Source organism: Sminthopsis crassicaudata, chromosome 5, assembly GCF_048593235.1.
Source record: "Sminthopsis crassicaudata isolate SCR6 chromosome 5, ASM4859323v1, whole genome shotgun sequence".
Taxonomy (NCBI): Eukaryota; Metazoa; Chordata; class Mammalia; order Dasyuromorphia; family Dasyuridae; genus Sminthopsis; species Sminthopsis crassicaudata.
Genome location: NC_133621.1, coordinates 293,324,546 through 293,448,112, shown reverse-complemented (window position 1 = coordinate 293,448,112; position 123,567 = coordinate 293,324,546). Strand labels below are relative to the sequence as shown.

The following is a 123,567-nucleotide window of genomic DNA, read 5'->3' as shown; positions in this document are numbered from 1 at the left end:
CAGTAGTTACTTAGAGATGCAGGGCTGGAATTTAGGAGAAAGACTGGGGCTGAAGTCATCATTGAACCTGTCAGGGATGATAATGTCATTAAGGGAGAGAAGACAACCTAAGCTAGAGTCTTGGGGCTGTCCACCTCATGATAGATCCATAGTTGAGAAGTGCTCAACCAGAGCAACCATGACTGGAAAAGCTCCCCCAGTATTTCCCATTCTGGGTATCCAGTGGGTTGTGCAAACCAGGAGGCCCTCCATGACTTTCCTGCCCCACTCAAGACTGTTATTCTTCTAGGGAAGGATTGAAAAATTCTAGCAAGTAGAGTTCCTACCCACCTCATAGAAGTTTTATGGAAGTCAGAGTGAGTGAAAATAACAGTTGTTTTGATTTTGAACAGAAATCCTGAAGGACTCCCCTGAAGGACTTTATTATTTTTATTTTTTTTATTATAGATTTTTATTTACCAGATATATACATGGGTAATTTTTCAACATTGACAATTACCAAGCCTTTTGTTCCAATTTTTCCCCTCCTTCCCCCCCCCCCGATGGCAGGTTGCCCAATACATGTTAAATATGTGAAAGTATAAGTTAAATACAATATATGTATACATGCCCATACAGTTATTTTGCTGTACAAAAAGAATCGGACTTTGAAATAGTGTACAATTAGCCGGTGAAGGAAATCCAAAATGCAGGCGGACAAAAAGAGGGATTGGGAATTCTATGTAGTGGTTCATAGTCATCTCCCGGAGTTCTTTCTCTGGGTGTAGCTGGTTCAGTTCATTACTGCTCTATTGGAAGTGATTTGGTTCATCTCATTGTTGGACAGGGCCACGTCCATCAGAATTGATCATCATATAGTATTGTTGTTGAAATATACAACGAAATCCTGGTCCTGCTCATTTCACTCAGCATCCTGAAGGACTTTTTAAAACTAGGTAAAAGAGGCCATTCTCTGTCTCATTTCTTCTTATGGGATTTGATGGGGATTTGGGAGTTGTCTCAAAGAAAATGAGACCCGTTAAAGACCTTACTTTAAAAAGGCTAAGATCTCTCACAGCATCCAGGGCTATTTACAGTCATTCTGATCTCTCTTGGGCCATGGACCCAAATGACTCTGGAGAAGTAGGCAAGGCTGGTGACTTTGCTCAGACCTCCCTCACTTAAATCCAGTTCACTTGCATGTCATGGAATTACTTCCCTGATGTCATGAGCCTCTTCCAGAACAACACAGAAGGAGGGAGATAAGTATAAATGTAAACAGGTGTTGAGGTACAGATGTGGAGAGATAGGGAAACCGATTGCCAATAAGTTCAGAGGCGTCTGAGAGAGAGGAAGTTAGGATGAAATGATGCTGTGGAGAGTACTGAGGTTTGGAACTACCACTGTGGATCTATGATTGGGTGCCCTGGAACAGTGAGGATTCAAGGGAGGGTCCAGAGCATAAATGTGTAGCAGACGCAGATGGCTTCCTCTGCTAGGCATTCTTCAACAAGGCAGCAGCAGAAGAGAAAGACAGCGGAGGGACTCGGGACTGTCATGAGCATTAAACTAGAGAACAAGGAGGAGCCTTGTAGAACTGGTTAACTAGGGATGACGATCAAGGCAAGAGAATGGGCAAACGGCAGGCTAATGCCCCGAGGAGAGAGGCTCAGAGGAAATCTGCGGCAGCTTGGGACCGCAAAAAGCGTGTTCAGAAACAGGATGCTGCTGAAAGGCGGGAGATGGTGATTTCGGTCCGAGATCACATTTCAAGGGAGCAGTTTGGTGCAGAGGAGAGATCCAGGCTGTGGACGGAGGGGTGTCCAAAAGGCAGTGCCCATGGGGGGGGTGAATATTAACGCTGAATTCCCCAACTAGGGAGGCAGAGGGGGAGCAAAGAGGGGCAGCTTCCAGGCCCGAGCCGAGAGCTGATGAGTCAGGGCCGGGTGCATCTGGCCCGAGGGCCTGGGAGGCTGTGGGCCAAGGGGAGGCTCTGCAGGCTGGCCAGGGGCGGCCGCCTCTCCCTGCAGACGTGGAGAAGTCTTTTTCAGGTCCCCCCAGAGTTGGACCCTGGGGTCCTGTGGGAGCACATCAGAAAGATGGATGGAGTCCGGGCTGGGCAAAACGCAAGGGGGGCCACCGCTGGATATATGTGGGGGGTCTCGTCCTGGGGACAGTGGGGTCACTAAGGGGGGGTCACCCCCAGGGGTGCTTGGGAACAGAGGGTCACGTGTGGTGCCTATAAAAAGGGGGGGGTCACACAGCTAGTCAGTGTCCTGACTTCAGGTTCTCTTGAAGAGAGATTCATTACGTCACTTCGGGGTTAATTTTGGGGTGCTTTCGTCATTTCGGAGTTAATTTGGGGGGCTTCAATGAGGAGGGGTCACTCGGGGGCGCCTCGAAGGCAGAGCCGGTGTCGGTGTCCTTGAGAAAGAGGGTCACTCTGGGGGCCTTGAGGGGCGCGGGGGGGGGGGCAAAAGCGGGGAGCACGAAGGCGAGTCAGAATCAGCTTTATGTAACCCGTGGGACCAGCGCCCTTCCTCTCCAGCTTCTTCCTCTACCGCCGCCTCCTCCTCCTCCTCCTCCTTCTCCCGGGCCGCCTACGGGACTGGGGCAGGGAATCGAGACGGGACCGCGCGCCGGGTGCGTGCATGGCAGTCCCTGGAGTAGGTGCGCGCGCGCGCGCGGCCGCCTCGGAACTCCTTGCAGCCCCGTGCTCATCCGGGGCTCCACCGGCCCCGGCCTGTCAGCAGCCAATCACGGCCCTCTGAGGCGGGGTTAAGTGTTCGCTCACGCGGTGCGGGGAGAGGTTGCCCCCGTCTCAGGAGAGACACGGGGAGGCTACGATACCATTGACGGCGGGCAGAGCAGGGGGCCGAGGGAGCCGTCAGCTACGACTTATGTCTGAAAAGGCAGCGGCGGGAGGCGCGAGGCCCAGCGGCCGCTTCGGGAACCACAGGCACCGCCCATAGCTCCCCAGCTCCTCCCCGCTGCCGGTTGCCGGGTGTAGTAAACACACTTCAGAAACGTGACGAGCTGGAGGTCACGTGGCCCGAGCCCCAGCCAATGAGGGGCCGGAGGCGGGGCGTGGGCCGCTGACGCGTCCACCCCAGCGCGAGGAGCCAGAGTCCGAGCCGTAGCTGCCGCCGACTCACGGAGCCCAGGAGCAGGCGGACGAGAGCGGGACCCGGACCCGGACCCGGACCCGGACCCGGACCCGGACCAGAATCGGAGCCATAACGCGAGCCTCACTTCCCTCTCCTTCTCCCCCGTCCCCCCACCCCGGCCGGCTCGGCCACGTGACCACCCGGGCGTCGGCGCGAGGCTCCCCCCCAGGTCCGCCGGGACGCGATGTGGCCCCGCCGGGCGGCCGCGGGCTTCGCCGGGTCCTAGAGCCCGCCGCGCTCGGGCCCCTCCGGGAGACGGGCCGACCCCGAGATGGGAGTGAACGCGGTGCATTGGTTCCGGAAGGGGCTCCGGCTCCACGACAACCCCGCGCTCAAGGAGTGCATCGAGGGCGCCGACACCGTGCGCTGCGTCTACATCCTGGACCCCTGGTTCGCGGGCTCCTCCAACGTGGGCATCAACAGGTGGAGGTGAGTCAGGCCGCGCGGGCTCCCGCAGCCCCCGGAGCCGCATGTCAGCAATGTGTGATGGCATAATCTTCGTCCGGGAGGGAAGCCCGGGCTCCGAGGGCCCCGCCCGCGCCGGAGCCCCGCCAGCACTCAGTCAGTGCGGCGCCTCGGCTTTGTGGGTAAATAGGAAGCGGGCGCGGGGTGCCTCAGTTTCCTCATCTGTGAAATGGAGAGGGGGGCTCCGAGCCACGGCAGCCAGCCTCGGTTTCTTCATCTGTAAGACGAGCAGTTCGGATGGCCCGGTCCCAGAGCCCTCTGAGCTCCAAATATGTGGTTTCCGTGGCCCCTCCACGGCCAGAGGAGGCCAGCGAGGAAGTGGAGCCTGAGTGCCCCAGTCCGGCTTGTTCCTAAGGGCGGGGGGAGACGGGCTGGGAGGCGTGGGGCTCCCACCTCGGGCATCCCCTGATTTACGGATAGGAAGGACCCCCCATTAAATGTCTTGACAAGGTCGCATTGTGGTGAGTCAGAGGCCCCTGCCCCCCGAAGAGCTGATCCTCTGCTGGGCCTGGGAGGCACGAGTCCCGGGTCAGGCAGCGCGGTTTTGAAGGGGGGAGGGGACTGTAGTTTCACAGGATTGATGTAGACTCTGGAACTACCAGACTTGAGTTCAAATCCCACTGTGGCACTGATTCCCCTCCCGGTAGTAGAGGCCTGGCCTCCCGTGCGGGCCGCTACAGCACCAGTGGAGAAGCTGGGGGGCAGGGACCCAGACACCAGCCCCCTCCCTTGTGGTAGCCGAGGCCCTGAACCCCCAAGGGACGGGCCAGGAGGGGCCGGCAGATCCCCCGGGTGGGCCGGCACCTGTCTCTGGCTGAGGAACTTGAAGCAGAGGGTCTGCCCCAGCCCATGCTCTGCGGGGGACTTGTCCCAAGGAAGCCTGCTGGGAACGGCAGCACTGAGCTTGTGTCAGAGCTCCAGCGGGACGGGTGCGCCTTAGGCACTGAGTGAAAGTGGCCCGGGCCCCCCAGCACCTGTGCCTCCCTGTGTCTGAGTCACAGAGACTGCTGGACTCTCCCATGGGCCGCCAGGGCAGACAGGCCCCCAGAGGCTGCCCGCCTCCTCCGGCGGGAGGCTGGGCCGGCTCCGCTCGTCCTGGCTCCTCCTTGTGGCTCCTGCCCCCCAGCACACTCTGACTTCCAGGCACCCGGACCAGCAGCAGCCCTGGGGGATGCGCTCCCCCGTACCGGGGCCAGCCCCACCCCTCCCTCCAAGCTTTGTTAGCCAGCCTTCCCCGAAAGGTGACAGAGTGGGACCCGGAGGGAGTGCTGCCTTCTCTCCCATGCCTAAGGACCGAGTGCTAAGTGTCCCAGGGTACAGCCTCAAAGTGGCGCGCCCCAGCCTCCAGCAGCCTCCTGGGCGGGCAAGGAGGGAGCTGGAGCTCAGGGGGAAAAGACCAGGTTTAGAGTCCCAAGGCCTGCCTTCCAGTTCTGATATGGCCTCTTCCTAGCTGGAGCCACTTTCTCCTTCCTTTGCATACAGTAGGTGCCATATAAATGTTCATTGAGTCCGACTTGTAACTTGATCTTAGACTTGCCTAATCCTTAGTTTCCCCATCTGTAAAATGAGGATGTCAAGGCTTAAAATATTTGCCTTGAGTCCTGAGGCCCGTGCTTGGCCACCTTCACCTGTTAGATTTATGGGTCACTGGGCGCCACCGAAGCCCTTCTCTGCGGCCTCCTGGCGGCATGGGGGGAGCCCTGGGTTTTGAAGGCTGGCCCAGCAGAGCCTTAGCTCTCACAGGTGTCCAAAGGCCAGCCGCTTGAGACGGCCCAGATTGCATCAGCTGGGCACGGGGACTCCTGACTTGTATGGGCGGCCGGGCGGTGACCTCTCGCACGTAATTCATGAGTCCTGATGGAGAAGTATGATCGTCAAGTCAGACAGACCTGAGCCACCCGGAAAGGGCTACGATGGATTGTGAGGATGGAACAGGCCGACGGGCTCCGCCGGGGTAATCATTAACCTCTGCAGAGTGCGGTCCAAACTGCCCTTCAGGGCCCTCACCTTCTCCTCTGAGCAGCCCCCCGGGTCACTTCTCACACTGCCTTCCTAGGAGCCTGGAGCCTGGCCAGCCTGCTCCCCCGTCCCCGGGTCTCTTCTCTTCCCCCAGGCTCAGCACGTCTCCCACCAAGACCCACTTCATTTCAGACCTCCTTCCGCTTCCTGGCTCGACCGCCGTTCGTTCCCATGCCCAAGCTTGTTCCCATCTGTTTAGTTCTCAGAGGCTTTCTTTAAGGCTTTTGACTCCGTCCCCTTCTCTCGGTTCCTTCTGCCACCAGCTTGGGCAGTATTCTCCACCCCTTCTCCATCCCTGCCAGGCCTGTCATCCTCCTGTCTCTAGGCTGCCCCCAGTCCTGTCATCCGGAGTAACTGCATCAGTACCATGTTGAGGGAGCTTCGGACCCCCAGCCCGAGGGTCACAGCACGGTGACCCCTACCATCTCATCTTTCCCTTACCTGAAACTCTAGCCAGAGCTCCCCCATGTAGTGATGGGCTGTCTCCTCCCCGTGGCCTTGCTCACCCCTAAGCCCACAGCCCCATAAACTCTGCTTGGCAAATTTTCATCCATCCTCAGAAGCCGGCTCAGACCGCAGGGCCCCCTGCACCCACCGGGGTCACGAACTTGTTCTCCCGTGAGCCTCGGGTGGCCTTTGGAATCTCGCTGGCGCTCTCGGGCTTTTTGTTGAAGTATCCTAGCCCCCTGCCAGACTGGAAGCTTCTTGAGGGCTAAGCTATGTTATCCAAACACGCCTGTGTTCCCCCAGCGTACCGCTTATGGTGCTGCACAGTCAGCACTTCATACAGCTCACATCAGAGTTAATATTGTTAAGCTTAAGAACCCTCTGCTCAGTGCTCACTCCTTGGCTCTTGAGAAAGGGCTTCCCCCGGCCTTTGGAGCTGGAATGTGGAAGGGGCTTTGCTTCCTGTTTTACAGGGGAAGACACTGAGGGCTGGGGGGGAGGGGGATTTGTGCCCTGGTTAGGGCTGTGGCAGCCAGGGGAAGATGTAACCTACCTGGGGCCCTGCGGCAGCAAAGGGGGTGATAGGGTCTGGCTAGGGCTGTGCGGCAGCAAGGGCAGGGCTGGGATTTGGGCCCCGGGCCTTAGAGTGCTAAGTGTGCCCTGCACCTAGGAGGTGCTTTACAGGTATCTATGATTTCACTGGCTGATTACGGTGTGATTACAAATACTGAATCAAGAACTTTGTCTTGGGATTGGGTTTTTATTTTTAATTTAAGTTGGGAGAAGGCCCAGAGTTAAGTTAGCCTCTTCATTATTCTATGGATGGGATGGATCCTGTGCTGGCTAGGAGTTTCCTTCTGAGATCTAATAAATTAAAAGGTGTGTCAACTGAACCTAACCATCCTCTCACCTGTAGGGTGACTGAAGCCAAACAGTGGACTGGAGACAGGAGAGTCAGGAGTCAAACAGTAGTTTAAATGCCAAAGAGAGAAATGGCTTGCAAGAAAGGAGGCAGCTGAGACACATGTGCCGGGGTCCTGCCCCTAGGGAGGGCACCTGTTTTGGTATGGCTCAACCTTGATGCTTCTACCAATGGCCATGCAGTAAGCTGTAGTCCTGACAAGGAGGGATTAGAGCAGCAATGAGATAAGTTTGATTACTAGCAAGGCTTCATGATCAGAACAACTGTGAGCTTCCGGAACACCTGGAGCTGGTCAAAGCAATAGAGTAATTCTGTGACTTTGCCAGAGAGTGAGCGCAAAGGATTGTCGTTATGCCAAACAGCTTGCTTGCTGGGTCTTAACTCTGGAAAACAGGGTGTCTACTAATACCTTTACAGGTGCCTAATGGAGAAGCAGTACTTTCCTTACAAAGTTACTTTTTGAAAGTGGGTAAGAATATTCAGATTGGGAGCTGCTGGATAATTTTAAAGTTTATGACCAAAAAAAGTTTTAAGGTAGAAGTCTCTAGGAATCTTGACGTGTTTAATGAATAGGTCAAAACATATTAGTTCAAAAAATTAAGACTAGAAACTGTATTTAATAGCCTTCAAAACAAGAGTTCTCTCTAGTCAAGAGATGGCATTAAAAAATATAATCTAAAGAAGTAATCCGGGGCAGCTAGGTGGCGCAGTGGATAGAGCACCAGCCCTGAATTCAGGAGGACCAGAGTTCAAATCTGGTCTCAGACACTTAACGCCTCCTAGCTGTGTGACCCTGGACAAGTCACTTAACCCCAGCCTCAGGAAAAAGAAGAAAAAAAAAAGTAATCCATGGCTTACATTCTTATTTTAAAACATTTGTCTATAACAGATGATTCTGGTTTTGTTTTGCTTTTTGAAGAGAGAGACAACAGTTTGGCAGGCTAATTTTTTAGACTGGATTTACTACTTCAACATGTTCTAAAGTCATCTTTGAAATATTAGCACTGTGACACACTGAACAGCTGAATGAACAAAAAAGGGCTGCCTATTAAAGTACTGTTCTGGATGTGCTTTTATTCCATTTTCTACCTTTTGGATTCTGACTGTCTCTATAAAAAAACAAATGTGATGGATCTGAGCCATTGTAGGGCTAAAGAAACCTTTATAGCTGGCACATTAAGAACTAGTCATGCTTCAGCCTTAAGAACTGACCACCTCATGAAGTTCCAAATGTTACAAATTTATATTTGAGTTTGAAAAAAAAAAATGGAGAAAATGGCTTTTTTCTAAAGGGACTAGCATAATGGCAAGTTGATGGTTAATGGGAAATGTGAGTAAAACCTGCCTGAGGTAAAGTGATGCAGATCAGCACAATTTCATATGGTAAAGCTAGGAAGGACAAATTCCTTGTAGCCATTCATAGTAATTGGCTTTGCATTTGACTTTCAGAGGACACCTGGTGCTACTTCCTGAATTTTTCTTAAACCATTTGTGATAATAAAAATACTTTTTAGCACCTAATGGGTGACCATTTCTATACTACTTATAAGGCAGTTATAAATACATGAATTTAAAATACAGCTTTAAACATTATAAAGTTTTCTAAAATCTAGTTAGGCAATTTGGGAAATCTTGTTAGAGTACTGATTATAAAAAAGAGCAAGTTATTGATTATAATAAATGAGATTATTATAAATGGGGGCAATCTTTATTTTGTACTGAAACAAGAAAAGGTTTTAAAGTTGAATATTGGTTCTGCTTAAACGGTATTCCTGACTTTTATCATATGTTCTTCCCTTTCCCCCCACAAAATAAATAAATAACATTTCCCTTAAAAAATACATATTCACTAAATCCATTTGTATAGTTTTTATATCTTTAAATGATGTGAGCTACCAGGTTTACAAAAAGCTTTTTAAAATGTATTGCACTTATAAGTTTAAATCTAAGGTGCTAGAAGACATGGTTCCCTGGACCTCAACTGGTAGTTAGCTTGTACTCAAAATTCAATCAAGTTTAATTTCCAACCAAAGGATCTGCTCGAATGGAGGGAAACTGTCCAGCAAAAAAAAGCCTAAATTTACAGTAGAGTCATCTGAACCATGATTTTAAAATACAGTATTTAAAAACCTGGAGTAGTTAGTTGTATATATTGACATGCTTAACTTTAGAGCAACTCTTTAAGATTTCTCTACTAAGCAATAACTTGGTTATAAACTATCTCTCTGTTGATCTTTCCTGGACAAAATGATAGCTTCTTGACAAACCAACAAGTTTAACTCTCCGTACACATGAATATTTGTTAATATTGGTTTCTTTTTTAAAAAATTAAAATTTATTTAATATGTTAATATTAATTTTAATTTATTTATTTAATATATTTAATAATTTTTATACAATTGTTCTTTCAACTTTTTGAGTTCCAGATTCTCTGTCTTATCCCCACTCTTAACTCCCATTAAGAAACTACATGTGAAATTATACAAAACATTTCCATAAAAGTCAAGTTATGTGAAAGAAAACATAGATCCCCAACCCTAATTTAAAAAAAAAAAAACCTCAAGAAAATAAAGTTGAGAAAGAGAGAGTATGCTTCAATCTGTATTCAGAGACAATTAGTTCTTTCTTTGTATATGGTTAGTATTGGTTAGTATTGAGTATGGAGTAGTCATTGATCATTGTTCTCCTGAGAATAGCAATATTATTTACAGCTGGCCATTTTAAAACATTGCTCTTTCTTTGTACATAGTACATTTCATTTTGTTTGAGTTCATGAAAGACTTTCCAGGCTTTTTTTCTGAGAGTATCATCATTTCTCATAAAATAAAAATATTCCATGACAACCCTATGCCATGATTTATTTAGCCATTCCCCAATTAGTGGTCATCTCCTCAATTTCCAATTTTTTTCCCTGAGAAGAAAGATGCTACGTGTGTGTGTGTGTGTGTGTGTGTGTGTGTGTGTGTGTGTGTGTAAGGATATGCATGAATTTATAGTCCTTTGAACATAGATCATATCTTTTGATTACTTATCAATTGAAGCATGGCTCTTATTTTTTATAAATTGGACTCATTTCCTTCTATATTTGAGAAATAAGGCTTTATCAGTGAAACGTCAGAATTTTACATTTACTTTTGCTAACTGTAATTCCCTATTCTCTCTCCTTTCACCCTGTTGGTTCTCAAAAGTGTCTTGCTACTGACTTCTCCATCTCCCAATATGCCCTCTCTTTTGTCACCCTCCCCCCTTCTTGTATCCCATTTCCCTTCTATTTTCCTACAGGATGAGATAAATTTCTATATCTATATTGAGTGAGTATGGTATTTCCTCTTTGAGCCAATTCTGATGGAAAGTAGCATTCACTCACTCCCTTTCTCCTCCTCCTCTTCCTTTCCCATTGCAAAAGGTTTTTCTTGCCTCTTTTTTATGACAGATAATTTGTACCATTCCACTTCTCCCTTTACCATTTTCCCAGTAAATTCCTCTCTTACCCTTTAATTTCATCTTTTTTTTTTAGATCCTCTCCCTTCATATTAACTCACACCTGTGCCTTCTGTCTATATATACTCCTTCTAACTGCCATAACAGTGAGAAAGTTCTAATGAGCAACAAGTATCATCCTCTCATGTAGGAATGTAAACAGATAAACCTTATTAAGTCCCTTATATTACTTTCTTGGTTACCTCCTTATGCTTCTCCTGAGAGTTGTATTTGAAAATCAGATTTTCCAATCAACTCTGGGTTTTTCATTATGAATGCTTGAAAATCCTCTATTTCATTTAATGTCCGCCTATTGCCCTGAAGGGATTATACTCAGTTTTGCTGGGTAGGTGATTCTTGGTTATAATCCTAGCTCCATTGCTTTCTGGAAAAAACATTCAAGCTGTATGGTCTTTTAATATAAAAGCTGCTAATTCTATGTTTTCCCTGACTGTGGCTCAATTATACTTGATTTGTTGTTGTTATAGTTTTGTTTTTGTTTTGTGTTTTTTTCTGGATGCTTGTAATATGTTCTCATTCACCTAGGAGTTCCTTTGGACATAATATTCCTGTGAATTTTTGGGATCTCTTTCAGGAGGTGATCAGTGGATTCTTTCAATTTCTCTTTTACCTGTGTTCTAGAATATCAGGACAGTTTTCTTTTATAATTTCTTGAAAGATGATATCCAGACTCTTTTTTGGATTATGACTTCTCAGATAGACCAATAAATTTTAAATTATGTCTTCTGGATCTGTTTTTCAGGTCCGTTTTTCCCATGAGATACTTCATATTCTTTTTTTCTATTTTTTAATTTTTTTTTTGGTTTTGTTTTATTGTATCTTTATTTCTCGTAAAGTCATTAGCTTCCATTTGCTCAATTCTAATTTTTAAGGAATTATTTTCCTCAGTGAGTTTTACACCTCTTTTCTTAATTGGCTAATTTTACTTTTAAAGGCATTCTTCTCCTCATTAACTTTTTTTATTTCCTTTTGGGCCTCTCTCAATTCTTTTCCTAATTTTTTCTCCATATCTCTTACTTTATTTTCAAAATCCCCTTTGAGCTCTTCTATGGTCTGAGCCCATTCTTGTTTTTCTTGGAGGCTTTGGGTGAAGGAGCTTTGACTTTATTATCTTCTGAATGAGTGTTTTGATCTTCCTTGTCACCACAGTAACTCTCAGTGTACAGAAACTTTAAGTGTTGTCTGCTTGTTTACCCAGCCTATTACTTGGCTGTTAATTCTTTGTTAAAGTAGGGCTGTGTTTCCTGAGTGGAGGGTGCACTGTCCTGAGCTTCAGGGGTTTTGTCCAGCTGTTTTCAGAGATCCTAATAGGACCTGACCACAAGCACTCTTTTTTTGCCCTGGAGCTGTTAGGAGAGTTACCATCCCACTGTAAGTTGAAGATTTAGTGTAAGTTAAAGAATCTTGCTTTGCTGGCTCTGGGGCTGGGGATGGGACTGCACTAACCTGGCTTGCACTGGGATCCCACCCTGGTTCCACAGACCTTTTCTGCTGACCTTCTAAGTTGACTTGGGCTGGAAAATGTTCTACTCTGTCTTTTTGGGTGTTCTGACACTCTAAATTTTGTTTAGAGTCATTATTTAAAGGAATTTGGAGCATTTGGGGGGGGAGAGGTTGGGCAAATTCCTGCCTTTATCCTACCATCTTGGCTTGGCTTTGCCTGTTATATTGATTTCTTACAGTATATAAAATAATCATCTTAATAAAAAACAGATTTCAGAGAAAAATGGGTTAAACAAGTTTTATGTTTTAAATCTTCACTGTATCACAAAGATAGTGTTAGTGTTCTGAATCACTTAAAGTGCCTTTTAAATATTCTTTTTGTATCCTAGATTTATGGAATTTAGTAATATCTTCCAGAGTCTGTTTTTTCTGCTGAATTTTCCCTTGCCAGATTGCATTTCTAAATCTGCATTAAATTATGTCACAACTAAAAAATTTTAATGTAGCCAATGATGAAGCCAGAAATGTTCAGCTTGATAGTTCTGCCCACAGCAATTTACAGATTGAAATGTTGGAAAAGAGCTAAAGCTTGTGGTCAGCTCATAGACTTTGGGAAGCAAGAACCATGTGTGACTCTTCATAAGAATGAAGTACAAAGAAGGTCAGGGATGACGATATACTGGAAGCAATTTGTCACTCAGGTCACTGAATGAATCATGTTGCAAGAATGATGGCTAGAAGGACTTAGATCTTATGGGATCACAAATGGCCACTGGGATATGCCAGTGAGAGAGCTACTATATGAAAAATGGAAGTGACAAGTACAAGATAATCAGTTATGGTTTTCAGTACATCTGCATATGTGAAGCAACAATAAATCTGAATTAACCAGTGAAATTATAATTGTTAAAAGCTGAGGGGCACCATGTACAAACAAAATAGAAATCTCATTTTAGCAACTTGTTTCTCCCTTGGCCAAATTGTTTAAATGCCAATAAGGAAGAAAACCATCTGCCTAGGTGCCTTCTCTCTAGTATTGCTAAGAAGCAGCAAAAAGTTGAGAAATCTGACAGAACAAGAAATATTAATACTTTCTAAACCTCCTAATCATTCCTTTGGATAACTGAGTCACTCTTTCTCCACCAAGTTGTTTAAGATAGTGTAGGAGGAAGGCAATGAGGATGTAAAAAAGATAGCAGAGTGTACTTTACTCACTGGACAGATTGTATGTCAATCAGCATATTTTCTTCTCTATACAATTTTTTTTGTGTATGAACATTTTGTTACAAGTTTGATAAAATTACATTTAAGAATGCAGCCAATTTTTTTTAAAGGAACATTTACATAAAGTTCAGAATATCTAGGCCATATGACTAACAGGAAGACAGGGTAGACTTTTTCCTTCAGTCCTTCTCAATTCTCTTCCCCAATTAAAAGGAATTTTCCCCTTTTGTTTTGATTTCTCTTTCAAAACATGACTAATATGGAAGTATGTTTAAAATGATTGTACAGCTCTAACCTATATTGGATTGCTTACTTTCTGGGGGAGAAGGGAGGTGAAGGAGGTAGAGAGAAAAAATTGGAATTCAAAATCTTAGAATAATGAATGTTGAAAACTATCTTTATGTGTAATTAGAAAAATGAAATACTATTGAGGGAGGGAAATGGTTTAACAGAGATCCTAAAACTAGAAGGAATAATATATATTAAGACCTCAAAGAGAAATACAATATCCTCTTAACAATTTCAAGGCAAAGCATATTGAGCTAATACTAAATAAAACAAAAGCATAAAAGGGTAAGAGGTCTTAAAATGGCCCAAAAGAGAAATGAAATCCATAAAAGAAGAAATTAAGGAGGAATAATGTTAAGATTTAGCAGATTAGGAGAAAAAATATAAATGCTTGGTGGAAAGTTCCTCTAGAGAATGAAAAGAAAAAATAACAGTTGGAATACCAATATGAAGTGGAAGACATCCTGGCAGAAAAGAGATAAAAAAATAACACAGAGAAGCCATGTACCTTGAAGGCAGGGATGTGCACAGATGATGTGGGAACCCAGGGTGTCCCAGGAGAAACTGACAGATTAAAACCCTTAATTTTAATTCCAGGAAGGAATTCTGAAAAATGATTCAGAACCTCTGAATACCAAAAACAAGGCCCCAGTCAAAAGTATCCATACATTGTCTATGAGGGGGAAAAAAACACAACCCCATGCTCCCATTCCCAAGCAAGATACATAGTAGTTAAACTGAATAATTCCAATGGCCTAAACTATTTCTGCAACTCACTGGGAGAGTGATCCTCAAGTATAAAGGAATGAAAATTTGCATAAGAATGAGTTATTTTGTAGTCATTAGAAACTATAGAAGAGAATAAAATAATAGTTTCCAAGAAGAACCAGATGCAATCCAAAATGATAAGTCTTGCTATACCCTATCCTCCTGTACCCACCAAAAAGGCAGGAGCAGGACATTTGATTGACAAATACCTCCAGTAACACAGCCACAAAAAAGTGTAACTACCAGGGACATAATGAGTAATGAAATGAATTATCTAATATGTAGCAGCCTATGGAGTGAAAAAAAGACAATAAAAAAATTAATCGCAGGAATGATTATTTCAATGTTTCCAAAAAATTATTTTCTCTTTCAAAAGTATTTTACCATATCTGACAAGCAGCTTATTGTATCTAAAGTATATTTAAGTACACCTTCTTTGAAGATGTTAATACTATTATTAATTAAGGGAAGGGAAGGTAATAAGCATTTATGTAGCTAAACATTTTACAAAGATTATCTCATTTAATCCTCATAATGATTCTGGGAGGTAGGTGTTATTATCCCCATTTTACAGTTGAGGAAACTGAGACTGAGGTTAAATGATTTGCCCAGGATCACACCAACTAGTAAATATCTGAGGCCATATTTGAATTCAGGTCTTCCCACTCTAGGCTTTACCTACTGTGCCACCTCACTGCCTCGTATAACTAGTAAATAGTAACCAGTAAATAATTGGGGAAAATTAAACATGTTCCTGTCTTTTGATCTTAGTTTTGGTCATGCTTTAAAAAGAGATCTTTGATAGTGTGTCCTGCATTTTACTGTCTGATTTTATGGGCTATAACTAATCTCTTGAGTCCTGCACTACAATAAAAATCTTAGAACAGCCAAACTTCCTATATCTCTTGGCATTTCAGATCCATTCTTGGGCACTTGACACAGAAGCGGCGTGCCTTTCAATTTAGTATACTTCCAATAATAGGAAACTTACCTTTTTTTTTTTAATTTAATTTTTTTTTCTCAATTACATGTAAACAAAAATTTTTAATACTCATTTTTTTAAAAATTTGAGTTCCAAACACTCTTCTTCCTTCCATTCCCCCCTCCTTGAGAAGGCAAACAATTTGATATAGATTGTAATGCGCACTCATGCAAAACCTTTCCTATTACACATGTTGCAAAAGAAAATAGACCAATAAAACAAGAATAAAAAAGAAAGCTTTAAAAGTATGCTTCAGTCAGCATTCAGACTCCATCAGTTCTTTCTCTGGAAGTGGCTATCATTTTTCATCATATTTTATATTTGTTTCATTTCTATTGATTGATTTATTGTATATTTTATTTATATTCTGTCATATTTGTTGATATGATTTGATTTTTTTAAATGATATGGACCCTGTCTTTTTCCATGTAGACTTGAAAGAGCTTTAGGAATCATTGACCATAACATCCCTCCTGACATAGGTTTTCTTTTACAGATTCTCTCACATAGATAGTCTTTCAGCCTCTGATTGACAGGAAACTCACTTCCTTTCGACTTTGTGCACCATTGTCCACTATTCCTCCCTCCTGAACTGCCCAGAACACCCTTCTCCCTCCCAGGATCCCAAGGAAGGAGAATGACTCAAGGAGGAAGGACTTGAGTCCTGCTCGTCCTTTGCCACTTTGCTCAGTCTTTACTGGCAGGCACCCTAACATCGTCACAGTGACAGCCTCTCCTCCAGCCACCAGACCTCGCCCAAGCTTTGCATGGATGTTTCCTTTTGTTTCCCTCCTTGTTGTGGAAACAGGTTGGGTTTCCTCCCCCCCCTCCCCCCCAAGGAACTTCCCTAGCAACCAAAGGAAATAAGGTAAAAGGAAAGACTTAACAGAATATGAGAGTCTGACATAGTTTTCCATGTCTAGCCCTCTTCCATTTGCCTAAAATTTGGACCTGATCCCACCATGAAACCAGCCACTGTCTCGGATGAGGAGATGACTTGGTCCATCTTTTTTTAACTCCATTCTCCTAGGCAACCACTTCCAAGTTGGTGCCCTTTCTGGCCATTTCCCCATTTCAAGGTTAGGCCAGATGGATACCAACCGGGCCCAATTAATATTTCACACTTAATCCATTCATGCTCTTAACTTTGACAGCTTTGCTAAGTTCAGCCCTCATCATGACTCATATTCTCCTAACAGGGAAGTATTCACCAGAAGCTCTTGTAGTTAAGCACCTGAAGCATATTACCCAAACAATCTTCTTTTCTGCAGGAATCATCCAAAATTCACTCCACCATTCTTCATGGGGCATGATTTCTAGAATGCTAAAACCTAGAACTTCTAACTCTCAGTCCTTTGCTTTTTTTTCTTGCTCATTTTCCAGAATTAAGCTCTAAATTGAAGTTTCTCCTTTTATCTCCTGCCATCTTTATTATTACCTTTGTCCTCATTTGGCAGGTTTGATCTGTGTTATTCTCATATATCAATATCATTTTTCTTTCAACTGTTTTTCTCATTTTAGATGCTTTCTAGTCTTTCTTTCTTCTGTAGGTTTCTGCATTCCTGCTATGAATACAGAACTGTTTGTTCTTATGCTATTAAGGATTTGAGCAAGTATGGATACGATCATTACTTGGACGTTTTCCTTCCCCAATATTCCAGAATATTTTCCATGTTGTCTGCAATTTTATCTTCTTGTAGTAGCTACTTTTCATTTACACTCCTGTATCTAATAATTAGTCCAGGTCTATTTTGATTCTTATTATTAGTACTTCAGATTTCAGAGTTCCCTAAACCCTTAGTCTTCCTAGTTTAGGCCCCCTTAATGGCTGAATGAGTGAAAGGATTGGTAGCCGTAGGCTCCAGAGAAACCTATACTTGAACCCTGCTGTGTATATTGCCTTCCTGTGGCACATCTCTGCATATGGCTGAGAGCTTTCCAAGACTTGTCAGACCTGATGGCCGTGATCCACTTGTGATAGCAGATGATAATGCTAGAAGGAAGTTTTAAGTTTTGCTAGGGATTGGAGGTCTAGGTGGTATTGTCTTTACTCTCAGTGCATAAAGAGAGAGATTTGGGAACCAAAAGCCAGTTCAAAATGTGGTGTCTAAAAAGGGAATGTAAATGAATATAAGAATAAGTACATAAGGAAGGCTAATGAAAATGTATTTACCTGAAGACTTGCAGGGGAAGCTATTTGTCTAAATAGATTAAGCTAGAAACCATGAGGTAGGTACAGCATAAAAAGCAGTAGAGTTACCTCATTTATAAATGGCAGAATTCAAGAAAAAAGTAATGTCATGTCTTTAAGTATACAGATGCTCAAAGTAGGAGTAAAAATCAATATAAAAGGGGGAACCTGACTCAAGGCAAATTTGACCTCAGTGTTATCAATAGAACTTAGCTGTGGAAGGAACAAAGTAGGTAAAGGAGAATATGGGATAGGGTAGCATTCTGTTTTAAGAAGAGACATTCTTGAGAAGAATTCTAAGGAACTTTGAGAGTTAAGAGCATTTATTTGTTCAAGAATGTCAAGGAAGAACCAAAGGCAATATTGGGAGTTGAACAATGGAACACCTAAGTAGAAGAAGGAATTAAATAAGTTTGGTAGTCTGATCACAAGATTGGACTAAAGCTATAATACAGTAATGATGGGGGAAGAAAGTTATCTAGAAATCTGCTGAAGCTTTCTTGACTGAAAGCAGCAGAGCTAATAGAATCTAAAAAATGAGAAAATCTGTTTTGGATTTAATTCTCAGCAACACGAAGACACTCTGAAACAGAAAGAAAGTAAGGAGTTGCGAAATTATCTAATCATTATGGAGAGTAATTTGGAACTATGCCCAAAGGGCTATTAAGTTGTGCATGTACCCTTTGATCCAGAAATGCCATTCTGGCTCTGTATCCCAAAGAAATCATAAAGGAAAAAGGACCCACATATGCAAAAATGTTTGCAGCAGCTCTTTTTATGGTGACGAAGAGTTTGAAAATAGGTAGATATCCGTCAATTGGGGAATGGTTGAACAAGTTGTGGTATATGAAGGTAATGGAATATTATTGTTTATAAAAAATGATGAACAAGCTGATTTGAGAAACTTCTAGAAAGATTTACATGAACTGATGTTGATCAAAACAGGCAGAACCAGGAATACATTGTACATAATAGCAACACTACAATGATCAGTTAAGAAAAACTTGATTCTTCTCAGTGATTCAGTGATCTAAGGCAATCCCAATGAACATTAGATAGAAAACACCATATACATCCAGAAAAAGAACTGTGGAGAATGAATGTTAATAAGTACATGTTACTTTCACTTCTATTTTCTGTTTTTTCCTTTTGTTCTGATTTTTCTCTCCCAACTTGTTTCATAAAGAAATATGTATTTTAAAAATTAATATACATTCATAACCAGAAAACAAAATAAAACAATTAATTTTAAAAAGCAGAAAAAAATAAGATTATTAGAGAAATTGGCAGCTCAGTCTGAGCAATGTAAACATGCTATCCAAGCACTCACCTAAAAATCACTAATTAAAAAATATCACCTAACAGAGTGCTATGCAAACACAGATAGATTCCAGGTTTAGTCATATAACCTAGAATGTTTTCTACTATGTCAAAAGTAAAAATTGTGGGCAAGAGAGGTGACTATGTAGTTTTGGCCTGAGAGGAAGGCAATCCAGCTTTGTGGGAAATTCACTAATGGGGACACTGGAAAAATGTGTCTCTCTTAGGAGCTTATGTTGAATAGCAGTGTGGGCCAGCAGAGAACCCTAGGATTGACAACCTTGTACAGTAAAACCTAGGGAAGAATCCAGTGAATATGTATGTATTCATGGGCATCTTGGGAAAGTGACATACTGGGGCAAAACCACATTATCTTGTACCCGGAATTGGAGGAGAGTAGATTTAAAAGGTTTGGATAAAGAACAGGAAGGATGCTGTGATCCAAAATTCTACAGAGGAAGTCAGCCCAATCGTGATGAGAAAGTTAATAAATTTTGAAGACACCAGCAAGCCATTCCAAAAAAAAAGATAAAAAGGGGAAGAGCTATTTGAAGAAGCCTCCAGGACACCCTGATGGCAGCATAGATAAAATGCTGGGCCCAGAGTCTGGAAGACCTCAAATCCAGGCTAAGACACCTCCTAGCTATGTGACCCAGGTCAAGTCACTTAACTCTGCCTCAGTTTCCTCACCTGTAAAATGGAGATAGATCCAACCATTCTGGAGAACAATATAAAATAATGCCCAAAGGGCTGTCAAACTGTGCATCCCTTTTATCATCAGTGTCTCTACTGGGTCTGTATCCCAAAGAGATCATAAAGGAGAGAAAGGGACCCACATGTGTAAAAATGTTTGTGGCAGCCCTTTTTGTAGTAGCAAGGAACTGAAAACTGTTTGGATGCCCATCAGTTGGGGAATGGCTGAATAAGTTATGGTGTATGAATGCTACGGAATATTATTGTTCTATAAGAAACAATCAGCAGGATGATTTTAGAGAGGCCTGGAGAGACCTACAGGAATTGATGTTAAGTTAAGTGATCAGAAACAGGAGAACATTGTACACAGTAACAGCAAGATTATATTGTCAATTTTAATGGATGTGGCTTTTTTCAACAATGACATTCAGGCAATTTCAATAGAATTGTGATGGAGAGAGCCATCTGCACCCAGACTGTGGACACAGAGTGTGATCTCAACATAATGATTTCACCTTTTTTTGTTGTTGTTGTTTGCTTTTTTTTTTTTTCCTTTTTTCCTTTTTTTCCTTTTTGATCTGATTTTTCTTGTGCAGCATAATTGTGGAAACATGTATAGAAGAATTGCACATATTTACACATTGGATTACTTGCTGTCTGAAGGGGTGAAGGGAAGGGAGAGAGAGGAAATTGGAACACAGGGTTTTGTGGGGCTGAATGTTGAAAACCTATCTTTGCACATATTTTGAAAATAAAAAGTTATTAAAAAATAAAATAGACATAGTAATAGCACCTCCCTCCCAGGATGGGTTGTAATGATCACATGAGATAATATATATAGAGAGAACTCTTAAGAACTTTAAATAGCTGTATATTACTACTAGCATGGATGTCCAGGTAGCCCAGCAGCTACCTTAACAATTTTAAAAACCTATATGGAGCATCATAGAAATGGATAGTTTCTGGAGAGCTCATGGGACCTATGTATGACTGCCAAAGAATCCTAAGAACAAACAATTTTAAATAAGAAAACTCTGTTGGTGCAAAGATGATGATGTCAGCAGGGATGGGACTTTTGTCTGTGGGGGGAATTGGCTGAGATGGAGGATGATGGAGAGGATGCAATGAAGGAGACCACCAGCTTCAGTTCTGTGGGTCATAGTTTTGGTATGGCAATGACTTTTTTGTTGTTAGCAAGCCAAAGACTTTTCCCTGAAGAAAGCCACTATCTTTGATAGTCAGATACATTTTGTCCTGGTTCAAGAAGTGAAACCCAATAATTGTCTTCAGATTGTTGCAGGGGATTGATGAGAGGTAGGCCATTGTCTAAAAGGCATGAAGAAGCTCCCCATGACCACCGTGAGTCACAGGGACTGCAGCACGTTGTTGTACACATGTCAGACTGACCTTGTTGGGTTCCCTATAAATCCTGAGACCTAAAAGTAGATGTTTTATTTGATTTTTAGCCTGGTGGTGTCATAATACAGGGTGCTTTAAAAATAGGGACTCGTAAGAAGGAGAGATTATAAATAAATATCTTTGTGTACTATTGGGATCAGGGAGGCCTAAGTTACACAGAATTCTCCTCTACGGCAGCTCTGGCCGTTACCTGATATGCTGGTAAAGGTCAGGCGTATTGCGCTGCATCCACACACTTGATGAATCTGGAACTTACACAAGGGGTGATGACATGTCAATTTTCAAAGATTTCCATAGAGTCTTCTAGAAGAATATGGACCATGAATTCTGAAGTTTTTAAAACATGGTTTTTAGAACAGAAATAACCTTCTGGGGATGCTCCCCCCCCCACAGGCATCAAATGTGAGTGAGGAAAGACAGGAAAACCTGGGGGATTGTTTAAAAGCCTCACTACAATTTTTCCCATCCCTTGATTTCACTGGTGCCTGACCCTGGCTCGTGTTGTGCTGGGGAAGACAAGAGATCCTGGTCTGGTGGAACAGGGGTTAGATAGCAATAGAAAGGACCTAGTGTGTCTCTGAGATGGGAATCCAGTTAATTTTTGACCAGAGGAACTCTTCAAGTCATAAGCGGGCTCGATTCATTTCTGGGGAGAAAGCTGTCGTTTGTTCTTCCCTCTGGAGAGGACCCTGACATCAGGGAGGTGAGACCATGACATGCTGGGAATTGGGGGGCCGGATAAGGTGACCCGCCCGCTTTCCCCTCCGGAGTCTCTGGGCCCAGGGACTGGATTGAGGTGGACATGGTCCCATGCAATGGGAGAGCTTGGCTTTTCTACACTAAAGTCTCATTTTGACTGAGCTCACCGGTTCAGTGATTAAGGTTTGGTGGCCGCCATCATGGCAAAGAAATTGCTTCTTGTGGGGAAAGTTGTGACCCAAACTCCTCCTTTCCCTCCCTTCCGCCAGAACTCCTAGACGCTCTCTTCCATGCCGGACCACTCTTGCTCCCTCTTAGAGAGATTTCTGCTGAACTGAAATGTGCTGGTTTATGGTTTAGTTATCTCTGTTCCCACCTTTAAAGTGCTTAATGTTTGTGGAGTACTTTGCTCACCTAGCCCTTAGAGATGTAATTACCCAGCGACTCCACTAGGATCTGAATTGAGATTGGGTGATGAACCTGGCTCTCCCAGGCCAGTGTTCAGAGCCCTGCCTAGAAGGTGGAGGCCAGATCTGGGGCCATTGCCCTTTTTTTTTTTAATTCCTCCTTATGCCTTCTTGTGACCTAAGAGGAGTTCAGCCCTCTGCTAGTCTGTATTCAAGATTTTCCTTTTATCCCTGTACTTAAGAATTGAGTTTTTTTAACTTTTTTGGGGAAGCATGGCTAGGTAGTAGCTCTTCTGAGAAAGCTCTGACAATTTTACGGGACTTTGAGCTCACTATGAGCTAGTCCTCTGGGACATGAGGAAGCCAAGAAGTACAGCACCATCCTCCATAGAGAACGTGCAAGAAAGAGTCAGCATCCAATGTAGAAGGCCACAGCCCCTCTGTCCTGGGCCCTGCTTAGCCCTTCATCTGGAACTCTGCGTTCAGTTCTAGGTACCACAGGGTAGAGGTATGGAGATATGGTACCTGGTGTCCAGAAAAGGCCGGGCTAGGAGTGAGGGGAAGGAATGGACAATGGTCTGTTCTATGAAAGAGGAATTAGGAGGACTTTGCTTAACACCAGAGCACAACATGGAGCAGTGAGTAGAAATGGTGGGGAGGGAAAATTTCAACTTATAAGGAAAATCTTTCTAAGAATTTGAGATATCCAAAAAGAGGAATTGGCTGCCTTAGAAGTGCTGGGCTCCCACTCTAGAGAGGCATTCAAACAAAGTCTGGCAGACAGGGATTGTTGGGGCAGCAATTCTTGCTCAGGCACAGACATAGCTGGCCCAAGGTGTCTCCCCTCTATGGCCTGGCCCTCTTGGCAAGTAGGCAGGTGAAGCCTAGGATGTTTCTAATTGCTTAAAATCAAATCAGATCACAAAAATAAAAAATAAAATTGCTTTTAAAAATTACAAAGGAAAACACTTATGCTGAAATACAATTATAGTTATCAAGTTTTTGTTTTTGTGCTTTTTTTTTTTTAAGCAACCAAGTTGGCAGACTCTAGGTTACAACGTCTTAGACTAGATAGCCTAACAATTTTGAAATTCTATAAAAGTTGATAGTATAAAAGATAGGGATTTTTGTGTAAGACTTGGAAATGGAAAATTGTATTCCTTCTGGACAAGAAAGAAAGAAAACAATCCATTAATACATTGGAAAAACACTTAATGCCAAAGTAAGTATCTAGTTTTAAAATAAGGTAGGCTAAAATAACTCTATACCTAATTGCCCAGAAACATAATTTTTAATACTTATTTTTTTCTCAACTACATATAAAAACAATTTTTAACATTTGTTTTGTAGAAGTTTTAAGTTCCAAATCCCTTTCCTCCCTTCCTTCTGTCTTCCTTAAGAAGGCAAGCAATTTGCTAAGTTTATACATGTGCAAGCATTCAAAATATATTTCTGTATTAGCCGTGTTGGAAAAAAAAAAAAAAACAGATCAAAGAAGCAAGAAAAATAAAGAAAGGAAAAAAGTCTACTTTGATCTACATTCAGATTCATTAATCCTTTCTCAGGAGATGATAACAGTAGTAAGTCCTTTGGAATTGTCTTGGATCATTGTAATGCTGAGAATAGCTAAGTCATTCCCAGTTGATTATTATACATTATAGCTTCCTGTAGAATTCAGTTTTTAAAGGAAAAGTTAACTGAACTGCTAAAAAAAATTTGATAGAAAATCAGTAATAGTACAAGTTTGCATTAACCTTACTAATAGAATAAATAAGACACTGCAGATTTTAATGTACTGCTAATTAAATGTTACATTTACAAATCACAATGTAGTAAATAAAAATTTGGGATTTTTTTATTTTGGTTTTTAATAAAAATTTGTAAAGAAAATATTACAATATTCAGATCTATATGGAGACAAAAAAAAAAAAAAGACTTTCTGAATAATGCCTGAATGAAAAAAATAAATGATGGTGGATTCCATATATAGCAATTTCTCATCCCTTCTGCCCCCTTTTAAAATGTCAGCATCTTCCATAAAGTAATCTTCCTAAGACTCAAGTTTAACTGGGTCACTCTCCCCCAACCCAAGAAGCTTCAGGTGCTCCCTATTATCTCAGAGAGAAAGTACAAACTTAGCTGGGACTTTAGATTCCTCTAATCTGGCTCCAGCCTGCTTTTCCTTGTTATTTCACAATAATTCCCTTCACACTCTCTATATTCTAGCCAAATTCACTAGTCCTTCGATATCTGTGCCTTTTAGAAGCCTTCCTTCCAGGTTTAGCTCAAGTGCCTATCTATGTACTTAGTCTTTCCTGACAACTGGTCTCTCCCCAAATTACCTCCTTTTTATTTATTTTTGTACATATTAACTCCATGCCCCTGTGAATAGAACCACCTTGAGGGCAAAAACTTCTTTTTTTTTTTTAAATCCCTGAAGATAGTTTATCACCTTACCACATAATGAATGCTTAATAAATGTTATTTGAATTGAAAGAAAAACACAAAACAGAAAATAATTAAGAGGAAAAGAAAATAAAAAATAAACAGTTGAATCGATATATTTCATATTGTTCTGTTAAGTCCATCTTCCCAACATGTCCAAACCATACTCACTATCTTCCCCAAATTTCTTCTCCTTTTGGTTCTCTTATTTCTGTTAATGGTCCCAGGGTCCTCCTATCACTGTCATGAAACTTGAAAGTCTCTCTTCCCTTCAGGATCCAGACCTTGACAAATACTCCTCTGTCTGATCACTGTGCTTCCAAGCCCATTACCGCTCCTTAAATACTGCAGTCCTTTTCTGACCCTTCTCACCTGTTTAACTCTATTCTCCAATCTATATTCTGCGGTTGCCAGATTAATCTTAACATTGTATGGCTTGGAGGATGGAGTTCACTTTCTGAGTTCTCTGAGAATGCCCTAATAAAGGAGCCATCTTTTCAGCCTTAGCTTCTCCCGCTTTCCTTGTGTTTCCTAGATAACTTTTCACTTCCTAAGACAGGCCTGAACTTTCCCATTAGCCTGCCTTGCTCTGGCTGGCTGTTCTTCCTGGGATGACTTCTTCCTGGATCTTGTTGAGGTCCAACTAGAAACCCCTTCCCTTCCTCTCATCCATTTCCATCTCTCATCCATTTCCATCAGCCCTTCGTTGGAGCCTTGCTTTTGACACCAGGTACTGTCTGCCTTATCATATTGGGAGTCCCTGATATATTGTGCCTGCAAGACTGCAAATTTGTCAAGAGAAAAAACTCTGGTATATGTCCTAAGTATTGATTGTAGATATTTTAAAAATCAGAAACTCAGTATGCCAGAAATGCAGTGGCTGAACATGACCGAGCTTTGAGTCCCTGGCGGGACTCCTCTGAATTATAACACGTGTAATTTGCCATTGCTCAGACACCATAGTGAAAGAGTTGCCCCACAGAGCCTGAGAACTCAAGCAAACGATCATCCATAGGAAGAGATGTGGATCAACAGGCCAATAGAAATGACTTAGTGATAGTGTACATCTTCATGGAGTATAATTGCTGGCCATCATTTCAGAGTTTTATCTTTTTTTAGTTTCTACGTTAGCCTGTGAATGGAGACTTTTCTCTAAGTTCACTTTCTTTTGTGTAATTTTTTTTTTTTTTTAAGATTCCCCACATGGAGAGTAATTTAAATTGTCATCTTTCACTTCAGACAAGATGAAGGAAGAAACATTTTGGAGAAAGATTTTTTTTACGAGCAGCTCTCTCAAGGTCACCAGTAATTGTTTTGTTTTAGATAACCTAAGTATAGTTTTCATTACTGAATTAATTATAAACTAAATCATGGAGCCATATGGTTTTATTCTGGTACAATACATGCTTCTTCTTAATACCTTGTTTTTAGCAGTGATAGGATTATGTTGTAACTTGCCATTATCTTTTATTGACTTTTATAGACAGAACTAAAAATTCTAGTTACATAAAGCTGTTCTAGCACAAGGGAGAAAGTAGGTCATTGTGACGGGGAATAAACCAAGCCGCCCACTGGTTGCTAGAGCAACGACCTACTTTAAGAAACTATTTCTGTTGATTCATATTGAAATGTTCTTTTGGAAATTGTATAAGGAAGCCAGCCTTGTGTAGTTTTTTCCTAATAGCAATATTTATGTTGAGGTTGGAGAGGGTGGGGGACAGTTAGAAAGAAGGGACTCAGGGATGTTGGGGGTATTTTAAGGAAATAGATCAATTTTTTTTTTTATCCTGACCTCATCAGACTGCTTTAAAATTGGTACAGTCACACAATATCATTAAGTAGTATGAGAATTGTGCTTCCACAGAAATAGGGCTCTTATGTCAGGCCATGTATTGTAGTGTATACTATCAAGTGGCCTATTTAAAAACCAGCTCTGTCTCACATGAAGATAACACTCGAACAAACTTTGGGAGAAGATGTGATATCTAAGCGAAATTGGAAGATGTCCAAGTGTGTGCACCCATTTGAAGTAGAGATTTGATCAAGGTCAGATATGCATTGAATTATATAAAAGTCATAATTTCTGAGAGGGTAATAAAACTGAGCCCTAAAGTTTGAGTGAAAAGAAAAGCTCTTCTCCATTAATGCTTAGCTTTTTGTTGGGTGTTATAATTAACTAGCTTTATTTCATTTAAAAAAAAAATTTTTTTTTTATTTAAAAAAAGACTTCATTTCCATTAGTATTTAATTCATATTCTGGTTGAATGAGAATGTTGTAAGCTTTGGGAATTTAGGTTTGAGATTTTATGAAAATTCACCTGTGATGACTATTGAGAGAAAAAAAATTAATAGGATAAATTTTGAACCTTAGTTCAATGACTCTAACAAGAATCTAAAGATGACATCATATTGTAAACTTTGCTATAATGTTACTAAATTGATAAATGAACTAAACTTAAATATCATGAAATTATAAATTTAAATTATGAGGATCTAATTTATTTTACTTTAAAAATTAAAATAGAATACTAAAGAAAAACTCTTACCCACAAACTTCAACATTCATATATGTATGAATGGCTTTGAATTAAGAGAGCATTTTTACTCCTTGGTCTCACTGAACCAAGTGTTGCATAGGTCTCACCCTTTAACATCACTCCTCTATCTAATTTCTTTATACTGTTGCAGACATTATCATACTTCCAGGCACCCAAGGTTGAGGCATTGGTATCCATTCAAGGCATCTTTGGGATCCCTCTTCCTTATATATGTGTCCTCCTCCCATATCCAGTCACAAAGTTTGAGAGTTGTAAGAGACCACGGCAGCCCCACACGAAAAGGATAACAACCCCTCTAGCATTCGGCAACCTCTGTTCGAAGGCCATCCAAGGGTGAAGATCTTATCTCTTGAGAGGAAAAGAGCTGAGTTTAATTGCAGCCTCAGATGCTTTCTAGCTTTAGGTCACTTACCTTGTTTGCCTCAGTTTCCTCAACTATAAATAGCAATACCCACCTCCCAATGCCTGTGTGAGGATAAAATGAGATATTTGTAAAAAGTGCTTAGTATGATGCACACATAGTATGTATTATATAAGTATTTATTCCTTTCCTTTACTTGTCAAGACCAAAATGGCTCTGTGGCACTTTTTCTTCACTGGTCTTCTTCCAAGCCCTTCCAATACAGAAAGACAGCCAGTGTCTCCCTCTGGATATGTTTGTGTCCCTGTTCCCCCCAAAATAGAACATACTAAGCTCCTGGAAGGTAGAGGCTGTTTTCTTACCATCTTTCCATTCCCAGTGCCTGGCATGGTAAAGGGAATGAATAAATCTTATTGAGATACGTGTGCATATGTGTGTGTGTCAGAGAAAGAGAAACACACACAGAGAGACACAGAGGAAACACAGCGATATTAAGGATTGTTGTAAATCTGAGTAGGATGGGAGAGCAACTTTGTCCTCCTCCATCTAACACTTTGTAAATTTACCCATAAGAAAAATACCGTTGAAATCTTTTTGTTCCTTTCTTGGATTTATTGGCCTATCTTGTATCACAATATGGTGATCATATAATTTGTCCCTGGAAAATCCAGCCCAGGATCATGTTTTCTGTGAGGAGAGAAGCTAGCTAAGGATATCTATGTAATCTGTCTGGGAAGAGAAACTCAATCAAATCCTATTATGTGCTAGGCAGTAGTAGGAATATATGATACAAAGCATCCCTACTGTGTAGGATGTTCTATTCTAATGGGAATGTCAGCAGATGTGTGGAGATAAGGAGAATCAGTCAGCAGTATTGATTAAGTGCCTCCCAGGACCAGGCACGGTACTGGGTGTGAAGGTACAGGGATAGCACAGAGAAGGATTTGGGAAGAGAGAGAGTCCTCGTATTTGGGGGGATCCAAACTAGCTTCTTGGGGTGGTGCTTATAGGAGTCTATGGAGAGAGTCTAGGAGGCAGATGTGAGAAAGGAGTGAAAAGGTGAGACGAAAATGGAAATGCATGAGGAACACCGGGCAGATGGCCAGTTTGGAAAGATAAGTGTGGGAAGAGGGGTCAGTGACTGATGAGGCTGGAAAGAGGATAGGGACCGGGTGAGGTAGGGCTTTGAACACTTGGTGGTCTATGGGAAACCCTAGCAGCAATATGGCTGGCTGCTGAAGCTGTTATGAGTAAGAAAACCCAGATGTGTGCTTATGGAAAAATCACTTTGGCCTAAGTGTGTGAAGGACAGAGTTAAGTGGGGAGAGATGAGAGGCAAGGAGACTCCTTAGGAAGCTATTCCTAAACTCTCTTCTGAGTGAGAGGGCCTAGGCCTGAGTGACCAGCTGTGTGAGTATAGAGAAGGACTCATGCAAAAGATAGGTATAGATGGAAAGAACAAGACTTGGCAACTGGTCTCATACGTGGGGAGGAGAGATGGGTTAGGATAATAACCGAGACCACGCACCTGGAGAGGGGTACACAGCAGCACCTGACAGTAGCAGAGATGTTTGGAAGAGAGAATGATTTAGCCAAGGGGAGAGAGGATGGAGGACATGTTTACAATGTCCATTGGCCACCCATTGATGCCTGAAATTCTGCCAGAGAAGTGAGACTGGAGCTTGGCAGAAAACTTAACACTGAATGAGTGGATTTGAGAATCAGAATCAGTGGTGGTCAGTGAGATCCCTCAGTGAGATCCCTGAAGGAAAGAGGACGCAGGCCAGAGACTGGGGAGGAATGGCCTCCCAGGGAAGAGGAGGAGAACCAGGAGAGAGTTAAACTTAGGAGAAGAGGATGAAGGAGAAGGTCCAAGACCACAGAGATCCGGAAGAATGAGGATGAGAAAAGGTCACTGGCTTTGGCAGTTCGGGGCTCATTGGCATCTTTGGAGAGAGCAGAAGGTCAGAATCCAGATTACCAGACAGGGCTTAAGAAGAAAAAGAGAAGAGGCCTTCTCTCTGGGAAGAAGAGAAAAAGAAGGGTAGTTAGCCAGGATAGGAGAATCATCTTGGGGGTGAGGCAAGGATGCCAAGATATCTAGAGTATCTAGAGAATATCCAGAATATAGGAATAAGTAAGGAGTGAAGAGGTTAGAGGAGACAGGATAGAATGGTGACACCACTTGTTGGGTAGGGCCCCCTCTTTTTTTAAATTAAATTTATTTAGTATTTTATTTTTCCCCGATTACTATAAAAACAATTTTAACATGTTTTTAAACTTTGAATTCCAAATTCTCTCCCTTCCTCCCCTGCATTGAGAAGGCAAGCAATTTGATACTGTTTATACATGTGCATTCATGCAAACATTTCCATAATAGTCTCTTGTGAAAGAAAACATAGACACCAAAAAAAAAAAAAAAAAAAAAAAAAAAAAAGTATGCTTTTGTCTGTATTCAAACAGCAGTAGTTCTTTGGAAATGGGGGTAGCAGTTTTCATCCTAAGTCTTTCAGAGTTGCCTTAGATCATTGTATTGCTGAGAATAGCAAAGTCATTCACAGCCAACTATCTTACTATTACTTTTTACACAATACATTTCACTTTTCATAAGCTCATATAAATATTTCTAGAATGAGACTACTGCTCATCACTTCTTATAGTACAATAGTATTCCATCATAATCACATAACACAATGTTTTTTTTGTTTTTTCCCCCCTTAGGCAATTGGGGTTAAGTGACTTGCCCAGGGTCACACAGCTAGGAAGTGTTAAATGTCTGAGGTTAAATTTGAACTCAGGTCCTCCTGACTTCAGGGCTGGTGCTCTATCCACTTCGCCACCTAGCTGCCCCTATCATAGTATTTTTGTGTATATAGGTGTGTTCTTTTGAGTTTTCTAATCTCTTTTGGGAGTAGTAGTAGTAGGGCTATCTTTATGGAAGACAGGGGTAAAGGAGGAGAAAGTAGCAGAAGGTGCCTGATGTGAGATGAAGAAAGGGAGAGAAAAGAGCAAATGCCTCAGTTTTTTGTAAAATGGGAGGTAAGGTGGAAAGTTTGAAGAAGGATGGGGAGATTTGGAAGTCATCATGGGGAATGGGATAAGTGAGTTGATAAGATTGCCAAAACAGCAGTGAGAGCCCACTTGAGGTGATGCAACATAAATTTGTAGAAGATCTAGTCAGATTGGCGGTATCATTTTCCCCACCTTATTTCAGCCACATGTATATAGAAGCTGAGGTGGTGGGAATGACTCAAGACTGAGACTTGGCAGGGCATAGCTGGTGATAATAAGGGTGGCAAAGATTCTAGAGAAGAGGGCAGTGTCAAGCTAAACTGATAAGCCAAGGGATCAAGATGAAAAGAAGAGAAAGTAACTAGAGCAGGGATGGCCTGGGAGAGAACTGAGGTAAAGGGACCGGAAGTGGTCATGTAAATAAAGTTGTGCTGTCATTTTTCACTTGTATCCAACTTTCTGTCTCCCCATATGGGGTTTTCTTGCCAAAAACGCCACAGTGGTTGGCCATTTCCTTCTAGCTCATTTTACAGAGGAGGAAACTGAGACAGCCAAGGTTAAATGACTTGTCTTGGGTCACAGAGCTAATATCCGAGGTCAGATTCGAACTCAGCAAGACGAATCTTCCTGACTCCCAGCATACCTCACTGCTCATGTGGACAAAGAGTAGCAGTTGGTAAAAAGAGGCCGAGGTGGAGGTGGGAAGGTTCCAGATAAAAGCCTGGTCAAATAAGGGAATTTCAGAGCTTCATGGTGTATTTGTAGAGGATCTATGGGTATAATCATTTTTGTGGCTGAGGTAGGAAGAGTAGATCATGAGAAGTTTGGGAGGGAATGTGTGTGTTGGAGCTCCCCAGGAGGAGGGCAGGCACTGGGGAGGAAAGATCATTGAGTTTGGTGAGGGAGGAAAGGGAAGGAAGGAAGGAGAGAAGAAGGGGGAGGGTATCTCTGAGGTATATAGAGAGTGGCTTCCAGGATTTTGGTGGGGGACACAGTATGTGGGTTGCTTGGTCTTCCAAGGAGAGGCTATTGAGTGTTATGGATAAGAGGAGAACCAGAAGAGACTGAGAAGCAAGAAGTGTTCCAAATGCCCCCTCCCCCAGTGATCAGAGAGGAAGTAGGGAAAGTACAGCCAGTGTTGGAAAGGATGGCCAGTAGGGCCGTGTCTGGAGGAGTCAGGTCAGAGACTGCCAGAAGGTAGGAGCTGAAGAGAAAAGCTGACTCCTTCCCTAAGAGTCAGTTTGACCTCAATGGTGCCTTCTTTAATCAGAGTTCCCAGTGTCTCCTCCCAAGGGCTAACACTGTAGACTTCCACTTCCTAGCCATCCGTCCGGGCCACTCCTCCATTCACTGGGGCTTTGTCCAGCCCATCGTTCTCCAAAAGGTCTAATGTAACAGTGACGGACTTTGGATTTAGTTTATTGGGCCAGACTTGTGATTCAACTGGTATAAAGAACTTGCAGTGAGGAACTTCTCTGCCAATATAGACTGGGGCCTGAAACTGAAGCCGAGCTCTGCTGACTCCAAAAGACCATGCTGCCTGTCCATATATAGCTTCTTTATAGCCTCTTTCTGTGGCCTCTTCTCCATTCTTTCTGCTGAAACACTCACCTTCCTCAGCCCACCCTTTTCCTTCCTGATTCTCCCTTCATTTTCCTGACCATAACATCTCTGTTTCATTCCTTTGCTGCTTGGACTTCCTTCTCCCTAATTGTGGGCATCTCTACAAAGCTACCCTAGCCCCTTTTAGTCCAAACTGACATTTCCCTTCTTTTCTCTCGGTAGTGATCTTACCTGGTTCTGTGTTCATGCAATTGGCTTCCAAGCCGCTACTCAGGCCTGGTCTTTCCACTGATCAGCCTCATGTCTCCAACTACCAGATGGGATAATTGTCATAAAGAAAAGTAACGACCAAATTGATCATTGTAGTTCTCTCCTTAATTCTGTTTTAAAAGTCATCACTTAAAGAAGATTCAGGACAAGGAAAATGGGGCTTGAGACTTCGTTACTTGCTGTAATGAAATGTAAGATGCAAAACTTAACATTGTTTGCGAATGTGTTTTAAAGAAGGAGATATTTGACATCAAATGGGGAGATTCCTGTGGGCTTCTGGCCTTTTGGTACAGGTGCTAAGATTTCTTCTGCCCTTGTGATGCAAACACATGCTCAGTAATAGGTGGCCTGCCTTTGGCTCCCCCAGACTGATCTCATTCTTGGTACTTCTTCCACTGCTGGCCTTTTCTTCCAGGTGGACACCAGCTGCGGTCCCTCAGGTGTGTGTTGAGTGGGACCAAACACAGAGCATTCTAAAGCTGTGAAGCTACTTCCATTGTAACCTTTCTTTCTACCCATTTGCTTGCTATACAGAAGTGCTGAGTATTAAAGTGTTTGTGAAGGTGGTGAAGATCCTCATTTGGCCATTACCAGCAGGAAGCCACAGTGGCCCATTAATCCTGGTCTTTTTCTGTTCCCCTTTTCCTTCTTAAAGTTTCCCTTTTTTAAAATTTATTCTTTCATTATACATCCTTGCCTTTTTCTAAGGATACTAGAACCACCTATTTGTGTGACAACTTTGGTGATAAAAGATACATCAATTAATGATAGCCAAAAAGAAGTGCCAGCACTGGCCTGCTCTTACTAGTTAATACTTTGGAGGATAATTCAGTAAGCCAATTTAGTGATCATTTCACTTTTTAACTCTTGGATTATTTGCTTCAAGGTCATTAAAAATGTTACTACCAAACAAGTAAAGGTTACTCTTTAATGAGTATTTATTTATTACCATGTTTTACTGCCAGTAGTTAAACTTGGTTATGAATAATTATATAAAGGTAGATGCTTTGATGTTGCTATATTAAAAGCATGCATCCCTTTCTCCCAGAAGTGTGATATAAGGTTTAGGATATCCCCTACACATCCTATGGGAGAAAAGATGAATGAAACATGAGGTCAAAGGTATTTTTAAGTGCTCTTTTAAGGGGAAAAAAATGCAGAATGAGCAGAATGAAACGGTGAGTGTATCTAATATGTTCATTTGTATTTGAGCATGCCTGCTTCTTCAAAGACAGATTTGCTGACCCCTCTTAAGACAGCTTCCAAATCAGAATAAGGAAACACATATCCTCAGACACATGTATATTGTAGGGAATTGGTTTCAAAGGGGACTGGAGAGAACAATCTCCTAACAGCCTTAAGATCAAGTTCAGAGACTAGGGAAAGGAAATAAAATCAATGAAATTGGGGAACTCGATCCCAAGATACATTGGGAGAAGTGGATTGCTAGAAGGAATTTCCTCTTTTGAAAAGTATCTATATCCTTGAATTCATGAATTCAATCACAATATAGGAAATAATGCCTTTGCTTTTCTACAGGTCTTGTTGAAAAGGTCTAGAACATTTTTCCATGTAGTTGGTGCTAGCTCTTAGTTTGAGAGAGAGTATAATATATAAGGAAAGATCCATTTATTCCAAAGTTTTTAATACTTATCATTAGTTGAATGCCTCATGTTTTCACAAATGCAGATACAGTGAATAAGGTCACCATTTTCCATCGTTACCTGCAGGCTACAAAGAAACCTTAAGTGTAGCAGCTCCAGTAATATTTTGTCTAAAGCTCCTACAGACCTGCCTTATATAGGCAGCCTTCTCTGAACTCCTCTTCTGAATAATATTCACTTGTTCTCTACTTAGTTCTTGGGTATTAGGCTTGTTTTTCTAGTTTAGGGGAAACTGTCTCAGTGGAGAGATTGCCATGTCTGGAATCTGGAAGATCTGAGATCAGATATGTATTAGCCATGTCACCTGAGCAGGTCACTTACACTTTTGTTTGCCCCCATTTCCTCATTTGTAAAATGCGGAATAGTGGTCCCTACCCTTGTAGGGTTGTGAGGCTCCAAGAAGGTCTTAGCACAATGCCTAGCACATAGTAGTCTATAGATATTAGCTGTTATTAAGTTCTAGACCCCTTAAGAGTGGGGACTGATTGTGTTTAATGTTTTGCTATTGTCTGAAACACCCAATACTCTGAATAGAATAACCATCAAATACTTACTGAATAAGTACTTATTTCATCAGTTGATAAGATTTTGTAATAAGTAATTTTTCTAGAAAAATATATGGAATCTTTTGCATGAATAGGAGGTCACCAGGCTTTTCTGATAGAAATGCTAGAGCCATACACATGTGTCTAAACTGGTTTCATTCTTCCAAAATCTAAGTGTCCTTTTATGTTTCAGGGCTTTGTTTTACTGAAGTTATATGTCAAAAAATTAAACATTTGTGATACAGTTAAAAGAGTCTTCTTTGCTAATGTCAGAAAAAAGCAAAAGTCAGTCAATCTATACATCTTTGGCTTTTCTAAATATACACTATCATTAGGACCTTGTTTCTTGATAACAAAGAAAAGAAAACTCAAGGAGAGTAGCAGATTTAAGTGATATAATCTGAAATTTGATGGTTTCTAAGATCTCAATAAATTTGAAAATTTTTTAAAAATTGTGACAATTCTTTAAATGTTGTATTGAGAACTTTTGATCTGTATCTTCCCACTTACATAAAATTTTAGCAATCCAATATAATTCTGAGTTTTTTTATTGTCGTTTTAATAATAATAGCGAAGCTATATATAAGGCTTCCAGGTTTGTAAAACCCTTTACATATATTTCATTTGAGTCCCATGATAACCCTGGGAAGAAGCTATTATCTTCATATTACAGATGAGAAAACTGAGGCCAGGAGAAATAAAATAACTAACCTAGAGTCACAGAGCTAGTAAGTGCCTGAGGCCAGATTTGAACTGACCTTTCTGACTCCAGGTCTAGCACACAGTTTACCATAATGTTATTTGCTTCTGCTTTTCAGATTTTTGAGCGAATATGATTTGGAAGAAAATATGTTAGCTTCTGGTATATTTCATATTTCTAGATCTCTTTTAATGCAGCACAACTTTTTTTTTTTTGACAAATTTTTTTATTCCTTCTTTTTAGATTTCTGCTACAGTGTCTTGAGGATCTTGATGCCAATCTAAGAAAATTAAATTCTCGTTTGTTTGTAATTCGTGGCCAGCCAGCAGATGTGTTTCCTCGACTTTTCAAGGTATGTTTTAATATTCAATATTCTCAACTATGAAAATAATATATTTGGTGTATGAATTTTAGCCAAGGACAAAAGGGAAATTGTGTGATTGAATCTTAATTCATAAAATGTGGGGTCATCTAATCCAGTTGCTTTACTTTATTCACAAAATAAGTCCTGGAGTAGTCAGTTTTATTCAAATTGGCATAATTTGTTATTATTAGAATTGGGTCACATCCTCATTTCACAAATGATGAAACTGATGTTCACAGTTTTCAGCTTCTCTGAGAAACCTCTGCTTCCCTTAATGTTCCTATAACTCCTGGTCATGAAGCCAGCGTGGGAGTGGGAGAGAAATAACTTTCTTCTCACTGATGACAGATCTATTGTTGTGTGCTAAATGGGGCCACAAGGGCTTTCTTGTTGCTTGCTAAGGAGAAACTGAAGATGTGATCAGAATTGGTGGTGGTTTTTCTCCCCTATTTGCCTTCCACCATTCTACCTCACTCCCAACCTTTTTCCATGGCCTTCATGGAAGGATTCTAGCCCTGTTAAAGTCCGACTGTGACTGCATCTATTCATGAGCCCTGCTTTTCTCTCAGTTACATTGAAGAGTTTCATGTAGAATGCAAGTTAAAAACACTTGAGTGTACAAATCTGTCCATGTATACATACAGATATATTTATATCTATATATAGATATATAGATATATGTATGTATATATATACACATACACATGGGCCAATGTATTCTGTAACAACTCTTTTATTTGAGTTAAAACAGACTTTGATGGGATTATTTTTGAATTCACTGCTTTTTTAAAAATATGATACATTTAATTGTTTTAAACTTTTAAAGTGTTTTGTCAAGTTAGGTATCTCCTGTCTACCAGTTTACAAATTGGCTTTTTTTTGCTTATGGATATGTAAACATACACATATACACACATTTACATGCATGTCATTGTATTAAATTCCCTAATAAGAAATATGATGTATTCTGTCTAGATTAGTAAAACTAATTCTTTTGTTGATAGCATATTAGCAAACACTAATAAATATGTAGACATAGATTTTTAGGTTCGTGAATCTTTTTTATCTCTGATTTCTGTGATTTGATAATAATATGATTTGACTATCCTTTGCCAGTTTACTAATCGAGTGAAACACCCAATAACAAGCACTGTTATTTTCAGTAGTCTTTGTTAATTAAACAAGAAGTTGGCATTTCCAGTCTTAGACCATTTAATACTGCTCTGGAGGCTGCAAGTGTTCACCATGTTCCTACTCTATAGCGTTTTGCTAGAGGGCTTTTCTCTCTTTGGACTGAATCTCATTTTGTATCTGATCCTGTCTACTCCTGATCTATAAAACGAGCTGTGACTTCCTCCAAGTTTAAATTCTCCCGTTTGTCATTTTAATACTTTGTACCCAAATAGGTCATCACCTGGATCCATACCAAAATAAAAGAAAGGATACAGATACTGAAGCTGATTGTGATACCTCCAGTCAAAATTATTTAAACAAATTGTTGATTTTCAAAAATGAGAACCAAACAAAAACAAAGACGTAGACTTTTACCCACATACATTTCTTAAATATGTAAAAGCATACGCTTAACAAAGAATAACCATTGTGAAACATGGTGGTGGCAAGAAAGCTGGAGGCATGTGGATACTGCTTTAGCAAGCCGTGTTTCTTAAATGGAGAGTACCATCCAGAGCATAAGCCTCTTACTCATTATATAGGAGAATGAACAAAGATTTCCCTCAAATAAAACAAGAGCAACAGTTGAGAGGAAAACAAGTCTGCAGGTGCTTAGCCCAGTTTAAATTTATTGTTCTGAAACATTTGTAGATGTAAAGCATTTGTAAATGAAATTGGAAAGAGAATAACAACTAGATAAAAGGAGGAACAGATCTGCTTGCATTACTCCTGTAATCTCTTCCTGTCCTCAATGCTACTGGACTGACTCCATTTGGACTCTAACCTCAGAACTGGCAGCATCAATACCATGAGAGAGAGTAATGAAAGCACAAAGGTGGAGGAAGAAGAGTGGACATGCTGATTTTGAGATTCTAATGGGGCATCCAGGTGAAAATGTCCTGTAGGTCCTTGGTTCCATGGAATCGTAGTTTGAAAAACAGAATAGATTTGGAAGTCATCTACATAAAAGTGGTAATTGAGTAATCATTACTTTATATATCTCATTTGAACCCATGACAATGATGAAATTTGGAAATAGTATAGAATGAAATAAAAGACAGAGTCTGAAAGCTGGATTGGAAGCAAGACCAGTGGTCTGCGTGTATGAGGATGCTGCCATTCCCGGGATTCTTGTCCCTATTGGTCTTTTGGTGACACTAGGTCAGCAGTTGTTGCTTGTGATTGTTATGATAAAAATATGTGATAAAGAGGATTTGAGGTGTAAAAGTCCAAGTGTAATGTATTTTTTGTGAGAGTTAGCAGTGGATAATGACAGAGGTTGGTGGCCCCAAACAGTGACCAGAGAGACAACTTTTTAAACAGTTTGGTGGTTACATGAGGTCCAGGGATGCAAACGAATGTATGACTTTGAAGAGCAGGGCTGCAGATCATTTGGGGACTAGCAAGAGGGGCTCTCCAGAGCCCACAGCAATGGAGAAAACAGAGCTGAGTAACAATTCTGGGAAGTCACCTTAACCTGACTCGAACCCAACCCTAACCCTAAATTCGTCTCCTGACTACCAACTCTAACACTAAATTTGCGCCTCCCAACTCCCGACTCTAACCCTAAATGCGCCTCCCAACTCTAACCCTAACCCAACCCTAAATGCCTCCTGACTCCCGACTCTAACCCTAACCCAACCTTAAATGACTCCTGACTCTATCTAACCCTAACCCTCCCGACTCACTCAGTGCGGAGAGATTCCCATGCTGAGCAAAGCCTCCTGCCCAGGTTGACTCCTCCTGCACTCATTATCTCCCTCAAGGGATCATCTTTGGGTGTTATAAGCTCTACTATTAAGACTGATGCAGTTAATCTGATGCATAGTGACTAGTTTCATTAACTAAAACTCTAATCATTCATTAATCAAAGTCAGTAATCAATCATCTAAACTTCACAAGGTGTAAGGAACAGGACCCTCTTCTCCACAGTAATTTCTCCCCTAAATAATAGCTTCAGAAGCAGGCCTGGAAGCAGGCCTGATGATATGTGGGCCAATGATAGCTCCACAGCTCTCAAGTTCAAAGTCCTGGGCTATCATCACTGAGATCTGGGAGGAAATGTTAGTCAAGGAGGCGGTAACGACTTTCCTGGCCCATGCTGCCTCCCACCTGTCTGTCAGGGGACCTTATTTCACTTCCACCTCATACCATCTTTCATACATTGCCTCCTCTCTCTACTCATATAGCCACTTGGCAGGCCTGGCTCATGGGTCAGGCCCTTGGCTGCCTCTTTAATCGCTTTCTGTGGACCAATCTGCCCAATATGACCTTCTTCCATGCAAAAACATGCAAAAAAATTTTGTTCTGAACCTGTCACTCATCTACTCAGGAAACCACAGTGATGCCCCATCACCTCCAGGGTCAGATATAAAGTGCTATGTCATTTCAGCTCTTCCCAGCTGGCCCCTTCTTCTTATACTTGAGTTCTCTCCATCCTCTCTGTAATTGGACACATTAGCCTACATGCAAACATTTCCTGAGACTATAAGCTCCCTGAGATATCAGGGATGATTTCATTCTTATTTCTGGGAGATCACTAAGGAGATAGTACCCACTACCTCCCGAGGAAGACCATCCATCTTTGAGCATCTCCAGTCATTAGAGCATAGTACTTGATACATAGTAGTTCCTTAATAAATATTTGTGGATTGCTTGTTTGGCAAATAATAGAATTAGGAAATATAAGATAAAGGGAGAGATGGATGGCCAAGAAAGTATGATCAGAAGGAGGAATTTCAGAATTTACAATCATGGAAGTGACATCAGTGAGATCTAAACTGTGGCCATTCCTAGTTCTGGAAGGATTTACATGAACCAATGCTGAGCAAAATATGCAGAACAGAAATGCACTGCACACAATAACAGCAAGAAATATACAATGATCAACTATGAAAAATTTAGTTCTTAGCGGTCCAGTGATCCAAAGCAATCCCAATAGACTTTGGACAGAAAATGCCATCTGCATCTGGAAAAAGAACCAAGGAGACTGAATGTAAATCAATACATGCTAGATTCACTTCTTCTTTCTATGTTTTTTCCCCCCTCTTCCATTGTTTTTCTCTTTTGCTCTGATTTTTCTCTCATAACATAATGCATAAAGCAATGCATATTAAAATAAATAATTTTTTTTAAAAAGAAAAAATAGACTCTGGCCATTCTTGAGATGGAATGAAAATGTAAGTCAGGAAACCTGAGGTGATTGATGAACTCTAAGTATTTATTCATATATCTGAAGTCTCCAAATATAAGAACAAAATTGGAAAAGAAAGGAAAACTGAGCCAGTTACTGAACCATAGAAAAAGAAAGGAGATTGTTTAGAGGTTGGTATATTATTGTGACTAGGAGGGGGCAGAACGCTGAAGGCCCCAGAGCCGAGACTGTGAGGGTAGCATTGGTAGCAAAGAAGCACTCCCGTCCTCCTTGGCCCTGTGTTTGAGAGTGCAGGAAAGGAGGAGCCTCTCACTGGAGAACATGTGCTGTGCCACCTCTGCCCTTCTTCACGAGTTACAGAAAGCCCTTCACTCCCTTCTGCCCTGGAATTCGTGCCTCAGGAGGACCCTCCATTCCTCTGTCCCCCATTGGACAGCTCCTCAAATTTATATGGGGCCTAGTGCAAGGCTTAGCACATTGCAGGTGCTCCCTTCCCAGAATCTCCATCAGGGAGTGTACCTGGGCCAACCATTTTCACCTGACTGCACTTGTCTGGATTCCTCCATCATCCCCATCCTCTTGCAGCTTTCTTTTCTATGCTGCTTTCCCCCATTTGAATGTAAGCATCTTGAGGGCAGGAACTGACTCTTTACTTGTATTTGTATTCCTAGCACTTGACGCAGTGCCTGGCACATAGTGAACATTTAATGAATACTTAGGGAATAATAGAATCAGCTTTGGGGGTGGGAACCTCTTCAGTTTGTCCTTTCAAACCCTGGGTTCCCAGGGTGAAAGTGAGGGAAGGCATCAGCACTACAGTCATTACTTCTACTGCTGTTCAACTGTGTGTGAATTCTGATGTGTATATGAGGTCAGAGATATACATAGAGACAGTCTTAAGCTTTAGGAAACACCTGGGGATTCACTTGCCCACACCAGATGGAACATTTGCTCCAAAGCCTAATCCCAGTACAAGTACTGAAGTACAAGATAGTACAAGACAGCCAGAATATACTCCTCATGTCAGAGAAACACCCAACTCCCAGTCTTTTGAGGAAATGGCTATCCTGGTACCTCTGGCTCCTTGTGATTTAGAATAGATCTGCTTCAGAAAGATCCTGAAGGATGTGATTTTCCTCTCAGAAACTTGACTGAAAGACTTGTTAATGATTTTATCTGCCCAGAAATTAAATGACCTCTTGGGGAAAGGGGAGGGAGTTCCCTGTCATTAGAAATGTTCAATTAGTGCAACAGCCACCATGCAACCATTTATGAGAGTTCTTGGAAATGGAACCCGCCAACTTCTGATGTTCCCTCAACTCTTTTTTTTTTTTCCCCAAAAAAGATTTTTTTTTATTTTTTAAATTTTATTTTAATAGTTTTTATTTACCAGATATATGCACGGATAATTTTACAATGTTGACAATCGCCAAACCTTTTGTTCTATTTTTTCCCCTCCTCCCCCCACCCCCGATGGCAGGGTTGACCAATACATATTAAATATGTTAAAGTATAAATTAAATACAATATATGTATACATGGCCAAACATCAACTCTTAAAACTTCTTGAATTCAAGGATATGTGTATGACGAATGCACACTCTGGTCCCTTCATTTCATTCTTGATGTAAATGTCTGATATTGCCCTGGTTATATAGTTATTCAAATTCAAGTATCAAGTGATACATTTGACATCTAGGATAAGTTATTCTTGAATGGAATAGTAATCCCTCGCCGGTCCTGGGATATAGTTTCTGATTTCACCTTCTTGTGGTCTTCTCTTGCCTCCTGTGGATGTCTGCGGAGGCGCCGCTCTTAAGATTTAGACTTTTCAGCCAGCCAGCCCATTTCCCTGTATTCTTTGAGATAAAACGTTTGCGAGAGATAACATTGCCATGAACAACATTAACTCCATAGATATCATAACATGTAATACACCTGTTGACTGTTGTGAGATGGTCGTAAGATAACCTTAATAAGCTGTAAATGTGAGCAGTTTTTAGAGACCTACAGAGTAATTAAAGGATGAATCAATACAAATTAATGGTATTCAAAATGTATCTTAACAGAAGGATCTTACCTGATTGTATTTCTTTTACTATTATAATGAAGGAAAATAATTTATTAATATCTGTTTGTCTGATCTACATCCTTTTATTTTAGGAATGGAACATTGCTAAGCTTTCCATTGAATATGATTCAGAACCCTTTGGGAAGGAACGAGATGCAGCTATTAAGAAACTGGCCAGTGAGGCAGGAGTGGAAGTCATCGTGCGGATTTCACACACTCTGTATGACCTTGACAAGTAAGTTCTGTGTCAGGATCCTAAAAACGTGCTTTCATGTGGGGGCTAACAAACAATAAAGAAGCATTTAGTGAGCACTTGCTGTTTGCCAGGTACTGTGTACATATGGGTATGATTTAAATCTTCCTAGATCATCCTATACTATCCCCCTGTTGGGAATGCTCTACCCCCTCCTCCATTCGTCACTTTCCTTCCCATCCAAAAAAGGCCATCATCAGGAATCAAAATTGGCTCTGGGAATTTCTTATCACACAGCTATCCCAGCAACAGCACTCTTAATCTGCTGGGCTGAGAGGAAGTAACCAAGGCCAGCTTTCCAGGTGGGTCATGGTTACCTGTCTGCTGGCCATTGTCACAGAACAGTGCTTGACCACTTTATTCTGACCCACAGTGATCAGTCCTTCCTGTCCAGTCAGAGTATTTGTCTATACTGTGTTGTTTTACTCTAATGAATTCAAGTGGCCCTCGAGGGACAGACAGTACCTTAGGTCACGTAATATGTCTGTTTTCCCTTACATAATTCATTACAATTCATGGTTGATAATAGTAAGCCTGCCGATATTTCTTGAATTAATAAGTACAGAATAACATAACATATATTGCAGAAATCTTATAATTCCTAGTAGTCTTTGTAGGCAGAGTGGTGTTCCTTTAGTTAGATGCTCATTTTCACAAATTAGTATTATAAATCCTTTACTTTACCAGTCTACAGTTGGTTTACTTTATACCAAAGTAATTTATTTGCCTTTGCAAAAAATAATTATAGCAGAAAATAATTATGGTCTTGACCTACCAAATGTCTTCATTTGCAATTAGAGTTCAAGATACCTTTGATAATGAACTTTAAATTTGCTTCCCAGGAGGAAGGCTTTACTCTTGATTTCAACTCATTCATGTCAGCAAAAAGAGAGGGAATGTACTGAGCTTTATTGTACCATTTTATTCTCATATCTTGTATGTGTAATTGTGTATATATTTAGACAAAGGTAGAGCAATCCTAGACCTTTCTAAATATTACATTTAGATTAGAATCCAAACCATGAATGATGGTGAGATTAGCTGACTAAGTCTGCAGATAGACATGGAAGCCCTTTACACATTCTAAGAGATTATAAAGGGACACACAAATTTAAGTTTATGTTTTTGGGGAGAAGTTATGGAGAACCAGGATAGACTCAGAAGGAAGATTTCCTCACCCATTCCACAAAGGCATCTCTGTCCTAAAGCATCCATTCCCTCTTTGTGTTTCAAATGAGAGAGAGAGACGGAGACAGAGAGTGTATGTCTGTGTATGTGTGAGACAGTATCACATTTAAGTTTCATTATAAGGATTTTTATTAACCTATCATAAATGAATTTCATTTTCCTACCTCTGACTAGAGATGTTGCAAAGTTAATTAGGAATTAGTTTCATATTTTTTAATACTAATACTAGATATTGTTTCCTCTTATACTACAGGATCATAGAATTGAATGGTGGACAACCACCTCTGACATATAAAAGGTTCCAAACTCTGATCAGCAAAATGGAGCCATTAGCAACGCCAGTAGAAACGATAACACCTGAAGTGATGCTCAAGTGTGTTACTCCCCTCTCAGATGAACATGATGAAAAATATGGCGTGCCCTCACTGGAAGAGCTAGGTGTGTTGAAGTAATTTCTTCTCTTCTCCCCCCCCCCCCCATTTATTTATTTAATTAGTTGGTTATTTGATTTTTGCATGCATTGCTTTGTAAATCATTTTGGAAAAGAAAAATCATTGCAAAATGGAAAAACCATGGGAGGGAGGAAAAAATAGAAAAAAAAGAAGTGAACCTAGCATGTATTGATTTACATTCAGGCTCCTTAGTTCTTTTTCTGGATGCAGAGGGCATTTTCTGTCCAGAATCTATTGGGATTGCTTTGGATCACTGAAACACTGAGAAGAACCAAGCCTTTCATAGTTCATCATCATACATTCTCATTGTTATTATGTACCATGTATTCCTGGTTCTGCTTGTTTCACTCAGCATCCATTCATGTAAATATTTCCAGGCTTTTCTAAAATCAGCTTGTTCATCATTTTGATAGAACAATAATATTCCATAACATTCATATATCACAACTTATTCAGCCATTCCCCAGTTGATGGGCATCTACTCCATTTTCCAATTCTTTGCCACCACAAAAAAAAAGGCTGCTGCAAACATTTTTCCACATGTGGGTCCTTTTCCCTCCTTTGTGATTTGTTGAAGGAATTTATAACTCAGAGTTTACCTCTGGACTTAGGGGCCAGGATGAGGCCATGGTGGTGATTGGCTTTGATTACAAAAGTTTTGTTTTCCTTCTTTTCTTTTTTCTGACAATGGGTGATTAGCGAAGATGAGAAGGGATGGAGCATTAAAAAATGAGAAAGAAAAGAGGGTCATTAATGCATCTTTTTTTTTTTTAATGCCAAGAACAGAATAAAGCACAGACACTTGGGAAGTTGAATTTATAAACTTAAAAGAAAAGACCAATCCTCCAATCAATTAATCAGTATATATTAAGCACCTACTATGTGCTAAGTACTGTCCAGAAGAGAGAATTGCAGCTTCATGCATCTCTTTCATATGTGGAAATGCCCATTTCAGTGAGTAGTTGTTACAATTCTAGCTTCAATTTAAGAGGGACTATAAGTCACAGGACTCAGCTTCTGCCATACCAGCGTTTAATCTATTTACTGAGGAAGGAAAAAGAAAAGTGCTAAATGAAAGTCGAAAACGAACAGATTGGTCGTTAGAGAGGTCTGCGTTTATATGCCATGTGATACTGGATCCAATCCTGCAGCTTTCTGATGCAAGCCTCAAGAACAAGCCTGTCCCTAATTTCTGTACCAATGTAACTCAAGTGTCTTCTGTGTGCCAGGCCTGAGCCTGGCCTCCAGGAGCTTGTCCAGGATGGAGAAGATGCATAAACAGCCATGTGCAGATGAGATGGACGCAGGATTGGGGGGCCGTCCTCTCAGAGGGAACTGGGAAGATTGTCTGTAGAAGACGGAGTTTTAGCTGGGACTTGAAGACAGCCCGGGAAGCTGGGAGGTAGTGGCAAGGAGACAGAGCTTTCCAGGCAAAGGGGACCATCTGTGAAGGCCCCCGGAGGCAGGGGCAGCGTATCTGGTGCCAGGAACAGGTCACAGATCAGGGGACAAGGAAGGAGGGGCATAAGGGACCAGGGGCCAATGAAAGCCAAGCAGAGGATTTCATACCGAATTCTGGAGGTGATAGGGAAGTTGTGGATTTTACTGGCCAGAGGGTCAGACTGGAGCTTGAGGAGAATCAGGTGCATGGGGGAAGGAGTGGGTGGACAGATGAGGCCCACAGGTGAGTATGGTCATGAGGTGGCAGGGGCTGGCCCCTCGGAGCCAGAAGAGATGAGCGTGGCAGCTGATGGGATGTGGGGTGAGGGGGTAAGAGTGAAGGAGGACCCCTTGTGACATTGGGACAATCCTGGGTGACGCAGGTTGATGCCCTCAACAGGAATAGGGAAATTGGGAAAAGCAAAGGCCCCAAAGGGTAAGACCCATTGAGTCCAGTATTAGAGTGATTTTCGGGGTTTACTCATCCAGTAATCTCAGTTGGAGATGTGAGGCTGGAGCTTAGGAGAGAGGTAGGGGCTGGAAAAGTCGATCTGAGAAACTTCAACCTAGAAATGACCATTGAATCCCAGGGAGATCATGAGGTCACTAAATGAAATTGGATAGAGGGAGAAGAGAAGAAAGGAATCTTTGGCATTATTCAGCAACTTCTCATGAGTAAATATGGTAGAAGACTTGGATTCAGATCCCATATCTGACAGTGTCTGTGTAAACCCAGGCATTTAATCTTAAGCCTCAGTTTCCCCAGATGTCACTAGAGACAATAATCTCTTTTGGTGTTTTTTTTTGTTTGTTTGTTTTTTTGTTTGTTTGTTTTTTGTTTTTGAGGTTGGGGTTAAGTGACTTGCCCAGGGTCACACAGCCAGGAAGTGTGAAGTGTCTGAGACCAGATTTGAACTCGGGTCCTCCTGAATTCAGGGCTGGTGCTCTATCCACTGCGCCACCTAGCTGCCCCAATCTCTTTTGTTTTATAGTACACAGTGGTAGTGAGAATCATGATTCAAACATGAAAGTATTTTAGAAGCATGGCTTTATTCACACTCACAGAATTGCTGATGTTACATTAATCCAGAGGTTCTTAAACGATGGCCTGCGGGCCAGATGCGGCATGCTGAGGACGTTTATGCAGCCCCCCCTGGTTATGGCAAATGGGCTGAGGGGCCGAGACAGAGTGTGAGCTTTTGTTTTTACTATAGTCCGGCCTCCCACAGTCTGAGGGACTGTGAACTGGCCCCTATTTAAAAAGTTTGAGGACCACTGCATTAATCCATCTTTTAACACTAGCTAAGTACCTACTGTATTTCTCTGGCTTTCCCCCTGACTGAAAGCCATCTTTTCTGTTTCCACAGGCTTTGATACTGATGGCTTACCTTCTGCGGTGTGGCCGGGAGGAGAGACGGAAGCCCTCACGCGCTTGGAGAGGCATCTGGAAAGAAAAGTATGCTCATCTCTGCCCCCTTGCCAAGCTAGCACTATAGAAATGATTTCTCCCGCTCCCTTTAAAAGTAATAGTGTCAGGGGCATTGCAGGAACTACATTCCGGGTTCCGATAATTTGAGCAGAGAGTGCTAAGACAGGTCGAACCTGATGGGGCAAGAAGGCGCCTGGCTGAGCGCTGGGCTCTGGACTGCTTTGGTTGCTGCTGGACAGGCGGCCTATCCTCACACTTCCTAGGTCCCCTTCCTGAGGGGAGCACAACCCTGTGCCGCTGCTTGGGACACCACTCCTGATGTGGGCCAAGTGATGCCCTCTGCACAGAGGAAGCCCGGCCCCCTGTTTGCTTCCTCACCAGGACCTCCTCAGACACGACCGTGTTGTGGAGAGACCTCGGCCCCCTGTGGTTGGCTCTTCCTTCCCATGGCTGAGCCCACGAGACGGCCGGAGCAGGGGCGCCAACCTCTCGCTTCCTGATCTCCTTTCTAACACTATCAGAGGGACATTGCATGGAATAAGTTCTGTCCATTGTTCACCAAAAAGAGCTGGGTCAGAGAACATGCAGGAAAAACAACTAACTGTAGACTTCTCTGGCTTTAGGCTTGGGTGGCCAATTTTGAAAGGCCAAGAATGAATGCAAACTCCCTTCTCGCGAGCCCTACCGGCCTCAGCCCTTACCTGCGCTTCGGCTGTCTGTCGTGTCGGCTGTTCTACTTCAAGCTGACTGACCTTTACAAGAAGGTAGGATCCTGGTTCCGGGTGCCCGAACCCAGTCGGCCGCGGCTCCTAGACTTCCTGGATGCCCATAATGCTCTGCTTTCTCCTTGTCAGGTAAAGAAGAACAGCTCGCCTCCCCTTTCTCTCTATGGGCAGCTCTTGTGGCGTGAATTTTTCTACACGGCGGCCACAAACAACCCACGCTTTGATAAAATGGAAGGAAACCCCATCTGTGTTCAGATTCCCTGGGATAGAAACCCCGAGGCTCTGGCCAAGTGGGCCGAAGGCAGGACGGGCTTCCCGTGGATCGACGCCATCATGACCCAGCTGCGTCAGGAGGGTTGGATTCACCATTTGGCCAGACACGCGGTTGCCTGCTTCCTTACCCGAGGGGACCTGTGGATCAGCTGGGAGGAAGGCATGAAGGTGGGCGCACTCCCTGCACAGCCCTGGCACCAGGCCAGATGACTCAGGGCTGTGTGTCCCTCTCTGGATCTTAGTGTCCTCACCTAATGGGGAGTGGGTCCATAAGGTCCTTAGGGCTGAGGTTGTGAGAATCTCCAGTGACTCAGAATCATAGAGACTTGAGAATCAGAGAGCACTGATTAATAAGCACCCACAGGAGGCTGGGCACAGTGGGAAGCACGGGGCTGGAAAGAAAGACAGAAGCCCAGTTGCTACCCTCAAGTTGCTCCCATTCTGTATACACACAACTGCACACACTGAATTAGAGACAATCAAGATGGGTTTCCTGTGGGAGGGGGCCTGAAAAAAGCCAGGAGGCAGGAGATATGACATGCTCCAAAAACAAATAGCTAAGAAGCTGCATTACTGATCTCCCAAGTGTGAGTGTGTGTATGTGTGTGTGTGTGTGCATATGCACATGTGTGCTGTGTGTACATATTGCGTGTGCTATGTGCATGTATGTGTGCACACATGAGGCTGGTGGAAAAACTGGAAAGGTAAGAAGGAGCTAAAGGGCTGTAGAAGCCTACAGCAATCATTTTCTTTGGATCCCAGAAATAATAGGGAACCATTGATATCTGTTAAATAGGCGGAACATTGTCAGACCTGCAGTTTAGTCAGATCTGATCTCTCCCCATGGAGGACAGAAGACTCAGCATGAGGAACTAGGGCCTCCCTGCAGGGGCAACCAGCCAGCCCTACGGGATAGTTCCCATCCCTCCAGGGGCCTGGTGGCAGAGCCTCTGCTTCGGAGGAAGGACCCGAGTCCCACTGAAGCCCATTCTCTGCAAAGAACTGCCCCATTTACTCTCCGGTCTCAGGGTCCTGACTGCTGCCATCTAAAGCACAATGAACAGTGGCCCCTTTTAGAAACTGCCCAGTTCTAGAAATCGGGAACCTTTGATGGGCAGGAATCTCCAAGTTTAGCTGGCCAGGACCACCCCTCTTCACATCCATGGGGCAGCTACTGGGACATCCCTATTTCATGGGGAAGCCCATTCTCCTTGGAGACAGCCCTAAGCATTCCTTCTGCCCCACTCTTCTGATCACCATTCCACAAAATAGCCCCTTGGGCATGGAAAGGCAAATGTGCCGCCCCCTGCTGCTGTCCCAAAGGTTCTCCAGGATTAATGCCCCCCCCAGTCCATTAAGCTTATAAGACCCCAGTATTTTTCATATGAACCCCGCCTAAGGCCAGCCTCCCCTTCTGTATCAGAGCAGTAACATTCAGATTGGTTTTGGTCTTACGTGTATGCTGCTGTTTGGAGCCTTGTTCAGACCCGCTGTGAGCTCTCACATCCCCAGTTTCATCATATTTCTCGTGGCATTCCTCTCAGTGTTTGCTCACTTGAAAATCTGATAAGCAAGTCAGTGCCTGAGGTGGGGTTCGGGGTCACACGCTCCAGCTGACTCATTTCTATTATGAGATGGTACTTGGGCGGCGGTGAGCGCGGTGGTTGGCAGAGAGAAGGTGCCCGTCAGCCAGCACTACTTGTTTTGAAAAAGCACAATTCACCAATATAAAATTTTAACACTCATGAAGTTCCTTCATCCTAAAAGGTAGGTGCTGTGAGTTTTCTTTGTTTTCATTTTACAGATGAGGAAATTGAGGCTTAAAGCAAAGTGATTCATTCCCTGGGAGGGGTTTGCTCACTCCCAAGGCCTGGGCTGTTCCCCTTGTGGCTGTGTCCTGCCCACAGTCTCCCTCTTGTTCCCGTGGGTATCCCAAGAAACGTCCTGTGCCTCCCAGTCAGGCTCCTGACAATCCTAAGTCAGAGGAAATCAAATGCATTTGGCAAGACTTCAGGAAATTTTGAGTGCCCGCCATTGAGCCAGGCAAACAGCCACAACTACAGTGACAGTGACCAAGTTGTCAAGGACTGTGCTTATAAATTCTGCCGCTATAAAGAATGTGTGTGTGTGTGTGTGTGTGTGTGTGTGTATTAGTGTGAGTGTGTGATGTATATTAATGTGGGTGTGTGTGAGAGAGACAGGTGGGCAGAAGGGGAAGGAGAGGGCAGAGTTGGAGAGTTGGAAGGGTATGAGGGAAGGACCAAAGGAGGGTCCTTTGCTTTTCCATGTTCCTAAAGAGCACAGAACTCACACTGGTCACCTTCCTTTTGTGTGGAGATAATAAGCAGCAGAGCCAACTAGGGGTGATGGCCGCACCCCAAAGCGCCTCCGTTGGGGCGGGGGAGCAGTAGACAGGAGCCGATGTGGAGGGCAGGATGGTGAGGAGGTGTGAGTCCTGGGGCAGGGATTAGACAGAGGGCCCTGTTACTCCCTTGATCATTAGAAATCGTTTCTCTTTGAGGCAGTATCTATCTCCTGAAATCATGGAGACATGACTGGGCCCTGGTGCGGTCATCCTGGGGAGGCCAGTTTTGTTTGTGAGTCCCTGGGCACTGGGACTGCTCTCCCTCCAGTTATCAAGGAGTCAGCCTCCCTTCCCCTTTCCCAGGAACAGAGAAGGCGACTGATTTTTAGGTTGCTCACTCACCTGCTACGTGGGGGTGCCAGGGCTCACCTCATGGACTGCTCTTGTTTCTGAAGGTCTTTGAAGAGCTGCTGCTGGATGCCGACTGGAGTATCAATGCGGGGAGCTGGATGTGGCTGTCATGTAGCTCCTTTTTCCAGCAGTTTTTCCACTGCTATTGTCCTGTCGGCTTTGGTAGGAGAACCGATCCCAATGGAGACTATATCAGGTAACTGGCAGAACCGACCCCGGGAAAGCCTGCCTGGGAGGGCTCACCAGCTGCAAGCAGGCCCTCTGTGTTCAGTTAAGCTGGTCCATGGCCCAGGCTCTCTGGGAAAATGGAGGCTTCAGCCTTGGAGCCCTTCATTCACATCCCTTCTCTCCTTTATTCTCACCAAAAGACGCTACCTGCCTGTCCTGAGAGGCTTCCCCGCAAAATATATCTATGATCCCTGGAACGCTCCAGAGGGTATCCAGAAGGTGGCAAAGTGCTTGATAGGCGTCAACTACCCTAAACCAATGGTAAATCACGCCGAGGCGAGTCGTCTGAACATCGAGAGGATGAAGCAGATCTATCAGCAGCTGTCACGCTATCGAGGACTGGGTAAGTCCATAGTTGTCCGGCCACAGCTGGACATTTGTCCTCTACTCAGATGTGAATCACATTTTAACGGGCATTATTCCCTTTTCCCCATCCCCTACAGGCCTTCTTGCTTCTGTGCCCTCCAACCCAAATGGGAATGGGGGCCTCATGGGCTACGCATCTGGAGAAAACATTCCTGCTTGTAGCAGCGGCGGAGGTATGCACATCTTCCGTCATCAGGGCCCCCAAAAGGGTACCGGTCAGAATGCTGACTGAAAGGGAGAATCCACAGGTTAAAAGGGCCTTCTTCAGGCAGGGATCAGGTCCACATCCTTAATCCTTAGGGAAAGACCATGGGCCTTGGTGCTGGTGACGGCCTTCTGTGGCTGTTTTTGGTCATTGATCAAACCCATAGAAATGACCTTCTAGAGTTTAGCTTAGGTGGATGGGATGGAAGTGCAGATGGAAGTTGGAAAGCATTTCCATGATGTGATAATGTCATGAATTTCTATTCAACGTTAAAATCAAAGAGCCAAACTGCCTGTGAGGGATGCCTATTTTGTAGAGTTAGAATGTTCAGTTTTATTATCTGTAGCATACAAAAACAAATGTCTTTTAGAACAAAGTTCGAAATAGAGAATAAACATAGTCTTTCTTTTGTTTTCCAAACAAACGTTTGCATGCTATGGTGAAAGAATGGTAGATGCTCCTTAAAAAACTAAGTATCCTTCTAAGAATCTGGTGTTTTGGTCCCCAGGAGCCCCAGTGGGTGCCAGCGATGGTCAGATACTTCAGTCCTGTGCCCTCCCAGAGCCCCCTGCAGGAGCCAGCGGCATTCAGCAACCAGGTATTTCACAGAATACCTTTGAATGTGTCAGACTTTCCTGACCTTGACCCAGAGCTTTAGCTCTCTGGGAAGCGCACATGAGAGTGCCCCAAATAGGGAGGGCAGGGCTGATCTGTGAGCCAGGGCCAGAAAAAAGCAAAACCAGAGATTCAGCACTCTCCTGCTGAGCAGGCCATCCACCTGCCCGCAACCGGCTCTTGTCTTCCAAAGGCCAATACGTGATTTCCATGTTGTTTTATTTATGTTATTGTGGTCTTGTGTATGTTCTGATGTTGCATCCGCTCCCTTCCTTCTGCATCACTGTAGTCATTAACATCTGCATAAACTTCTCTGAATTCCTCATTGCATTGTTTCTCACAATGCAAAAATTACATACTAGGTCATCTGCTCCCTGACGGACATATTTCTGGCTCTTTGCTACTCCCAAAAGCAGTAGAAACAAAACCTTTTCACCCACCTTTGAGTTTCCCCAAGTACGTGCCTCCCCGAAGGAGCACTGGGAGCACTGAAGTGCTACCTCTTCAGCTCTTTTCTAGCTGAATTTCCCAGAACGTTCCTTGCTGAGCCCCCAGAGCCCGCCTTTCCAGTGCTTCCTCTCCCAAGGAACCTTGCTTATTTTCCTTTGTGTTTCTCTTCCATTTGTCATCTGCAGCATTTTTCATACAGTTTTCTGCATTTCTTTTGAAAATTGTGTCTGTTCCTTACCTCCTCCATTAGCCACCAGTTCTGGGCCACAGATGTGGCAGTTCACAGGGTGTTTTGGCTATCTAACATTTGATGAGATTTTTTTTTCCCAGCTGATACATTGGGTTTGTTCATGCACAGCCTTCTTAATTTGATGTGATCGAAATTAGAGGTTCCTCTATTGTGTGTGTTCTCTTCTGCCCCTTGTTGGTGATGGTTTTTCCTAGCAGGCAGATCTTTGAAAAGATTTTCTGCGTTCTTTCTTCTTAGATTTTAATTGACTGTGGAGCATTTCCAGCCTCCATCCCATGTGTTAAATTTGTACAGTTTGCAGATGGCTTATTACTATACATTCTCTTTTTTTCCCGATTAGAAGAGGAATGTCCAAAACCTTGGGTGTTTTAAGGCACCCTTGTGCCAAAACATCGTGGGCTAAGGAACCTTTTAGCTCAGAACCTTTTCAGAGGTGACGTATATGTAGAAAACGTTTATTGTCAGTGTTTCCCAGAGGAGGCTATTTGCCTGTACCTGTAAAACTAAGGAGATTTCTTTTGTCAGACAAATAACCAAAATGTTTATAGAGAAAGCATTGTGAAGAATTCTTATATATTGTCTAAAGAAGTTCAGTACATCAAGAAAACTTCCAACATTTCTTCTGAAATCAAATGAATATTTTAGGACTGCAAAAATAAAATAGATTAAATTGAGGGAGTGACAGGAGGTGTATTTACACACTTGTCACCCATAAATGGAGGAAAATGGTTGCCTCATCTCCTCCCACACTGGTGGTGGATTTCTCCTTTCTGTTATTTATCGGATGAGAAAATATGTCCTTCATGTTTCTCTGGTTGAACACTGGTTATGGGCCAAATTGGAATGTTTCCAACATTTGGATAAATACATTTCTGTTGGTTTGGATTTTAATTCTGTCTCATAAGGAACCTGGTAGCCAGGAAGTAAAATGAGTCCTTTAGCTCAAGTAATGTCTCTTGTTTTTCAAATACAACTAGGTTACTCTCAGGGGAGTGGGATTTCACATTATTCTCATGAAGACAGTCAGCAGGCTTACATGTTAAAGCAAGGTAAGAAGCAAGCAGAATGAGCGTAATGTTCTCTTTGCCTTTTCTGTCCTAAATTTACATTTCTAAATATATAGGAAGAAGCTCCCTCAGTGGCGGGAAGCGGCCTAGGCAAGAGGAGGAGACTCAAAGCATTGGCCCCAAAATGCAGCGACAGAGCGTGAACTAGGAGTCTCTGCCCTAGGACCTCCTCTCTTCTGGTGTGGAAAAAAAAAACAACAAAAAACAAACTAGCCCCACAGACTTGTTACTGTGCCTCCACGAAAGGGCAGAGCCACAGACTGAATCACGAAATTGGAGAGGAGACTGTATGGTCTGATGTTGGACGAAGCAGGGAGCTTGTGGGCCCTGACTTTCTGGTGAAAGTAAATGTCAAAACGATGATCAAACATCCCATTTCCCTGACTGTGTGACTATGTAAAATGGCAGGGCTGTCCCAGGCTCCTGTCTAGAAGCACTTACCCTCACCTTCGGTTTTTTCTAGATTCCTTCATTCATTCCGTCACTTTAGAGGCAGAGGTCCATTCAAGTTTGGAAATGAATGGGGCTGGGTAAGGAGGTGGGGTGCCGGCCTTTGTCTGAAGCAGCAGAGCCAGCCACCCCACATCCCACCCCAAAGCTGCCTTCCCCCATGCCCTTTCTCTGAGGCTTCAAGGGGAGTTCAGGTGACTCAAAGAGGCCAGGTAGACTTCTTGTAAACAAGATGTATTTAATTATGTACGACTTGAAGCTAGCCATAAAAGTGCACGGAACTCTTTGAATTTGGTCTCTAAAGCAAAAAGCTTTTTTTCCTTTCTCCCGGCCTCTAGAACAGTCATTGATCTTGTCACTTTATTTGATGTCAAGCAGTTCCTTAAGTCTTGCTGTTCTAATTGAGTTTTCCACTCATTCTTGACTTCTTTATTCAAATGGATTTATAAGCTCTTAAGGGAAGGGTGATTGCTCAGATTTTGGAGTTGCTGCAAGACCTCGCCAGCAGAGGGCCCAGGTGATAGTTGGAGATGAAAAGAAAATATCAATATTTCTGATGGATTTCTTGTAATCAGAATTTTTGCTTTGTGGTTTTGCTCCCCTCCATTCAGAAAGAAATGCTGTTGCAGTGAAATTGGAGTCGAAAATAATATTCCCTTTCAATAAGTTATTTCGAAATGTTTTTTCTTGATGGAAACCAGTTACATTTTTGAGATGCGTTATTTCTAATGGCATTTCTCTGATTTTTAACTTTTTATTGAATTTCACAAAGGACAAATGGTAATTTGTATATAAGTACTTGGTAATGAAATTGTTTAATGTAAATAGAAAATATTCATGATTAGTGCTAGACTTCTCAATATATTTTTGATAATCTTTCATGTGTGGAAAAAGTCAAAGCTGTAACTGCTGTAAAATTGAGAGTTTCCAGCAGATGTGGAGGAAAACATGAAGATGTTCTGATTTTCTGATATGATTTTGTTAACATTTTGAGGCACAGTTTTCTTGACCTCATTGTACGATCCAACTTTGCATACTTTGATAATATAAAATTTAGAAAATGTATGTAACCATAGTTGTTGGGTAGAGCGCTTCCAAACATAGCTGTGTCTCTTTGAAAACTTCATGGGCTCTGATATGTAGCCATATTTGTGTGAAACGTCATTTATATGTCCCCTTTCCCTTATATCTCTATTTTTTGTTTACCGCTCAAGTGGCCTTGTCAATAAAGTGTAAATACAAAGCCCCATGTTTGTGAGTTGTTGTTTGGGGTTTCTGGGAGAGGTGCCACACAGTGGTAATCAGTGAGACCAAAGCCAAGTTCTCCATGAACACTGCTTCCATTGCTTTGTCGTCACTAAAACTCTTCAATTTGGTCTCTAAAGCAATAATTTTTCTTTCCTTTCTCCCGGCCCCTGCAGTAGTCATTGGCTGCTGCCCTCATTTGTTGATCTTGTCACTTTTATTTGGTGAAAAGCAGTTTCTTAAGACTTGCTGTTCTAATTGGGTTTTCCACTCATTTGTGGCTTCTTTATTCAAATGCCTTTATAAGCCCTCTTGAGGGAAGGGTGACTGCTCAGATTTTGGAGCTGCTTACCTGATACGCACTTGGAATTTTTCACTAGGGAGCTAGCGTTTGAACAGCCGATAATTTTTATGGCCTCTGCCTTTTTGTCCACATTCTGGTTCTCCCTTCTCTGCTCTTCTGGTGGTGGCCCTGTAGCTTGCTTCAGGAGCCAGGGGGAGTAAAAAGGTGAAAAGGCTTGGGAGCCAGATCTCTGAGCAGAAGGAACAGGATATTGCCAGTTTGGGGGTCTTTATGTTATCCTTCATTGAGACATTTCTAGCATCTCTGCTGCCAGATCCTTTCAGCAAATGACTTAGAGGACTGAGGACGTCCACCTTGAGCTTTGCTAACTTTCCAACAAACCTCAAAAGCCTCTCTGGAGTCTCTTCCTGGAAAATGATCATTGCCCAACAACAACACTGTGACAGGCAACCTTGAAAGACTTTGCCCCTCTCAGCAATGCAGTGGTCTGAGAAATTCCAAAAGGTTCATGATGGACAATGCTATCCACAAGACAAAGCATTATGGAGTCTGAATGCACATCGAAGCAGACGATTTTCACTTTTTTTCCCTCATGTTTTTTCCCTTTTTTGTTCTGAATTTCACAACATGACTAATGTGAAAATAGGTTGATTTTTTTTAAAAGATGTTTGTTGCTATTATGACTTCATTCTCATATCTCTACAAAGATCAAAAATTTTTCTTTAAAAAATAAAGTATGAATGAACATCACCCATCTTTTTGACAAACAAAGCGGAGCAGTCTTTTGTGCCCAAGTACCATTCCTTCCTATCTCCTTCATTCAGGAGTTTGTGGCAGTAATCTTTCCTTCACTGCCATCTTTCCTGGCTGCTTCCTTGCAGTTTACAAACATGTTCTGATTTCCCTTTGAGACCTGTTCCAGCCCTGCCCTTCCATAGTGCTGTCCGAGTATTCTGTGAAGAGAGAGAGAGAGCAGTGCAAAAACTCTTTAAGAAATGACAGTGGACAATGGACAAAACAAATGTGAGTCAGTTTTTAAAAGGTCTGAAAAGGTGGGTATTTCAAACTATCTGCCAATCAATCAGATTGAAGTCAATTTCCTGCACAATTTTTAAAAGAATCATTAAAGGGATACTTAGGGAGGAAAATGTTCACCATGAAAATTCATACCAACTTAAAGTCACTTGATTGTTTTTTTATAGACTTAAAGAGGGAATAAAGGGAAGAAGCATCTATATAGCACCTGCTGTATACCAGGCACTGTGCTAAGCAAATATGTCTTTGATCTTCACAACCACCCTGAGAGGGACATGCAATTACTTTCCCCATTTTACAAATGAGGAAAGAGAAGGAAACAAGATTAAGTGACTGCAAATATCTCTTTGATCTTCACAACAATCCTGAGAGGGACATGCAATTATTTTCCCTATTTTACAAATGAGGAAAGAGAAGTGATTGACTGCAAATATCTCTTTGATCTTCACAACTACCATGAGAGGGACATGCAATTTCCCTATCTTACAAATGAGGAAAGAGAGGGAAACAGGATTAAGTGACTGCAAATATCTCTTTGATCTTCATAACACTCCTGAGAGGGACATGCAATTATTTTCCCTATTTTACAAATGAGAAAAGAGAGGGAAATAGGACTAAGTGATTTGCCCAGGGTCACACAGTCGGTGTCTGAGGCAGAATTTGATTCCAGCCCAGTGTTTTCTCCATTGCACCACTCTCTCCTCATTTGCAAAGGGAAACTTAATAAGTATAATATTCACTGAGGTATTAACAGATTCTCTCAGAATCTCCTTGTCAACAAGATGAAGAGAGATGGATGGATAATAGATTAAGGTAGATTCACAATGATCAACCAGACCTCAGAGGAGCGGATCAGTGGCAACTTGGGGAGGAAGTACAATCCCTTCATCATTCTGACTGGTGAAAACACGGAGAATACATGTAGGACATTATCAGATGACAGCACACGGGGAAGAACAGCTAATAGGTTGGGTGAAAAAGCTGGAATCCTCAAAGAGCTACATAGAATGGCATAGAGGGAAACCACGGGAAAAAAAATCTTCCTAACAAAGCTGTTCAAAAACAGAATGTTACTTACCGTGGGAACTTCTTTATCAAGGGAAGTCTTCGAGTGATTTCTGTTTGACTTCTTCGAAGGTGATATCAGTGAGGGTCATGATTTGAGAGAGCGATAAATACCATCTCCTTCCGCCTCTGCCTCTTTCTTCTCTCCCCAGCCCCATTCTCTGTCTCAGTGGGTGGACAGACAGACAGACATAGCTAAAGAGATAGACAGACAGGTGGATACAGACAATAATCCTGTGGTTCTTTCCCAACTCTTAAGTATGGTAGGAATTTGCTATGCACAGTCTGTTCTAAGTCCCGTGTTGATCCTTCTTGTTGGAGATTTATGGAGAACACAGACTTTAATTTTAATGTTTGGTATATTTAAATGAGCCACGAATTTTAATAAAACCATAATCTGCATTGAGGCACCCAAACCATACCATACTAACCTTTATCGGTCACCAGTTACGTTGGGGAAAATGCTACCTCTTTCTACTTTCCATAGTTCGTATTTTGCCAGCCTTGCGTTCCTAAAAAAGTTATGGGAAATACATTTAGAAAAGAGCATTTTGTTGTTTTAAAAGTCTTGGATACCCGGGTTCCGGTTGGTTATGACTGGCAGGAGCTCCTGCTGGCTAATTGGTCATTTCCCTGGCCCTGGTCTTCCCGTCAAATATTAAACGATGCACGGACAAAACTTTAGGGAGCAGGAATCTTGCCTATTTGGAAGATTCCTGTAATAGCTGGTAATAGCTAACATTGATACCGTACCTATCAGGTGCTGCGCTAAGTACTTTTCAGAGCTCTCTCAAGCGATCCTTAAAGGGAGGTGCTGTTATTCTCCCCATTTTACAGTTGGTGAAACTGAGGCAGACTGGCCAAGTGGCTGTCCAGGATCACGTGCTAGTAAGTGACTCTGAGTCTTCCAGACTCGGGCCCTACCCGGCCAATCTTCCTGGAGCGTGATTTTATTTAAATGTTAAATCATTAAGTTCCTACATGGGGAGACAAGGTCCAGACATAGCTGTATAGTACGAGAATGCAGCGTCTGTAACTCACACAAGCTACCAGGAGCCCATGAGCCGAGGTGTTTCAGGGCGGCCCAACTCCAGCCCCCCCCATCCCTCCCCAGTCCCCTCCCCCAGGTGGTCCGCGCGGGCGAGCCATGGCGCGGGGACTCAGGCGGGGCAGGAAGTGGGGTGGTTGGCACCCAAGGCCTTGGGCCGCTATCAGAGGGCGCCACATGAAATCAGTGTGCCCCTGTGAATGGAAATGTTCAAGATGGCGCGCGGCGCTCGGCCACCGCGTCCCGGGGCCTCTCCTCTCCCCTGTCTCCCTGCAGGGGGCAGCCATAGGGAGCCCAGCCCCGTCCCTCCGAGGCCAGGAGAGCAGGGCAAGGATTAAAGTCGCTTGGAGGGGGGCCTCAGAGGTCCCCATCCACACACGGTCCCCCCAGGCCACACGGGGGGGGGGAGGGGGAGGAGGGGGACAGCCCACCACATAGTGCCCTAGAGCAGGAACCCATCAGATTTTTGTATCTTTCTCCAGCCCTTAATTGACTGATTGACCGATGGATTGATTGGGTACAACCGATGGGAAGTAGTAAATATGCTGCAATTTGCATACTTAGGAGAGTTGTCCAGTATTGAAAATTTCAATGACGTGATCGGGGTCATGGTGTCAGTAAGTGTCTGAGGCAGGACTTGAACCTGTGGCCTATCCAACGTGGCCCATCTGCGGAGCTTAGCCACCGTTTAGTTTGAAATGGGATTAGATGTGGTTGGTACGGTCCGGTCCTTTTTCCCGAGGCACTCCCCCATCTGTAGAAGTATTTGGAACAGTCCAGAAAGGACGTATTATATTTCCCGCCCCGAAATGCACAAGCCAAGCTATGATAGGCTGGGATGAAGTTATGCCGGGTTCTATTCAGCTATGTTGATAGGCTAGATTAAGGAGGAGGAGGCGGAGTTATGATAAAAATCACAATTGTACTAGGCCGGGAAAAGCTAGTCTGAGTTGTGATAGGCTAAGATGAAGCGATGCTGGCTGTGATAGGCTGAGATGAGGTTACGCTGGGCCCTGATAGGCTGAGGCCAGGCTACGCTGAGTCGTGATAGGTTGAGGCGGGACCTTCGTGAAGGTCGGAGAGCTTCCCGGAAGAGAGGCGCCAGTCTCCGCTGTCTGAGTTCGGAGCTGGAGGTGTCTCTTACCCGCTGCCGCCCCGGGCAGGTGAGGTTCTCGGGGAACGCTGCCTCCTTCCCGCCGACTGCTCCGGCTCACCCGGGGTGGGCCAGGGCAGCCCCGTGGCGCCGGAGCCCTCGGACCCTGCGAGCCTTATAAGGCATTAGGGGGCCGGGGCACGTTTTAGAGCCTCCGCCACGTCCCATAAAACTTCAGGGGGCTTTGGGCGGGGTCCCCAGAACCGGAAGGGAGGCAACAGGGAAAGCACTGGCCGGAATCCAGGGAGCTGGGTTCAAATGCTGCTTTGCCACGTACTCCCGTGTCACTGAGCAAGTCACTTAACTCTGGTCCCTGCCAGCCTCAAATCCGGAATCGCAGCTGTGCTCCTTGTTCTGATGGGCCTCCGCTTCCCTACCTGGATTTTGAACCAGATGTCCCCCGAGGAGGAGCCTGAATGACCTTGAGCCAGTCATTTACCCTCGGGCCTCAGTTTCCTTACTTGTGAAAAGAAGGGATTGGACAGCATCGTGCTATCAAATAGAATCCATCCCTTCTGGTCACTCATTGACTTAAAAAGCCACAAAAAAATTATGTTTCTTTTAATTTTCATTTATTTCCATTTTAATCAGGCTTGGGTCAATGTCTGGCACATGGGGTCTCCACAGTGTTTCCCCGTCTTTGCCATTGGTAACAAGGTCACTCAGTCTGGGTGAGAGACCGCCGATCCCGAGGGAGCCCCCGTTCCGCTTTGGGCCCGTTAGGAAGCGTTCCCGGACATCTCCCTCTTTACAGGATGAATCCTTTGCACGCGCTTCACAGAAAAATTAATCTCCACTCTTGCTCTTGTTACAGCCTGTAAAAAGTCTCCCAAGTGACCCTCCCAAAACTGGAATAGAGTGGCTCTATACGCCCTTCCCGCCTCCTTTGACGAGTTAAAGGTCCGTTTTGCTTATGATGAGAAGTTTGCTTTTTTCTAAATTTAGCCTTAAATATTATTGGACTTATTAGCATGATATGACGATATCCCCCTAGATTTGGAGCAAAATGAGCTGATGATAAGGTCTGGCTGCTGCTTATCAGCTGAGTGATCTGCCCCAAGTAAGACGTCGCCCAGGCCTGTTTCATAGTTTATAAAATATTGTTTTCTTAATCTTGGATTTCCCTGTATGTCAGGACTTAAGTTGTGTATGCACCAAAGCTGGCACTCTGTGGGCTGCAAAGAATAAAATAAAAATGGGTTGTAATTTTAAGTCCTTTCTACAGTGGTTACTTTGATTGTAATGTAGTGTTACTTTTGATTGTAATATTAGTGGACGGGGACTTTGGAAGCAGACTTGAGACTTTCTCCCAAATTCTAACCACTTGGATTTCATACAAAAGCTTTTCGATCATGTTGTCAAAAGTGGCCACTTTAACTTTCTTGGCTATTCTAGTGCCTTGTTTGGGCAAAATTGTCCCTTATCAGTACTCGCGAATCTTCTCTAATTTGTTTTTGCTGCTGCTTTTACATTTAGGTCTCCTTTACATCCATCTGCAGCTTCCTGTGATATAGGGTGTGAAATCTAGTCTGGATCTTTCTGCTACATGGTTTTCTATTTTTCCTGGCAACTAGAGATATTTTTAAGGGAGAACCCACAGAAGATCAGGCTTTGCATGTTTCTGGCACTGTCTTACTTCTGGGGAAAAAATGTAGAGAGATTTGTGCTGTTTCTTAGTGATTTAAATCAGTTTCACGTCCTAATTTGGGAAAATAGGTGGCATTATTAGTGAATAGTGTGTTGGATTGAGGATCAGGAAGACCTGTGTTCAGGTCTCTCACATTGTTCCTACTAGCCACGTGGCCGTGGGCAGATCATTTAACTCTGAGCATGTTCATCTAGGAGTGGGAGAGAGGTTCTTTGAGAGAGGGAGTTTGAATGCCTAACCTAACCAATCTCTGAGCTCCCAGCCTAATTTGGGAGCTAGGTAGCTAATTCTGCATTTGAGAGGATGAATGGAAATAAGAGGAAGACAAGTTTTTGTCACAAGCTAAGGAAAAAACAAAGGGGTTCCACTAGGGAGCAGTGAGCTCCCTGTTACTGTGGGCTGGAGGTAGCCTGGCAGATGGCTTACAGACATTGGGAGCAGGACAGTTAGACCCGAGGCCCTTTGCAGCCCTCATGTGCTGCGTCCTTACAATCCAGCTTCCAGTCTGAGCCCCCACTTCCTGACATTGCCGTCTCCTCTGGCTTCTGTGGCAGTGGGCTCGTGGCTCCCTTGCCACTGCTGCTGACTCTCCTGGATCCCTCAATTATTTCACTTTCCCGCCATCTCCTTCACCCGCCCCACATAAAGGTGACCTTTCTCCTTGCCAGAGCACCGGTCTCTCCAGCAGATGGCCCCTTTTATCATCCCCACCCTCGCACTTCTCCCATCCCTCCATCCCTGCTCAGCCATCCAGCGTGTCTGCTCCCTTGTCAGGGTAAGAGGGCCTGCATTAGGCGCTTCCTTTCTCCTTCTGCCCACCCTCCTTAATTCTCGCCAAGCCTGGCCTCTGATCCCTCACCCAGAACAGCACTATCCACGATTAGCCGGCTATAGCTGTGCAGGTGAGGGATGCTGAAGGAGAGCAGCAGGAGGCAGGAGAGGAGATCAAGAACAGAGGGAGGGCTTGGTTTTGCAGAAGATAGAAGACATAGGGACACTTGGGGCTCCCCAAGAAGAATGCTGAGAATTCAGAGGGGAGCAAAGGGAGCAGCAACTAGTGTGGGACCTCCAGGAGGATGAGAGCCTGGGTTTAGTACAAAGGAGTGGAAAGAAGGGATCAAAGACAGGGTGGGGAGGAAAAAGTATATTCTGGTGATTATCCCAAGGACAGTTCTAGATGTATTGTGAATAGTTCTACAAATTAATTCTGGTGATGATTAAAGCTCCTATTGCAGAGCCTTCTCTTTGCTGAATACTTACCACAAACAGGACTGACTGTTTCAGTTCCGTGTAGATGTGTTTAAAGCCCTACACTGAATTCAGAATCACTTTCTTCCTCATGTCATCCCAGGCTACAAACACTAATCGTGTTATAATTGCATTGTATGGAAGGAACATACCTTTTTATTTTAGAAAGAGACTCATTTCTCAGAACAGTCGAGAACCCCAGGCTTTCTTTCTACCTCTCCTCGTGAGCTTGGCTCCAGGTGGAAAACTCAGGAAGCAGCATTGTTGACTGACTAGAAATCCTTTTCATAATGCAAATTAGCTACCGTCCATTGCCCAGGTTTCTGCAGTGCAATAACATTCCATTATCTTCACTTACCATGATTTGTTTAGCCAGGATCCAACCTCTCTTATAATTGCTGTGTTTCTTCCCTCATCTCCACTCCTACTGCGCCATCCTGGTTCGCCTGCCTCCATCCTGTAGTAATCTCACTATGTTGGGGTCTTATTCTGCACTGGCTCCCCAGTGCCGGCTCTCATGGTCCCTCCACTTTCTGTCCAGGCTCATCGAAGGCACCTCCTCATTCTGCCCCTGGTACTACCTGAGTCCTTCCGGCCTTAGCCAAAGCCTCGGCACTATTGCTTGGGCCATCTATATCCCATGTACCGTCACTTCTTTCTGGGCCCGTTTCCTCAGTCCCTTCCCCACAGGTGACAATTTAGTCTCTGCCCTCTTGTGGGGGAGACAGGAGAGGAAGACAAAGGCTTTGCCCTCACATTTTGGGTGACATTCTATTTATTTATACGTGAGCCCTGCCCCCTTTATATTCTAAAAGTCAGAGACAGGGTGGTCTAATGGATATTATCAGGAGAACAAGAGCCAGCCTTTGCTTCCGACGTTAGCCGAGTCTCAGCTTCCGTTTCCCTAAAATGGGGGAGCCGAGTAGTTATAGCCTGTCTTGCAGCCTTTTCTCAAACCAGGGAACATACTTTACAAAATACAAAGTACTGTAATAAATGCCGGTTCATTCCAAATACTCCGAATGGCTTGCACATCACAGACCCTTTGTTAAAGAGGGTCAAACTGAGGCCCTTTTAGTTCTTTAAAGGAAGCTCCTCTAATAGTTTCTAAACCAAAATAAGGCAAAGGGATTCTATAAAAACCATTTCAGGCCCTATGTCGGATAAGGAGGAGGAAAATTAATTGGCTGCATTGAAAGAACTTAATCTCCTTTTTCTTATGCAGCATATTTGTGGAAATAATATAGAAAAACTGTACATGTGTAACAAATATTGGATTACTTGCCATCTAAACGAGAGAGTGGGGGAAGGGAGGGGAAAAATTGGGGAACACAAGGTTTTGCAAAGGGTTTACCCTTGAAAATTGAATTGAAAATTATCCATACATATGTTTTGAAAATAGAAAACTTTAAAAAAAATTTAGTCTTCCCTGTCTGGATCTCTTTTGACAAAGGGATGCTGTACAAATCTAGCTTTTGGAGAGCCCCTCCTGAGCTTCCTGCCCCAACCAGGCACAGGTCTGATACGAATATCCAGAGTCTGACTTTGGAGGTCTCTGTCTTGTCACTCCTTGTCATGTCATGGCAAAGGAATGTTTGTTTTCCCTCACAAGAGGCAGCAGGCTCAAATTCTGCCCAGACTTGACGGGAAAAACAGCTGGGGCTAGCCAGAGGGAAGGAGATGTAGAACACAGGATAGACTGTCCCAAGGGGAATGAGCTTCCGCGCCGGAGAAGGGAAACTAGAAAATCAGCTGGTATCTGTTTACCTCTTGTATGAGGACCAGGGCAGAACTCCAACACTCCCTTACTCCTCCTTTCCCCAACATTAGAGGGGGTAGGATAAAATGAATAATTGGGAACATAAGAGAAAGGACAGAGACCAAAAGTCCAGAGAGAAAACTGAAGTACAAACAAGTTCCCAGACAGGTAAACCAGTAGATTCATAATCATCACAGAAGGTATAATGAGAAAAAAAATGCAGCTAGGTGCTATGACAAGTGTGCAAGTATTATAAAATTAAGGAGAATGAAACAAAAATACAGAAGTGGAGGCAAATTTGGCAAAAAAAAAAAAAAAAAAAAGGCAAAAGAAACTTTAAAAGAAGTGGGACACTAAAACATTGTTTGGTGGAGTTGTGAACTAATTCAACCATTCTGGAAAGCATTTAGGAATTATGCCCAAAGAGCAATAAACTATAAAACTCTGCATACTCTGACCCAGCAATATCACTTCTAGATAGTTTTGCTATTTCTAGAAAGTTTCCTCTTACCAACAAATTTTAACCATTTGATATTGCTAGAATGTGCTGGCAATCTGGTTTCTGATTAATTCTATTTTATTTTTCCATATCAAATTCTCTCTCTTCACCCTCCTCCATCCATTGAGAAGGCATGAAACCCAATATCATCTATTATACAAATGAAGTCATGCAAAACATTTCTGTACCAGGTCTGTATCCCAAAGAGATCAAAGAAAAAAGAACCTTTATGAAAAAAATATTTGTAGCGGCTCTTTCTCTGGTTGCAGAAAAGTGGAAATAGCATGCCCATCAGTTGGGGAATGACTTGGTAAGTTGTACTCTATGAATGTGATTGATAGAATATTGTGTGGTAAGAAAGGACAAAAGGGATGATTTGAGGAAAGACTTAGATGAGCTGATACAAAGGGAAGTGAGCAGAACCAAGAGTGTTGTACCCGGTAATATTGTAAGGATGACTTGTTATTCCAAATGCTGTCCACTAATTTTGATTATATTAAAAAGGTTTTGTACAAACAAAACCAATGTAGCCAAGATTAGAAGGGAAGCAGAAAACTGAGGGGAAAGTTTTACATCCAGGCCTCATTTCTAAAATACATAGAGAATTGACTCATTTATAAGACTATAAGCCATTCTTCAATTGATAAATGGTCAAAGGATGTGAACAATTTTCAGGTAAAGAAATTAAAGCCATTTCTAGTCATATGAAAAAATGCTCTAAATCACTATTGAGAGAAATGCAAATTAAGACAACTCCGAGGTACGTACCACTTTATACCTCAGATTGGCTAATAGGAAAAGATGTTATATGTTGAAGGGAATATGGAAAAACTAGGATAGTGCTGGTGGAATTCTGAAAGATCCAACCATTCTGGATAGCAATTTGGAATTTTGTCCAAAGGGCTATCAAAATGTGCATACCCTTTGATCTATCAGTGTCTTCACTGGGTCTGTATCCCAGAGAGATCATAAAAAGGGGGAAAAGGACCCACATGTGCAAAAATGTCTGTAATAGCCCTGGTAAGGAACTGGAAACTGAATGGATGCCCATCAGTGAGAGAATGACTGAATAAGTTATGGTGTATGAATGTTACAGCATATTACTGTTCTGTAAGAAATGACCAACAGGATGATTTCAGAAAGTCCTGGAGAGACTTACATGAACTGATGCTGAGTGAAGTGAGTTGAACCAAGATGATCAATTCTGATGGACGTAGCTCTTTTCAACAATGAGGTGAAGAGAGGGGATTGAATATGTGTATCACAACATATTATTCTCACCTTTTTTGGTTTTTGTTTGTTTGCTTTTTTTCTCTTTTGATCTGATTTTTCTTGTGCAGCATGATAAAATGGAAATATATTTAGAAGAATTGCACATGTTTAACCTATATTGGAATACTTGCTTTCTAGGATAGCAGGGAGGGAGAGAGAAAAATATGGAACACAAGGTTTTGCAAGGGTGGATGTTGAAAACCATCTTTGCATGTATTTTGAAAAGCTATTATAAAAAAAGAAAAAGGAATGCTGTCCACCTCCAGAGATACAAAAATAATGGACTCAGTGCAGAGGTTAGACCTTTTTTCACAACATGAGTGATGCAGAAATGTTTTGCATGACTTCATTTGTATAACAGATGATATTGTATGTCATGCCTTCTTGTTGGGTGGAGAAGGACTCATGAAGGGAGAGAATTTGATATGGAAAAATAGAATTAATCAGAAACCAAATTGCCAGCACATTCTAGCATCACCAAATGGCCAAATCCTGATGGTAAGAGGAAGCCGTTTCTAGAAATAGTAAAGAAAAACAATGTAATAGAAACTCCACCAGACAGAGCCTCTCTCTGCTTCTGCCTATGAAGGAAAGAGCAAGAAAGCAGGTACAAAGAGAGAGGCTGAAAAGGGTAAAATCTAGCAGTCTACTGTGGTCTAAATATGAAAATGCACTGGGCAAGTCAGAAATTGGGGACAAGACAAAGTGGGGAGGACATAGAGCTGAGTATTTGATCGTCCCCTTAACCACAGTCCTCACCTTAACCACAGTTGTGGAAAGAAACCTACTCTAAGTCAGCCAGAAGTGGGAAGGGCTTTAGACCCATGTTACAGATTAGGAAACAGGTACAAAGTGGAAATGATATGATGTACAAGCAAGGTAGTGGAATCTAAAAAAAAAAAAAAAAAAAAAAAAAGGCTGGGGGGGGGAACCACAGAAAACCAGTGATTGCTAACCATTAAGTTCTATATGTTTCCCGTGACTATCTTAAGGCTCTAACAGCCTCCTCTTCTTAGTGACCAGTTACACCAGAAGTCTGGTTCTAAAACCCATCCTTTACTTCTTGGTCCAGCAATCTTTGTACTATTAAAAGACTGCCTCTTAACTTGATCTTGAAATTTACTGTATTCTTTAATGTACATACTGTGCTATTTTAACCAGTGATCATATGCTTAAAAGCACAGCTGCATGTAGAAGCCCACCAGCCTACCTTTTGGTTAGTTAGCTACACCAGCAGGACGGTCATGCATTCCAGATTGTTAGCAAGGGAACCATTGATAACCTGGTTTCAACTTTCCCTAATTTAAAGGGAAGAAACACAACTTCTTAAAGGTTGGTCCTTGCAGGTCTTGTTTACAAAGTGAAACTTCTACTTCTAAAATGAGAATTGACATAATTAGTAAGAAAACAAGTATCTATTAACAAGGAAACATTCCCTTCCTGTATAATTCTGCTGATTCAACATTCTCGTTTTGACCAGCCTTCAATTAAAAAAAAAATTAGAAATGCATGTTTTAATTATGCAAGATCTTCATGGACATTTTCCAGAACTAATTTAATTAAAATTTTATGCTGTTTTGCAATACTGACTGGCTTTTCTAAGGAATGGTAAAAATGTTCCTAAAATCTCCCACTGATTTATTGAATCAAGATTCATGTACATTTTATTTTTATGTATCTTAATGGCTTTTTTTTTTTCCTGCTGAGGCAACTGGAGTTAAGTGACTTGTTCAGAGTCACACAGCTAGGAAGTGTTAAGAGTCAGAAGCCAGATTTGAACTTAGGTCCCCCTGACTTCAGGGGGACCTCTCCACTGCGCCACCTAACTGCCCCATCTTAATGACTTTTAAAAGTGTCTGCTTTTGTGAGACTTCATTTGGGTTGATTATAATTTAATATCTATGCAAATAAGCTACTACTTTATCAAGTAACATGCACATCTTCTAAAAGCGAAGCTTTCACAGAGCCACAACTGCCAGGGTTCCCATCTGGTTTTATCAAGATGAATTTGACCACGGTCTCTCAAATTCCCCAAAGGGCTCCATCTGAGAGGATAATGTCCACAGGCTCAACCTCTCAGGGCTGTTTTGAGGAAATGGCTTTTTATGCTGGAAGCAATGCAGAAACATGAACTGCTAAATAGTGGACAATTAACCTGAATCTTTGGAAAATGTCACAATTTCAGTTGGCTTGGTTTAAAGTTAAACTTATCCTGCCTAGAAGCACTACTAACTCTGCTTTTGCTTTCTTCCAGATATTTAATACGCTGCCAGCTCCGCAATGGTGAGAGGCATTGGCCACGGGATTCCAGACATGTTTAGGATGTTACTGATGAGATCCCAGCCATGCCCTCTGTTCTCTTATAAAAAGATCGAAGCATCCAAGTATGAACCTTTCTTAAAGTACTTCACCTCTACAACTGACAAACAACAGCCCAAACATGAGAATAATGCAACCGTGGGAAACCTCTGCAGGTTATCAGTTGACATCAGGAAAATCCGAAGAGTAAAGGGATGGGTGCTTTTCAAGGAGGAAACTTATGTAGAAGAAATTGCCAGTATCTTACAGAAAATCGGCACTAATGAAACTGCAATAGCCAGCATCTTGGAACGCTGTCCAGAGGCTATCCTTTGTAGTCCAGCAGCAGTCAATGCTCAGATAGACCTGTGGCAGTCTGTCTGCCGAAATAAAAAAGAGTTAGTGGCATTAATAGAACAATTTCCAGAATCTTTCTTTATTGTTAAAGATCCCGAGAATCAGAAGCTTAATATTAATTTTTTTCAAGAATTGGGACTCAAGAATGTGATCATTAGTAGGTTCTTGACAACCGCACCCAATATTTTTTGTAATTCTGTAGAGAAGAATAAACAAACAATCAAAATGCTACAGGAAAGTTACTTGAATTTAGGGGGCTCCCAAGCCAACATGAGAGTTTGGCTACTTAAATTGTTGAGTCAAGACCCATTTATTCTGTTAAATTCTTCTACTCCTGTAAAGGAAACACTGGAATTTCTCCAGAAGCAAGGCTTCACGGACTTGGAAGTTCTCCAACTTCTGTCCAAACTCAAAGGATTTCTTTTTCAGCTTTCCCCTACTAGTGTACAAGAAAGCATCTTTTTCACTAAAAATACTTTTAAATGCACAGATCAGGAACTGAAGGAACTGATTTTAAAATGCCCTGCCCTTTTGTACTATACTGTCCCAGTTCTAGAAGAGCGAATTCAGGGTCTCTTGAAAGAAGGGGTTTCTTTATCTCAAATAAGAGAGACACCAATGGTACTTGAGTTAACACCACAAATTGTACAGTATAGAATTAGAAAACTAAATGCTTTGGGATATAGCATAAGGAATGGAAATCTAGAAAATCTAAATGGAACCAAAAAAGAGTTTGAGTTCAACTTTGGTAAAATACAAGCAAAGAAAGAAAGACCAATATTTAATCCTGTAGCACCCTTAAATGTTGAAGATTAACATAAGGTAATTAGGGTGCCTATGTACAACCGTATGGAAGAGTAATTAAACATGGCCAACAATGTAGTGGCTGGGAATGCCCTATCTTCCCAGCACACATTTTGTGGTCCCAACAGAGCATCTGAATTGTGAGCCATATCTCAGCCATATCATTTGCTATATTCTGGACTTTGTGATAAATCATACTTTTGTGATGAAATATAATCATGAAATATTAATGTGTATAGAAAACCTTTTGAGCCATGTTTCAATAAATGTTAATATAACATTCATCCAGGAACATGTTAGTTTTTTATTTTTTTGGGATAGCAACTAATTATGAGCAAATCCTTTCAGAGCAACTTGACAAAGATCTCCCAGTGATTTCAAGTTTAAATATATCTCTGTATTTATGTGGTTCAGTGATGTTACAATCAGTGGAGAAATTAATGTAAAATGTAATCTGATATGATTGTTTAAAATTCCACGTAATTATAGAAGCTATATTTCTTTTTTTAGCCTGAATGTCTTGCTTTTAAATTCAATGATGTTTTGATTGTACTTTACATGAAAATCCCAACTAATATTTGTAATGCTTGTAAATTTACATTGTAACTATGACCCACTTTAAAAAAACCCACTATATCAAAAACTCCAACTGTATACAACTATTTTTAGGAAGCACAATTCCTTTTAAAAGAGGTCATATCACATGGGTCCTTAAAATAGAAGCACTCAGATTTAAATCATTCCACTTCCAAATTTAATAAGCCTATTATACAAAGCCAGGAGCTACCTATGTATTTTATATGATTTGCATACCAGGAGATGTGGATCCTGCATCTATATAAAATTCTTTTTTCTCCCTTTTCTAGCCCTGCTGATATGGTAGAATCAGAAAACAGTATTATTTACAGATATTCAGCTACAAAGGCAATTATACGTCAGCAGTAAAGATTAATACATCAAAAGTGTTTCAAAGAACATTCTGCCCACAAAATGTCTGAATTTTCTTCCTCAACACCAGCATTATAATCGCGTAATTAGAAGGGAAATGGCTTGGCTTTGTCAACTCAAAATCTAGGTAAATGGAGTTTTCCTTCCTTTGAAAACAAGATCCTTATCCAGAAAGAGCCTTTAACCAGCAGACATGTCTGGATGCTTATGTCAAAGTGTGGGAAAGGGATGATCCTGTTCACCCTCAAGGAGCTTATGATATGAAAAGAAAGAAAAAGTCCACAGCTAATGTTCCAACTGAAAGATTATGAAAGAAGTCTACACATCCAAAGATAACAGGCAACCATATCTCTCCTTTGGAAGGAACTTTTATCAATTCTTCTCTTTCTACTATTCCTAATAACATATTCTAGATTATAACATCATTAAAGAAGTTTTAAAACAGATAATTGTTTTAAAAAATTGTTACAGCAGAAAAGTAATACCAGCTGGCCCTTCCATTCAGTCACCAAATGGAAACTGTCCATTATGTGTGGTTTTCCCTAATGGGACTGGGAGCTTCTTAAGAACAAGGATAACCTTGATTCTCTGTGTGTATCCTCCCAGTGCTGAGCAAGATGCTTGCCTGGTATGTAATAAACCTTTCATAGATTTTTCCATCCATTTTCCACTTCACAAAGTGTCAGATACAAATAGTTGGAAGAGAAATAGCTCCAACAGTTTTGCCTAGTGGGGAATTCTGCATTCAAAAACAAGGAGTAATTTCACCACATACTTCTTTTATATTACTGGACATTGTTTCTATAGAGAAATGTAATTAACTACCACAATAAATGAAAGTTAAGAAATTTCCAGGTAGCAGGTTATACCCTGCACCACCAACTGTCTACCCCAATGGCCAACAGGTGAATAAATGGCTAATTAAACAGTGTCCCACTCTTTTATCAGTCTCCTCATCTGTTAAAGGATGACCTCGGGCCCCTTTTTTCTCCAAATCTATGAGATCTGATTCAGTCATCTGGACCCAATTAAAGAACCTGGGTTAAAAGCTGATTACTCTGATTTAGAGCAGGTATGGGAGAAACCATCCCTCCTTGAGTTGATTCCAAGCCCTCCTGGGTGTAGGGACCTACGCTTCCTTAATGGCAATCTTAGGAACCAAAATATTGCTATTTTCTTACAAAATGTTTTACCTTCAAGCTGTCTTATCAGCAGAATGAGAACACTCTTTCTTTAAACCTTCATTTACGCTCTGTGAAGCATATCATGACCAAATTTGCATAGCTTAATGACCCAAAGTTAATAGAAGACATTTACATACTACATGCCCGCAAAAGCCCAAATCAAAGAAAAGGACCCTTCCTTAAAACGTGTTTTTGAATTTCTCTTTATTTTCTTATGTCTTTATGAAACATTTCATCTTTTGCAGTTCATAGTGCTTTCCTCATCTATTCATTTGAGTTCTCTTTCCCATCACTTTTTTTTAGAAAACCTTCATTCCGTTAGCAGTTACCAAGTCCCTCCATATCAGATCCGTGATGTCAACAGTGATGGCACACCACTTGAACATGATTGTCTCAGTCATTTGGGTGAGTCATATAATTCTACATCTTCATTCTTCCAATGTCCACTCAACAGGTCGGGTTATTTGAGCCATCCAATCACAAACGACAGATGCCTCCAGGGATAATGTCCTTAAGTTTCTTGAAATGAGCTCCTCCTGTTTAAACAGGTCAAATTTCTAGTCTATGTAAATAAATTGGAATAAAACATCAAGTATGTAGTTGTACACATAATCAACTGGCAAGTTCATGCCGACACAGACGCCTACACTAACTGAACCCTTACCCTGTTGCTGGAATCCCTTCCCAAAAATACATGTAAAATGACAACACCCTTGAAGGTTAGAACATGAACCAAGCTTTACAATATAGCGTGTAAGACGGGTGGATGATTTTTCCATAAAAGGAAATTTCAACACTTTTTACTGCAAGAAAATGTTAAGAGACAAGCACAATTAAAAATAAATATGCAAACAAATCCTAAAGTTCTACATGTAAAAGAAATTTAGGTACAAAGCATTGAAGAATATGACTGCAGAAGATAAATTAGGAATAAAACTATTAGATAAGCAAAAAAGAATTTCCCAAACAGCAGGAAATAGATTTTTCAATAAAGGTTTTCTTTAGCCATTCAATAGTGTTCGTCTCAATTTCCAAATGCTTTTCAAGAAGAGTTGTAATCAGTGAGTACATCCTAATTCTCTACACAGCAAGTTATCATTTAAAGGTAGTCTGAACTCTACTTCAGTCCTAACAATGTCAAATATAGAGTTTTCATGGAACATTCTAGATTCACTTAAACTGTGATGGTGCTGATGAAAGCTTAAAAAGAAAAGTTTTAAGTATTAAGGAACACGATCCTCAAACTAGGTGAGGATACACACTAAGGTAAACTACTTCACTGTAAACAAACATTTAGCTCCAGATCTTGAAGTGGTTTGGCTCAAGTCCCCTTGGACATCACTTTAACACACTACATGACCCCCTAAGTAAGCCCAATGCATAGCTGAGAAGTATAATTTAGACACATAGGACCAAAGCACAAATATTAGAGACAGAACATCAAATTCAAGCATAAAGATAACTCTTAAAATTTATCTAGATTATCATCTCCTTGGATAACATCTAATAATTTCCTTAGTTTGTTTTCATGAAGCTGAATTTAGTAAGAACACTGAATGCTAAAGGTACCAGAAACTAGTACTATCATTAACAAGAAAATCATTCACTGGCTGAAAATTTAAAGAAAAAAATGGGAAGAAAAATGATGGAAACCCTCTGTCTATAAAAGCTTAGAATCTACCTTATATTCTCTAGGTACAAATCTGAAAGGAAGCATTTATACCCATTTCATGCCTCAGGCTCACCTGGAGAGTTGAAAAGCAGTTCTCAAAAACTTGCAACGTCCTTAAAAATCGCTGGTAGTGCCACTGTGATTTAAACCAGCCCTACAGATTTTTTTTTTTTTTTAAATAGGAGTGAAGAATTCTGTATCTGGCTTGGCTGCTGCAACTACTTCTTGAAGAACAACTATAAAAGTTGTCTGTCACATGTATAACACCTCTTAATATGAAACTCATCCAACATGACTTTCTAAGTGAACAGCTAAGAAAGGTATCTTTAGGCACTACAAGGTATACTTTACTCCAGAGTTTGTGGAACATGGGTTTAAATGTTGATTCGTCTACTCGTCATGTTTTTGGTAAGTGGCTGACCGTTAATTTTTATTATTCACTCTTTTGAGTGAATTCTTATCTGCAGGCGACAAGAACTGCCTTTACTTAAATACTCCTGAGATTCTTTTCTTAAATGAAAAAAGTCTTCATTTCACATATGGACTAAAATAGTCAAAAGCTAGGAACTGCAATGATATTTAGGGCATCAGAAAACATGTCCTCTTGTAAGGCATCAATGATTAAATGAATATAATGCATATCTAACAAAGGATAGTTAGCGCTCAGAAATTATCACACAAAGTTTACTTTTTAACATCTCCAATTCCTATCTTACCAGCTTAAGTGAGCAAAATATGCCTCTTAGCCTAAATAAAATACAATTTTTAAAAACTAAGAGACATCCAAAACTATTAGGCACATCAAAGGTACAGTTTTTTTAGAGTTTTACAGCTCTCTTAAGGGCCACGAGTCCCCTGGCACATTATCAATGGATGAACGGCAAAGATTATCCACTAAATATAATTTTCACATTTTTAACTGAACTGAAAGACCTACATTAAATATTGAGACATACTATACCTTCAGTTACTACTGAACGAGCGTAACATTTCACCAGTTAAAAATCTGGAATCAAAGTATGAGGAACCTTCACAAACTGTCTGAGAGTCTTGGCACCTGCTTGGTTCAGATCAAAGTCATTCCCCGACACTTCCCACACAGCGTGTGACAAGAGAAGCGTCCCCGGGAGGTGGCTCCGTCGCAGTCCCAGAGCCACGGGCATCATGGTGCTGCTCGCAGAGAGCCAGGGTCACCTTCTCCATCACTCTGCTCTCCCTCAGTCAGACTTGTCCTTCTTCTTTCCTGTTAAGGGCACTTTGTTCACCACCGCAGAGCCGACAGCTGTGACCCCGCCGGCCACGGCCGACACCCCTCCTTTGACCAAGCCAATGCCCATGGAGGGCACCGTGGTCACAGCTGTTTTGGTCACCTCCAGACTCTTCCCTCCGATCCAGGCCACACCCCCGATGGTGGCGCCCACAGCTCCCTTGGTCACATTGAAGATGCCGCCGGTTACACGGGACAACATGCCAGGTTGCTGCTGGGGGTGATCCTTCATGGAGCCTGCCAAGAGAAGAGGCATCAGCGCCTGTGTCAGTATCTCTGAAGGGAACCGCACCTGATCACCAGTCAACCAGGCAGCCACAGTTAAACAATCTCATACTCTGGAAATAAATCATCATTAAGAGGTAGACTGGATGCAGTGAAAAAAGAACGACATCCTCCTTTCCCTGGGTCCCAAAACACTCAGAAAAGAGAAATTTCTGACCAGCAGCCCTTCAAGCTGCCTGGGACTCAGAAATTCAATCCAACAAATATTTTTGGTGTATAAAACAGAGTGCCATACTGAGGACTGTTACTTGATTTCACTATATGTAGATGTAAATACTCAAGTTTAAACTGTTAAGTATTAATAGCTTTAAGAAAATGAATAATGCTGAATAAAGCAATCCCATTTTCCATAGAGCCATTTCAATCAGGTTTAAGCACCAAATTCTCTTTCAGTTAATTTTCTCGGTTCCGTGCACTCTTTTAATGGACATATAAGACAACGGCAAACTTTGCTCTAAGGATCAAGTTAAAGGAAGGCAAAGGACCAAAAAAAAGAAAAAGGGAAAGGGAAAAAAAAAAGCACTGATAAAAAAGCCACTGATTAACTCTATGACACTGGGGCAAAATTCACCAAAACTTCCCCCAAACTACTCCCACCTGAATACAAGTCTCCTCACTTTAAAAAAAAAAAAAAAAAAGAAAAGAAAATGAAAAGGCTGGATTAAAGCTCTAAGATCCCTGCCACTCTTAAAATTTGGTCACTTAAATGTATCTCAAGCCTTATTTTCTTCCAATCTAGTCAAATTAGCATGTGCTCTGCCCATAAATAATGGCCTGAAATCTAAAAGTAAATTAAGAAATTAAGTAACCTAACTTATATTTTAACATATTTGACATATATTGGTCACCCTGCCATCTGGAAGAAGGAGTAGGGGGAAGGAGGGGAAAAGTTGGAACAAAAGGTTTTGCAATTGTCAATGCTGAAAAATTACCCATGCATATATCTTGTAAATAAAAAGCTATAATAAAAAAAAGAAATTAAGTAACCACTTCTCTTCCCTGCTGCCTTTATATGTTATATTTTCAAAGGCTGAGATAAATGAATAGTTTACTTCTGATTATGCTCATACACATACAAACACAATATATAAACATTTTCCACTTAATCTAAGAAAAGATTATATGGTTTAAAAAAGTGAATTCTGTAAAAGTTACCTTAACGGAATGAGATTAATAGAAAAAAAAAAAAGGGGGGGTGAGAATATCTTGGGAAATTGATACTATACAACAGAGAAAAAGAAAACATGCTGAAAATAAGTTCTGATGAACAATAAGAACAAATTCATTCTTTCCCAATCTTTTATTAAAGAATCTTCCTCATTGCTGTAGATAGAAAATCTTAAACAAGCACATATATTAAAACAATTGCTTGTGATCCAACCCATCAAGTTTTCTTGTTAAAACTGCTTATCCATCCCAAGGAAAGTTAATATATATTTTATCAAGTCCAGGATATGTGCACTGAAATAAATATTCAGATTGGGAATATATTACTGGGGGAGAGAATGATCACAGCCAGTTGTAACAAAGAAGGGTAACTGGTATCAAGAGACTACAGTCATAGTCTAGGTCTCAGGATAAGTGCCCCTTGGGCAGTACTTACCATTTTACTATTGAGAATTCCGAACATGGACTGTTAAAGAGTATTTAGGAGATGTGAAAGACTAAAATATTTCTTTTTAATCAAACCAAGTCAATATTCATAACCTCAACATAGTGAATTACAAAAACTCTCCACCATTTACATGTGAGTTACCCATGGTGCACACATGTTTCCTTCCTCACTCAACATGGTCCTTTGGCCAGGGCTTTTATCTTCCATTTCTTCCCTTTGCTTTCACAAAATCTGTCAGTTTCTCCGAGGAGAAATTCCTTTGCAAACCCTAGTCTTCCCTTCATTACCATTTACTGTACTGCCATCTGTTCAAATCTAATTTTTAAAAAGCCAAAGAAGGGAAGGCAGGAGCTGAGTCAATGATTTCTCAGTCTATTTCTCCATGAGCAAGTAGAAGGCAAAGTGGCAAAGGGTTCAGATCCTGCCTCTGAGGTCTCCTAGCTGTATAACACATCGGTCACTCTCTGAACCTAGAGAAAGTACCAGTACCTACACCTCACACGATTGTGGAGAAACTTAATTGTGATATGTACCTAAAGTGCTGTGAAGCTGTCTATCAATATTATTATAAAGAAAAGCAATCAAGTTGGTCAGTCTTCTCTCTCTTAGGTTTGAAAGAAAAAAACTTTTTCAAAAAAGACAGCATGTGTTATTGGGATTATATCCCAAAGAAATACTAAAGAGTGGAAAGGGACCTGTATGTGCCAAAATGTTTGTGGCAGCTCTTTTTGTTGTAGCTAGAAACTGGAAGTTGAATGGATGCCCATCAATTGGAGAATAGTTGGGTAAATTATGGTATATGACGGTTATGGAATATTATTGCTCTGTAAGAAATGACCAGCAGGAGGAATACAGAGAGGTTTGGAGAGACTTAAATCAACTGTTGCTGAGTGAAATGAGCAGAACCAGAAGATCGCTGTACACTTCAATGCTGTATGAAGAGATATTCTGATGGAAGTGGAAATCTTCAACATAAAGAAGATCCAACTCACTTCCAGTTGATCAATGATGGACAGAAATAACTACACCCAGAGAAGGAACACTGGGATTGTTAGCACTACTGTCTATCTACCCAGGTTACTTATACCTTCGGAAGTTAATACTTAATGTGCAACAAGAAAATGGTATTTACACACATATATTGTATCTAGGTTATATTGTAACACATGTAAAATGTATGGGATTGCCTGTCATCGGGGGGAGGGAGTGGAGGGAGGGAGGGGATAATTTGGAAAAATGAATACAAGGGATAATATTATAAAAAATATATATATATAAAAGACAGCATGTCACGATTGAGACAAAGCTGGTCTGAGACAAAGCCGATCTCAGAAGCAGAAATCCTTATTTCAGGTCTTGCCTCTGACATCAAACTAAGTTTCTGTGCAAAGCAAGGCAGCCTCTAATCCAATGTGCTCCAATAACAATGACCAACTGCTTTCAGGCAGGGAGTTTCCTATAGGAAATCACAGGTTCTGGTCTTTATCCCTACTCTAATCCTACCCATTTGAAAAAATCTAAAAAAAAAAAAAAAAAAAAATGCTATTTATCTTTCCAGCAATCTCATTTTTGCCCCTTATTTCAGTTTAAGGAATGGATACCAAGTGGCCCTCTAAATGAATTTATATTTTCTCCTTTAACTTTTTCCCGATTTGATTCCTTTTCCAGGAATGAAGACTTTTGAATTAAGCATGAGATTCCCAAGTGGATTATCCAACACTTAACATTATCCACACTATTGCTCCCTTCTATTAGGGAAAAAAGGACAAGAATTGACATCTTTTCTGCGTATAGCAAAGGCAATTCATGGACAGAATTATATTTTTAGACATTATTCTACAAGTTAATAGCTTAACTTAGAAAACCGTCAAAAGTGATGGTTGGAATGGAACATAAGCAGAGCCCAAAGGAGTTAATGATGCAACAGACACAACTACCAACTGTGATATAATGAATGAAAGAGCTCAAGAAAACCCAAGAGGCATTTCTTCTAAAAAAAAAAAAAAAAAAAAAAAAAAAAAAAGCCTCAAACTCTGCTTGCCAGATGTCTTTTTGCAACTACAATATTCTTCAGTAACTTTCTTTATTCATGGGTGGCACCAGAGAAATCAAAGAAACTGGAGAATGTAAGTAACAAGACTTTATGAATGCACAAGCCCCAAACTAATCATTTTTTTCTTCTTAAATTAGCTGTTTTCTTTTCACAAAGCCAAATGCCTCTGGTTATACTAGCATGAAGCAACTACACTAATCAAAAGTGCTTCTTAAGGATGGTGTAGAGATGGCCAAGAGTTCTAAACATCAATCCACAAGCAAGGGCCCAGTGACCGACTGCGTCTGCCGTCATGAAACCAGGTTCCATTCAAAGGGCTGGCCAGCTGGGGACAAACCACTGAAAACCCAGCGACTCATGAGGCAGTAGAGTAAAGCATGAGTGGGCTGGCCAGGGTCTACAGAGACAGCATTAAAACTATGGAAAACATCTCTTCTGGACATTCTAAAGTAATAGTTACCTTCTGGTGGCTCATCAATTAGGTACGAAGGAATTTCTTGTTGGTTTTTGTCTGTCTGATTCATGGTCTCCTAGAAAAGATATACAATAGGCATTATTATGATCCTGTATTGTAAAAACAGTTGATATGAAAAATATATTTCCAATCCAATCAACTCTATCCATTTATGAAACACTTTAAGACACCTACTAGACTAAAACCCAATCCCTTTACTTCTCACTTTACATTTTTGTGATTAAGAAATGTTTTAAATTATACCTGGTGAAAGTTAATGCTTGAGGGCTTATGCAGAAACGGGAATGCTAATGTGATTGCTGGTGGAGCTGTGAAATCATATGATTATTGTGGAAAGCAATGAAACTATGCAAATAAAATGACTTGTGCATACCCAGAGATTCCACCCATCTGTGAGCAGCTGTATTCTAACCAACAGCCCCTGGCCAGCAGCCCCAAAGAAGAAGTGCAAGACCACACCTGCTCACTGGCAGTCATCAGAGTCCAAGGAGTGTCTATGTCACATCATGTACTGTTCATTGGGTTGATCAGTTTTACTGATTTTTTTTTTCAATTATTATACTCAGTGAACAATGACATGCTTTGATCTGGGGTACAAGACCAGAAAAGATATACACCCCCAGCCATTCTCTACTGTCACTCCCAGTCCAGGGGCCAAAGCCCTGCTCCCAGCCACAAACCATGCATGGTGCCCAGATCACTCAGGCCACATGGCTTGTCAGAATCCTCTTACCACAGCTGTCACCTCCCTCGGGAAGTCTTCCCCCATACCTTCCTGGTATTATGATGAAGATCTGACAACTTCGATCTACCCTAAGACTCCTCCATACTCTGAAAACATGTATGATGGATAAGGGTTCCTCAGCAGCCCGGGATGTGGGCATTCTGCACCTAACCCGAAGGACCGACCCCTAGTTCTGTCTGACCTTTCTGGGTTTTGTGCCCCTTTGGAACGTGCACTCCCCACTTTCTGCTACATGCCCCGTGCTTAACACAATGCTTTACATGGTGCTTCCCACATTTTATTCACCCTTTTCCTTCCAAAGCATCAAGAACACCACCTAGCACAAAGCAAGGCAAGTTAATAAATAGCAAATGAATTACTGCATTTCAATTGAAACGGTGAAAAGACAGCCTGGTGGGTGAAATCTGTGGTACCTTCTCTGAGGAGGTTAATAATTTTCCTTTGATCAACAGTCTCCAATGACAATCTACCACAACTCAAACAAGAATAATTCCAAACTCTCACTTGCTAAAGTAAATCCAATGTCCTTTTCTCCCTTCCCATCCACCCGGAGCCCTCCACAGCCTAACAGTTTCTGTGATGTTGTTCTCTCCTGGCTTCCCCCCTCCACGTCTCCTCCTTTGCTACATCTCCATCCAAACTACACTTACTAGCAGTAGATGACCCCCAAGGTTGTGGCCAGGCCTACTTCTCCATTCCCTCAACACCATTTCCCTTGGTGATATCTCATCAAGAGCCCTGGATTCAATTATCGCTATGCAAACGATTCTCTGATCTATTCATCTAGCTTGATTCTATCTCCTGACCACTCGTCTTGCATCTCCAACTGCCCAGCAAACATCTCAAACTGGACATCCCAAGACATCTCCAACCCAGTACATTCAAAGATGAGCTCATTATCTTTCCCTCTGAATGCCCTCCAGCTGTCAGGACCCCATTAGCCTCCCAGGCTCCCAGCCTTGGTGCCATCCTTGATGACTCCTCCTCTCCCATACCCACTGTCCATCTGCCACAAAAGACTTGTCAAATCTACCTCTGCAGCATTTTTTAGGATGTATCCCCCTCCCCCTCCCTCTCCCTCCCTGGGGTAGGCACCCAGCCCTTCCAACCCAGACAACTAAGGCTGGCCTCCCTGTCCCAAGGCTCTCGCCATATCACCCACCCACCCTCACCCAATAACTGCCAACAGCTCCTATTACCTCCATTTGGCTTCTGAAGCCCCAGGTAAGCAGGCCCCATCCTGGGGTTTTCCTGTCTGACCCCTCCTGCCCACGCCAGTCGCAGAGCCCTCGAACACGCCTCCTTGGCTCCCCTGGCAGCCGACCCTCCCGCTCCCACCAGGGCATCCGCACTGCCTGCTTTGTATCTAGCCCTTATCAGCACAAAGTAAACACTTCGCAAATGCTTGCTGGCTGACTCTCATTCACACAGAAGTGCAGCGAAGCTCAGAAAGGCTGCTCAATGACAGATGAGCCCTGGCTAAGGAGTTTTTTCAGTCTCAGCAGTTCATGAAGATTGTCTAAGGCAGAGGTGTCAAACCTGGGGCCCATGGAACTCCAAAGTAGGCAAAATCAGATTAACACGTAACTGAGAAATCAAAATAAATAAAAAAAAAACAACCTCGATAACATGTAATTTACGGTCTTTGGTTTCTATGTGAGTTTACACCACTAATCTCGGGCACAGGGAAATTTCAATTCACACTTGGAAATGCTTCCCACGTGGAAGAGACCCCCTGAGTCAGCTGGTGCAGCATTATTCCCCCCAAGAGTGGCTCACCACTGAGGCAGAGACTGTGAGCCACAGGGCTCTGGCTCTACCCAGGATGGGGAGATGGCAGATGAATGGCCTCAAGGGAAACAAGCCTGACCTCCACTCCCCACTATGTGCAATCCTCGGTGGGTCAACTAGTTTTTGTCACCTGTGCAAAATGTAAAGCAAGCAGACCATGAAAATGAACAAAGGACTATGTCCGAGCCAAATACAGCGGCCTCCTCCCCAGACCTTGGCTGGGCCAAACAGCCACCATAACATCCTGCCTCTGCTCACATTCACTTTTTATCTATTCTTTTTTTTTTTTTTTTGACTACTTTTCTTGCTTCCATCCCGAGTCTTCACTCAGAAAGTTTTCTTTTTCCTATATTAACCAAATTAAAGACCTTTGTCTCACCCCTTTGCACATTTTTGGCCAAGCAAAGTCCAGTAGGCTTCAAGTTATAGAAACCAATGTCCCAGCACCTTGAAGAAGGCCTGAGTGATGTGTCTGGCCCTCAAAGGAAAGTGGACAAAAAGCCTTTACAATTTCTGTCTTATATCTCAATCAAATTTCAATAAGCACTTGTTTAAGGGAGCACTCAGGATATGTGGCTGAACACACCATTAGCAAGAATCTGGTGTTTAAAATGTCTGTGAACAGCTTTCTTAGCTGAAGAGACTAAAATAGGTCGGCATTTGAGTTCATTCCACCATTCATCTTTTATATGTGTGCTTTTAGATAATATATAAGTCTGAGGGTAAAGAATATAGTCGGGGGGAAGTTAGGTGGCACAGTAGATAGAGCCCTAAAGTCAGGAGAACCTAAGTTCAAATCTGGTCTTAGACACTTAACACTTCCTGGCTGTGTGACCCTAGACAAGTCATTAACCCCAACTGCTTCAGCAAAAAAACAAACAAATATATATATATATATGGGTCCCCTATTTACTACCAACTGCTATAACCTAGAGAAGTTTTACAAGTATGTGAACTAATGACTTGTCCAAGGTCACACAGCTAATTAAACAGTGGGAGCCACAATTACAGGCCACAGTTCTGTCCCAAATCTAGCTCTCTTTCTACTGTCAAACTCAAAAGTGTAACAACAGAGGTAGATTGTATTTTGCTATTCCCATTTCACAGGTGAACTGAGTTCACAGCAGTTAAGTGACTTGTCTGAGGTCGCATTCTAAGCCCCAGAGATGGAACACAAAGCCAAGTTGCTTCTTTCTGCTGTGCTACCTCCTCCAAATGCAGGCTTCTGGATCTTTAGCACCTGGCCATTCATGACGAAGAACAGAGAACCTCAAAATTGGAAGGAAATGTAAAGGTTAACAAGAATCACCCCATTTTATGGATGAGGAAACTGAAGTCTCAAAGACCAACTCAAAGGCCCTATTCCTAAGTGGCAGAAGTAGAGCTGCACCCTAACACTCACCCCTAAGGTCACTCACTGCTCTCTCCACCATACACATATACTGAAGATGCAACCAGAACCGACTCATTTTGTTTGCTACTCAAGTAATGAACCAGTGAGTTTAGACCATGAGAAATTTCTAATAACAGTATCCAAACTCTCTTCTCCAACCCAACGGTAGACTGCCTTCTGTCCATTTTTCATCTCATTTTTTATATCCTATACACAATTATAAGCACAACTAGAGAGGTTAGTATTTTAATCTGTACAGTTTAGGCTTTGGACATTCATATCAATTAAGAGGAAACTTAAAAAAAAATCTGAAGTTAAATTCCTCTATGATGGAGGTTAACCTGGGGTCTGTGAATTTGGTTTTTAAAATATATTTCTTGATGACAATTTCAAAAATACAAGGTTTCCTTTGTAATCCTTTGTCTTTCATTTCCTGCATTTAAAAATAGGATTCTTTGGAGTAGTTCACACATAGGCTGCAGACTGACAAAAGCCTCAAACCAAAAGGTTAAGTGCTCCTGACCCAAGCCGTTCACTTGGTGCAAACTATTCTAAGGGTAGATAAACAACAACCCTTTGGGACACTTTTCTGACCTGAACTACAAGAGATTTAACAAGTTTAGCTGGTGGTTCAGCAATCATTTCAGAATTGTATTTTTCAAAGAACTTAAATAGGAATCAGTATAAATTTTAATCAATTTTCTCCTAGGCCTAAGCCATGCTCCTGAATTTCTTTCCAATACATGCCCGGGCTTTTGGGTGAGATTCGGACTGCCCCTTTTTCTGGAAGATAATCCCAGTCCAAAAGAAGAATCCTTATCACTCTGCCACTCAAGAGCCACATTCTCTGCTTGGAGCTCCATACTTGATGGCCTGCTGCCTCTGTTAGATCCCAAAGCACAGAAGACTCAAAACTGAGCCTCCACCAGAGAAATGCAACATCACTTGAACTTACTATTGGCACATGGAAGCTCTCACTCACAATTAGTCTTGTGGATACAAATATAAGCACAAATGATGCGTAAAACATTCTTCTTGTGGCAAAATTAGTTCCAACCTTGGGGGTTGGATTATGAACAATCTACTCTTAAGTTCCTCTCCTTTAAAAGAAAGGACAACGGATTTCAAGTGCACAGGGACTCCCAGAGTGGAACTCCTACCCATGGCGGTCAGAGCCTGGTAAGACTGGGAGAGATGCCGTGGACAGGGAGAGGTTAAGTGGCCTTGGGCAGAACACTTAGCAGAAAAGGAGGTGGGCTCACCTAACTTCCACGCTAGGAATTCTAAATGAAAAAACAAAGGAGCAGGATCCCGGCAGACCAAGGATCAGAACAGAACGAGAAGAAATGAATTCGCAGGTGGTGAGCAGCACTGATGGAGAGACCGCGCCTCCATGACACTGGAAGTATCACTGGTGGCTGGAAACCTTTGTCATACAGGACAGAAAAGCATCTGGCAAATTGAGTGAGCAAGAAAGAACAACATGCCCTCGAGGGCAATGTATTCCAAAAATAGGAACACAAAAACAAGCGCTTCTTGGGAGTTGTCTTTTTTGCTGGGGGTTTTGTGTTTCCCTTTTGTTCATACAGAAAAAGATGTTGGTAGAAAACAGTTATGTTTGTTTAAACAGTGTTTTTTAAACTTCACCAAATTCTACTCAATTCATATCAAAAAAAGAAACCATACTTTGGAAAAGTAATTTTGTAAAACAACAAAAACCAGCATGATGAATCAAAGAAATTTCCCTACTGGTATCACTTCTCTTCAGAAAGCGAGTATCCGTTAGCAAACGCAGCCTTTATTTACAGCATTTTAAGGGTCTGAGGCACCGAGTAGGATATAAGTCAGTCCTGGATCTGCAGGCCCTGCCTCACCTTCACCAAAGCCAAGGAGCCAGAGCGCTCCTTCCGAAAGCCCCCCTTGGGGGGACGCCATCTCTACCGACGGGGCACGGCTCTCCAGGGGGCTCAGCAGCAGACTGGCAGGGAGGGCGGCCTGAGCCTGGCGCACACCAGAAAGGCCGCCTCGTGCGGGACGCCGCGGCCCACAACCCACTCTTCCGGCGTCCTCTTTCTGTATGTACTTAGTCAGAGGTCCAGCCGGACCGCCAGGCTCGGAGAGCCCGCACACTGGCCCTCCCTGGGACTGGCGCTTCTCACCCAGATCCCCAAGCCCGCCAGCCGGCGCTCACAACGCACCGGGAGTTCGCCTTTCAGGCGTCCCACGGATAACTGCACTAAGTGAGGGGGAAATGCGCCACCGTTTCCGGGCTGCCTGGGGGCTCGGTCCAGGGCTTCTGCCTTCTCAAGAAGGGTCCCCGTGCCCGTGGGCATTCCAGGGGTCCCACGCCCCTCTTTCCACCATCAGTACCCGCTGCAGCCACAGCAACGGTAGCTTCATGGGCGGCTGAGCTTCCCAGCTAACGGGTAACAAATGGCATCCGGGTGGCTCCCTGCAGCAGCCGGGGTCCCCTGAGACCGGAGGAGCCTTCTGTTTTTCTCAGGGAAAGGGAGTGACGTGGCAGGAGGGCAGAAAGTGACCCAGGCCTCGGCGTGGCACCTCCTCCTCCACGTTGCCCTCCCGCGCCCAGGGGTGTCTCCGGGAGGCACAAGCATGGGGGGCTCCCTGCTGCGGGGCGGGACAGCTGCCTCCCTCCCCTGGCCGGGGCAAACACCGGCAGTCTGCGGGGGAGGAGCCCCTCCAATACCCACGCTCCCTCTCAAAGTCTGCAAAGGAAACACAAGAAATAAGGGGAGGAAAGGGGGATGCTGGGAAAAGGAGGCTCAGAGGGAGAGAAAAGGGGTGCGTGGGGGCAGGAGAGGCAGCCACGGGAGAACAGAGGGGAGACTCACTGAGGGGGATGGGGGACCCACAGAAGGGGCAAAGGGAGAAACTCACTGAGGGGAATGCGGGAGCCCTGGAGGGGAAAGGGGACCACAGAAGGGGGAAAAGGGGGAGTCACTGGGGGGATGGGGTCTACAGAAGAAAGAAGGGGGACCCCACCAAGAGGGAGAAGACACCCACGAAGCGGAGAACTAGGGCTGGCTGGCAGGAAGGAGAGGGCGACGCGGAGAGGAGAAATGGGGGGCCTGTGAAGAGAAAATGGAGGGATGGGGGGGCCCACGCAGGTTAGCAGACAGACAGAAAAGGCAGTTAGCTGGGGGGCGGCGGGGGGACCCGCAGGAGGGGTGAGGACCCCGAGGACAGACGGGGACCTGGGGAGGAGGACAAGGCTCTCGGGGGGACGGGGAGCAGGGGGACCCCGCGGGGAGGGCCCGGGCCCCGGAGGCGGCCACCCCCTCCCCACTCACCGCAGCCCGGGCGGCTCGTGGTGCTCGCTGCTCGGCCTGGGGGCCCTGGGGGCCGGGGCGGCGGCGGCAGCGGCGTCTGGGGCTCTGGGGCTCGGGCTGCGGACGTGGCGCGCCGCGCGGCCCGCCCTCCTCCCGGACACACGCGCAGCCTCCCCCCCGCCCCGACCCACGCCCACCCGGCCCGCTCCCTCCTCCCAGCGCCGCCGCCACCGCCGCTGCCGCCGCCGCCGCCGCCGCCGCTCGCTCCCGCGGGGACGCGTACGCGCGCTCCCCAACGCCGCCAACCCAGCGGCCTCTTCCCCGCGCCTGCGCACAGGCGTCCGCGAGCGCGCACGCGCGACTCCTCCTCTCTCTTCCCTCCTCCCCTCGCATCCTCCCCATCTTCTCCGCCCGAGCTGTCGCACGCGCCCCCAGACTCCCAGCTTCCCTCTTCCCTCCTTTCTCACCGCGCACCGCCATTGGTGGGGCGCCCCCTCCGTTTGCCGGTTCCGTCCTCGAGCGGCTCCGCGGGGAAGGGCGGGGCGGAGTTGCTAGGCAACGAAGGTGCTCCTTTCTAACGGTCACTGCGCCAGCATAACGAAACACCCCCAAGGTTTGTTCATCGAAGTAGAGTCGCGGGTTCGAATCCCGCTGCCTACGCTTCCGACCTGGGGGACCCCGGGCAAATCTGTAACAGTCTCCGAGACCCCTACAGCTCCAACCTCTTACCTACATTGTGTTTGGATAGTTGTGCTTAGGAAACTTTAAAAGCATTTTTTCCAGAAAGATTTACCGAAATACACATCGAACCACCTGGGATGAGTTTTGTTTGTTTTTTGCGGAGGCTGGGTTAAGTGACTTGCCCAGGGTCACACAGCCAGGAAGTGTGAAGTGTCTGAGGTTAGATTTGAACTCGGGGCCTCCTGACTTCAGGCTGGTGCTCTCCCCCACTGCGCCCCCTAGCTGCCCCTCACCCGGGATGAGTTGAGGGAGACTGCGGAAGGCTTCCGGTTAAATCGTGGGAAGGCTTCCGGTTAAATCGTGGTCAGAATCCTGGAGGACGTGAACCCTGGGACCACTTTTACAAGTTACAGAACAAGGATCTGGAGAAGTCTGCAGCTCCGTGTGAACTGGAACTCTGGGGAAATAGTTTCACAGTAAAGTTCACTTGCTTTTTTTTTTTTACCTTTTATATTTATGTATGTTATGTTAGCACAGCGCCTGGCATGTAGTTGGTGCTTAATAAATGCATATTGATTGACTGACTTGGTGACCACACCCTCTGAGAGAATCAGAACCTTTGGGAAGGGCCTTAAAGATGATCCAGCCCGATCTACCCGTTTTATAGATGGGGAAACTGAGGCCAAAGAGAAGAAATTATTTGCCCAACATCGCATTAAGGGGCAGAAACAAGATTTGAAGCCCAAAAGTCACATCTAATCCACCAAACGGGCTAATGGGGCAAGGAGATTTCCTCAATACCGGGGTGGTTGCTGGGGAGGAAAAGGGTTTTCCAGCATGTGAAAGCATGAAGACCTGGGAATTTGAGGTTTCCACAGAACCCACGGAGTCCTCCTTGGGTCTCTCCGATGTTAGAGAAAAACACCAAGTCGGCATATTCAGCCGTCCTGCTTCCCGCTCTGTCTGTGGCGCCCTCCTGGTCTTAGAAAGAAAAAAAAAAAGCCGATCTGAAACTTTGGCACTTTAGTGAATGAGTTTTGAAATACATTGGCGGAATTCTTCCTGTGCAACAAAAAATTCGGTTCTACACACATATATTGTATCTAAATTATACTGTAATATATTTAACATATATAAGACTGCTTGCCATCAGGGGGAGGGGGTTGGGGGAGGAAGGGAAAAAATCTGAATAGAAGTAAGTGCAAGGGATAATGTTGTAAAAAATTACCCATGCATATGTACTGTCAAAAATGTTATAATTATAAAATAAAATAAAAAATTAAAAAAAAAAAAAAAAAAAAAGAAATGAATAGAACCAGAAGATCTCTGTACACTTCAATGTTGTATGAAGATGTATTCTGATGGAGGTGGATATCTTCAACATGGAGAAGATCCAACTCACTTCCAGTTGTTCAATGATGGACAGAGACAACTACATCCAGAGAAGGAACACTGGGAAGTGAATGTAAACTGTCAGAACTACTGTCTATCTACCCAGGTTACTTATACCTTCGGAATCTAATATTCAATGTGCAACAAGAAAATGGTATTTATACACATGTATTGTATCTAGGTTATATTGTAACACATGTAAAATTTATAGGATTGCCTGTCATCAGGGGGAGGGGGTGAAGGGAGGGAGGGGATAATTTGGAAAAATGAATACAAGTGATAATGTTATATAAAAAATTACTCATGCATATATAATGTCAAAAAAATTTTATAAATAAATAAAATTTAAACAAAAAAAAAAAAAAAAGAAATACATTGGCGGACAGCTTCTTCTGCGTGGGTCCCTGTGGTGCTGCAGGTGCTGCTCAATAGGGGGGGGGTGCTGACGCGTGGGCGGAGCCTCACCGTGCTGGAAGGGGCGGCCGTGGGTGGTGGAGGGGCCGTCGGACTCAGAAGGCAGGGACACCTCAAGCACAGATAGTTGTGGGACTTTGGGCAAGACACTGCTACATCCTGGGCCTCAGTTTCCCCATCTGTAAAATGAGTCTAATATCTCCCCAGGATCTAAACCTAAAGTCCCGTGTCTGCCCACTCTGCGTGCTTCTTGTCCACATCTTCCCTAAAGTCCCCAGCGTGCTGGAGGACTCCTCAATTTCCCCTAAAATCAAAGGATCCTTATGGTTTATCTGAAGGGGCCACAGATTTGGCATCTAGTCCAGCCCATACCTTAAGGGAACCTCCTACAGCATGTTCCATAAATGCTCATCCAGCCCCAGTTTTAAAGCCTCAAGGAAGGACACAGCCTCCCCATGACGGCAGGGAGCTGGGACTAAGGAGCCAGCCTTACTTGTGGAGTTTGTAAAGTTCTTCTTGAAACTGGGACACTGATGCATTGTTGGTGGAGTTGTGAACTGATCCCACCATTCTGGAGAGCAATCGGGAACTACGCTCAAAAGGCTATAAAACCATACATACCCTATGGCCCAGCATGCACTGGGCCTGTATCCCAAAGAGATCATAAAAGAGGGGAAAAGACCCACGTGGGCAAAAATGTTTGTGGCAGCCCTTTTGTAGTGGCCAGGAGCTGGAAACTGAGTGGGTGCCCATCAATTGGAGAATGGCTGAATAAAGTGTGGAATATGATTGTTATGGAATGTTATTGTTCTGTAAGAAATGACCAGCAGGAGGATTTCAGAAGGGCCTGGAGAGACTTACAGGAACTGAGGCTGAGTGAAATGAGCAGAACCAGGAGAACATAATACATGGCAACAAGATTATACAATGATTAATTCTGATGGACGTGGCCCTCTTCAGCTATGAGATGATTCAGTTCAGTTCCAATGGACTTGTGATGGAGAGAGCCATCTGCATCCAGAGAGAGGACTGTGGGGACTGAGTGTGGAGCACAACATGATATTTTCATTTTTCCCTTTTTGATCTGATCATTCTTGTGCAGCATGATAATTGTGGAAATTATATATAGAAGAATTGCACATGTTTAACATATATTAGATTACTTGCCTTCTAAGGGAAGGGATGGGAGAAAGGAAGAAAAAGATTTGGAACACAAGCATATATTTTGAAAGTAAAAAGCTTTAGGAAGGAAGGAAGGAAGGGAGAGAGGAAAGGAAAGAAGGGAAAGAGGGAGAGAGGAAGGAAGGAAGGAAGGAAGGAAGGAAGGAAGGAAGGAAGGAAGGAAGGAAGGAAGGAAGGAAGGAAGGAAGGAAGGAAAATTCTTCTGCTGTTGTTGCTCTGGGTGGAACCCTCTAGGGCCATGTAGAATAAAACTGATCCTTCTCTTACATGACAACCTGTCCAACCCTTGGATATAGTTATCCTTGGTTATGGTTATGTCCTCTCCTCTCCAGTCTATCATCTCTTCTTCCAACTGGTCCTCACAGGACATAAAACCTCGCTCTTTCCTTATCCTGGCTTCCCTCCTCTAGAGGTTCTCCTTTGCTTTTGCCTAATAACCAGCCCAGGTAATACAGTGAAGCCCAGGGACTCTTAACATTTGCTGTGTCATGGATACCTTTGGAAATCAGCTGATGTCTATGGACCAGTTCTCAGAATAATGGTTTTAAATGTATAAGATATATAGTATAACAAGGAAATCAGTGGTGTGGTGTTGAAATAAAGTTCAATCAAGTTCAGAGACTCTGAAATCTACCCATAGTCTTTTTTTTTTTTTTTTTTTTTCCCTGTTGCAATTGGGGTTAAGTGACTTGCCCAGGGTCACACAACTAGGAAGTATTAAGTGTCTGAGGCTGGATTTGAACTTAGGTCCTCCTGACTTCAGGGCTGGTGCTCTATCCATTGAGCCACCTAGCTGCCCCTACTCATAGGTTCTTAATGGATACAGGTACCCCAAGTTAAGAACCCCTGATGGAGTTCTTAGGATATTATATTTGAAAGAAAGACCTGAGTTCAAATCCAGCCTCAGATTCTTACTAAGTATGTGGTCTGGGCAAGTGAGTTACTCTGTCTCTCTCAGCCGAAGTTTCTTCATCTGTAAAATGAAGGGGCTAAATTGAAGGGTCCTTTGGAACTGTGAATCTTTGATCTCTCTCTAGCAGGCAGATCAGCCCTTTACTGCAACTCTATAGTCATAGAGAAGTGTCGGGAACACTTCAAGGAGAATAATTTGCCCAGCGTTAGAAACCAGATCTTGAAGCCAGTTTTTCTTATGCTTAAGGCCAGACGCCTTGCTTGACAGATTGAGATGTTTTTAAAAACTTGAAGAACAAAAGAATTGGGATGGAGTGGGAGAGAAGGGCCATCATGGACATTGAGAATCTTCTCACAAAGAGAGGACATCTTGTGGTCTGAAGAGTAGGAACTTTCAGATGACCACAGTTGTCACAGCCACCTCACTTTGTCCATCTCCTGTTGAACTTGACTATTGTTTGGGGATCCTCAGTTCTGGCATGTAGTAAGTGCTATATAAAAAAAAAAAAATGCTTATTTCCTTCCTCTATTGTTCTCACACCTGGAAAATGAGGAGGATGGAAAAAAGATGGAAAAGAAAGAGAAGGGTAAGAGGAGAAGAAGGAAGAAGAGGAAATAAAAGAAGAAGGGAAAGAAGAAGAGAATCTAGAAGAGAAAGAGGAAATTGAAGAAAAGGAAAGGAAATGAAAGAAGGAAGAAGAGATGAAAGAGGAGGAAGGGGAAAAAAGGAGGAAAAGAAAGTGGAAAAAAGAGGAGAGAATGGAAGTGGAAATGGAAAGAAGAAGAAGAGATAAAGAGGAGAAGAAATGGAAGAAAAAGCAGAGGAGGAAATGGAAGAGAGAAAAATGAGGAAAAGGCGGAAGGCGAGAAGGAGCTCCTCTTTTATTTAAGATGAAAGTTTTAAAGTCGAGTATAGCGATGGCTGAAGCTTGCTTTGTATAATATCTGCTTCTGAAAAACTATGTATGAGACCGGTTTTTGAAATCTAATGCTATTTTGCTATTGACTTAGAAGAGATGGAAAGAGAACAAGAATGAAGAGGAGCAAAGGAAGAAGAGGAAATGGAAGAAAAAGAAGAAGAAGAGGAATAAGAGGAGCAGAGGAGGAGGATCTGGAAGAGAAAGAGTAAAAAAGGAAGAAGAGACAGAAGAGGAAGAGGAAATTGAAGAATAAGAGGAGGAAATGAAGTTTTATAATCTTAATTTTTGATTAATCCTCAGCATCAAATCCTAAAACATTGGAGTTTTTGTTTTTGTTTTTAATTTCCCCACCATTATCCTGTAGGTGTATGAATAAGCAAAGGATGTGTGATCATCAGGAAACTCCTTGTGTGGGCACTATGCCTGCCAACAGCAGTTCTGTTCTCTCTAGGAAAGTAAATCAGAGCAACATACTCCAGCCCAAAGACTTGCCAACTTATGGTCTTAGAGAGTTAAGCCCACAAAGCTAGTATTTGTTAGAAGCATGATCTGAACCCAGGTCTTCCAGGTCAAAAGTCCATCATGCTATTGAATGCCAAGCTGCCTCTAGCTTGGAGGCATTTTATTTTTGTTTTTGTTTTTGTCCCTGCCTGTGTTTTTGTAGCCATGAAGAGCTACTGGTGTGGGAATTCCTTTCACTCAGGCAAATGAGCAACTCCCCAACAATCTGGGCCACTGAGTGAACAAATTTTTTGCTCACAGTCCCCTAAATTATATGTATCAGAGGCAGGCTTTGAACCCAGATCCTCCTGGCTCCATGGCTGCAACTTCTAGTCTTAGAGAGTTTCCTGGGGCAGCGAGAAGTGATGTAACTTGTCAGTATATGTCCCAGGGAAGCAGAACTTGAATCCAGGCTTTCTAGACCCCAAAGCCAGAGTGGACCCCACTTTGCCCACTGCCTCTCACTTCTGTAGTCATCTGAAAATAAGCAAATTTCAAGATAACTTTTTTTTTTTGTGTGTGAATATCATTTTCTTGTTGCACAGTAAACATTAGAATCCGAAGGTACATGCAACCTGGGCAGACAGATATTAGTGCTAACAATTTACATTCACTTCCCAGTGTTTCTTCTCTGGGTGTAGCTACCTCTGTCCATCATTGATCAACTGGAAGTGAGTTGGATCTTCTTTATGTTGAAGATTTCCACTTCCATCAGAATACATCCTCATACAGTATTGTTGTTGAAGTGTACAGTGATCTTCTGGTTCTGCTCATTTCACTCAGCATCAGTTGATTTAAGTCTCTCCAAGCCTTTCTGTATTCCTCCTGCTGGTCATTTCTTACAGAGCAATAATATTCCATAACCTTCATATACCACAATTTACCCAACCATTCTCCAACTGATGGACATCCATTCATCTTCCAGTTTCTAGCTACAACAAAAAGAGCTGCCACAAACATTTTGGCACATATATGTCTCTTTCCGCTTCAAGATAACTTTTCTGCCTGAGTTTACTCATTTGTAAAATAGGGGGAAGGGTTGTATGTGGACTTCCTGATTCCAGCAGAAACAAACCAGGAGCAGCGAGGCCAGAAGATGGGCTGTTTAGCTTTCAAGAAGCCCAGAGTTCTCCACTCATCTCAAGTTGCCCCACCCTGGCCGGCTGAGGAGATATTTTTGGAACCTACCCTCAGTTTGAGAGAGGCTGGCTAGCTCTGAGGCCGTCCTGCCTTGGCCTGGAGGAGCATTGGTGAAAACTAGCCTGCAACTGGATAAACATCAGTCCCGTGGAAGTGAGCCCTTTGCCCTGCTCTGAACACAGTGATCCTACTATTCCACCAATGTACCAGCCTTGGCAGAGTAATTACTGTGCCATGGGCCAGCTTCCTCCCACAGCCTGGGCCCACATGGGTGCAAACAATTCCCAGGGCAGGCTGTAAAGATAACAGAAACAAATCTGGGCCTACATTCTTCTGGTCCCCATACTATATTCTCCCATATAAATAGAACTGCGCATGAAATAAGACCCAAGTTTTGTTTGAACATTTTGGTTTTGTTTTATTTTTTTAAAGGTCTTCAGTTCTGCAGGACTTACCCACTTCAGAGAGAATTGATGAATCTAAAGACAAGAGCTTTTTTACTTTCTATATTCTATATATTTCTGTCTTTACTTTCTATATTTTAAAACATTTTTCTATATTTGGGTGTGTGTGTTTTAAATCAGTCTTTAAGAATTCTTCACCTATACTATGTTTTAGATCTCTTTGGTAGACAAGCTGCTGAAGCCCCCTTCTCAAGTTAATGCTTTTAAATATATAAAATAAAAGATGTAAAACTGCAAAAGAAACTAATGATATTGAAATGTAATTATCCAAGTATTTAAAAAAAAAAACCCACAGGTTAAGAGCTTCTGCTCTAAAGGGAAACAAAGAAGATTTTTCATTTTTATTTAACAGATTTTTTTTCTTTTTATTCTGAACAAAACAAATACACCTCAAAAGTTATTTTTAAATGCAAATGGAACAAAAAGAATCATGCGTGAAACCAAGAATACCTATTATGCATAATTTGTTTATAAAAGCTTTTGATGTTGATTAGTCATTTTTCAATCCTGTCCAAGTCTTCATGACCTCATTTGGGGTTTTCTTGGCAGAGATATTGAAGTGATTTGACATTTCCTTCTCCAGCTCATTTTACAGATGAGAAACTGAGGCAGACAGGGCAAAATAAGTGACTTGCCTTATTTAAGTGTCTGAGGCTGGATTTGAACTCTGGAAGATGAGGCTTCCTGCTTCTACGCTTTGCACCACCGTGACATCACCTATTCAAAGATTAAAACTGCACTGGGGCACCTTGTATAGAATAGATTTAATATATAATAGATTGCATGTCCTCCTTTTAAAGCTGTCCATCGTCTCTGAACTCTCTTTTGTACTCTTTAGGACTTTAATTTTTGGAAAGTGACTGAATTACAGGGAGGCCACAGATTGGGATGAAAGAGCACAGGACTAAGGGACAGAAGTCCAGCTGGACCAAGACCTGAGTTCAAATCTTGACTCGAGCTCTTCCTAGCTGCCTGACTCTGGGCAAGTTATTTCACCTCTGCCTCAGGCTGCTCAACTATAAAATTAAGATCATAACAGCACCTACCTCCCAGAATGCTGTGTGGATGAAATGAAATAAAATTAATAAAACACTTTATTTTATTAATAAAACAGTGTCTAACAAATAGTAGGCACCCTATAAATGCTTGTTTCCTCTCTTCCTCTTCCTTCTTAGTAACCAAAGCCCCTAAAAACTAGGAAAAGAAAGTTCTCACCTCCCAAGTCTTTGGCTTTCACAAATGGTTCAAAATCAGAAAGCTCTGTGATTCACCAGTGACCTTCTCCTTAGCCCCGATGCTCCCCAAATCATGTTGTTTGAAGAGGGCCAAAGACATCATGACTTGCCCGTGAATTGGATTTAAGTAAGGCAGCCTTGGGCAGAGTCAGCCCCATGTGTCCTCCCGAAGTCTGTCTTTGGGTTCATGGGTACTACACGAGGAATGTGTGCATGAAACACTTAATGCTAAGTCCCACACAACGGCAGAAAAGCAAAGACTGACCCCAATCTCATGGGGTTTCCATTTTAACATGGGAGACAACACACAAATTAGGGTCTGGCCAGGCTGGGTGGGGAGGGGCACTTGGGTAACAAAGATGGTCAGTGGAACTGTAGGGAGGAAAGGACACAGCCCTGTAGGGACAGGGACAAAATTGGTTTGATCGTGGTTCTGGATCTGGAAGGCTGTGTGGTGATGGGGTTGAGGGTCCTTAGCAAGATGGCTGGAGAACAAGGAGTCAGATAAAGCTTCCCTGAGCCCTAGCTGGTCACCACCTCCCTCGACCTGTGGCTCCACTTGATGCTTTTATCTCTTTATGGTCAATGACTCTGTTTAAATAAAGTTCATGTTGTGTTTCTCTCCCTTATCATTGTCATCAAATATTCTTAAATTGCTTTGCAAGCTGAACCATTCATGCAAAACAAATTGTTAGCTTAAGATCTTGTTATTTAAAAATGAATAAAAGTTTTATGAGCCATTAGATACACCGATAGCTGTACCAACCTACAAAAAAAACTTAGTATAGACAAGAGTGTGAGGTAAGTATTTAACAATGGGCTCTTCTGAAAAAACAAAAGACACATACATGCAACATGCTTTTAAAATTCATCTTCATGAATCAGGAGAATATTGTACACGGCAACATCAAGATTATACGATGATCAGTTCTGACAGACGTGGCTCTCTTCAACAATGAGATGATTCAAACCAGCTCCAATTGTTCGGTAATGAAAAGAGCCATCTACATCCAGAGAGAAGACTGTGGGGACTGAGTATGAACCACAAAAGAACCTTCTCACTCTCTCTGTTGTTGTTTTCTTTCCCAGTTTTTTTTTTCCTTTATTGATCCAATTTTTCTTGTGCAGCAAGATAACTGTATAAATATATCTACATATGTTGGATTTAACATGTATTTTAACATATTTAACATGGGGAGGGAGGGAAAGAGGGGATCATTTGGAACAGAAGATTTTGCAAAGGTCAATGTTGGAAAAATTACCCATGCATATGCCTTGTAAGTAAAAAAGCTTTAATAAATAAATATTTTTTAAAGGAAGAAGAAAAAGTGAGAATGCTATTTTGTGGTCCACACTCAATTCCCACAATTTTCTCTCTGGGTGTAGATAGCTCTCTTCATCACTGCACAAGTGGAACTGGTTTGAATCATTTCAATGTTGAAAAGAACCACGTCCTTCAGAATTGATCATTGTATAATTTTGTTGTTGCCGTGTACAATTATCTCCTGGTTCTGCTCATTTCACTCAGCATCAGCTCATGTAAATCTCTCCAAGACTCTTCTGTATTAATCCTGCTGGTCATTTCTTACAGAACAGTAATATTCCATAACATTCATGTACCATCACTTATTCAGCCATTCTCCCGCTGATGGGTATCCACTCAGTTTCCAGTTTCTTGCCACCACCAAGAGGGCTGCCACAAACATTATTGCACATGTAAAGAAGAATCTTAAGGAATCTTGTTGATGTTTCTGGCCAGAAGTGGGGCTTCACTCCTCTTTGAGAAGAGGGAATGGTGAGCATTTATGGAGAAGCTTTATACTTGCTGCCCTTCTTCAGAAAAGGGGATTGTTCCTTTCCCTTCCGGGTTATAATCTTTCCGATACTCCCACTACGTTTCTCCCTTAATATGTGTAAACATATTCTTTCTCCCTCATCATACATTCCATGTTCAAAAATGGCAGAAAACTCCTCTGTGGGGTGTATTGTTTACTATTCTGTCTATTAAGCACTGTGATTTGGTCAAGTCAGGTCATTGACCCCAACAAGTTTGGGCTGGATTGGCTATTATGTTAAGATTGTGATTTTCTCAAAATCACAAGACTCTTTCTGATTGGCTGAATCCACCTGTGCCTTCCTAGCTCATAAATTCATTGTTTGCTCAAGACTTCTATTGATCACATAATTATTCTGTGGAATCTTAACCTTCCTTAACCTCTCATATTTGAAAATCTCTTGGACAGTGGTATTCTACTATCCTACACTACCTCAAAGTTTGTAACACTGCAGAAATCCAGCTTTTCAGCATTTCTCACACAAAGGATGAAATTTAACAATCAGATTTCATCTCAATAAGAAAAAGAATTTTCTAATAATTAACCCCTCCCCACCAAAAAAAAATGCTGTGACAAGGAGCTTTTCATCCTTGAAGGTATTTAAGCTGAATAGATGCTTTTCTAGTTTGGCAAGTTGGTGACCAGTCAATAAAGCACCAGATCTGAAGTCAGGAAGGCCCATCTTCATAATTCTCACATACTTACCAGCTGTGTGAGCCCTTGGACAAGTCACTCAATCCTTATGCCTCATTTTCTTCATCTGTAAAATGAGCAATGGCAAATCACTCCAGTCTCTCTGCCAAGAAAATCTCATTTGGGGTCCAGAAGAGGCAAAAATGACTCAGCCACCACGAAACTTTTCCAGTCTACTGCAGAAGTGTCTTTGAGATAGATTTGGAACAGATGATCTTCCAAGGTCTTTGTGAACTCTCAGAGGCTGCTCTATGTTCCGTGATAAATGAACAAACTGTCACTTATCACAAGCCTACTGCAGGAGGACTTTCACCAGGAACTCCTTCTATTTGGAGACTACAACAACTAGGAGATAAGATGTGCACATACAGAGAAAGATAATGGACAGTTCAAGGCAGTCTTTGTTCAGTGCCAAATGGCTTTTAGACAACAAGAGTTCCAAGATCATTATTCAGGCTGGACTGGTCCAGAAGCTTAGAGAAAGAGGCAAAATTCAGTTCTAATGGTCTTGTGATGAAGAGAGCCATCTGCATCTAGAGAGAGGACTGTGGGAACTGACAGTGGAGATCACCACATAGCATTTTTAATTTTTTTTTGTTGTTTGCTTGCATTTTGTTTTCTTTCTCATTTTTTCCTTTTTGATCTGATTTTTCTTGTGCAGCATAATAACTGTGGAAATGTGTATAGAAGAATTGCACATGTTTAACACATATTGGATTACTTACTGTCTAGGGGAGGGGGTGGGGGAAGGGAGGGAAAATTTGGAACACAAGGTTTTGCAAGGGTGAATATTGAAAATTATCCATGCATGTGTTTTGAAAATAAAAAACTTTAGTTTAAAAAAAATTTGGCCTGGTTTTTGAAAAAGTGTAGCCCCTGAGAGGCTAGGAACGCAAAGGACATAGTTTGTTCAACTACCATCTTGGGTGCTAACAACCTGTGTGACCTTGGCCAAGTCCCTTACCTCTCTATCAAATGAGGAGAATATTCTCTAAGGTTCTTTTCTGTTTTATATCCTATGGTCCTCCCTGTGAGACTTTGGACAAAACACTAACCTCATTGGGACTCATTGTCATCCTCTGCAAAAGGAGGAGTAGGTAGGCTAGGTGACCTCTGAAATCCTTTCCAATTCTCGATCTATGGTTATTGGTTGGTCGTTATCCTTTGTGCTTGCAGAGGACCAAAATGACAAGGTTCAGTGTATCTAACTGTGGCTGATCCCAGAGTGCTCTGCCATATAAGGACATATAGTCCATTTGGGAGGAAGTTGTCTCTAAATTTGCACTTCTAGCTGCCCACATACATATTTACCCTGTGTAGAGACCATTAGTAAGTTTTGATTTCTTTGTTCAAAGAACTCATACCCTTCCATAGGTAAAAATGTGCAAATAGAAATTGGTAGGACAACTAAATGGTACAAGGATGGGGCATTGTGCTTGGAATCGGAAAAACTCATCCTTCAAATCTGGCCTCAGACACTTCCTAGCTGTATGGCTGTAAGGAAGGAGGAGGAGGAGGAGGAGGAGGAAGAGGAAGAGGAGAAAAAGGAAAAGAATCAGCTGAGCAGGTCACTTAACCCTATTTGCCTCGGTTTCCTCACTTGTAAAGTTTCCTCATCCTCAGCTACAGAAGGAAAATAGCAAGCCAGTATCTTTGCCAAGAAAACTTCCAAGGGAACCACAAAGAGTAGAACAGGACTCAATAACATGTCGACATCTCATCTGAGAGTGAGGGAATTAGATTAAATGATCTCAGATCTTCTGCAGATCTGTGATCCTATGACTCTGAGATCTTGAGCCCTCTTGGGCTTGCACTTCCTTCTCTCTAAAATGAAAGGATTTGATCTAAATCACCTGAGGAGTCATTTTGAGCTCTTGGTTCATGATTCCAGGCTGAGCCTGGTCTCGGTTCCTTCATTTTGAAAAATGAAAGGGGTTGGCTCTCCATGGCACACCCACTCACCCTAGTTCCTGATCACATCACTTTTTGCCCACCTGTTGCAACGGTCTCCTAACTGCTTTTTTTCTAGCTCCACCCTCTTGCCTCTCAGATCTATATACTTCACAAGCCTGCCAAGACAACTTCCTGATGCACAGACTGACACGTCTGCTCTCCTGCTCTAAATGCACTGACAAAAAAAATTTAGCTCCACATCTAAGGTGTTGGTTTTCTCCTGGCTTCACAGTATTCCCCTTCGTGTAGTTTATGGGACTTAGAACTCAAAGTGACCCCAGAGATCAATTAATCCTACTCATTTATTTAAAGATGAAGGGACTTTGACCCATAGAAAAGAAATAAAGGAACAAGTTCACAGAGAGAGTTTTCCAGCTCCAGATTCAGCACTGTTTCTCTGCTTCCCTGCTTTTCTGTTTCAGTTGAACCCCTTCCTGAGCTCACCATTGCATTTCCAGCTGCCATGTATTTACCAAGGCTGCCCACCATTCCCTTTTCTCTGCCTGCTTTCACAATCCTTTTCTTCTTTCAGCTTCAATGCTTTCTCCTCCACTGACCACCCCTGAGTTGAGGATGTTCTCTCCCTTCCCCCATCCAATTTTCCTCAACCATGTTAGCTAGCTGACTGGTTCGCTTTGTGGCTCCCAGTACCTAGAAAAGTTCCTCACAAATAGTGAAGCTAAATAAAGCCTTGTTCAAATGAATTAGATTTAGAAACACTGAGACTCTACAGTCAGTAGATTATAAGCTCACAGAATCATTCAGTTTCCTCATTTTATACAGAAAGAAACTGAGGCAGGCCGAACTTAAGTGATTTGGTCAGCTTCATACAGCTAATGGTATCTGCAGATGAATTTGAACTCAGATCTTCCTGGCTCCAGGGCCAGTGCTCTTCTCCTCTATGGCTCCATCTGTAACTGCCAAAGGTGAATGGGTTACACAGGATGAATCTGAAATCTCTCTTAATCTTGAAGTTCCAAGATTTTAGGAGCCACCTAGAAAAAAGCAGAGCTTATGAAAGAGGTTCTAATGTGGGCATAGCCCCCTTTCAGATTCCTTTCCTGATTTCCAACTTCCTTTGGGACTGATCTTTGATTACAAGATCTGGTCAAAATCAGCCTTTTGTATTCCTAGGGGAAAGATCCATATCTGAGCCAGTTTGGGGCTGTACCCAGCCCCCACCGGATCTGAGCTGGCTTGGGTTTTCAGCCCCCATTCTAATGATCTAATGCCAGGCCACCATGCTTTGTATCAGAGACTTGGGGTGTGTTTCCTTCTCTCTCTAGTGGTTGGGATTCGGCGCTCTCACTGCTGTGGCCCGGGTTCGACTCCCCGTCAGGGAACCAAAATGATGAGGTAGATACCTAATGATGAGGTTTATACCTCATTAAAATTAGTTAAGGTCTAGTGGCAGGATTGGGGTACAGGGAGTCACATGGAGCTCCCCTGCAATCCCTTCCGATTAAGTGCAAGGATACAAAGTTAAATGAGTTCTAGTGGCGGCGAGAGTCCCCTGTAAATGAATTTACAGGCCCGAAAACCTAGATTGATAAAAAGAGGTTTCTTGTAGGGTTTGGAAGCAAGGTTAAAGTCTGGTTAGTAAAAGGCATTAGATAGAGGAAGAAATACACCACAAGAGGTGGGACAGAGAGTGTGATGCTGGCGTCTTTCAACTCTCCAACAAGGGATGATTCCAACTTGGCCTTTTTATCTGTTTGAAGGAGCATCTGGGTGGAGCCCAGGTTGATTCCTCCAAGGCCAGAAGCCACCAGGTGGGGGTTGGGCTGCCTGAGCAGATCATTAGATTGGGGGCTGAAAACCCAAGCCAGCTCAGATCAGGTGGGGGCTGGGTACAGCCCAAAACTGGCTCAGATTTGGACTTTCCCCTAGGAATACAAAAGGGTAGTTTTGACCAGATCTTGTAATCAAAGTTCAGTCCCAAAGGAAGCTGGAAATCAGGAAAGGAATCTCAAAGGGGCCCTCATCAGGTTCAACAATAAATTGTTTTTCTAAACTCTTCTATCAGTTAATCAAAAAGCATTTATTACTGTATTGCAGGACTAGGTGCTGAGTTACAAAGACAAAAGTTAAATATTTCTTACCCTTAGGAAGCTTACATTTTATGAGAGGAAAAAGAGCTAAAAGAAGGATATATAAGATAAATATAAAGTAATTTGGGGGTGGCAGTAGTAGCTGGAGGAAGGAGGTCAGAAAAGACGTTTTAGGTGGTCGTACTTCATATGAACTTTAAAGGAAGCCGAGGACTCTAAAGTATCCAAAAGAGAGCTAATTAACTTTATAAACCCCCCCAAACCCTTCCTGCCTCCCCTCTTCCCTATCATCCACCATGTTATTCCCTATACCATAAATTCCAGGGGCTCCTTACTGCCTCCGGGAGCAAATACAAAATGTTCTGTTGGCGTTCAAAGCCCCTTATAAGCTAACTTCTTCCTACCATTCTAGTCTTTCTACACTTTAATTCCTGACCAGCCCCCTTCAATCCAGCAACAGTGTTCTATGAACAAGACACACCATCTCTTGGCTTTTTTCCTGACTGTCCCCCATGCTTGGAACACTCTCCCTCATCTTTGTCTACTGGCATCCTTCAAGTTCCAACTAAAATCCCATCTTTAACAGGAAATCAATCCCACTCCTCTTTATTCAGGGCCTTCCCTCAGTTAATTATTTCCTACTTCCCCTATATAGAGCATGTGTATATATATATACATATCTATCTATCTATCTATCTATCTATCTATCTATCTATTTATCTATCTATCTATCCATCTATCTATCTATCTATCTATCTATTTATCTATCTATCTATCTATCTATCTATTTATCTATCTGTCCATCTATCTATCTATCTATCTATTTATCTATCTATCCATCTATCTATCTATTTATTTATTTATTGACTGACTGACCTATAGACTAGGATAGCTAGATGGTGCTGCAATGGATAGAGCACTAGATCAGGAAGATTCATTTTCTTGAGTTCAAACTCAACTTTAGACACTTATTAGCTTCGTGACCCTGAGCAAATCACTTAACTCTGCCTCAGTTTCCTCATCTGTAAAATGAGCTAGCAAAGAAAATGGCAAACCGCTTCAGGATCTTTGCCAAGAAAACCCCCAAATGGGATCATGGAGAGTGGACATAACTGAAAAGAAATAAACAACAAAAGCTGGCTAAAAGGCAGAGGTGAAGAGGGGGTATACGTCCAAGTTTGGAGGCCAGACTGTGCAAAGGGATAGACAGGTAGAAAATTGTGTACAGGAACAGTATGTAGAAGAGAGGGGTGTGTGTGTTAACAACTTGGAAAGAGAAGCTGAAGCTTTGGAGAAAAGAGTTTTAAATGCCAAATAGTAGGAGGGGGTTGAGGTTAGCCCTGGAGGCAATTGTATCACCTGGTTTTTCTGGAGGAAGGGAGTGACCTGGTCAAATCTGGGCACCTGGGGTGGAAGGATCATTAAAAAAAAAAAAAAATCCAAGTCAATGACTAAAGGCAGACTTTACTAGTGTTTCCTATATTCAAAAGTGTGATTTTATGTTTGGAAAAGAAGGAACAAAAGTTATTTACAAGGAAATGACAACCAAGCGAGCTTAGAGTGTTTAAATGAATTAGTCATAAGCTTATCGATTTTAGAACTAGAAGGGACCAAATCTCTTATTTTACAGATAGATAAGAAAACTGAGACCCAGAGAGGTGAAAAGGCCTGCCCAGATATCACCTAGGTAATCAATGTCAGAGGTGGAATTTGAACGCAGGTCCTCTAAGGTTAACTCCAATATGCTTTCCATAGACCACATTGTCTCCTACCTACAGCTCTGAGTAAATTCATCCAAAAGACAGTAAACTTTGACTTCAATGTTCCCTCTCCACTGATGTAGATTAGAATGGGTCGGAGCCCCGTGATTCCTAGCATCTCGCATCTGAAAATAGAATCTAAGAGAGATTTAGAAGAAGACAATTTAAAGGGCTGTAAATTCACCTTGGAATAGGCTCATGGGCTTATAAAGAGCAATTAAGTGAAGTAAAGTTTATAGGATCCCGGATCTGGAGCTGGAAGGATATTACAAGACATTGAATTCAATAGCTTCCTTTTACAGGTGAGGAATAAGGCCCTGAGAGGTAGTGACTTGCCCAGGTCACCTTGATCACAGTGCCTGAGGCTGGTTCTGAGCTCTGTTCTTCCTGACTCAGCACACCACTCATTCTGCCACAACTTCCTAAATCCTAATTTGAGGCACACAGATCAAGGAGCCTTAAGATTCCACCTTATCCTCACAAGAATGGCAAAGATATGGATACACATTTATCTATCCATCCATCATCTTTCCATCCAACAGCCATCCATCTACCATCCATCCACTGATCCACCATCCATCATTTATCCATCCATCTGTCATCCATCCATCCATCCATCCATTTGCTGTTGCTCAGGCATTCAGTCATGTCACATTCTAGAAGTTTTCTTGGCAAAGACACTGCAGTGGTTTGACATTGCCTTCTCCATTTATACTTTTTTTTTTTTTTTTTAACAGATAAGGAGCTGAGATAGAGAGGGGTTAAGTGACTTGCCCATGGTCATAGCTAGTGTCTGAAGCCAGATTTGAATTTAGATATTCCTGACACTGTGCTACTTAACTATCCTATGCATAATAATTACAATTAAAAGTAAATAATATAAATGATTATATTAAATTTACATTAAATATTAAATTCTTTAAATTATTTTTAAATTTTCTTATCAGTTGAAATATCTATTCTAAAATTAAAGCTTAAAACTGTACTAATACTTTCAGGACATTCTGTATCTACTAATGATGAAATCCAAATGCCCCATTAAATGCTAAAGGCTTAGTTTAAGACTCAACCCCTTATTCTGCATATTTAGTCAATTATATGTTTTTGTTGAAGAAAAGGCAATTGATACAGTGGAAAGCTCAGTGATTTGAAGATATGGATTTGAATCCTACTTCTACTTCTCACTACTAGATATCACTTCCCCTCTGTTGTTTTTACTATTACCCTACTAATATATATAATTATACAATGTATATTAATTAATATATAGTTTACATATAAAAAATATATTAATTAATATACATTGTATAATTATATATTACTATATTGTATATAATATTAATATATTATATAAATATATAATAATTTATATTTATATATGTTGTTGTTGAGTTCTTTTCAGTAGTGTCCAACTCTTCATGACCCTAGATGGAGTTTTCTTAGCAAAAATACTGGATTTCCTTCTCCAGCTCATACAACATAAATATAAAGTGAATAAGTAAAAATATATATATAAAATCATTAAATAAATACAAAGGAGTTGGGGAGGAAGGGCACGAGCAGTAGTTCGGACGCAGGTAGAAAAGGCTTCATGTAGAATGTATTCCCTGAGTCCTATTTTAATTGAAAGAGGGACTCTGAGTCAGAAATAGAGTGAGAGCATTCCAGGCCCATGGGACAGTCAGCCTCTTAGCGTCCTTATTATTCTAAATCCATGAGGCAGTGATGATCTATGGGTAAATTGATAATAAGTGAAAAGTTCTAATTTTCCTTCAAAGTCCAGAATAATTACTTCAAGAATAAAGTAGACATTTAGCTCCCTGTTCTTAATCTCAGTTAAAGCCAGTAGATGGCAGGCTGACATCATTTCTGTGTTCTGTCACCCCTCATGCTCCCCTCTGTTTTAGCACTAATTGCCAGTCTGCCTTTCGTCAAGCCTTCTCTGTCTCCTCCACCCACTTTCCAGAATTAAGAATTCTTTAAGCCAGGAGAAAACCTAGAGGACCCCCCACCAATTTCTTCTTTTTCTCAATAGGGGAAACTTAGATGTGAAGGCATGTAGGAATATTACTGGTAGTGCCTCTCTTTTTCAAATTTAATTTGACTTATTCCTACAAGGAGTAAATTAATGACTTGGAGTTGACATTCAGACTTGGAATCTGAAAATATTATTCTAGCTTTCTGTAGCCTCAGCATTTATTTTTATTTTTTCTCTTTTTAATAATATGTTAAATAGTATGTAAAGATAGTTTTCAACATTCATATTTGCAAGACTTTGTGCTCTAAATTTTTCTCCCTCCCTCTTTTATTTCTCCCTTCCCAAAACAGCAAGCAATCTGATATAGATAAATATGTGCCGTTCTTTTAATCATATTTCTATGTCATATTGTGCAAGAAAAATAAGACCAAAAAGGGGGGGGGGGGTCATGAAAAACAAACAAAGGTGAAAATACTATTCTTTGATCCACATTCAGTGTCCATAGTTCTCTTTCTGGATGTGATTGTAGCCTCAGCATTTAACAGTATCGAGCACATAATAGGTGTTTAATAGACACTTAATAAAAAAGGGTTGTTCTCTTTTTTTCAGTAGGACGAAGAGAAGAAATAAGTGCTTGCTTACTAAAAAATATAAATTAAAAATACTTGTTGATTGATTATTGAAAATACATGGTTTAGCAGTTTAGTGTAATGGGATAAACAAGATATAAGATGTCAAAAGTTATTGATCTTTGTCTAGAATTTGCTGTTGACTTGATCACTCAGTTTTCTAGGTTCTCTGTTTATAAGTTGGAGATAAGTGTGTTACTTTTACTGATCTATCACTTCTTCCTTCTCCTTCTTGTTCTTCTCCTCCCCTTCCTCCTCTCTCTGTCTCTCTTTCTCTCTGCTTGTCTCTCTCTCTGTCTCCCTCTCTCCTCTATGCCTTTCTTTTCTTCTCTCTGTCTGTCTGTCTCTGTCTCTGTCTCTGTCTCTGTCTCTGTCTCTGTCTCTCTCTCTCTCTCTCTCTCTCTCTCTCTCTCTCTCTCTCTCTCTCTCTCTCTTTGTCTCTCTCTATCTCTCCCTCTCTCTCTGTCTCCCCCTCTCTCTATGTCTCTCTTTTGTTTATCTCTTTCAGAGACATACAAGCTTGCAAAGCCTTTGAGCATCACAAAAGCTATTTGAGAGGTATTTTCTAGATGAGGAAACCTGACTCTCAAAGAGATTGAATGGACTTTCCAAGGATCAATTACAGGGCTACCATCAGAACAAAATGCAGAATTAAATTCTATCTGGGGTGTACAGAATTCTTTTTCCAACATTTGGATTTTATTTGGAATACTATTTGGAAATCTTGGCAAGTCCCTGCTATGAATTCCTCCCAAAGTTCCCATGCAAAGCATCCATCAGTATCATCCTTCAATGTGCCAGTAGAGGGCAGTAAAGACACATTGGAAGGTCAGAAACAGGACCAATTTTTAGACTTTAGCAAATTTGGTTCCCTGCAAGACCAAGTAGCCCGACCTTATCTTTTTTACAGAAGGAGAAACAGAGGCAGATTTTGGGCTCCATTTACTGAGTCATCCTGCCCTAGGATTCTTCCCTGGATTTAATTTTTTTTTAACTTTTTCAGATAATAAGATTATAGATTTAAAGCTGAAAGAAGCTTTAGAGATCATCTGCCCAACTCTTTTATTTTATAAATTAGGAAACTGAAGCTCCGATGGCTTACCCAAAGCCAAACAGTAACGGTAAGGGCCAAGATTTAAACACTGATACAGAACAGAGAACTCTCCACAACAAGTAAAGATGGAAATGGATAAATAGCTTTGCTATTTACTATCTCTGTGACCTTAGGAAGTCACTTCTCCCTTTCTCTGGCTGGTTGGACCAGATGGTTTTTGAAGCCCCTTCCTGCTCTAGGTCTGTGATCCTAAATCCCTTCTCTGAGCCTCAGTTTCTCCATCTGTAAAATTGGACAGCTGAATGGCACAGAAAGATAAAGCATGGGCCCTGGAGTCTCAAACACTTGATACTGTGTGACCCTGGGCATGTCACTTAACTCCAGTTCTCTCTCTCTCTCTCTCTCTCTCTCTCTCTCTCTCTCTCTCTCTCTCTCTCTCTCTCTCACTCACACACACACACACACACACACACATAAAATAAAATGAAGGAGTTGCATTGGATGCCTCCATACCTTCTGGCTCCAGATCATCACTACTTCTTCCATGTGTTGTCTTTCCCAATCAGAGTGTGAACTCCTGAAGCGCAAGGTTATTATTTTTCCTATTTGTAATGTCAGCCCTCAACACAGCGCTTGAAATATAGTATACATTTAAGAAATGCTTTTTTTCATGTCTTTATCTGTCCATTCCTTTATTTTCTAATCCACAGTGTAAACTCCTGCCATAACACCTCTTAGTATTTTCAGGGAAAATATTTTGTATGCCCTATTCATAACATTCACTTTCTGCCCCCCACCTTCCTGCCTTTTAATGGTCAAATGGATATGAAACATGAGTGGGGAAAAAAGGAGGGAAAGAAAATGGAAGAAAAGGGTCACAGAGAAAAATAGCTCTTCTTTACCTCTCTACCAGCCCTCTTACTTCTTCCCACAAACTCCAGTATGATCCTGAAGAGTATTTCTCAACTTCTGGGTATTATTTTTTTTTCTTCTTCCCTACATGAGCTAAACAGCTTAATGTTGGCCCCCAAACAAGAGCCTTAGAGCAGCCCGGCTTCTTCGCAGGTACAGAGAAGACAGCTGAGCAGTAATGAGATGCATTGAATGAGAAACCCCCCTTGGTGGTCTGTGGGCGGCACAGGCGTGAAGGAATTGTGTTAGTCCTGGGACAAGAGAACCAAAGGCGGGAGGATAAGCTTTCCAAATCCCTTTCATCACTTCTGGCAGTTCTGGGGGGATTTGTTAGTCAGGAAGTCACCATCAAAAAATGTGAGGGAGTCGAAATCACCACTCTAAGAGACAGTCTGCTTAGAGTAATCAAATCTGGGGATCTGCCTTTGAATACCGGCTTGTCGCCCGTGTGACCCTGGACATGTCATTTGTCCCTTCTGTTCTTATTTTCCCACAAAATGACTAGATATAATAATTCTTCAGAGAGAGGCAAATATTATGAAGAGAACCTCTCCCCATCGTTGCTGCCCTTCCCCCTTCTCCCATCCAAGTTGATTCCTCTGTGGGGTAAGAAGATGCTTGGGAAAGCAGGGGAGACTAGAAGTCAGGAGAGAGGTTCTGTACCCAAGGTCTAAGACTTTTGAGGGATAGAAGATTTGTAACCCGGACATTATTAGAATTATGTTGAGGGTTTCAAGATCAGATACTCTCTAGTTGAATGGAGGTCAGCTCTTCTTGCTGAGGATGGCCACCTAGACACTCACTTGACTCCATGAGTAGTGACTAAAGGATCGGGGAGTAGTCAGAATGGATAAGCACCAGCTGAGTGTATTCTAGTTCATATCAGGACTTACCTCATTGCTCTATGAAGACTCAAGTCTGTGAATTGAATCCTGGAAACTGTGTTGTATTGTCTACACCAGAAGGTCAAACTCCCAGATCTCGGGGACTTCAATCAGATAAAATGTAATTAGGAAATGTTTAACAAAATAAAAATACAATGTAACATAGATAATGTTAATGAATGGTTTTCTAAGTTAATAAATAGTGAACTGGAATGCATTTCAATTTGAGCCATTGGTCAAAGGTCTTTGAATTGGGGCATTGTCTGGGGGGTTGCCTTGGTCTAAGAAAAGCTGTGTATGGGGACTTCTTATTGGGCAGACTTTTAACAATATGATTGTTTTATTGTTAAATTAAAGGTATGAAGTAATGTTTAGCCAAGCATGTTATATTCTTTGGGAAACACGCCAAGATCACCATCTTCCCAGTCCCCTAGCTTACAATGCAGGACCCATCTTGGATTCCTCATTACTTCTCATTCCTTGTATCCAAGTTAGTGACAACCTCTGCTTTGCAATATCTCAGAGATATGCCCTCTATCTAATTCTAGTGCAGATCCTCACATAGGGCTGCTGGTGGGTCTGCTTGAATCAAGCCTCTCTAATCCATCCTGCATTCAGCCACTAACATGATTTTCCTAAAACACAGATTCAACCAGATCCCTCCTGCCTCCCCTCCATAAACTCTGGTAGCTCCCTATTGCCTTAGAATCAAATATAAAATGGTCTATTTGGCATTCAAAATCCTTCATATCCTACCCCCACTCCTATCTTTTTAGTCTTCTGACACATGCTCTTTTATTCCATGATGGCTGGCCTCCTGGCTCTTGCAGAAACATCTCTTGGCTCTGGATATTTCCTCTGGCTGTCCCCAAACCTGAAATGCTCTCCCTCTGCCAGTCTGATTAGACCTCCTAAAAATTTCTTTAAAAGTCTGAACTATAATTGCATCTTCAATAGGAAGACTTCCCTAACTCCTCTTAATTCTAGTGTCTTCCTCTTTAAATTATTTTTTATTGATCCCATATATTGCTCACTTTGTTCATAATCATTTGCATGTAGTCATCTTGCCCCTTTCTCCATTAGATTGTGAGTTCCTTGAGGGCAGGGATTATATTTGGCTTCTCGGCCAATCAGCACAATGCTTGGTACATAATAGGCACTTAATAAATGTTTACTGATTTTTTTTCTTTTTTTTCCCCTGAGGCTGGGGTTAAGTGACTTGTCCAGGGTCACACCGCTAGGAAGTGTTAAGTGTCTGAGACCACATTTGAATTCAAGGCTGGTGCTCTATCCACTGCGCCATTTGGCAGCCCCATTTACTGATTGTCAAAACAAGATCATGTGAATAGGAATCAATGAAATAACAGGCTTAAGGAAGAATTGAGGAAAAGGTCAACTGTTGAATGCTCAGAGCTAACCTCATTAGGTAAATTCAGACTGATGAACTAGAAAGAGGCAGAGCTAGGGGATCTATTCTTTGAAAACCATAGAAAGGTTCTGCCCAGAGGGATGAAGTCTACCAGGGTGAGGGTGGGACTTCCAGAAAGGATGGTTGGTTGTCAATGGTGTCACTTGGTGGCTTAATGCGCAAGGACAAAATCAAATAGTGTCTGTCCTCAAGGAGCTTTCATCAGACTGACTAGATAATCTCCAAGGTCTCCAAGCCCGTGATTCTTGGATCTTCTACTCTACCTTCGTGATTTGATAGTGAAAGAAGCACTGAACGCAGATAATTGTGAATTAGATAGCGTTCCAGAGAAGGAGCCAAGATGAATTAAAGGACAGGGCTGGAAATCAAAAAGACTCAAGTTCAAATCCTGCCATTATACTAGCTGTGTGAACTCTGGGCAAAATGCAATGTCTGCATCTGCAAAAATGAATGCAATAGCCAGGAAGGTCCCTTCTGGTTCTAAATCCATGATGCTATGACCTGGGTTTGAATGGACACATGTAACAGTGGTCAAGTCATTTTCCCTCTCTGAGCCTCAGTTTTCCCATTTGCACCAGCACCTTTCTCACAGGATGAGTGTGAATAATGATTTTTTAAAAATATTCAGATGTTTTCCCTTTTGCAAAATAAGAATAATTATACTTCCAGGACCTTTCTCACTGGATGATTGTGAATAATGTATTTTTAAAAATATTCAAATGTCACAAGAACGGGAGTTATGATCTTTATGATTTTATACAGGCACTGGGTGACCTCTTCAATGGGTCTCCTCCCTTTCTATGATTTGAAAAGTCCCCTCTGACTCTAGATCATGATGAAGTTGGGCAGAGGAAACAAGATTTGGGTTGATAAGCAGAAAACAAGTTCAAATCCTGACTCTGCTACTTAGTCCCTGTGACACTGAGCAAGATCATTGCCCTCTCTGGTCCCATCATCCTTTCAAAATGGAGAGGAAGATTCCTCCCAGCCCCAAATTTCTGCTCCTACAAACCCCCTTTAGAACTGGCCAGCAGGCTTCTTCCCCCAAAGTGCCAGGCGCTGTTGCTAAGTGGCCACGCTCAACAAGCTTAAACTTTGCATAGCCCATGCTAAACTAATTTGAGTCAATTTGTCTACATCAGCCCAACAATCATTCCCTGCATTTCCATTCCCCCAGGCGAGGCCGGATGATAAAGACTCATCCAGCAGATGCAGGCGGTCCATTCTGTTGGGCCTTGCTGCCCCTAGCTCTTCACCATGGTTTCTTCATATCCTAGTGACAATGTTAGTTTTTCCACTGTGAGGTGAAGGATCGGCTGGCTCATGGAAACTTTTTTTTACCAGGGACAGCTCCTATCTGGCCTCTTAGAGTCTAACTTGTTTTTTAAGGAAAAAAAAGAAGAGGCAAATATTAGGACCAGAGTTTGCTGGTATTTTCTACAAAGCATTCAATGAAATAGGAAGAATCAAACCATTAAAAAAAATATATAAATATCTACATTCTAGATGGCCAAATGGATTAAAAAGTTCAGGCATGAAATCTACCCAAAGGGGAAGGATAATATTTGATAAATAGAAGAATAGTTAGCATTCACACGAAAGAAGGAATGAGAAATAGGGAAAAAAAAAAAAAAAAAGAAATCTGAAACTTTGGAGTGTACGAAGAGTAAATTCTCTCAGTTGGGGAATATTTCCATTTCGTATTTTCTGATTTATATAATATTATAGACAAATGATCATCACATAGGTTTAGAGTCAGGAAGGGTTTTTACAGGTCAACTCGTCCAATGCCCCCATTTTACAGAGGAGGAAACTGAGGCCCAGAGCGGTCCTAGGAGCATAAATTTTTGATCTGGAAGATCATTTAGATCCAGATTAAAAAAAAAAAAAACACAAACCTGAGACCTAGATCATAGAATCATAGATTTAGAAATCATCTTAGTGACTAAGGTTGTCTTATCATGGACATCTTTGGTAGTCTGGTGAAGCATAAAGACCCTTTTTCAGAATAATCCCTTATTGTTCTGTATTCATAAGAAAAGGAAATGATGGATTTCAATGAGAGATTAATGAGAATAAAAAATCTATATTTTTCTCCATCCAAATTCTCTTATCCAAATTCAATGGCGCTGTGGTTCCCAGGTTAAAATTCTTAATATCATCCACAACAACTGACATCAAACATCTCTCTAAATCCAACACTTTTTCATTGGATTGTGTTTTTTTTTTTTTTTTTCAAATAGATTCAACAAATGTTTATTAGAGTGATACAGTGGAAAAAGAACCAACTTTGGTGGTTGGGAACCTGAATTCAAATCCTGCTTTTAAAATGTATTTTCTATGTAAACTTAGACATGTCCCTTAACATCCTTGAGAGTCGAACTAGATGGCCTCTGATGTGCCTCTGGCTCTTGCTCCCACAATCCCATTATGTACAGAGGCATTGTGAGATATTTTGTTTGGTGGAGCTTTCCAGACTTATGGCTTCATTTGTATGGGGAACTGTTGGCATAGAAATTCTCTCCATGAATGCAGATTGACAGTTCCCCTGTATCTTGTAATTTTAGTTTTCTGGAGACACTGAGAAGATAAATGATTCAGCCTGTGTGTGTCAGAGGCAAGACCTAAAGCCAATTTTTCCTGACTCTTAAAACCCATGTTTTCCAATTCACATAGTTTCTCTGTGGGAGATATGAAAATCAGAATGGCACAAAAAACCCAAACAAAAATAAAAAACAAAGACTCTAAAAGCCTGGAATTTAGTAAGAGAAAGTAAGAGAAAGTACATATGGATGAGGACACTGAAACGCAGGAAGGAAAAGTTATTTGCTGAAGCTTATATAGTCAGTCAATAAGTGGAATCTTGAATGGATTTTTTTTTTTTTTTTGAGATTTCAGTTGTCTCAAAGTGCTTCTATTGATCGATCTCATCTTGCAGATGTAGTATAATAATGGTGTAAACTTTCCACACTTCATCTTGTCTCCATTGCCAGGAATGGGGTAGAATATTAATAAAGCCCATCCTATTCCCATTATCATACACAAAGATTGGAGGTGTTCTTGAGGCGGTCCTGTTAGCATTTCTAAAAGCAACTCCTGGGGTCTCAGCCAGCTGCTGCTCCACATAACTTAATGTGCTTGGGAGTGACTTCTCCTTTAGACTCTCCCTAACTTCTCCTTAATTCTTTAGATTCCTCCCCTACCTTCCTGCACTCTCTGACCTTTAAAAAGCCCCTTCACTCCCAGCCAATTGCTAAAATCATTTTTGATTTTGCCCATAAGCCATTTCACTTCAATAAAGGGCCCTTGTGACTATAATAATGTGTAATGGGAATTCTTCACATTCCCAACCACTCTCCCAGAACCTCATACCTACCTCTTCATTATTATTATCATTAAAGCCTCTGTAAGAGGATGGGAGAGATTATTTCATCAATTTAAATATGGGGAAATATAGGTATGAAGAAGTATGGTGATGCATTGAGGATCTCCTTTTTTTCAAAGGAGTTCATCTAGAAATAGTTGGGATAAATTATTCCTATTTTTTTATATTTTATTTACTGTGAAGTGTCAAACAAATGTTTTGGGGTGTGTTTTTTTCTAAAAAGCTAATTTTTGTGATGGATTAAATAAATGCATTGAGATGAACAAAGCTTCTGTTGGCAAGCATTTGTGAAATAACAAAATTGCAGACAAGATGAATGGATGCTTTCACATGGTTTTGATGTTCTCGCCTGGCTCTCTCTACTTTGCAAGCCTTTCATTCTGTATAGTTTGGAGATTGTGTATTTTCACGGATTTACCAATCTAGAATTAGGAGGTACTTTTTTTTATAATAGTTTTTATTTACCAGATATATGCATGGGGAATTTCACAACATTGGCAATTGCCAAACCTTTTGCACCAATTTTTCCCCTCCTTCACCCCCCCCATGGCAAGTTGACCAATACATGTTCAATATGTTAAAGTATAAGTTAAATACAATATATGTATACATGTAGGAGGTACTTTAAAAGCCATAAAGTCTGATCTCATTTCACAGATGAACAAACTATCCAGAATCATTTGGCTTCTAAGTGTCAAAAGGCTTGTTGCTCAATCACATCTGACCCTTCATGATCCCGTTTGGGGTTTTCTTAGCAAGAATACTGGAGTGGTCTGCCATTTCCTTCTCCTGCTCACTTGACAGTTGAGGAAACTGAGGCAAACAGGGGTAAGTGAGTTACCCAGGATCACAGTCTCTGAGGTCAGATTTGAACTCATGAAGATGAGTTTTCTTTATTCTGAGCCCAGATCTCTATTCACTTCATCACCTAGCTTTCTCCTCATGCAATGTGGCAAATTTATAATCACTATTATTATTATTATTATTGGTCATTTCCATTACTATTATTAGTAATAATTATGTAATTACTATTAGCCAAAAGTAATATTATTACTATTAACAGCATTATGTTTTATTGTTATTGATCATTTCTATTACTATTATTAGTAACAATGATGTCATTACTATTAGCAACAATATTATTACTATTAACCATCATTATTATTATTGTTATTGATCATTTCTATTACTATAATGATGTCATTACTATTAGTCAAAAGTAATATTATTACTATTAACAATCACTGTTATTATTGTTATTAGTAACTATTCTATTACTTATTATTAGTAACAATGATGTCATTACTATTAGCCAAAAATAATATTATTACTATTAACAATCACCGTTATTATTGTATTAGTAACTATTCTATTACTTATTATTAGTAACAATGATGTCATTACTATTAGCCAAAAGTAATATTATTACTATTAACCATCATTATTATTATTGTTATTAGTAACTATTCTATTACTTATTATTAGTAACAATGATGTCATTATTATTAGCCAAAAGTAATATTATTACTATTAACCATCACTATTATTATTGTTATTGATCATTTCTATTACTATTATTAGTAACAATGATTTCATTGCTATTATCAACAATATTATTACTATTAACAATCACTATTATTATTGTTATTGATCATTTCTATTACAATTATTAGTAACAATGATGTCATTATTATTAGCCAAAAGTAATATTACTACTATTAACAATCACTGTTATTATTGTTATTAGTAACTATTCTATTACTTATTATTAGTAACAATGATGTCATTATTATTAGCCAAAAGTAATATTATTACTATTAACCATCACTATTATTATTGTTATTGATCATTTCTATTACTATTATTAGTAGCAATGATGTCATTGCTATTAGCCAAAAGTAATATTATTGCTATTAACCATCACTATTATTATTGTTATTGATCATTTCTATTACTATTATTAGTAATGATGTCATTGCTATTAGCCAAAAGTAATATTATTACTATTAACAAGGCAGAGTGAGCCCTGATAGCTGAGGAATCTCAGCTTGGCGTAGCTTCAGTATATGTGAGCGTCTCTAAGATCCTTTCCAAGACTCCTCTGGGGTCAGAGGTTCCCAGCAGGCGGTTGAAGAGGGTCCCTTGTACTCCGGAGAAGGGAGGGGCGCCTGGCTAACAGATGCTCCCTAAGTGGGGATGGGTGGCTGAAGAGGAGGGTCCCTTTCTCCACCTACTTGAATGGCCTAGCGCTTCTTGGCCCATCTCCCCTTTCTTCCTGATGCACCTGCAGGTCACAAAGGTTCTTGGCAGGTGAGGCGGAGGGTGGAGAATACGTCCTTTTCTAGAGCCGTTCCCCAGAATAACATCTCTTGACATCTGGGGGAACAAATGGTGGGAAAGGCCTGCCTGTTGCATGTTAATCCCCGGGCCCTGAATGCCCTGCCAGGCGGGAGGCAAGGAGAGGGGCTTAGTGCTGAAGGCTTCCTTGGGGAGCCATCCGCTCGGGGCTGAGCACGTTCCGGGCACTGTGAATGAGATGGCTGATGCTTTGTATCATTTTAAAGTGGTCTCTTTTCAGAACGTTGGCACGGGGGACCGATGACCAATCAGGCCAGAGCCCAGAGTCTCTCCGGGATCTTGGCAGGGCCAAACGGGTGGCGGTGAATCGGAGCTCTGTTGCATCAGCTGCGCGGTGGCTGAGGATTCAAGAATCCACTTGTTCTGCGGCCCCCCGGCTGGCACGGGGGCTGACCTGCAGCATCGCAGAGCGCTGGAGTAGGAAAGGACCCAAGAGGCCAGCCAACTGAAGCCCTTCAATTTACAGATTAGGAAACCGAGTCTAGCCATAGTGGGCAGAGTAATGGACTGGCAGGCTGGAAGATCAGCTGTGTGAGAGACAAAGGGAGAATTCAAGCCACCTAGGGATAAAGGAAGCAGAAAGCATGGAAGGAAATATACTGAATTCAGGGACAAAATGTGCAACAAGAGATGATCATAGCTGATTTTTATAGAGCATTTTGTGGCTTGTCAAGCCCCTGGTGCCATAGATAGGCAGCTAGCTCTGGAATCAGGAAATGCTGGATTCAAGCTCATCTCTCTGGGTGTCAGGGGAATGGCTGATGTGAAAGGTAGTGAGCTCCCCATCACTGCAAGTCTTCAAGCGATGGCTTGATGGCAGTTGATTGGAAACACCAGAGCCTCGCTGGCTCCCAGGGGGCCCCGCCAGCTCCAAGGTGCCACGGGTCTGCCATTCTGTGAATGGTCCAAGCTGGCCCCTCTCATTGCTCCCTCTTCCCTCCCGGGCCCGAGGTTCTCGGGTGCCAAGAAGGAGGCACAAGTGGGAGCTTGGGCGCCAGTTTGTCGGGCAGCTGTTGCCTCCGCCAACCCGTCTCCAGCATGATTAGCGGGGTTCCGGGAAGGGGCTGGAATAGGCAAGCCCCATCAATTGAGGCAGCAGCCAGGAAAGCTAATGAGAAAGGCAGGGTCCGGATCCAGGGAGGTGGAAGCTGCCATGTCCTCTGCATCCCACTCGGGGCTTGTGGGAGATTGTGCTCAGGTCAGGGCCCCATCTAGGATAATGAGCGCCAGCAAACTGGAGCACTTCCAAGGAAAAACAAATGGGAAGTGGGGGACGGCATGGTTCTCCGTGACCCAGAAGGGGCCCCCCAAACTCTCTGGGCCAGCTCCACCACCAGCAAACAATGGTTAAACAGCCATTTGGTAAACGTGGCTGTGGGGGAAAAGATCCAAGCTGAGAAGACTCTCAATGCTTTGTCTGGGACAGGGTGACAGAGTGCTGGACTTCAAGTCAAAAAAGACCTGAATGTCCCTGGAACCTCAGATACTGACTTAGCTACGTGCCTCAGTATCAGTCTCCCCATCTGTAAAATGGGGATAATAACAGCACATGCTTCTCAAATTTGTAGTGGGAAAAGAATGAGATGATATAGATATAGATATAGATATAGATATAGATATAGATATAGATATAGATATAGATATAGATATTGATATTGATATAGATATAGATGTAGATATAGACATAGACATAGACATAGACATAGACATAGATATAGATATAGATATAGATATAGATATATAAAGCAGACAAATATATACAAAGCAAGCCATAGCAGGATAAATGGGAAATAATTAACAGAGGGAAAGCACTGGAATAATGAGGGGTTGGGGAAGCCTTTCTGTAGGAAGTGGGTTATTAATCATTATTATTATCTGTCTCTGTAATTTCTACCCATTCATTACTTCTAATTTTATTCTCTGGTGTCAATCAAAACAGGTCTAGCTCTCATTCAGATGACAGTCCTTTTGAGACTTTGAAACAGCTCTCATGTGTGAGATTTGAAGGGAGCTAAGTAGTTCAGTGAGAGGATAGAAAACAAGACCCAGAATCAGGAAGATCTGAATTCAAATGTGGCCTTAAGTGCTGTGTGACACTGAACAAGTCATTTTATTGAGACTCTCTGCCTCAGTTTCCCCATCTGTAAAATGGGAATAATAATAGCATCTACATGCAAGATTGTTGTGAAAATTATGTGAGATATGATAAAAAAAAAAGAGCCCAGCTCAATATCTGGCATTGTACATTTCTTCTAATAGCTATTATTATAACACTCTTAAGTTTTTGCAAAGTGCTTTACTTATTTTATCTCACTTGTTCCCCACTATAACCTGTCTTACCATTATTCCCATTTTTCAGATGAAGAAGCAATAGTTGAGGGAGATTAGATGACTTGCCCAGACACACAGCTAGGTAAATATACGACAAAATCCATTTTTTCCTCCTCTTCCACTTAATTTCTGGGCTCGGATCGTCCACTGGCAGTATCTAAAAGATAAGAACTATAGGCTGCTTATTGACCTATATTTCATCATCTGGATAGTAGGCCTTTTTCATCCACTTGGTTTTTCTTAGATAGATAGTGAAGCCAAATCCTTTAGAGTGATTATGGATCTTTTTGCAGAATCTGTCCAATGGTCTGAGGCTGGATTTATTCAACACAAGCAATCAGAGGACCTGGAGGAGCTCATCTTCTTTAGGGAATCCTTTCAACTTGGATTTCTCCATGATAGTGTTCTTTACCATATGATAGAGTATTTAAAGTTTCCAGAGGGCAGAGACCATGTCTTATCTTTTTCTATCCACTTGAATTTCATCCAGGACCTAGGACTGTGCTAGCAAACAGCAGGCATTTAACAATTATTGTTAAATAATTAATAGGACCAGAAATTGTTTGTGGAATCTCCAACAGTCTGTGGAGAGCTGCTGCAAAACACTGTTACATAATTAATTCATCTATTAAATATTGAAAATCCAGGAAAACTCAGCTCTGGAAGAGGACAGAGTTTCTTGCAGTTTGGAAGAACTGAGTTCAATTGTAATACACTTATTAGTTGTGTGCCCTGAGCTTTTAAAGGATCCTCTGTAAAGGATACTTCTGGATAAAACCTTTTTAAAGGATGGTTCTATATAGATAGATCTGGAAATATTGGTTGGGGGAAAAGCATTTTCAGTGTAGGGCACTATAGTAAAAATCCTTTGGGGAGCAGAACTGGGGTTACCAGTACAATTAGCAATGAAGAAACTACTTTTTCTTCCACTTCCTCCTGTTTTTTAGTCAAAGCTGAAGACAGTTGTTGTCCCCCTCCTAGTCAGTGCTGATTTTTTTTTTAATGTAGTCAAGGCTCCAGAAAACAAGGGAGAAGTTTTTTAGCTCCCCAGCTTTCACTCCGCCCCCAAACTCATTGCCATGCACGCTCCCCACCCACCCCAGCCCAGAGGGCTAATTTGCACAGCCTGAGGGGCTTCCGGCAGCCCCTAGCACTCTTTGTCCCAGCCAACAAAGGAGTCTGGGAGGTTATTTAAAAAAAAAAAAAAAAAAAACAGGGCCAAATTTTCAGAAAAAAAATTCCTCCTCTCTTCTTTCTTTTTCTGTCTTTTCCTCTCTCCTTACCTCTTTCCCTTCTCTTTTTTCTTCCTTCCTTCCTTCCTTCCTTCCTTCCTTCCTTCCTTCCTTCCTTCCTTCCTTCCTTCCTTCCTTCCTTCCTTCCTTCCTTCCTTCCTTCCTTCCTACCTTCCTTCATTTCACCTTACACCATCCTTACACCAATAGCAGAGACCATCACTTAAAGGAAAATGATCCCATTCCTTCTCTAACCATATTCCCCTTGAAGTGAGCCATCGTTCCCCACAGTGAGTGCACAGACCATTATACACCACTTCATTTGCTTCCCCCTCACTCTTATCTGGAGCATGTAGCAGCCTCCCTGCCTATTGGAGGCTGAGCCACCTTTGCATCAGAGTCCATAGAGCAGGGGATTTTCACCACTGCCCTTTCCTTTGGCTAAGCTTAGACCCAGAAGAGTGACTTGAATGTGTGAACTTCAAACACTATAAGCAGGAATTAAAAAGACTTCTGGGCAATCCTGAAGCTAGACCCTTGAACTCCTATTCTGCCTGTGATTGTTATGACTTGGTTACTCTGGACAAGCCACTTAACCTTTCTCTGCCTCAGTTTCTTCATTTGTAAAAGGGAGATTATAATGGTACCTACTTCTTAGTGCTGTTGTGGGAATCAGAGCTAATATCTATAAAGCACTTTGCAAACCTTATGCACTATGGAAGTATTAGCTATTATTATTAAATCTACTTATTCTCATGCAAATTAAGACAACTCCGAGGTACCACTATACACCTGTCAGATTGGCTAAGATGATAGGAAAAGATAATGATGTTGGAGGGGATGTGGGAAAACTGGGACACTGATGCATTGTTGGTGGAGTTGTGAAAGGATCCAGTCATTCTGGAGAGCAATCTGGAACTATGCCCAAAAAGTTATCAAAATGTGCATACCCTTTGACCCAGCCACACTACTACTGGGCTTATATCCCAAGGAAATACTAAAGAAGGGAAAGGGACCTGTATGTGCCAAAATGTTTGTGGCAGCCCTTTTTGTAGTGGCTAGAAACTGGAAGATGAATGGATGTCCATCAGTTGGAGAATGGGTGAGTTAATTGTGGTATATGAATGTTATGGAATATTATTGCTATGTAAGAAATGACCAGCAGGAGGAATACAGAGAGGCTTGGAGAGACTTAAATCAACTGATGCTGAGTGAAACGAGCAGAACCAGAAGATCATTATACACTTCAACAATGATACTGTATGAGGATGTATTCTGATGGAAGTGGATTTCTTCAACATAGAGAAGAGCTAATCCAATTCCAATTGATCAATGATGGACAAAATCAGCTACACCCAGAAAAGGAACACTGGGAAATGAGTGTAAACTGTATTTTTGTTTTTCTCCCAGGTTACTTTTACTTCTCAATCCAATTCTTCCTGTGCTACAAGAAATTCAGTTCTGCACACATATATTCTATCTAGGATATACTATAACATATCTAACATGTATGGGAATGCCTGCCATCTGGGGAGGGGGTGGAGGGAAGGAGGGGAAAAATTCGGAACAGAAGGGAGTGCAAAGGATAATGTTGTAAAAATTACCCATGCATATGTACTGTAAAAAAAAAAAGTTATAATTATAAAATTAATAAAAAAAATTTTTAAATCTACTCATTCTCTGTGTCCTGGTTCCCAAACTTGATTATGGATTATTAGGGTAACACAAGCGTGCACACAAGCTAATGCCCAATTGTCTTCCTGAAGTGAGGTACCATGGCCAGGGCCACATACGATGCCATGAGGGAAGGGAAAAGGAGAAACCCTAGACCATCTTAGCCAAGTCAAGGCGCTGCTGGCTTCTTGGAGCCTTAACCTCCTGTCCACTTGCTGCTGGCTCATGTTCCACAAGGGAGCCCACGGAAGGGCTAAGCAACATGGGGCCCTAACATTGCTAACCCTGCAACATTGCTTACATACTAACTTGATCTGGACTGGGTCCTGGATCCTCATCTCTGGTACATAGGCTCATTTAATTTTCTATATTATACTTTAAAATCTTTTAATTAAATTTTTTTTCAATGAACAAAGATCAACTTCTTTTCTACAAATCCTTACCTCTCTGGGGATGGATAGATAGATAAACATGCAGCAAACATGGATAGTCAAGCAATATAAGCCTACTTTGGCCATGATGTCTCATTCTTCATCTTGAATCCTTCACCTCTCTCAGAACAGGAGTGGGAGCAAGCAGGTTTCATAATCCACCCCGAGGCATCATGGTTGGTCAGGAAAATGACCAGAGTTCTTCATACCTTCTAAGTTGTTTATCTTTATAATGTGGTTTTACAAAATTGCCTTCCTCTTACTTCCCTCTGCATCAGTTCATACAAGTCTTCCCAAGTTTCACTGAAACTATTCCTTTTCATCTTTCTTATGGTATAATTGTCCTCTGTTCCATTTATATGCCATATTTTATGTTGTATTGTTCATCCCTGTCCTTGCACTCTCTGTAAATTCATCACTAAGAAGCCTAGCACCTAGAGCAAATTCACCTGAGGTGGGGGAGAGACAATAGCCAGTGGCAGAGAAGACAGTTCCATGGGGTTTTCTTGGCAAAAATATTAGAGTGGCTTAATCCCTCCAGTGGATTAAGACAAAACAGACGTTAAATGATTTGCCTAGGATCACATTAGTGTCTGAGACTGGATTTGAGCTCAGATCTTGCTGATTGGGGGCCCAATGCTCCATTCAGTGCATCATCTGTCTCTTAATTAACAATAACTATAATTATAATTAAAGCAGGAGATGGTCTGTTTTCAAGGTGTAGGGAAGCATTTAACAACTGACTCTCAGAAAAGAAAATATATGGAGAACACTCTTTTAAATTTAATCTATATCATTAACATTTGCTGTATCACCTTCTTAATTATAAATAATCAATACAATAATAAATTAAACCCTGGTATGTAGGGTTTGGCCAATTCTGAGGTGTGAATACTTACACTGAATTTTTTTTTTTTAAATGAGGCTGGGGTTAAGTGACTTGCCCAGGGTCACACAGCTAGGCAGTGTTAAGTGTCTGAGACTACACTGAAATTTTAACACTTGACTTTTCTGAGCTGGTTTGAGCTGCCTCCAGCACATCCCTGACTGAATTCTGTCCTTTTTACCTCAAGAGGTTATGGGGAAGGATGGGACCTTTGGAGGGAGCACTATCTTAGTGATGAGATTTTGGAAAATCAAGGGAGACAACACAAAGCAATGGGTTCATAGACAACTCTATCGTCTGGAACTCCAGAGCCTCTTCCCAACCAAGGGGCAAACATATCTAAGAAAGAGGCTGGGACCTCCAGTATGATGATCAAGGTCCTTGAATACTCATCTGGGTTGCTTATTTATGGGCTGTCTGGGGCAATGGCCAGACTACTCTGTGGATCCCCACAAAGACCACGAAAAAGTAATTATAGAAATGAAACAAAGGGAGGAGGAGCTATAGTGTCATGCATACATTAGTGCAGTTTTGGTTAAAGTTTTCATTTACTGTTTTGTATTGGACCTGGTTCCAGAATCCAGGTCCAAGACCAGAGTAGGTGGTTAGATGTTCCAACCCATAAGACCATGTGCTGGTTGGCTTGAGTAAGTTTACACACACAAACACACACACACACACACACACACACACACACACAATTATATTGTACAACTCTATGTATGCATATAGTGAGTTTCACTTTCTTGTTAGGGTTTTCACCCCTTTTGGTATGGTTTTTACCAATTGGTACCTCACATACTCCATTAGAGGGCCCATATTCTACCCTTGGAGATCTTGTAATGGCTTCCTACAATTGAGACCCTATAACAACACA

General features: G+C 42.0%; 3 protein-coding genes across 8 annotated transcripts; 2 read left to right on the top strand and 1 right to left on the bottom strand.

The window, feature by feature from the left end:
- Positions 1–2,813: 2,813 nt before the first annotated feature.
- CRY1 (cryptochrome circadian regulator 1) lies at positions 2,814–68,909 on the top strand. 5 transcript variants are annotated; one of them, XM_074271493.1, is made up of 13 exons: positions 2,814–3,575; positions 35,296–35,404; positions 41,907–42,049; positions 43,509–43,693; positions 46,515–46,603; positions 47,200–47,340; positions 47,431–47,742; positions 50,335–50,486; positions 50,659–50,861; positions 50,962–51,057; positions 51,598–51,687; positions 53,382–53,453; positions 68,452–68,909. In XM_074271493.1, exons 1-13 carry the CDS (start codon positions 3,418–3,420, stop codon positions 68,457–68,459), a joined length of 1,758 nt encoding a protein of 585 aa, XP_074127594.1. In that variant the 5' UTR covers positions 2,814–3,417; the 3' UTR covers positions 68,460–68,909. The 5 variants fall into 5 exon arrangements, with proteins under 5 accessions (XP_074127594.1, XP_074127592.1, XP_074127595.1 ...); XM_074271491.1 differs by lacking the exon at positions 68,452–68,909 and adding an exon at positions 53,528–55,164; XM_074271495.1 differs by lacking the exons at positions 2,814–3,575; positions 68,452–68,909 and adding exons at positions 11,689–11,871; positions 53,528–55,164.
- MTERF2 (mitochondrial transcription termination factor 2) lies at positions 68,478–69,948 on the top strand. Its single transcript, XM_074271496.1, has one exon. The coding sequence runs from the start codon at positions 68,478–68,480 to the stop codon at positions 69,666–69,668; it is 1,191 nt and encodes a 396-aa protein (XP_074127597.1). The 3' UTR covers positions 69,669–69,948.
- A 2,027-nt stretch (positions 69,949–71,975) lies between these two features.
- On the bottom strand, positions 71,976–86,586 carry TMEM263 (transmembrane protein 263). 2 transcript variants are annotated; one of them, XM_074271498.1, is made up of 3 exons: positions 86,396–86,586; positions 79,141–79,210; positions 71,976–74,964 (listed from the first exon to the last, which is right to left on the bottom strand). In XM_074271498.1, the coding sequence occupies exons 2-3, from the start codon at positions 79,202–79,204 to the stop codon at positions 74,678–74,680; spliced, it is 351 nt and encodes a 116-aa protein (XP_074127599.1). In that variant the 5' UTR covers positions 79,205–79,210; positions 86,396–86,586; the 3' UTR covers positions 71,976–74,677. The 2 variants fall into 2 exon arrangements, with proteins under 2 accessions (XP_074127599.1, XP_074127598.1); XM_074271497.1 differs by lacking the exon at positions 86,396–86,586 and adding an exon at positions 85,283–85,503.
- Between the last annotated feature and the right edge of the window lie 36,981 nt (positions 86,587–123,567).

What these genes read in the sequence shown, in the direction of transcription:
- MTERF2 (XM_074271496.1), top strand. Translation starts at nt 68,478, where the DNA reads ATGGTGAGAGGCATTGGCCACGGGATTCCAGACATGTTTAGGATGTTA.
- TMEM263 (XM_074271497.1), bottom strand. Translation starts at nt 85,417, where the DNA reads ATGCCCACGGGCACGGGGACCCTTCTTGAGAAGGCAGAAGCCCTGGAC. An exon ending in GCCTGAAAGGCGAACTCCCG is followed by an intron (nt 79,211 to 85,282) that starts GTGCGTTGTGAG and finishes TATCTTTTCTAG; the next exon opens with GAGACCATGAATCAGACAGA. An exon ending in AATTGATGAGCCACCAGAAG is followed by an intron (nt 74,965 to 79,140) that starts GTAACTATTACT and finishes TTCTCTTGGCAG; the next exon opens with GCTCCATGAAGGATCACCCC.
- CRY1 (XM_074271491.1), top strand. Translation starts at nt 3,418, where the DNA reads ATGGGAGTGAACGCGGTGCATTGGTTCCGGAAGGGGCTCCGGCTCCAC. An exon ending in GTGGGCATCAACAGGTGGAG is followed by an intron (nt 3,576 to 35,295) that starts GTGAGTCAGGCC and finishes CCTTCTTTTTAG; the next exon opens with ATTTCTGCTACAGTGTCTTG. An exon ending in TGACTGACCTTTACAAGAAG is followed by an intron (nt 47,341 to 47,430) that starts GTAGGATCCTGG and finishes TCTCCTTGTCAG; the next exon opens with GTAAAGAAGAACAGCTCGCC.